At 47.0% G+C, this 144,179-nt stretch overlaps 1 protein-coding gene across 1 annotated transcript; it reads left to right on the top strand.

The window, feature by feature from the left end:
• The first annotated feature begins 43,933 nt into the window (after positions 1-43,933).
• Positions 43,934-139,485, top strand: RD3 (RD3 regulator of GUCY2D). The gene is made up of 3 exons (XM_086925456.1): positions 43,934-44,354; positions 131,351-131,680; positions 138,843-139,485. Exons 2-3 carry the CDS (start codon positions 131,361-131,363, stop codon positions 139,138-139,140), a joined length of 618 nt encoding a protein of 205 aa, XP_086781582.1. The 5' UTR covers positions 43,934-44,354; positions 131,351-131,360; the 3' UTR covers positions 139,141-139,485.
• Positions 139,486-144,179: the final 4,694 nt, after the last annotated feature.

Here is a 144,179-nt window from a genome sequence, read left to right as displayed (position 1 = left end):
TACTAAGAGTAAAGAGGGGAGGGGGGAGGCAGCGTTCAAAGCACATCAGCGTGCATAAACACGAAAACGTTTTTACCTATCACGTACTTGACATTTGACAGCTTTTGATATTTGCTATTAAAAAACCATTGAAATTCACAGAAAAAACCATAGGTTATAGTCCATATATAGTTAGGAATTTGCATTTACAAAACCTTGAAAATTCACTGAAAAAACCATTGGTTATAGACCATATATAGTTAGGGATTAGCCTTTTCAAAACCTTATTTTACTCTCATAAAACCATTGAAATTCCATATATAGTTAGTTGCACTAACTATATATCGCGGACCCGCAATCCACTGCTAATGATGTCACATATTACATCATTCATGACATGGTCAGTGACATCACTGATGACATCACTGATGACATCTCAAATGACATCACTGATGACATCACTGATGACATCTCAAATGACATCACTGATGACATCACTGACATCTCATTTGACATTATTGATCACATCACTGATGATATCATTTATGTGATAATACAATGAACATCTTCAGACTGTAATATAACCTTAGATACACTCAGTGTAAACAGACACTCACAGACTGTCACACATCCATGGAGTTACTCACACACCTAGTCAGTCATGCAAAGAATCAATCACACCTCCATTTCCTCAACTATACAGTTATACACACCTTACTTATTCAAACATATACTAACACATATTTACTCTCTTATACAATCCCTGATACAAGATCACAATGATCCATACAGCCACTCTCACATTAAGTGGCTCTTATGTTCAGTTATTTATATATGTCAATTCTCACATGGACTGTGTTTTACATATGTACTTACTTTGACATGTAGCACTGAGATATCCATTCACTAACCAATACACTCATGCACACAGTCAACTGTCCATACAGCTGTTTCTACATGCACTTTTGAACCCATACACCTAGGGAATTAACTGTTCACACATCTATGCACAGAGGCATACACCTCCCAGCCACCCACACACATACTCAGTCTCCCATACAAATACTTGGGCAACCATTCAATAACCCATATAGTTACTCATATAGCTACTGATTTAAACATGCAGCAGTTTACAGAACAACATATATAATGATTGCCAAATTAAGACACTTTAGTCACTAACCCATGCACTCAGTGAGACACATTTAATCATTCTCTCATACAGTCAGTCATGCACCTACTAAATCCTTCATCCAGACACTTATACATCCACTCATTCTTCAATATGTAAGACATATTTTAACTTTACAGAAACATACAGTCACTGGGTGTTGTCATCAGTGATGTCATCAGTGATGTAATTTGAGATGTCATCAGTGATGTCATCAGTGATGTCACTGACCATGTCATGAATGATGTAATATGTGACATCATTAGCAGTGGATTGCGGGTCCGCGATATATAGTTAGTGCAACTAACTATATATGGAATTTCAATGGTTTTATGCGAGTAAAATAAGGTTTTGAAAAGGCTAATCCCTAACTATATATGGTCTATAACCAATGGTTTTTTCAGTGAATTTTCAAGGTTTTGTAAATGCAAATTCCTAACTATATATGGACTATAACCTATGGTTTTTTCTGTGAATATATATATATATATATATATATATGTGTGAACAGTGTGGGGGACTATGACTAAGGCTGGTAGAGAAGGGTGGCAGAATGCCAGTTTAAAAACAAAATGTGTGTGTGGGGGCAGAAAGATGGTGGGAGTGGGTGGTAGGACATCAGGTATATCCCATTTTTGTGGAACCACTGTGATGTGAAGGAGTCCGATGACTCCCTTGCCCCTGCACAGTTGGTCCATGGGAATAGCAGTAATAAGAGGGAAACTGGTCCTGGGTTGCTTGTGTTCCGGTTCAGGGAGGACCTGGCTTGGCAGTTCGGGCTGGACTTTTCCCACTTGAACAGGATCAAGACATATTTGCATATGGCTAGGTTCAAACCAAGGTGGCATGGTGTGCAAAATAACAATGGATTGGGATGTGGTGGAGTAATTACCAGTGACTGAGATTAATTCAAGCGTGCCATCTATCACTTTTTTGTATACTTCAGCGTGTCACCCTAAGTGGGACAGGTATGCCCAGATGTGGGTCAGATGCTCACTGTGCCTCTGAAACCAAACTATACCTGGCTGATATGCTCTAATAATAGCAAAACCAGACATGGGTTGCTTGTGCTCCTGTTCATGGATGCAGGGTTGGATTGAGATCACAATTACGCCCGGCCAATCCCCAAAAGTGGCCTACATTCCCAAATGGTTAATATATATATTTTTTAGCTATATATAGCGTGAACTTGGTCCAAAGCAAATGGAACAATTACCATAAGCACCAGCTACATTGCTAAAAATCAAATTCATTTTTATTTTAGGTAGGGAGATTAAGTGATTTTTCCAGAATCACTGGATCTTGAGCTGATACCAGAACTTGAACATACTTCCCCAGTTCCAAGGTCAGCAGCTCTGAGACCATAACACTACATCCCATGTTTTTTTTCCTCTGGGAAAGGTGACCTCAGAGCGAGCCCTATGCAAACACCCCCCTCCTGCCCCCACCAAGGCCTAAAAGACACTGGTACCAAAGTGACAACATCTGGACCCTAACTACTTCTCTTACTAACCCCCTCCCTATCCCACTGCAGCCTCAGGGTATGACCTGGCAGGGGAGAGGGGTAAAGAAAAGTACACTACTGATGCTGCTACTCCAGTGGGGCTTAGGTGAGAATGGCCCCCTACGAGGCCTCTGCATACTTCGACCCTCCCAACACCCGTCATGGCCTGAAAATGATGGCAGAGAGGGGGAGCGACACTGCTTCTGGGCTGGGTCGGCCACATGAGGGAGGGGGCTGAGGTGAGAATGCCCTAAGGGCCAGAACAACACCTGGGAACAACACCGGTCCCCCAGCCTCAGTTTGACAGCAAGACAGGGGAGTGTGCCCATGATACTGGCAACACTTTACAGTGACAAAACAGTAAAGTTCTGTTCCACCGGTTTACAAAGGCACTAATAAAATGTCCCACAGATGACCCTGAGGCACCGGCCCATCGCCCAATGCCCAACTGCTTGCTTTCCCAATCCATCCCTGCATGGAGGGCCGAGACTGGTAGTTCGGCTGGACCAACCCCATTAGAGTATGTCCAAGACTGATTTGCTTATGGCTGGGTCCAAACTGAGGTGGCATGGCATGCAGAATAAGAGTGGATTGGTATATGGCATGAGTAATTACCAGTTACTGAGTTTAATTCATTCAGAAAAGGGGGGTGGTGTTGAACAGAGTGTCTGAATTAAGCAGACCACTCTTACCCAGTCCAAAGATCAGGGCTTGATCCATCACCGTTATTTATCTCACTGCACCATCCCAGTTCAGAATCTGGCTATATGCAAATCAGTCTGTCCCTGGCCCAGTGCATCATGGGAACAGGGCAGACTAAACTACCAAGCCAATTCTTCACCAGAAAGGAGACAAGCTACCGGGGACCGGTTTCTGGCATTTCAGCCGTCTTCGGCCCGGCTTGCTTGAATCCTGATGGTGCAGTGAGAAAGGGACTCATGTCTGAGTATACCCTGCCACACCTATAGTGGCCAAAAACGATTCAGAAAAGGGGGTGGTGATGAACAGAGTGTCTGAATTAAGCAGACCACTCTTACCCAGTCCAAAGATCAGGGCTTGATCCATCACCGTTATTTATCTCACTGCACCATCCCAGTTCAGAATCTGGCTATATGCAAATCAGTCTGTCCCTGGCCCAGTGCATCATGGGAACAGGGCAGACTAAACTACCAAGCCAATTCTTCACCAGAAAGGAGACAAGCTACCGGGGACCGGTTTCTGGCATTTCAGCCGTCGTCGGCCCGGCTTGCTTGAATCCTGATGGTGCAGTGAGAAAGGGACTCATGTCTGAGTATACCCTGCCACACCTATAGTGCCCCCACCAAGGCGTAAAAGACACTGGGACCAAAGTGACAACATCTGGACCCTAACTACTTCTCTTACTAACCCCCTCCCTATCCCACTGCAGCCTCAGGGTATGACCTGGCAGGGGAGAGGGGTAAAGAAAAGTACACTACTGATGCTGCTACTCCAGGGGGGCTTAGGTGAGAATGGCCCCCTACGAGGCCTCTGCATACTTCGACCCTCCCAACACCCGTCATGGCCTGAAAATGATGGCAGAGAGGGGGAGTGACACTGCTTCTGGGCTGGGTCGGCCACATGAGGGAGGAGGCTGAGGTGAGAATGCCTTAAGGGCCAGAACAACACCTGAGAACAACACCGGTCCCCCAGCCTCAGTTTGACAACAAGACAGGGGAGTGTGCCCATGATACTGGCAACACTTTTCAGTGACAAAACAGTAAAGTTCTGTTCCACCGGTTTACAAAGGCACTAATAGAATGTCCCACCGATGACCCTGAGGCACCGGCCCATCGCCCAATGCCCGACTGCTTGCTTTCCCAATCCATCCCTGCATGGAGGGCCTAGACTGGTAGTTCGGCTGGACCAACCCCATTGGAGTAGGGCCAAGACTGATTTGCTTATGGCTGGGTCCAAACTGAGGTGGCATGGCATGCAGAATAACAGTGGATTGGTATATGGCATGAGTAATTACCAGTGACTGAGTTTAATTCAAGCATTCCATGTGGTTCTCTGGTGATCGCAAACATATCTAACACCTCCGCCCACACTTCCAGGTCTTCTGCTACCTTCTCATCCTTCCTCGTCAACTTAATATGTGTTTCTTCTGCTACTGCCCGCTCAAGTACATCTTTGACCCACAATAACATACTGGCACACCCTGGACTCCTTCATTTCATTGCTACACGCCTTCGAGGCAACACTAGCACAGGTCTAAGGAACATATGCTGCATCTTTTTCGTCTGTACCTTTGAAATTATCCCCAGCAGGTCTTGCAATGGAGTAAGTAGCAATGGTATACACGTCACCTCCACCCGCTTGCCAAATACCTCTGCCCAAAAAGTAATTAGCAACTTAGATGTAAGATGTATAGAGATGTTTGTGGTCTGTGGGTTAATTCTTTACATGTTCTACTCTATTTTGAATTCTGATTTTAAGTGTTCATGTTTTAAGAACTTTGTGTTTTACTGTCTTACTTCTGTTATTTTGAACTGCATTCTATGATTATCCTGAATTTTACTTCACACATTATAAAGCAGTGGCTTCAGAAATTGAAAAACAAACTAGGGTACACAATCAAGAGAGCATGTTTTTCTCAATTTTGACCTTAATAATATGACTCATGAGCAATTTTAGGCTTAAAGTACTAAACGTATTGCATTCCATGTAGAGGTGTTGCTTGGTAACTATTTGTAATAGGCTTGGTTACAGCACAGCTAGATCCTTTCAGAATGTACTTTAACACTTAAAATCGAAAATTCTCAAATTATTTTCAGATCTTTTAACAGAGTTTTTTAAGGCGTCAAAATAACAGTCACTTACGTATCCACTTTACCTATTGTTTCGCATAATGAGTTTTGCAATAGAGGTAAATATGGGGACTGTAATTGGAACTTGTTTATCTTTCTCCCAAACAAAATGTACTTTAAACAAAGGGGTGAAAAGTTGGAAGTACTGACCACACCTTCCTCTGTTCAGGTGCATTCAGACAGGGAAAGACATGGATAACCAATATTCAACGTCTACAGGAGGCGGCTAGTTGTACAGTACTGTGAAACAGGTGCAGCCTGGTAGAATGCGTATGCCTTTAAGATGCCTTATCGCCGAGCATTGTTATGCTCAACCGGCATGCATCACGGTAAGACATGCCGTTTCACCCATCCCGCTTGGATGGGCAGTGCATGTGCACCAGCAGGAAACAACCTTTACAACGCAGTCATTACAACCCATTACCTTTAGAACGCAGTCATTACAACGCAACATCCTTTACATCACATGCCATTACAACACAGCCATTACAACGTATGTCACTACAACGCACGTCATTACAACGCATGTCACTTCAATGCATGTCACTACAACTCATGCCATTACAAAGCATTATAAGATAAGTAATGGGGAATATTCATTTTTAACCCTACACTATCCAACACTTACCCAACTGTTGCACTCACTGGAGTGGGAATAGTGAATTGTACCCCTACAGTATCCAACACTTAGCCTACTGTTGCACTCACTGGAGTGGGAATAGTAATTTGTACCCCTACACTATCCAACACTTACCCTACTGTTGCACTCACTGGAGTGGGAATAGTCATTTTTACCCCTACACTATCCAACACTTACCCTACTGTTGCCCTAAAAGTAGAATGCGTTGTAGTGGTATGCATTGTAATGGAATGCATAGCAAATGTGGTTTCTAAAAATTCGTTGTAGAATCATACGTTGTAATAGATGTTGCGATGGAAAAACTGTGTTGTAAAGGCATGCGTCACATCAAGTCAGTCTCACAATGGTGTGCTGCCACAGAGACAAAACACCTAGAAAGCATAACAACCTGGTGATGCGGTGTGAATGCTCCCACAAGGTGACGTCAGAGAATGGGACAACTCTACCAAGGGATCTGCATACAGACTCCATCAACTCGCTGGTGACATTCCAGGTGCCAGTGGCACCCACCTGATATGACTGGGGTGCGTGCGATTTATAGATTTCAAGGCTAAATCAAGATTTCTTAACTAGCAAGGAGCCTGACTACACAGCAGAACATCACTACCTCTTAATTTTGTTGGGCAGGGTGTTCATAAGATCCTATAGATCCTATGGAGTTTGGTGAAAACCACAGGGGAGACAGCCACCACCTACTTCAGCCAAGTTGACACTGACTCTGAGACGCTTATGCTCATGTAGACCAAATGGTAGACAGAGGTACTGTTGTATTCTTCAAATGTAGCTTAGCAGATACCTGACTGCGAGGTCCATTCTCAGAGTGTCCAAAGTTGGGGACATCACACCAGTTCTCCAGGACCTGGGGGCAAACCATTCATATTGGCAGTTAGGGCTGGACTGTTCCCATGAGGCACAGGGTCAGACAGATTTGCATATAGCCATGTCTGAACTGGGGTGGCAGAGTGGGCTAAAGAACGGTGATGGATTAAACCCAGATCTTTTGACTGGGTGTGAGTGTTTGATTGATTCGGATGCTCCGTCCATCACCACCCCCTTTTGTACCGCTTTGGGCTGCCATGGGTGTGGCAGGGTTTGCTCAGACGTGAGTCCCTTGCTCACTTTGCCACTGGATTCAAGCAAGCCGGGCTGAAGACGGCTGGAATGCCAGAAACCTGTCCTCGGAAGCTTGTTTCCGGTCCAGGGAAGACATGGCTTGGCAGTTCGGGCTGGTCTGTTCCCATGAGGCACAGGGTCAGACTGATTTGCATATAGCCATGTCTGAACTGGGGTGGCAGAGTGGGCTAAAGAACGGTGATGGATTAAACCCAGATCTTTTGACTGGGTGTGAGTGTTTGATTGATTCGGATGCTCCGTCCTTCACCACCTTTTGTACCGCTTTTGGCTGCCATGGGTGTGGCAGGGTATGCTCAGACGTGAGTCCCTTGCTCACTTTGCCACTGGATTCAAGGAAGCCGGCCTGAAGACGGCTGGAATGCCAGAAACCGGTCCTCAGAAGCTTGTTTCCGGTCCAGGGAAGACATGGCTTGGCAGTTCGGGCTGGACTGTTCCCATGAGGCGACTGGGGTGGCAGAGTGGGCTAAAGAACGGTGATGGATTAAACCCAGATCTTTTGACTGGGCGTGAGTGTTTGATTGATTCGGATGCTCCGTCCATCACCACCTTTTGTACCGCTTTTGGCTGCCATGGGTGTGGCAGGGTATGCTCAGACGTGAGTCCCTTGCTCACTTTGCCACTGGATTCAAGCAAGCCGGGCTGAAGACGGCTGGAATGCCAGAAACCGGTCCTCTGAAGCTTGTTTCCGGTCCAGGGAAGACATGGCTTGGCAGTTCGGGCTGGACTGTTCCCATGGGGCACAGGGTCAGACTGATTTGCATATAGCCATGTCTGAACTGGGGTGGCAGAGTGGGCTAAAGAACGGTGATGGATTAAACCCAGATCTTTTGACTGGGTGTGAGTGTTTGATTGATTCGGATGCTCCGTCCATCACCACCTTTTGTACCGCTTTTGGCTGCCATGGGTGTGGCAGGGTATGCTCAGACGTGAGTCCCTTGCTCACTTTGCCACTGGATTCAAGGAAGCCGGGCTGAAGACGGCTGGAATGCCAGAAACCGGTCCTCAGAAGCTTGTTTCCGGTCCAGGGAAAACATGGCTTGGCAGTTCGGGCTGGACTGTTCCCATGAGGTGACTGGGGTGGCAGAGTGGGCTAAAGAATGGTGATGGATTAAACCCAGATCTTTTGACTTGGTGTAAGTGTTTGATTGATTTGGATGCTCCGTCCATCACCACCCCCTTTTGTATGGCAAACCATTGATACACAACTTTTCGAATCACAATACATTCCAATTCCTAATTGTGAATCGTAATATGAATGAATAAATTAATATATAACTTGTAAAGCACTAACTTTGCCCAAGGGCGTGAAGGCGCTAACAGCAGAAGATATATGCAGACAACAGAGGCACCCCTACACCAACGTCTGAGGAAACAGCCAGGTTTTTAACATCTTTCGAAAAAGAGTGTGTGAACATTGTCCAGCAATTTCAGCAGGAAGAGAATTCCACAATTTAGCAGCAGTCGTTGAGAAGGATCTCCCGCCCCACCTCAGCCACTTGAATCTGGGCACCGCAGAAAGTTGCTTACTTGCAGAACTAAGGTTCCTAGTGGGGACGTAATGATGAAATAATACTTTAATGCCGTACGGGCCCTGGCCATAGTAGACATTATGAGAAAGGCAAAGAGCTTTAAACGTGACCCTACGATCAATTGGAAGCCAATGCAGAGACCGAAGGGAGGATCAGACTGAATGATGTTTAGGCACATCAGTCACCAGCCTAACCAAAGCGTTTTGCACCAGCTGCAGATGCCAAAGCTGTCCCTTATTAATACCCAAATAACGGGTGTTGCAATAATCTAGTCTGTAGAATATTAAAGCAATAACAACTTGTTTACGGGCAGCGAGTGAAAGACACTGTGCGATCTTCTTTATGATCCTTATAAGCCCGAAACAGGTAGCCACCGTCCTACTGATCTGTAAATTGAGGGACACAGAGTTGTCCAATAGGACTCCCAGGTTCTTACCACGGGGGACAGGGCCGGGGCAAGTACCCATAGATTCAGGCCACAACCCTCCAGACCAGATGTTCGCATTGTCCCCAAAAATAAGAACCTCCTTCTTCTCGCCATTCCATTTAAGAAAGTTTTTGACCATCCATGATGATACTGCCAGCATACAGTTTTTAAAATTGCAGACAGCGTCACTGATGTTATGAGTGATGGACACCATGATCTGCGTGTCATCCGCATATGAGAACACTTTCAGACCAAAGGATTTTACCACCTTTGCTAGTGAGGCAATGTATATATTAAACAATGTAGTGCTCAAAGAAGAGCCCTGGGGCACACCGCATAGAAGAGGGGTTGGGTTAGAGTAGAAATTGCCCAGTTTCACCGTTGGGTCCGCTCACTAAGAAAGGATGCAAGAAGGCTTAGAGCCGATCCTCCGACCCCTATCTCTCTAAGGCGATCCACAAGCCTCAGTGGAAAAAGGGTATCAAAAGCTGCTGTTAGGTCAAGTAGAATCAGCAAAGTAGTATGGCCTGCATCCACCTGTGTGCGAATGTTATCAAGCACCGTGATGAGCGCAGTTTCGGTGCTATGACCATTTATGAAGCCATGTTGAGACCCTTTAAGGATTTGGTGGTCCCTCAAGTAGGCACTCAGATGGAGGTTTAGGTGGGATTCTAAGATTTTAGCTGGAGCGAGATAGGTCGATAATTCTTCAATTCCAGCGGGTCCAACAATGGCTTTTTTAAGAGAGGCCTAACTACTGCCGCCTTCCAGGCCAAGGGATATTGCCCCTCCGAAATAGCCAAATTGAGGACAGTGTTGAGATACGGTAAGGTGGCATCTTTTGCACTCTTTAGAACTTTCAGGGGACAAGAGTCCATCGGCGAGCCAGACTTAATTCCTTCTAATAAATGGTCTGTACTCTCTGGAGACAGACTCTGGAAGGAGAGTAAGCTGGGGATCGTATTATTTCTAGACCTTTCCCCCAAACCACTTTCGTACTGAGTATCTGCATCCTTATTAAGGTTTTGGGCTTCCAATTGACTGTATATGTCTTGGATCTTCGTACTTTTGAGAACTCAGGAGCCATTTGAAGATAAAAATAAGTTTATTGAAGAATATATCAAGCGACCCTCAGAGCCAACCTCTCAGCTCCTCAGCCAAGCTTCTCTGCTGGACTCCACATACCGGATTCCAACAGTAGAACCTTGCTGCTAGGAGCTGAACAAAACTAAACAAGTAATGAAAACATAACAAATCTCCCTTATTACATAACAAACCATGGCAAACCATTGATACACAACTTTTCGAATCACAATACATTCCAATTCCTAATTGTGAATCGTAATATGAATGAATAAATTAATATATAACTTGTAAAGCACTAACTTTGCCCAAGGGCGTGAAGGCGCTAACAGCAGAAGATATATGCAGACAACAGAGGCACCCCTACACCAACGTCTGAGGAAACAGCCAGGTTTTTAACATCTTTCGAAAAAGAGTGTGTGAACATTGTCCAGCAATTTCAGCAGGAAGAGAATTCCTCAATTTAGCAGCAGTCGTTGAGAAGGATCTCCCGCCCCACCTCAGCCACTTGAATCTGGGCACCGCAGAAAGTTGCTTACTTGCAGAACTAAGGTTCCTAGTGGGGACGTAATGATGAAATAATGCTTTAATGCCGTACGGGCCCTGGCCATAGTAGACATTATGAGAAAGGCAAAGAGCTTTAAACGTGACCCTACGATCAATTGGAAGCCAATGCAGAGACCGAAGGGAGGATCAGACTGAATGATGTTTAGGCACATCAGTCACCAGCCTAACCAAAACGTTTTGCACCAGCTGCAGACGCCAAAGCTGTCCCTTATTAATACCCAAATAACGGGTGTTGCAATAATCTAGTCTGGAGAATATTAAAGCAATAACAACTTGTTTACAGGCAGCGAGTGAAAGACACTGTGCGATCTTCTTTATGATCCTTATAAGCCCGAAACAGGTAGCCACCGTCCTACTGATCTGTAAATTGAGGGACACAGAGTTGTCCAATAGGACTCCCAGGTTCTTACCACGGGGGACAGGGCCGGGGCAAGTACCCAAAGATTCAGGCCACAACCCTCCAGACCAGATGTTCGCATTGTCCCCAAAAATAAGAACCTCCTTCTTCTCGCCATTCAATTTAAGAAGGTTTTTGACCATCCATGATGATACTGCCAGCATACAGTTTTTAAAATTGCAGACAGCGTCACTGATGTTATGAGTGATGGACACCATGATCTGCGTGTCATCCGCATATGAGAACACTTTCAGACCAAAGGATTTTACCACCTTTGCTAGTGAGGCAATGTATATATTAAACAATGTAGTGCTCAAAGAAGAGCCCTGGGGCACACCGCATAGAAGAGGGGTTGGGTTAGAGTAGAAATTGCCCAGTTTCACCGTTGGGTCCACTCACTAAGAAAGGATGCAAGAAGGCTTAGAGCCGATCCTCCGACCCCTATCTCCCTAAGGCGATCCACAAGCCTCAGTGGAAAAAGGGTATCAAAAGCTGCTGTAAGGTCAAGTAGAATCAGCAAAGTAGTATGGCCTGCATCCACCTGTGTGCGAATGTTATCAAGCACCGTGATGAGCGCAGTTTCGGTGCTATGACCATTTCTGAAGCCATGTTGAGACCCATTAAGGATTTGGTGGTCCCTCAAGTAGGCACTCAGATGGAGGTTTAGGTGGGATTCTAAGATTTTAGCTGGAGCGAGATAGGTCGATAATTCTTCAATTCCAGCGGGTCCAACGATGGCTTTTTTAAGAGAGGCCTAACTACTGCCGCCTTCCAGGCCAAGGGATATTGCCCCTCCGAAATAGCCAAATTGAGGACAGTGTTGAGATACGGTAAGATGGCATCTTTTGCACTCTTTAGAACTTTCAGGGGACAAGAGTCCATCGGCGAGCCAGACTTAATTCCTTCTAATAAATGGTCTGTACTCTCTGGAGACAGACTCGGGAAGGAGAGTAAGCTGGGGATCGTATTATTTCTAGACCTTTCCCCCAAACCACTTTCGTACTGAGTATCTGCATCCTTATTAAGGTTTTGGGCTTCCAATTGACTGTATATGTCTTGGATCTTCGTACTTTTGAGAACTCAGGAGCCATTTGAAGATAAAAATAAGTTTATTGAAGAATATATCAAGCGACCCTCAGAGCCAACGTCTCAGCTCCTCAGCCAAGCTTCTCTGCTGGACTCCACATACCGGATTCCAACAGTAGAACCTTGCTGCTAGGAGCTGAACAAAACTAAACAAGTAATGAAAACATAACAAATCTCCATTATTACATAACAAACAATTTATGAACAAACATAGTCATCGTACTTCTTAGGTCTCACCTTATGACGTGTGCGGGTGACTCTCATGTAATTATCAAAAACATTGTTTGAACTTTATTTTTTTTCTTTGAACGAAAATCCTACTTCAGCATCATTACATTTTAAAACTTTGCAAATGTTCCACCATTTTCCATCCAATGTTTTGATCGAACTATCTTTAACATCCAATACTTCTTTAGGGTCAGATAACTTAGGATTAGCTTTCTTTACAAATGTGTCTGGACACTGTTACAAAATCACCTTTAACAATGACTCTCTGACTCTGGCTAACTTTATCATTATTCCTTGTCTGATATCCTTTTTGATAATTGTCCACCTTGTCACGTAATTCATCATCCTTCACTATTTTCCTTCCACTTCTGTCCATCCATGCAGGCACAGCAGCTGTACAAGGAATTCTGCCTTTTAAAAGACAAAATGGAGTTTCTCCCATTACTGCATTAGGAGTAATTCTATAATTCCATAACATTTTTTTTTATTTTTGTATTTGAGTTTTCCAACACTTATTCAAAGATGTATCCAATTGAATATGCTCTCCCAACACACGGTTGAAGCGCTCAACCAAACCATTTCATCTTGGATAATAAACCGGTGTCCTCAAATGTTTGACACCCCATTTTCTCAAAAAGTCACAGAATTCATGGGAAATAAATTGTGGACCATTGTCTGAAAGAATTTCAGCAGGACAACCTTCTCTACCAACTATTTCTTCACAAAAAGCAATAATACTACTGGTTTTTACATCAGTTACAAAAGCCACTTCAGGCCATTTTGAGTAATAATCTATCATTACTAATGCATACTTATCAACTGCACCTAAACATTCGAATGGCCCACAAATATCAATACCTAATCTTTCCTATGCCCTCTCAGGCAAACTCATCGGTGTAATAGGAGAATTTCATTAAATATGAGACTTGTCATGCAGGTGCATGATATGCATTCTCTCACAAATCTTTCCAAATCTCTGTCCATATTTGGCCACCAAAAATCCATCCTGGCCTTTCTCTTGACTGCAGATATTCCTCCATGCCCCTCAGGCAACAAACCCATCAATTTTTCTCTCAACGATACTGGAACCACTAATTTCTCACTACGTCTTACAATACCATCAACAACTGACAATTCATCCCACACATCCTTATACATGGTAATATCTTCATCTATTTTTCCATTTACAAACAAAGGCAATTCTTTTATCACTTTGACTAACGATGTATCTGAATCAATCGCTTCCCTCCATTCACTTTCACTATTGGCTTGATGACATTCTTGTACACTAGCAATTAAGAAGTCGTCATCTTCATTGCTTTCATCATGTTTGTCATCTACAGGTAACCGTGACAAACAATCAGCATTGATGTTCCTTATTCCAGGAACGTATTTTAATTCAAATGAATACTCCTTAAATCTATCAACCACTTTGCTATTCGTGGGGTAGCTCTACTTGCACCTGAAGTAGTAAAAATATCTAATAAAGGCCGATGATTAGTGCGAAGTTCAAATTTGGTTCCCTAAACATATACACGAAAATGTTGCACACCCCACCAACAAGCTAACGCCTCCTTCTCAATAGTAGAATATGACGGATCAGCACCTGTCAATGAGCATGATGGAAACACTATCACTTCTTCCTTGTCATCATTTTCTTGCATCAGCACAGCCCCTAAACCATATCCACTGGCATCAGCAACAATGATGGACTTATGTTGGGGATTAAATGCTTTCAATGTAGTGGCATTTGCTACAGATTTTTTTACTGTTATGAATGCATTTTGGCAATCATCCGACCATTGAAAAAAATGATGAACAAATTTGGCATAATATTCAGCTAAGCCAAGGAATGACCTCAATTGATCTTTATCAACTGGTGATGGAGCTTTCTCTAAATCTTCCACCAAGTTTAATTTAGGTTTTATTCCACTTTCTGATAATGTATGCCCTAGATATTCAACTTCTTGTTGGCAAAATCTACACTTATTTAAGGTTATAGTGAGACCAGCCTTTTCAAGTCTCATTAACAGAATTTTTAGGATTTCATCATGTTAGAACTCATCCTTACCCCAAACTAACACATCATCTTGGAATACTAAAGCATTCGTAACATCTTTCAATACGTTTTGCATAATCCTTTGGAAAACGGCAGATGCTGATGCTAGACCAAATGGCATCCTTATGAATTGAAATGCACCTTCGCGTGTAATGAAGGATGTTAGATGTTTTGAATCAGAGTGCAATCGTACTTGGTGGTAAGCACTTGATACGTCTAAAGTAGTGAAGTACTTACCACCTTCGACACATGACAACATTTCATTTATGCGTGGTAAAGGGTATCTATCCACCCAAATGCAGTCATTTAAGTCCCTCAAGTTCACACACATGCAGATTTTTCCATTAGGTTTGTGTGCGATCACAATCGGACTTAACCAATCAGATGGCTCTATTGGTTTTATGATTTTTTCCTTACACAGTCTTTGCAGCTCCTCCTTCAATTTTCCTCTCAAAGCCATAGGCACGTTACGCACCTTGTGTACTCTTGGTTGGGCCCCTTTTTTTAATATTATTTGATATTCAAACCCTTTTAGGCATCCCAATTCTTCCTTGAACAGATTAGGGAAATCCTTCACCCATTTGTTGTCCACACCACAATCTGTTAATAATACTTGTTGGGGATGGTTGGGATTTAAAATAATACCTAAACCTTTCTGTTCCTCCATCCTAATAAGTTTCTTCCAGATTCAACCACATAAATTTTGCCTACAATAGAACGATTCTCGATCTGTATTTTGGCATTAAAATATCCCAAAACTGGTAATTTAACACCACAATATTCGAGTGGTTCAACATCCGTGGGAATCAAAAATATGGATCCTATACTTTTCCAATGGTTTCTGTCTATTAAAGTAATGGAGAGCACAAATCTGCCCACATTTGTACTTCATGATTGTTAATGTATACTACACACTTAGGAGGTTGATAAACATCTTTTGAATTGTTTTGTAAAGAGTTCACACTTTCAATTACCATTACTTCAATGTCACTTTCCAAAACTTCATCCACCTAGTCTCTAAAGTGACTTGTTTTGAATTCACCTTTAGTATTTACAGTTTTACTACCGTTTAAGTTCTCACTAGACTTACACACAAGAGAAAAATGGCCAATTCTGTTAGATTTGTAACAACAACTTTTTGCTGCGGGACATTGTATAGCATCTGCTCTGTGTCTGTAACTACCACACCAGTAGCAATTTGTTCTGTTATTTCCATCTATTTTTTGTTATGGTATTATTTTCATCTTTATTTGTTTTGATTGATTTTTTTGAATCTACTACACATACTTTTATATACTCAGCTTCTGATTTTGAATTATTCTCTGATAATTCTTTCACATATCTAGAGGTATTTTCTACATGTCTAGCAATTTCGATAGATTCCTCTAAGGAAGGGTCTTTTAAATCTAATAATTTTTCTTGAATTCTCTTATTATTAGTCCTATTAATGAGTTGATATCTAATAATATAGTCTCTCAGATCTTTAAATTTGCATGTGATAGATAATTTCCTCAATGCAGCTACATATTGTTTAATCTTCTCAACTTGTTTTTGTGAGCGTGAGAAAAATTTGTGTCTTTCTACCACGATGCTCAATTTCTTACCAAAATTGTCAGCTAAAGCATTCAAAGCCATCTCATACACATCTTCTTCATCATCATCAGAAGAACTGTCTACATTAGCAGCATTAGGTTGGAAATTTGGTAAAGTTTTTAACACATTTCTACCTTCAACTCCTAGACATATTTTTAAAATTGCTAATTTTCTTTTAGAAATAAATACATCACCACCTATTGCTTCTACATAAGTTGTAAAAGCTTCCTTCCAATCTTCCCTATCCATGCATGGAGCACCATGGTCGGGGAGAAATGTGGGTGGAGTAGGAATGGAGGATTGTGTGGCCATAATTATGCAGATGTAAAATAGAAGGAGTGATATGGTTATTACGTTATTCACACGGGTTGCTGTAACTACTATCTGCAATTAATATTTCCTCATAAACAATAAAATACAAATTACCTTCCAGCTAACTTGCAAGGACTTCTCTTAACATTAAATAATATTTATAAACTTTGTTCCTTGTAAAAAAAATATTTCTAAATGGTCATATAAAAATCCCTTTTGTCTCGTAATGTTGAACAAATTGTTGGCATTAAAAAGTGAAAATTCAAATTATTGTACCCTTTTTCCTCTAAGGTTCAATTGATTAAATCACAATTATCAACAATTTGCTAAATTAAAACACCTTCGATACACAGTAATGCTACTTGCATTTATGAAACTTAAATTTGGTAATTAGAGTTCGATGGCTCTCTCTCACAGTTTATGTCGATTTCATAGAAAGCTGTTCATCCTTCCTCAAGCTTTCGGTGCATATACAATGCGCTCCTTCAGTCATTTCCTTGTGATACATTGACGTTTTACCACTCACGTAAATACCACTGTGTTACCAAATAGCTGTTGCCGTTCCAGGCAACCTGCTCTGCGTCGTCCCTCACGTAGACGTTCGCCACCTTACTCAATTGGCTGTTGCTGTATCCAGGCAACCTGCACTGCGTCGTTCTTGATACTTGCCTCGCTCATTCAATGCGTCAGGCACGCCTAGCGCACCCAATACATCAGTTCTCGTGAGTCTGGCAAAGTGAGCCTCTCATAACTTCCCCCGCTCTGAAATGGAATTCCGCTCGAATGGACAACAAATCCGCCTCCAAAATCTCCGTATGTTTCTGCAGTCACCACCAGTCCAGGCACATTATCACTGATCTCCGTGGATTTCAGTCATTACCATTTGTACATATGGTTCAGCACGCGATCCAATCCGGTTCAGCACGTGATCCACTTCGTTAAATAAATGCCAGGTACAGACAGTCGATTTTCAAATCACACCAATCTCGTTTGTTCTCTATCCACACGCAGATTGATGGACTATTTTTCAAAAAATAGTCAGACTCGCACACTGACCTTTGTAATTTGTTGTTGAGAGATCTGAGGGTCTTCTTCTTCTTTTTAATTTGTATTAAATCCAAAAATAACAAACAAAAAAAATCTCTTAAAAATTTCTGCAAACTTCTTGAGGTATTTATCTTCATTAAATCCATCCCATCCTCGTCGCCATTTTTAAGAACTCAGGAGCCATTTGAAGATGAAAATTAGTTTATTGAAGAATATAACAAGCGATCCTCAGAGCCAACCTCTCAGCTCCTCAGCCAAGCTTCTCTGCTGGACTCCACATACTGGATTCCAACAGAAGAACCTTGTTGCTAGGAGCTGACCAAAACTAAACAAGTAATGAAAACATAACACGTACGAAAGAAAGCTGAGAGCCTGTCAGACAGCTCCTGTGACACCTCCCCAGGGTCGGTAATTGTAGGAGTAATCAAGGAATTTCCAATATTAAAGAGGTCTTTAGAAGATTTAATAGACTTAGAGACCTTAACAAACAACCTATCCTACTCCTCCAAAATGGCGGCCTTATATACCTTCAGACATTGTTTATGCAGGTCTCTGCCTGACGATGTAGGCTCAGTGCGCCATAATCTTTCCCGCCTCCTACACTCCTGTCTCAGCTTACGCAGTCTATCAGAAAACCACGGAGCTGAGGGTCTTTTCCTTGCTGAGTAATGAGTTTTTAAGGGGGCTAAGCTGTCCAGAACTTCTACTAGCTTTTTGGAAAGCTCAGATGCCGCTAAATTAGCACTTAGGTGACCTGGAATATGAAAATTTACCAAGGCGGTTGCTACATCCTCATTACTAATCAACTTCAGATTCCGTTTTTCAAGCATTTTCTTGTTTTCGGGTTGAGAGTACCCCGACGCCGAGACCCTCAGACTAAAAGGAATGGCGAAGTGGTCTGACCATGCTAACGGAGGGGCTCTCCTACCCTAATACGGTGATCGTTGGAAAAGATCCCATCCAGGGTGTGGCCCGCCATATGGGAAGAGAGAATGACCAGTTGAGAAAAGCCACAGCCATTCATATTTTCCAAAAGGGTTTGGGTATCATGATTTGCAAAATTCTCTAAGTACTAAATTAAAATCACCAAGAAGTGTGAAACTAGTTCTATCTAGATAGGGCTCCAAAAGTTTACAGAAATCCTGAGTAAAGGAGGCCCTAGATCCAGGTTGCCCGTAGCAGAGCACTCTGGAGAAACTTTCGGTGGGATGGGTGTTAATAGAGTAATATAGGGCCTGATATTTATCGGCCGGAGATGTGAGCAGTTCCGAGCAGGAGGTAAAAGAATCCCTGCACAGAATGCCCAGTCCCCCACTGCGTCTGCCTGCTCTATCATATCTTGTGAGGCAATATCCGTCAGGAATAGCCTCTACCAGATCAGGGCCTGAGTAATCGTTAGCCCATGTTTCTGTTATGAATACCCAATCAGGACTGCGTTGCTGTAGTCTTGCAAAAACCCAACAGTTCCTCTCTGGGGTACCTCGAGGCGGCAATTCCATCTAGCAAAAAAGATCCAGCACCCCTGGCGTCTGGTGTGGACTTGGCAAGGACAGGCGCAGACGGGCTTGCCTTTGGTGCGCCTTCAGCGCACCAGCGGCGCACGTCCACTGCGCGGCAGGCAGGGCATGCGCTTTTTATAGGTTTCGCGCACTAGAGCACTAACCCAACTGTCTCCGCCCCCCGTGACCCTGCCGAGGAGCAATGGAGCCTCCTGCACCCTCCACAACAAACGGTAACAACCGCCGTGGAACGGGATGCGAGGTGGGACCTCTGGCAACAAGGAGACTGCTCTCAATCGCGTGAGTACCAAGTAGGCAATTTATGTGCAATTAGGGCTGTTACAATCTCAAGAAGTTTAAAAATCACAACAGCCTACAATTGTTAAAAACAGGTTTAGCAGCCGAGATCCCCCAGCGAGGCGAATGAAGGTGCCCTAGCGTGTCTGCCTGCAACTGCTGCGCGCAGGCAGGGCGTGCACTTTTTATGGGTTTCGCGCACTAGAGCGCTAACCCAGCTGTCTTTGTCCCCCGCGACCCTGCCGAGGAGCAATGGAGCCTCCTGCACCGTCCACAACAAACGGTAACAACTGCGGTGGAACGGGGTGCGAGGTGGGACTTCTGGCAACAAGGAGACTGCTCCCAATCGCGTGAGTACCAAGTAGGCAATTTACGTGCAATGAGGGCTGTTAAAATCACAAGAAGTTTAAAAATCACAACAGCATACAATTGTTAAAAACAGGTTTAGCTGCCGAGATCCCTCAGCGAGGCGAATGAAGGTGACCTAGCTTGTCTGCCTGCAACCATTGCGCCGCAGGCAGGGCGTGCACTTTTTATGGGTTTCGCGCACTAGAGAGCTAACTCAGCTGTCTCCGCCCCCGCGACCCTGCCGAGGAGCAATGAAGCCTCCTGCACCCTCCACAACAAACGGTAACAACCACGGTGGAGTGGGGTGCGAGGCGGGACTTTTGGCAACAAGGAGACTGCTCCCAATCACGTGAGTACCAAGTAGGCAATTTAGGTGCAATGAGGGCTGTTAAAATCACAAAACGTTTAAAAATTACAACAGCCTACAATTGTTAAGAACAGGTTAAGCAGCCGAGATCCCCCAGCGAGGCGAATGAAGGTGCCCTAGCGTGTCTGCCTGTAACCGTAATAAGTCGGTAAACCCATTTTTGTAAGATGGAAATGTTTCTAAACCTTGGAAAATTATTTCAGAAGATAGCAAAAAGCAATTTTGTGGTCACAAACCTTGTTATTTTAAAAATTACAGGGTTTGTGACTGTAAAATGGCTTTTAATGTCAGGCACAGAGCTTAGTTTGTTAAAAAGTCAGTGCCGCTGCCCTTCTCAGGAGGCCAATGAAGCTTGCGAAAACCATTGCCCCTACCAGTGCAGCCAATACCAGTGCCAACACAACTACTAACCATCACAGTCCTACAAGTGTCACAATTCAGACTATTCCAGGCCACCTGAAGCTATAAGAAAGGCCTAGGTGGCATGTATTATTATTTTTTCATGTATTTTGAATAATTAAACACTCCGTTGTTATGCTCACCTCAAAATTAGACAAACTGCACCACCATGTGGTAGAATGCAATAAGTGCCAGCGTTGAGAATTAGGAGGCAGTGCAGAGCACAGGAAACACCTGCTCAAATTAACCACTGGTGGGGCTGAGCTTCTACAGGGAATGCCTATTACCTGTACTGTTGTATGTGTGTCACAATGACAGCACTGTAAATAAAACCACAGTGAGCATTGTTTCAACCTGCGCATAAACACCACTGAAATGTATATCCTCAGTAGGTCTAGCATTAGTCAATAGCTTCTGATTTTATTAAAAGTTTATGTATAAAATACTTAATTATAATGGCTTTCGCCCAGCATCTTTAACAATTACTGTTTCTGCGTCATTCACGTTTTTCTTCCGTCCGCTATAGCATACAGCATGAGGAGGTGAGTCAGCCCAAATCAGCTATTGGCTAACTTCACTGTGGGTGGTGGATTTGCGTTGTTTCAAAATGGAGCAGATCCACACAAAAGTAATTATCTTTAGTGCCACGAACAGCTATAACAATATGTGATTTTTTTAGACTAAAATTTCTTTTTTGTTTTTGGACATTTGTGTTTTTTAATTGGCAAGGGCCCGGCTGCTTCCCCAACAATAAAGTTTTACAAAAACCATGATAAAATAAAATGAGCATTGACAAAGCCAAAAGGCTGGCTGCCAATGACAGGCTGATTGGTTTTGCCAATTCTTATTATATTTGTGGGTTTGAAATCGCAATTCAAAACATTTAACACCATCTACCACAAGAATCACTTCTACCTATTAAAATGTATTACCAAAAATATCCACTTCACTAGAAGTGCAGTATAAAACCCTGACCTTAAAAACCCAGGTATTTACCATAAATAAACAGAAAATCCAGAGGTGGCTGGTAGTAATTGGCAGGGGGGGGGGTGGTGCCCTACCATTTATGTGGGAGGAGGCAGAGCATAAGGGGCATGCCAGTCAGATGCTCAACACATGGCTAAATCGTGATGAAAAACAACGTTCCAGTATTAGTTGAAGATCAGGGGTTATTTACACGTGTGCTGGGCCGGGCATATGGTCTGACTCGCCTTTGAGGCAGAAGCCGGCATTATGATGTAAGGGTGGTAGGCGTGGCAATTTTTAGCTTGGCTTCATGTGGTCGCCCAGGGGTGTTGGCTGAAAAGGCCCAAGGCATGGTTAGGACCACAGAGTGACAGGCAGTTTGAAAAGGCTGGGCAAAGGAGGCCAGTAATGGAGAGGAGTGGGTGGCATACGCTGAACGGGAGCAGGCCCCACCCACCAAATGGTTTTGCTGCTGAGAGGTCAGGCTAGGGGAGCAGACCTGCAGCTCCGTCTATGAGAACTCAGCATGTGGGTTAAGCCGGGCTGGTCAGAGTGCTCGAGACACTTGTGCATACTACTATCCTCCTGTTTGCATCTATACGTGCCCTTTATTTGTATTGAGGCGGGCCTCGAAAAGTCATGCCTTTGCTTCTAAGCGGTGTACCCATTTGCTTTACATTGTCAGCCTCGTCCCCAGTCTCTCTCTCCCAATGAACAGGCCGTGGGAAGCGCCAGATAGTCCGTTCTTCATTGCTTAGAGCTTCTGCTGCCTGCCATTCTGACCCCCAGGCGACTTCACTGACGGCTCCTCGGTCAAGGCGGGGGAACGGTGCCCCACTGCTTCCTCAGTGGTGCATAAAGAAAAAATAAAATGATAATAAAATACATTATCATTTTATTTTTCCTTGCTTTGCCAAGTATGCCAATTCAAGGGTGAGGCAGGGCCAGGCCATCCTGATTGACACTTGGAGGCTGGGAGGATGAGTGCTACGCACTGCTACAAGTGCGCATGTCTGTTTGGCCCGCCTTCTTAGGCAGGCCAAACAGACATGCGCACTTAGGTTTCTCCAACCCAGCTGTATTGCACAGCCGGGAGGAGAAACAGCACAGACTCCTTGTGCCTGAGCAAGTATCAAACCAGTCTGCTTAGGCCAATCTGCACACTGCTCTGATGCTAGGTATAGCGTGAGAGTAGCGTCTCGATTGGTTGGGGAGTCTGTGATGTGTCTCAGGGACTGCTGGGAGGGAGCAGGGGAGCAGTGGAGCACCGAGGCGAGAGGCGGTCTATCACCATCAGGTAAGTCTATTAGTTAATTATTGGTAACCCCCCCCCCCCCATGTGCTCCCCTCCTGCGCCCCACCCGCTCACCACTTTTTATTTGTATCGGCCGCCACTGGGTGACTTACTGGCTGAGCTCAGCGAGCATTCTGAACTGACACTGCAGCAGCTTCAACTCCGGAGAGGTGCTTTGGATTTCAGGTGAAAAATCCCTTTATCATCCTGTGGCACCACCCCAGGCACGGTTAGAAATGGGGTAGGACTAGACCTAAGGAACTGTTGAAAAAAACCTACACTTTTTACTTAACGAGCATTAAGGTTTGTAGCATAAAAGTCAGAGTTGCCGACTTCGGAAACTGGGAAGCTAGGTTCGAGTCTCTGCGACGGCTCAACACCCTGCGATTCTGGGCAAATCACTTAAGCTCCCCATGCCTAAAAACGAAAGAAAATGAATGTAACCTTTTGTAATATAACTGGTACTCATGTAAAGCACTCCAATACCTTCAGGTCGAGTTTGAGCTACACAAAACTGAAAAAAATATATTTTCAAGAGCAGCTGCCCATGCCTGAGTCGTTCCCAAGTGTTTAAAACATTTCAATGTTAGAAATAATTATTCAGTCAACTAAACGAACATACTGTAATGTAAACTGGCCTTGTGACATCTGCAGTACCTTATCAAGAAGTGCTTTGAGTGTTTGGGCTTAGTATTTCATTGATCTATTAAAATCATGGGCTACAAGTCTCAGAATGCAAAATGCTCTAAACTAGGAATGTCTTGCAGAGTAAAGGCGTCTTAGGCTGGATAAACAGACATATGCAGTTAGGTTTCTGCAACCCAGCTGTATAGCACAGCCAGGTTAGAGAAACAGCACAGACTGAGCGTCAAACCAGCCTGCTCAGGCCAATCGCTGTGCTTCTCTCGTAGCATGAGAGCAGCGTGGGGATTGCACAGGGAGTCTTTGATACTATCCGAGTGTCTGCTGGGGCTAGGAAGAACAGCAAGGTGCGACTCGTCCTGCAGCTTCAGGTAAGTCTTGTTTTTTGAATTATTAAAGCCCCCCCGCGTTCTCCCCTCCCACACTTCCCCACGCCCCCAACTTCTTGTTTGTGTGTGCCGCTAATGAATGGAGCTCTGCACTGAACAGACAGATCTGTACTTATCAGATTAGTCATGAACCGACCAAGTGAGGGCAGGAGCCCTCTGCTTTACTGCTCTACGCCGACCAGAAATATGGACTGAACTGGGAGGACTCTGCTAAGCATGGACGGAGCTTTGGATTCATTGAGGTTTCACATGAGTAACAAGGAAATGTGGCTTATCGGCCAGAGATTCCGACTTTGGGTCTGTGGAACCAGCTTCTAGTCCTGGCATTGGCCCACCATCCTTTGATTCTGAGAAATTCTTTTGATCTCCCAATGCCCAAACTACATGAATCAGAACTTGTGTGATGTAATCTGGTGCTCATGTAAAGCACTCTAATGTCCTTGGGCCATTTGTGTGGTATGTAAAACTGCAAAAAAAAGAGTAAGGAGCTGTGGTGTTGAGCAAATACTGAATTTTACAAACCCAGTAAATAGGTATTATGACAGTAGTATATTTTGACTTCTTTCTAATGATGAACTTGTGCTGTAATATGCATAATTTGAACTCCTATTTTTTGAACTTTTGTAGCAAATTTTCTTAAAATCGTCTGTGCTATAAAAGGCACCATGTGAATAAACATTTTTTACAAGTTCTTCTCGGGGGAGGCCCCACTCCTGAATATTACTCTTTCACTTTGACTTGCTTGTTGTGCTTGCCGTTTCCTTCAACTTGAATCTCAACTTTTCGCCCCACTACTTTTAGAATCCACTAGCCACCACTGAGAAAAGTCACAAAAAATATGAACTTTGCAAACAACATAGCAAAATTTTGGCAACGCTTAAGAAGCATGACGAGGGTGGAGTATTTTGGGTTCGCAAAGTGCACTGTAATCTCCAGTTTAATTTCTATAAGCACAGTAGATAATGCACAATACTACAATGAAAGTGTTTAATAAAAGTTTGTGAAGTTCTTTCCAGTTCTAAAATCATTCGGCCTCAGACTAAGGGGTCAATTAGGATGTAGTGCGAATCGCCACCGCCCGCATGGCGGTGGCAATCCGCCCTACATCCTTTCCCATCCGCCATCCATTTCCCCCCGCAATACCCCGCCATGGAAAGCCATGTGGAGTCTGCTTTCGGGGACCCGTTGCGGGCCCCCAGGGTATTGGGGGGTCACATGAAGGGTACCTATGGAACCTCCCGGCATTGTCATGGACATGGTGACAGGCACTTCGCGGTGCCTGTTACCTTGTGCATGACAATGCACAGTGCATTCCCAGCATTGTGGTGGGCGGTGCTGTGAGCACCGCCCGCCACAATGCTGGGAATGGAGTATACCACGGTGGCGGTGGCATCCTAATTGCTGTGCGGGAACATTGCACCACTGGAAGCCGGTCCCAGCACCGCTAGGATGGCGGGCGGACATCCTAATCGCCCCCTAAGTTTCCTTGCTAGCTACTTGTGTTTCCGTTGTTTCTCATAAATGTAAATTATCAACTGTGGTCTGAAACATTTAAATGTATGGATACCCGAATGAAATGAAAATAGGGTTTTTCGGGCATCGCATGCATGCAACATACCCGATTCAGCTTTATTTTAGCTGTCTCCCGCCCAAAATTGCATTTCCTTCAATTTAGGTCAATAGAGAAAATTATAATCTCCGATTATATCCTGTTGAGATTACTATACCTCTGTATATGATGATTGTTTTATCCTTGCTGTGCTTTTATGGCTTTCAGCCGAAATAAAGTCTAATTGACTGACTGACTGAAAATTATGTTCTCCGATTATTACTTTTTCAAAAATCGTCGTCTTCGTAGTTTCAAAATGATAAGTTTCAACATGTTGGCATATATGGCCACTGAGATGCCTCAGAAGTTCCTGGTACGTCCATCCATGGCATGTAACAAGCGCGAGGCTCGACAAGCGCGCATTTAGGGCCCGGCCCCCCGGCCCACGCAGCGCCATAGGTCAGAGTAGGGGGCCGGTGTCCCTATGGGAGGCTGGCCCAGAGAAGTGCTTCCGGGGCGGGGGTGACGCACGTCCGGGGTGGGCGGGGGTCAGAGGTCTTGACCTATTTAGGGCAGGAGCACAAGTGTCTCGGCCTCTTTCCCTCGCCTGCACCGGACCTGCTCTCACCCCGCTGGACCCCGTGATTTCCCTAGACTTTAATAATTCTAACTCTCCCAACTTTGGTTTAACTTGCGAGCGTCCCCCCTCTCCTTCTTAGGGATCGGTGGAATTGAGTGGACGGCCCGGCGGCCGTGAGAGCAGAGCGGGGCATCCGTGTCGAAAGGAGCGACAGCGATCTTACTGCAGCGATCCAGCGGCGCCCAGCTCGTCAAGTAAGGTGTCGGGGCTCTGTGGGCTGTAGGCGGGGTGGGTACTCAGAGAGGAGCTTCATTTGCTTGTCCGGCCCCATTGGCGTCTCTGGGGCCCGCGCCCGACTGCAACATCCGGATTGTGGGGCACAGGCTTCGGCATCTTTCGTGTCGATCGGGTGTGGGCTGCAGGGGCAGGGCAAGGGAGCGGGGGTTAAGGGGAATCGAACCTGATATAGCGCCAGCATGCCGGGGAAGGGACAAAGTCATAAGCGCAAAGACAAAGATCCTGATGTAGAGCAGTTGCTGAAATTGGTGCTTTCTAAGCTCAGTAAGGATGAGGGCAGCAGCGATGAGGAAGCCGGGGGTCAGCCATCCAAACCGGAAGAAGAGCCCCAGGTCATAGTAGACCGGCCCCGCAGGCAGGGTGTGCCCCCAAAGGTGGCCTTCCCGCCTCTAGTTAAGAAACCTAAGGTTCAGCAGCATGAGAGGAAGGGCAAGTATAGGAGGGGGTCGGGCAAACCAGATCAGGACCGGCGGCCCCCTACAGGTGTTGCTCTTGAACCGGTGATCCATATTGTTCCACCCCCCGTGCCGCCCCAGGTGCCTGTGGTACCACACAGCAGCACCCCTACGACTCCGGTGGGGCCCACACAGAACGACGAGATGGGGGCTATGTTGGCAGAACTTCGGGGGGCATTATGTGCAATGGTCCCTAGCCCGGCCGCCTGGACTGTTCCCATGAGGCACAGGGTCAGACTGATTTGCATATAGCCATGTCTGAACTGGGGTGGCAGAGTGGGCTAAAGAACGGTGATGGATTAAACCCAGATCTTTTGACTGGGTGTGAGTGTTTGATTGGTTCAGATGCTCTGTCCATTACCACCCCCTTTTGTACCGCTTTGTGCTGCCATAAGTGTGTCAGGGTATACTCAGACGTGAGTCCCTTGCTCACTTTGCCACTGGATTCAAGCAAGCCGGGCTGAAGACGGCTGGAATGCCAGAAACCGGTCCTCGGAAGCTTGTTTCCGGTCCAGGGAAGGCATGGCTTGGCAGTTCGGGCTGGACTGTTCCCATGAGGCACAGGGTCAGACTGATTTGCATATAGCCATGTCTGAACTGGGGTGGCAGAGTGGGCTAAAGAACGGTGATGGATTAAACCCAGATCTTTTGACTGGGTGTGAGTGTTTGATTGGTTCAGATGCTCCGTCCAATACCACCCCCTTTTGTACCGCTTTTGGCCGCCATAAGTGTGGCAGGGTATACTCAGACGTGTGTCCCTTGCTCACTTTGCCACTGGATTCAAGCAAGCCGGGCTGAAGACGGCTGGAATGCCAGAAACCGGTCCTCGGAAGCTTGTTTCCGGTCCATGGAAGGCATGGCTTGGCAGTTCGGCTGGACTGTTCCCATGAGGCACAGGGTCAGACTGATTTGCATATAGCCATGTCTGAATTGGGGTGGCAGAGTGGGCTAAAGAACGGTGATGGATTAAACCCAGATCTTTTGACTGGGTGTGAGTGTTTGATTGGTTCAGATGCTCCATCCATTACCACCCCCTTTTGTACCGGTTTCGATGCAAATACAGGCAGCAGTCCAGTAGTGGTTAACAACCCCCCCCTCGCACCCGTAGCGCAGCCAGTAGATGCTTGTCCAGGGGGCGCAGTAGCGGAAATTTTGAGTGCCCTGAGGGCATTGGCGCCGAGGCCGAAACCCCGGGAAATAGAAGGGGTAGGGGCATTGCCAGTGTTGGGGTCTCCCCCTCCTCCCCTTGGAACCACAGCAGCGGCTGTAGCTCCGTGGGCGCCAGGGATCCCAGAAGGGGGCGCGCTTGGCGAAATTAGCAGGCAGCTAGCCATCCTGGTCAAGACGCAGGGCAGCAATCCACCAGCAGCGCAAAATGTGGCCCCAACCCTGCAAAAGGCACCCGAATTTTCAGGAGGTAAGCCTGAGGACGGGGCAGGGTGGCGGAAGGGGTGGCTAAAGTAGGGGGCGGCAGGGCTATGTACTGTCCAAGCCGGGTAAGTTAGCGACGCATGTAACACCTGAAGTGAAAGAGAAAATCTGGAAAGGGGAATACATTGATATGTTCTCTTTAATTAGGCCAAAGCGTTGGGAGGTGGAAAGCAAAGACAAAGAGGGGAAGGACAGCTCCGTTAGGGACAGAAGACCGAGGGTTGAGGAGTCCATCACAAATTGGCTCTTTGGTTTTCAAGTGTTCATGACGGTCATCATTGAGAAAAAGCCTGAGTTGGCTGCGTCGTTGGTATATTACATGCCTAAAATTCTGAAAGCACGCACGACGCATGGTGGTACTGCATGGCTCGATTATGATAGAGACTTCAGATGGGAAAAGGTTCAAGACCCAGAAATAGGGTGGGATCAGGTGGAAGTCAACGTCTGGCTAGAGAGCGTAAATGGGAGATCTGGGGGGTTCCAGTCTAATAGGCAGCCCTTTCGGCCATCCCAGGGAGGACCTGGGGAGAAGAGGGGTATGTACTGGGCCTTCAACAAAAAAGTCTGCACTTGGCCCACAGGTCAGTGTAAATTCAAACATGCGTGCTCCTTCTGCGGGCACCCCTCCCACCCTGAGTTCAAATGTATCAAAAAATCCAAAGAAAAAGAAGGTAGTGGCAAGGAGATTAAGCCTCCACAGCCCTAAGTTGGCTACTCCTGTAGATATAGGGAAACTGATTTATTGGCTGAATCAGTACCCAGACCGGTCAGCAGCCAAACTACTGTACTTGGGGTTTTCAGAAGGTTTCCGCATTCCAGCACAAGGAGTTCCCCCTGTATAGTATTGTAAAAACTTACTGTCTGCGCGATTACAGCCTCAAGTAGTGGAATTGAAGGTAGAGAAGGAACTAGCGTTGGGGCGTGTTGCGGGACCTTTCCCGGTCCCGCCTCTGCCCGGTTATGTCTGTTCCCCCCTGGGTGTAGTACCCAAGAAAGAACCTGGCCAGTTTAGAATGATTCATAATCTGTCTGCGCCGAAAGGGGCCTCAGTAAACAATGAGATTGACCCATCCTTGTGTTCAGTGACATATTCCTCATTCGACGCTGCCCTTAAAAAAATTGAGAGAATTGGGTCCCAAAGCGATGATGGCCAAAACGGACATAGAATCCGCATTCCGCCTGTTGCCAGTCCACCCTGAAGATTACAAGTTGTTAGGCTTTCAGCTGAATCAGCAGTTTTATTATGACCGGTGCATGCCGATGGGGTGCGCTGTTTCTTGTAAGTACTTTGAAACCTTTAGTTCCATGCTCCAATGGTTGTTTTCTCACAGGACTGGGTGCAAAGAGGTGGTACATTACTTGGATGATTTCATGGTCATGGGTTCTGCTGCGTTAGCAGCATGTGCGCAGGCGTGAGAACAGTTGGTGGCCATGTTCAGGGAGTTTCAGATACCTTTGGCCCCCGGAAAGACAGTGGGTCCGGAGACATTCATGTCCTTTTTGGGCATTGAAATTGACACAGTGGCAGGCGAGTGTAGGTTGCCGCTTGACAAGGTACAGGCTTTCTCTAAGGCAATTGATTCTGCATTGGCCAGTGCCAAAGTAACTCTACACCAATTGCAGGTATTGGTAGGCCAGTTGAACTTCGCCCTCAGGATTATCCCAATGGGCCGTCCCTTCTCGAGATCAATAGCTAGGGCCATGGTGGGCTTGACACAGAAGCATCACCAGGTGCGCATTCGGGCTGAGGTGAGGAAGGACCTTAGAGTGTGGCGGGATTTCCTGGAACATTTTAATGGCGCGGTTGTGTGGCCGGCGTCAGCGGTGTCCAACACAGAGCTGGGCCTGTTCACGGATGCAGCAGGCAGCATTGGTTTTGGGGCAATTCTTGGTCCTCAGTGGTGTGGGGTCGAGTGGCCACAGGAGTGGCATGAGAGTGGCCTGACCAGGAACATAGCCTTCTTGGAATTATTCCCAATCCTAGTGGCAGTGACCATATGGACAGAGCAATTCAGGAATAGGTCAGTCATATTTTGGTCGGATAACATGGCAGCAGTGGAGGCCATTAACAGGCAGAGTGCTACATGTAGGCATGTCCTGAGGTTACTGAAGCGCTTGGTGTTAACATGTTTAAAACTGAACTTGCTGTTTAGGACGGCACACATCCCAGGGGTAGACAATCATGCTGCCGATGCTTTGTCTCGTTCCAAGTTGCAGGACTTCCGGAGGTATCACCCCGAGGCGGAGGATCGGATGACAGGGTTTCCACCATCACTGTGGAGGATTGGAGCCCCGCACTAGCGGGGCTGGTAGGTGCCTCATTGAGTGAACGCACTCAGAAAGCATATCAGCAGAATTTTTTGTCCTACAGGACGGTGGTGCAGAAGGCAGGTATTGCAAATTGGTTTTCAGATTAGGCAATGTACTTCTTCCTCCAAGAACTCAGGGATCAAGGCAGGCCACTCTCTTACGCCAGGGCCCATGTGTCAGCAGTGGGGTTCTTCGCTAGGTTAGCGGGTGCACACGACCCTGTGGCATCATTTGTTGTAAGGAAGGCCTTGTCAGGGTGGGCTAAGTTAGAGGGCCCTAGGCAAGACAGTAGACGTCCTTTTGACGTTAGGATCCTGGGCTGCATCTTGGGAGTCCTTCCTAGGATATGCATTTCAGAATTTGAAAGCACGCTTTTCTCTGCAGTGTATTCTTTAGCCTTTTATGGGGCTTTTCGCTTGGGAGAGATTGTGGGGACTGCTAGAACTGACCTAGATGGGGGGATCCAGTTTGAGGACACCAGGATTGCCGCCGGGGAATTGGTAGTGGTCCTGAGGAAATCTAGGACCGACCAGTCAGGCAAAGGGGCGGTGATACATCTGAGCCCCGCGCCTGTGGCACCTATTTGCCCGGTCGCCTGTATGCAGGCATACTTAGTCATCCGCCCCGAAGGGGAGGGGCCAGGCCCTATTCATTCACGAAAAAGGAGACTGTGTGTCGCAGTACCAGTTTAAGGCTGCGCTGCAGAGGGCCCTGGTAGAAGTGGGACTGGGAAATTCTGGATATTCATTTCATTCCTTTAGGATAGGGGCAGCAACACTAGCAGCAGGGGCAGGACTGTCCTCTTCTGCAGTAAAGACAGTGGGACGTTGGTCGTCCGAATGTTTCAAGCAATACGTAAGGCCTGAGTTGCTATGACATGATAACTTGACTATGCCTGACTTTTCTATTTCTTCTCCGATTACTAGTATGCCGAGAAAGGTGGTGTGGGTATTGGGACACTCGTTAGTGCGGCGCGCGGCGGTGCGGTTGCAACAACGGCGAGTGCGGAAACCATCTGGCTTGGAGGGGACTGAATTCTTGTGACATGGAGTAGGAGGAATGCGCATTAGTCATTTGCGGCGGCTCGTCGAGGATATTAAAGAACGCGAGGGACAGAAGTTCCCGGATCTGATCATCCTCCACCTGGGAGGCAACGACATGGTAGATCGTGGACGCCTGGCAGTTAAGAGGCGCTGCTCACAGAATTCGCATGGTTGGTGAGAACCTTTCCGCAGGCCAGGATCTAATGGTCCTGCATGATCCCTCGACAATCTTGGGGGAATGGAATCCGGGCTAAGGTTTTGAATGTGTCGGTCAGATGTCTGAATCGGGATTTGGTTAAGTTGTGCTCAGTGAAGGATCGCTTGGTTCACCTCCCACACAAAATGATTTCCGGAGCTGCAATGTTTCACCAAGATGGAGTTCACGTGTCGGACTTTGGCACGGACACATGGATCAGGGGAATTTGGTACTTTGAGCAGAATTTACTTGAAGGGGGGAAGGGCGACGGACCTGTGGGCCCTAGTCACCCTTGTGGCGGTAATGAGACATTGGACCATTGACATACACTTACACAATGGACGGGAGTCCGCCTTGCGCACTCCCTAAGCCAGCACTGAGGGGAGAGACGGTAAGCTCTCCGCAGGGAAATGGAAGCTACCGGCTGGGGAGGCTAGGGCGACAGGTACGAGCCTCCTGTTTACCTGATCTTAGCTTTGTCATGTTTATGATTGTTGTTATTAAACATGGCCGTTTTACACCTACCCTTTCTCAAAGAGTTCATTGCAAGGTGGGTTTGGGTGGGCGTGGAGCATGCTGGGGGATCCGGGCCCTACACCAAGCGCGAGGCTCGACAAGCGCGTATTTAGGGCCCGGCCCCCTGGCCCACGCAGCACCATAGGTCAGAGTAGGGGGCCGGCGGCCCTATGGGAGGCCGACCCAGAGAAGTGCTTCCAGGGCGGGGGTGATGCATGTCCGGGGTGGGCGGGGGTCAGAGGCCTTGACCTATTTAGGGCAGGAGCACAGGTGTCTCGGCCTCTTTCCCTCGCCTGCACCGGACCTGCTCTCACCTCACTGGACCCCGTGATTTCCCTAGACTTTAATAATTCCCTTAATTTAGTAGGTTGAGGGGGTGAGTTGCGGTAATGAGACATTGGACCATTGACATACACTTACACAATGGACGGGAGTCCACCTTGCGCACTCCCTAAGCCAGCACTGAGGGGAGAGACGGTAAGCTCTCCGCAGGGAAATGGAGACCACCGGCTGGGGAGGCTAGGGCGACAGGTATGAGCCTCCTGGGATCCTGGGCAGCCTGGTGGCCGAGGGGTGGGCCCTTGGAAATGGCAGACAAGGACTCGAGGGTTGGGGCCCACCACTCAGAGGGCGCAGGTGGGTTGTCTTTGGCGTGGGGAACTCAGCCTGTGAGATGCGAGCCAGAGGGCCCCTTGGTGCTGGGGGAAAGAAGAATAATAATAATAAAAATGCCATTTTGATGGAATTTGATAATGTTTATGTTTACCTGATCTTAGCTTTGTCATGTTTATGATTGTTGTTATTAAACATGGCCGTTTTACACCCACCCTTTCTCAAAGAGTTCATTGCAAGGTGGGTTTGGGCGGGCGTGGAGCATGCTGGGGGGTCCAGGCCCTATTGAGGAAGCAATCAATATCAAACTATGCGGTAAGCAAACAAAAAAATGCCCGGAAACATAACACTTTTCCTCTAGTATTTGTTATGTTATGGACGTCACGAGTTCTAACACGGCAACCTCATACCGATGAGGTCCATAAGTTGAGCACCATTTGCATGGAATAATAGCAGGCGCACAAAACCCATTGGGCTCACGGGGCTTCAGCCCCCATCCCCACCATCGTGTTTGTCAGCCTGGGCGAAGACAGCTTTGCGGGCTGGCGAGCATCTAATTGCAGCCGCACCCGAGTACTTAACAGGTCTTTAAAAGACCATTTAGTTGTAAATGAGGCTTTTAGTTGTAAATGAGGCTTTTGTTGTGTGTTCACTCCTTCTTACAGCCACTCTGTCTAAGTTCGGAAGAATTAGCCGAAATTTGGCTCTGGTTCAGTGCTTAATTTGTAAAATTTGAAGTGCAGGTGCTCAAATCTTTGTCGAAGGCCACACCTACTTTTCTATGGCCCCATCCACTTCCTACACTGGCATCACCTACTTCCTCAACTGGCACTGTGAAGTCAGATTTTCACCATAACCTTGTTTTCCCATATATTAAAAACATCACTCAAAGTTGTTGAACAATCACAGATGTGTAAAACGCTGTTTGGGAGCATAATGTAGCAGAGTCCCCAGTATTCTCTCTCTTCTTGCTTCTATTTTTCTCTCTAAATCTCACTGCCACGGCCCCCTGTCTACCTCTAACTCTGATTCTCTTTACTTTAGTTTCTTTTTAGTCTACCTATCACTCCCTCAACACCCTTTCTATATATCTTTCCTTCTCTCCTCACCCATCTCTTACTCTGTCAACTCTCTCTTGGTATGTGACCACACGGCTCACCCCTCTTTAAATACCTTGGTCTCTCTTTCTGCTTCCTACCCTTTCCTCCCTACTGGCATCTTCTAAGTTATTCCTCACCTCACCTCCCTCTTGTCACCATGCATCTGTTCTGCTGTGGAAGACAGAGTATCAATCCTAAAAAAAGTTACCAAACATAAGTATTTTTTTGCTTCCAGCACCCACATGTGGAAGACTGAGGACCAATAATCAGACACCACAGCAAATTAGAGCTTTCAGCATCCCTAAATGTGTTTCCCAACCTAGTCTAATATCTAAGCCAGAACCCAACCTGATACTTGATGCAATGCAGACATCTTTGTATTTCCTTCAAAATGGGAGTCAAGAGGGAAAGACAAATGAGACTAGGATGCCCTCCACTCAGTAAGCTAATCAACAACAAAAGTCCTAGTTCTTGTGGCAATATTTGATTATTAGTCTGTAAACATTAACGGTGGACATTCGTCACCCGGGGGAATCCTTTCAGTATAAGGATAGTCCAAATGTTTCAGTCTATTGCCTCTTTAAAACAACAACCTCTCTGATCTATACATATAGGACAGCACAAAAAAAAAAAATGTGAGAAAAGCGAGATGGCACCTCACGGGCGAACCACCAATGGGACCCCTGGCTGGTACTCACCAGGTTGGCCCTGTTCTCATCATTGGTGCCATCAAGCTATAACGTAAACGTGTCTCAGACCCCCAAAAAAATCATAAGACAGTGGATGGTGCAGTGAACACAACTTATATGTAACACAACTAACAACATTAAACATTTAACATATAAGACACTGCGCAACTAGGACTATCAACTTTACTTTCGTTCCTATCTTTGTTGCGGACAGTGAACACAAAGACAGTAAAAAAGGAGGGTGTGAATACTACCTATCGATTCACACCCTACTTACAGCCGACATGTTTCATTGCCTTGGTGTCTATCAGGCAATTTCTTCAGGGCAACTCTCTTTTAATGCCACTGCAAGAGACACTGATTCTCGAATGCCTTCAAGCAGTTTTGCCTCTCATACCAGAACGGAGGACTTTAAAATCCGGAATCCAGCCCCCATAGGTGAGCGTGGTCCTACCTCCCCATAGAGAAATTACGGTGGAAGAGTAAGGGTCGGCGTCCTGTCAGCACTCGAGTGCTGAGAGGACGCCGACCCTTGAGGTGCCCTTGAGGTGCCATCTCGCTTTTCTCACATTTTTTTTTTTTTTGTGCTGTCCTATATGTATAGATCAGAGAGGTTGTTGTTTTAAAGAGGCAATAGACTGAAACATTTGGACTATCCTTATACTGAAAGGATTCCCCCGGGTGACGAATGTCCACCGTTAATGTTTACAGACTAATAATCAAATATTGCCACAAGAACTAGGACTTTTGTTGTTGATTATCTTTGTATTTCCTGCCAGGTACCTTGGAAACTTAACTGTAAAGGATCTCGTCACAAGCCAGGCAGCCTGCTTGCTACTCCACCTGACACTATGCATTGATCCCTTAGGTACGCACACCTACCTTCTCAATCCTCTGCAACCCAAACATCCACAAGGTAATTCCCCTTTCTATTTTCCCAACCACTGATGCACACTAATTTTGTTATAAAAAGCACAACACGCTCCTAAGGTGACACTCCTTTCTGCATGCCCAAAACTCCAGACCTCTACTCCTTTGAACAACAAAGCTTCTATCTGCATTCCAACAGAATGCCAACAAGACAAATCGTAGGGCAGTGGCCATCGCTGCGGTGGTGGCTACCAATCATTTTGCTCAGAACAGTCCACAGTACATCCTCGGCATCACCGTGGTGATAGAAGTCCCTGCTGGGCCGGGTCATAATGAAATTCACCTAATTCTGCATAACTATTATATGCGCAACTGAAGGCGTTCAAAGGGGCAATGCCTTGGCGCTCCTATGGACACACCACACCGAAAAACAGAGTTGTCCCTGTCAGTAAAACGGAGCAGAATATGTGAAGCAGAACCAGCAAATAATGTTACCCCAGGCTATGGAAGAGATAAACATCTGCCAGTGCTGTAGGAACAGCGAGTAAACCACGAGCTGCTCAACTTGGTGTAGAAAAATTGATTGTTTAAGCCACAGGCTATTCCTGCGCTCATCATAGTAGGGACTAAGAAGCCGTTCTTACACCCCTCTGTCGGCTGGAAAGGAACAACAGAGCCTGGACTTGTTTGACAGGTGTACATGTAAAAGGGGCCCTCTGGTAACAGCTTAACATGTCGCAGACCCCCAAACACATATCAAATAAAGGAGCATTCTGAACGGCCTGCTGTTGATTGTTGTGGGTGCACCTTAAGGTTTCTTTGTTCTTTAAAACTTCATTAAAGTCATTGGGCAGTTGAGACTGTCCATGAGTGAGACTGTGAAACATAGAGTACACCCATCACTGTTAGGTGTTCTGAAGAAACTGTAGGAAACACAGAAGGCCTTATGCTTGCCCTAAACAGTCTGCAGGTGAGAGGAAGAAGTGGGGTATCAGGGTTGGTTACTAAACAAAAACGGCGAGCCTTTGTCGCAGTGCATGAGATTGCAATCAATGCTGATGTGTTTTCACGAACATGCACACCAGTCCAAAAATGTCTCCAAATCTATATGAATTTTGACAAGTCCGAAAAATAAATATCTGACTTTCAGTCATAAAGTTGGCTCCATCCGCAGGCGGATTTCCTTTGAATCAACACCAGCTCCTGTACCAACCCCCAGCCTCCAGCATGTCCATCCTTGGATGCAAAAGCAACTTGAGGTCTAACACCATTAGTACTGAGGGTGGCCCTTCTAAACTCCTCCTAGCGCCCACTATTAATCAACAATGAAGATTGCACAGTGTCCTCAATGAGACACCAAGCGTTCACGCAAAATGGGCTTCAAAGAAGCCACCCTGCACAGTGTGATCAATGGAGTACCTAGTGTGCAACAATATAATTATCGGGTGAATCATTGATTGACAAGGTGTCTAGCATACAGACAGCGTGCTTCCATGCTATCTAGTGTGCACACAGTATGAATGAGTAGGGAACTAGTGTGTATACAGTATTATGATTGAGATACGCAACATGCACACCATATGAAAAGTTGTGCGTCCCCTGTATATACGGTATGAACAATTAGGTATCCAACATGCACCTAACATGGCTGAAGAGATATGTTGTATAGATACAGCACAATTGATAAAAGGTAAACACACAACAAATTAGTAAGGTATATAGTATGCACACAACATTATTGAAGAGTTGGCAAGTATGTACTCAGTGTGATTGATGCACTCATCTCACACACACACATAAATGCGCAGTCATGTGACTGGCACCCTCTCCCTTACTGGACGTTCAGAGGCCCCAGCATGCGCAGGAAAGTACTAAATATTGTTGAAGGAGTTTTGCCTGGTCCTGTTGCCTGCTGTGTGTAAAATAATCGAATCATCAATGTGGGGCCGTCGGAGGCTATCTGCCCCACCAGGCCGCCACCCCTACTACCACAGTGATCTGGTGACCGTCGGACGGGTCGTAACGGCCGTCACACCACGCCCACCACCACCACACTCCAAATTGAAAACAGTCAGCGCTGGATTTTATGCAAAGGCAATGATCATGGCATATTGGTATCGCTAGTAGCAGCTACTTACTAATACAGTACAGAGTACTACTAAGTTAGTTTAGTGCTTAACTTACCGTTACCTGTGGTGGGCCGGCCGGCAGGGACTGACTCGGGACACACTCACACATTCACGGCTCACGCACGTCGCACGGCCTTTCTTTAATACCTGATTAGGCCTGCCTGGTGCTGCTTAATACTAGCAGACACAGTACTCAAATGGATGTGGCTACAAAAAAATAAAAAACGCTGTCCAACGTCAACGCCTTTTCTCAATATTCAAATTAAAAACCACATATTAACGTATTTATCTTTTCTCAGGGTGAAACTCTCTTTACTAAACTCTCGACTGCGTCGCACGAGTAACAGTCTTTCTGCATAATAAATATCCGGACAAGGGAGACCGCTCTGCTAAGTGAATATCCGACTTGCCAAAATATTGCTTATTTTCCCTCGCTGTTTGTCGAGCTGAAAACAGAAAGGCTATTGATAACAGAGCTGATGAACAAACGCGCGCAGATGTAAACTGTTGCTTGTGGGCCCAACTCTTTCAAAAGCAGAAGCAATCCCCCTTAAAGCACGCCCCCTGGTAATGGACAGATAGCTTTCCATGGCTCTCTCTGAGGAGGATATGGGTTGCTGAAATGTCAATGCATTTTGATATAAAATTAACTTAACTGATCGATGCCCTCACAGCGCCACGACACGATGACTAATGGTGATCTGCCTGCTGCACGCTGCGGTGGGTAACCGTTATGCTGGGGCGGGGCAAATTGGCAATGTGAAATAAATCTGCGCAGTGCGCACGTTGCCACACAGCCCGCCCCTTCCCCATCATAACAAAAATCCAGCCCAAACCAGTGTCTCCGGCCCACCCACCACAGGCAAAAGCCCAAGGCGTGCAGTGCGGTGCCGCCATTAACACATTTATATTTAATGAATATGAATCTCCTCTGGGCTGGGGCGGGGCTCAGGGCAGGTTAAATGTCTCACACCCAGCAGCACTGTTAAACACCGGCTGCTCGGGAAATGTGAAAAACACGATGCAGCTGCACGAGAGACAGGACAGTACAGTAGCGAGTGTTCAGCAATAAAATAAATTGATAAATGTGATTGTGGTGGTGCGCTCTAGTGGTTGCACGTCGCGTAGCCACGCAACGTGCCGGCGGCCATTTTGGCGGCTGCGCGCGCATCCCATTACGGAGGCGCGAAAGTCGAGAGAGAGTGCGCATCGGCTCAACGCTCTCTAGGAGATTTAATTATAATATAAAAGCGTGTATCTCCTCACACAGTGTCCTGTCATTATTTGAAGAAAGTGCACCTTTACAATGGCGACGAGGGTGAGATACTGAACACCCACACAAAAAAAAATCAATTAAAGGAGCACCAATGGAGACAAGCAATTAGGACAAGGAGGAAGGTAGATGAACCAGGCAATTGAGAGGAGCAATCAAGCACCAACTTGCAAGTAAGCTACCACACGCCACATCCAACCCTAGAGAGCGCGGCAGAGGCCCCCAACCCCACGGGCAATAGACAAGCACTGGGGGGGGAGAAAAGAATCAAGACGGAGCTGGGGACAAGGGCGCTCAAGAGTACTGCGACCCCGTGTCTAGGGCATCAGCGCTGGCTACCTCAGGAAAGAGCGAAGGGGCAGACACAGAAAGACCCCAGTTACAGACCAAGAAAAAGGAGACAGACAGCACGCCAGTCAGTCCCAGAAGTCACAGCGGCACGCCACCCACGGAAAAGCGCGAAAAGATGTGCGCGCAGGCGGTGTACGCGACAGCCCCAGTGCAATTGCTGCCTCACCCAGGGGAACCACTCATGAAGTGGGAAGATTGGAGAGACTACATTGACAACTTCATAGAGGTACTCGAAGATGAAAACGATGAAAAGTTCACCAGCAAGAGGAAGAAGCGCATCCTGCTACATAACCTAGGCCCAGAAGGGCTCAGAATCTACAAGAACCTAGTGCCCAAACAGCGAGGGAGCACAGACGACGACGCGTATGCCCATGCCATAGATGACTTAAATGAACACTATAAGCCGTCAGTGTGTGTATCGATAGACAGATTCAACTTCCAACAACGGAAGCAATGTCCAGGGGAGTCAGTGGAAGAGTACGTGGCAGCACTAAAGAAACTGGCGACCACATGCAAATACGACACATTCGAAGAGGAATTCATCAAAGATCAAATCGTGATGCACACCACGAGCACGGCCGTGCAGGACAAGCTGTGGGCCAGCGGAGATGCCACGCTGAAAGAGGTGATGGTGATAGTCAAGAGGGCAGAATTGGCGCGCAGGTGCGCGGAAGCGGCGAAGAGAGAGACGGTACCCAGCCCTATGGTGAACAAAGTAGATGATGAGGAGCCCCGCAGGGACTATAAATATAAAGTATCCTCTTCGAAGGGACCCAACAAGTGGCAAGGCAACCCAGGGCCCCCAGGAAAACAGACTGGGAACAACAAGAAAATGTGCTATAGATGCGGAAGCTGGTCCCACGAAGCGCAGGACAGGAAGTGCCCAGCATTTCACGCCAAATGTATGTACTGCGGAATCGTAGGCCACTACGAGAAAGTGTGCCGAAGGAAATCCTCCAGGGGCATGGTGAAATATATCGACCACGAACGAGAAGATCGAGAAGAAGACGTAGAGGAGGATGTCGACACCGTACTCTGCATCTATGACCAAGTGTTAAGTGTAGACAATAAAAGATCGACCAAACCGGTACTGGAAATGACGATTGGAGGAGTGCCGATAAGTATAGTGGCAGATACTGCCTCGCCCTATACCATTGTCCAGAGAGCGGTATGGAATGAAACATTCAAACCACACTTGGGCCCGGAATTGGAGAAATTGGACATCCAACTAGTCACGTACAATGGAGACCGCATACCCATGGTCGGATTCAGACCTTTAAAGTTTGAGTTCAGAGGTCGCTCCGCATTCTGCAAACTGTATATATCGGAGAAGGGACCATCCGAACTGGGATGGCTGGACCAAGGCGACCTGGGCATCAAACTGGATCCAGGAGGGAAAGAACAAATACTGCTCACCGAACCTGAGGTTTGGCCAGACCTGGACAAATGGAAGAGGGAGTACCCCAAGGTATTCTGAGGCACGGTAGGGAGACTAGAGAAATTCTCACATAAGATAGTTCTGAAGGAGGAAGCCATACCAGTGTCCCATAAGGTGAGAAATGTACCCCTGGCAGTGAGAGAGGCGGTGCAGGAAAAACTGCAAGAAATGGAAAGAAAAGGGATCATCGAACCGATCACGTGCGCGGAGTGGCTCGCGCCATTGTTGGTGGTCATGAAGCCCAGCGGGAAAGTCAGGCTATGCGTAGACCTGCGTGAACTGAATAAGAACATTGTGGTGGAGAAGTTCCCCTTACCAAGAATCGAAGAGATGTTGGCTAAGACCAGGGGAGTTAAGTGGTACTCCACCATAGACTTGACCTCAGCATACCATCAAATTGCATTGCACCCGGAAAGCAGGAAATTAACATCCTTCATTACCCCATTCGGGTGCTATCAATTCTGTCGCATGCCGTTCGGGCTAGCATCGGCGGCTGGGTGTTTCAGAAACTTATGCACCAACTATTTAAAAATTTGGATGGCATCCAGTACTTTCAAGGCGACATCCTGGTGATGGGGTGAGACAAGATGGACCACGACGCAAAGCTAAACAAGGTGCTGAAGATCCTGGATGATAAGGGTCTCACAGCGGAATGGGCTAATTGCCGGTTGGGCATCGAGTCAGTGACCTACCTAGGCCACGAAATTGGAGTGCGAGGGATCACACCAAAAACAAAGAACGTAAGAGCAATTTGTGAAGCGCCGCCACCCACCAACAAGGAGGAGGTCAGGTCATTCTTAGGAATGGCAGAATACTACAGTAAATTCGTGCAGCACTTTGCCACAAAGACACATCACATGAGAAAGCTGACAAGAGAGAGTTCAGTGTTTAGCTGGACGGAGGAAGCTCAAGGAGAATTCGAAATCATCTAAAAGGATGTAGTAGGAGCCATACCACTGCAAGGATATGACCCCCAGGGCAAGACAGTGCTCAGAATAGACGCCAGAGACAAGGGGTTGGGTGCAGTGTCGATGTAGGACCGAGGACAAGGAGTGATGGAAACACTCAGCTTTGCATCCCGCACACTGAGCGACACAGAAAAGAAATACAGCGTCATTGAAAAGGAGATGCTGGCAGTCGTATGGGCAATGACAAGGTTCAGGCAATTCCTGTGGGGCACACGGTTACAGTTAAAGACGGACCACAAACCTCTACTGAAGGTACTAACGTCCTGCGGACATGCGAGTGCCACTCCCAGGATTTCGAAGATGACCCTAAAACTACTGGAATTCAGATACGATGTAGAATACATCCCAGGCAGTCGGAACAGAGTGGCGGACTACTTAAGCAGGGCGGAGGCCATGGAACCGAGAGAAGAAGACCAAGCAGGGAAGGAAGAAATGGTGGCACTCATAGAGGACCAAGAAAGAGTTATTTGCAATCAGGAATTGAAGGAAGCCTATGACGAAGACCAGACCATGCAGGAGGGCTGGCCGGACAAAAGACAAACCAACGAGAGCCTAAAACCGTACTACGAGGTCAGGGAAGAGCTGTCGATGGACGACCAAGCGGTGTTCGTGTACAGGGGAGACAAGGTCATTCCCCCGGCAAACATAATTCCCAAGTTATTGACAATGCTCCATGAAGGTCATTTGGGAATAGGAAAGATGAAATTGAGGACCAAGCAAAATTACTGGTGGCCAGGCATGGACCTACGAGCTGAGTGGCACGTCAGGGATTGCTTACAGTGCCAAGGAGCAGACTAGACACTCAAACTCCTACTCCCAGCACTGGGTAAATTCGACCCCCCACAGAATCCGTGGGAGGATCTATCCATAGACATCTTGGGCCCGATTTTAGATGGACAGGGCATTCAAAAGTACGTATGTGTCCTCATTGACAGATATTCGAAATGGCCCGAAATGAAAGTGGAGGAGGTGATGGACACAGAGACAATCTTAAAGTTTCTGACCGGCACATTTTTGAGGGAAGGCATTCCAAAATCCATTTTGAGTGACAATGGCCCCCAGTTTACGTCTGACAAGTGGAGCAACTTTATGCAGAGAAATGGCATCCTCTCCAAACATACTTCTATCTACCATCCCGCTGGAAACGGTCTGGTAGAACGTTTCAATAGAGTAGTGATGGGGTCAGTGCAAGCAGCGATATCAAACAACAAGGACTGGGAGAAGGAGATATGGCACATGGTGTGGGCGTATAGAATCACCCCCACAGGGACAGGATATAGCCCCTTCCAAATAACGAGTAAATGGTCCCCAGCAGTGGTTCAAGCCAACTTGGAAAAAGCGCAGGCCATCTATGCCAAACACTACAACAACCGCAGGAATGTGAAGAATACTGGACTGGAAAAAGGCGAGTGGGTGCGAGTCAAGTTAGCAACGCTGCAAAGGAAGGGGGACAGCAAGTATAGTAAACCTATGCAGGTCAAGGAGGTGTATGACAGAGCGGCCTTGTTGAGCAACGGAAACGTGTGGTCCCAAGACCGCATGGCAAGATGCAACAAGGTACTACGATGGAGCCAAGGTGGATTAGAGCTAGAAGATGTGGAGGAACCCAATGTAGAGCTGGAACAAGCAGAGAAGGAGTTGGACGAGAGGAGAAGAGAACGGAGCGAGGAGCAAGGTGACTACAGCAGCCAGGGAACTGTGAAGGAAATGGACATGAAGAGACAAGGAGAGAGCGCAGCTGTTAAAAGTTTCATTGTTTGGAAAAAAGGGAGATATGTGGTGTAGCGCTCTAGTGGTTGCACGTCGCGTAGCCACGCGATGTGCCGGCGGCCATTTTGGCCGCTGCGCACGCATCCCATTACGGAGGCGCGAAAGCAGAGAGAGAGTGCGCATCGGCTCGGCGCTCTCTAGGAGATTTAATTATAATATAAAAGCGTGTATCTCATCACACAGTGTCCTGTCATTATTTGAAGAAAGTGCACCTTTACAGTGATGTGCACGGTGCGCCTCGTAGACCCGGCCCTGTCAAGTAAGTGCCGGTGCTTAGAAGCCCTGCTCTGGTTGCCCGCCTGAATAATAGGAATATCTGTTATCTTACAGCGCTTAGAAACTGTTAAAGCGCTTCATCTAAAAAAAAAAAAGGCAAATGCCTGAGATGTAAACTCTAGAATGGCATTCGGAACCCGCTGGAGAGCGAGCCGACACGTCTGCCATGTGCTCGTGTATTGTAAATAACTTTTGAGTGCCCGTGGGACGCTTTGCCCTGCCAGCTTCGCCTGACCTGGGAGCGCGCGCGGGCCTGATGAGGCGCCACGTGTCTCCTTGTGATCCCGCTCGCGCTGCTCCTCCTCACGCTGAGCGGCGCGTGGAACATGCTCTCCCCACAGATAATACTTATTGTGGCCAAATAGGCTTAGATGGGTCTCCTTGGTAACTGCGGCTCGTGCGCCGGGAGGAGGCGAGCTGGGGCTGCACCGGAGGACTAGATTTAGCCTCGCCTCGCCCTGCCTTCGCTGACTAGAGGCCCAAGGGGAGAAGAGGCAACAAGTGCGCGCTGCTCGTCGGGGCCCTCTTTGGCGCCTGAGAGCTGCCCGGCCCAGCTGTCGGCTCCCTGCCCCGCAGGCGGCGGAGAGGCAGAGGAGCGCACGTGTATCCAGCGGGGGCAGGTGCGCCGGTCTCTGTCCAAAACACAAACAGCCTCTCTCCCTGCAGCAGGGGGTGTCTGCACGGCCCAGGTGACGGGGAGCGGCTCCGGGACGCCGGTAAGTCTTGTTATATTGTCTGCAAAGCGCCACCTTCCCCTCGTTCTCTTCAAAACGCTAAATGAAAACTTTGCTCCTAGTTTTGAGAGGAAACGTTCCGAGGCGACTGTTGTAGATACTTTGGTGCGGAATGGCATGCGGGGATTCAAGTTCATACGTGTTTGTTCTTCGCGTTTGCAGCTGCCTGCGCTTTTTCTTACCAGAGTTATAGTTTTTTTTTGTCAGTCATGCTGCGGTAACAAAAAGAGAGAAAAGTGACCTCCAATCCCGGGTAGAAATTTCAATTGCTGTTTGAAAATGGTCACTTGTGAACCCATGTGTGGCATATGCGTGTTCTGTCATTAGACTATTAATATTTGTTGAACACGGAAGGGGAAATTCTACCAGTTAAATAAAGATGCATTTGGGCCCTGGTCAGCTTCAATTGAAATCAGCTGCAATTTTACGTAGCCAATACGCCGTTTTTTCCAGCAATTGATTTCAGTTAAAATTCTTTCAATTAGTTAAGTGGAATTTCTTCATCTCCCTTTTTTTTCTTTTAAATTCCGGAGTATATTTACGATTGTTTTTTATGGGCACTTGCAAGGCACGGCGTAATTTGCAAAATGTAGCGCCTATTCACTACACACTAATTGGAAGTGTTATGTCTGTCGATGTATTTGGACTTTTCCATGTCTAGGGTGTTGTGAACCAATTTGAAAGTACCGAGGTAGGTTTTTGAAAATTATATCTGACAAGAAACTGAGAAAAAGAAAAGCCCGTGGGAGAGAAGGGCTTATAGCACTGTGAAGCCAGCCGTAGCTGCACGCGCCCCAATGGGCACTCCATGCTGAATTTAGAAAACTGACTTTTCCAACAGCTTGTGCAATGGGCACAGCATCTCTGCTGCACAGAGGCAGTCAGTCCATTCCATGTTAAACCACGTCCCACCATACGTGATCATGCTTTCAAAACCGTATATTTAAAAGAAGCAAAATATGTTTTTTTCCCGACAACTTTAAGTGAGTACTGGAGTGTATTGTGGAACCCTTATGGCCCCTGGAAGCCTAGCCCGGGTACACTCCGAATGGAGTAACCATGCTCCCACATAACATTTTTCTGCAAGCACAAAGTAGATTTTCCTTCTCTTTTTGAATCTCAGGAGCAGCAACATTGTCGTGGTGTCACCAGGGCTTTAAGTAGAAGTGTTTTCAATATTATATACAAGCTATAGTTGCTGCTTATTTATCTTATGCAACTAGCAACCATTAACAAAGCCAATAGTCCTGACTTGTAGGTATGATGTGACTTGTATCATATATCTAGACACAATGACAGAACAGCAAAATACAAGTCGGGAGGCACACTGCTAAACACAGATTTGTAGCTTACGTGTTTTCAAGCCATGCCCCTAATCACATTGACCACGCCATTTTAACAGACCCCCCCCCCCCCAGTTTTTTCATCCCACTTAAAGCCCTGCTTCTCCCATCTTGCCGCCAAGACCTGGAACATCCAGCCCCTCAACCTCAGGCAATCCCCGCCGCTGACTCAATTCAGGAAGGACCTTAAGACCTGGCTTTTTGACTGAACCCCTTTGCCCAGACGGATCATCAGCCCCGTCACTCCCTCCTCCCAGCACCTTGAGACCCTCACGGATGAGTAGTCCTGCTATATGAATCTCTGATTGATTGATTGATTGATTGATTGATTGATTGATGCCTCGTCCCCTGCATGTTCATTATCTGGATCCTGTACCAGGACTCTAGACGTCCACCCATCTGCTTCTTGGCAACTGCTTGTCTTACCTTTAAACTCAGGAGCTTATTTAGAAGCCCCTTGCGCCGCCCCTGCTACACTTTTAATATGGGTAAAGGTGACGTACCGACGGCGCAAGGGGCTTGTAAATAGGCCCCCTAGGTTTTCGGCAATGTCTCAAGGTCATCGCAAATTGCCTAGACTTGTAGGGTCATGCCTACACCACTTTCTTCTACACTGGCGTGCATATGTCCTCGGTCCAGGAACATGTTTTTGGCCTTCACCTTTGACAGCCAACACTGCACATGTATGTCACACACCCCCAACACTGACTCCAGCATTCACATGTTAGATCAGTCTCACCCTGGTGCCGGTTCACAAAAGCATTTTTGAGAGCAGGAAGTAGTGCAACCGGACCACTCTTTTACCTATTCTTACACACCTTCGTGAATCGCCCTGAAAAGCTTAACTTCCTACCAGTAAAAGTGCAAAGCGGGCACAGTCCTTCCTCATTGTACTAATTGTATTTAAATATAACTCAAATATTGGAGGATATGAACATTCATAGTTCTTAATGGAATAAGATGTTTTTGTAATTTTAAAAAAATGTGTATTCTTTGTGGTTTAAAGATCAATGATCTAAAAAAAATTTCTGACAAAAATATTGCCAGTGTATTCCAATCGTAGATGTTTTATGGGCAGTTCACAGAGGCATGTAAGAGTATGTAAAAGAGTACTACAGAAATACTCCTTTACATACTATTCCATGGCTTTGTGAATCTGCCCGAGCATTTCTTTATCATAGCTCTGTGAGCTACTAAAAGGGGGCGCTACAGAGTCGGTGCGCGCTTCATTTTATCTGCTCTCATTATCCAGGCAATGCACGGCCACTGAGGTCTCTGGCTTTGCAAAGGGGGGCCAGGACTTGTGTCTAATGTCACCAGGACCTCGTGGTGAAGAGGCGACCGATCATGGGTGGTGAGTGGCTCTAAAGAGGCCCTGTCATGGGTAGGCAGTTTCCAGATACATAGGTCACGTCATCGTCTTCCAGGAACTGAGGAACGTCTGGTAATGGGATTTAGTAAATGATGAAATTAAAGCCCAACAGAAGCGGACCATTGCACTGAAAGGCACAGAGACACATTTTACAGAGTTCCTGTAATCCTGTTTAAGGCTAAGAGGATTGGAGTAGTCATGTATTTGGTTATTATGGATTAGTGGTGGTTCTCAATGTGCTTTGTCTGGGAAACATTTTGTATAGTCACCGCTGTTCCATCCTTCACCCTGCTAATAACATCCTTGCACATTTACTATTATTTCACTCATCGCGGGGCAGCAGCATTTACAATATTATAAATGTAGGTAAATAGTTGTGGTATATGCTGAAAACACTCCTCTATTAAGAAAGAGGCCTGTGCACTTCAGGGATATATTCTAGAAGGGGATCAACTACCAGATTACTAATCCCCCCCTCCCGGGGGGCTTGGCTGCTATTGGACCTGATCTTTGACAAGGCCACCTCTTTAATATATAAGAAAATAATCAACAACTCGCCTGATCCGTTGAGAGCCATACGGGAGGCATGGGAGAGGTAGCGATTAGAGCGAGATTCTGGCAGGCGCAGCTCAGAATCCTGCATAGATCTTATTACTCCCGAATACTCCTGCACAAGGTTGGGCTATTTAATTTACCTATAGGTCTCTAGTATATGTACTACCTGTACCCAGGACCTGTAAATTAAATGCTACTAGGGGGCCTGCAGCACTCATTGTGCCACCCAATTAAGTAGCCCTTTTAGACATATCTCAGGCCTGCTTTTGCAGCCTGTGTGCAGTTTTAAACTGCCAATTCGACCTAGCAAATTAAACCTTTTGCCAGGCCTAAACCTTCCTCTTTAAAACCTATGTCACCCCAAAGGTAGGCCCTAAACAGACCACAGAGCAGGGTGCAGTGTATTTAAAAGGTAGGGCGTGTTTTTAAAATAGGTGGGTGGGAGGAAGCAACAGGGAGGGTATGGCTTTTGATAAGGGAACATGTAGAGACCTATAGGTAAATTAAATAGCCCAATCGGGTCTAAGCCATTGGCACCATGTTTTAAGGAAGGAGCACAATCTCCTTAGTTTTAAAGTGCACAGAACTCAGAAAACAGGAGGGGTGAAGGAAAAGTTTGGGGGTGACCCTGCATAGAGGGCCAAGTCCAACGGTAAAGATAATGGAAGCTATAACAAAAGGAGGAAGTGTGATCGGGGAAACACCATTCACTCATGTAGCACAAGCTTATCATAATCTCCTATTACAGCACCCACCAAGCTACAGTAACCCCCACGGGGAGAGCCAACTTGTTTGTGCTGAGTGCCCTATCCTACAGAAGTGAAAGAGGGTCAGCAATGAAAAGGTCAATGTACAGTAAATCTGCTTAAACATTCATAACTCACCTGCCACCATTGCAAATTATGGGGACGGGGGACTGCTCCCCAGTTTGCATGTACAACCCACCAGTTTTCCTCTCTTGAATGTTGATGTGGTTGTTTTTTGCCTGATGTTTCTATTGCACAAACATCAGGTGTTGTGTTTGGTTTACGACAGAAGTTGCCTCAGTGCATAACTGAGGACAATATGTCTTTATTCTCCACGAGTGGAATGCGAACTAGGAACCAGTAAAACGTCCTCTTCGCCAATCTCCCGCCAAGATATTACACACTGAGCTCTCAGAAGCTGGAATACCAATAACTTAAAGTAAACAAGCCCTTCATTTCATCCCCGTTTCGAAGTATGCTTGGATAGGCATGGTCACTTGTGTTGATTTACCAATTATTTTAGCCAATCCTAATTTACACTGCTGGCTTCCATGTGGATCCCTCACCGGGGAACATCTGTGTCCTGTTTGAGAAGCACTGCGGCATGAGAGCTAAGGTGGAAGTAATCAGTGGCGACGTGTGTGAGGTTCTGCTCTGTGCTTCCTCAGTAATTACCTCTCTACTTTCCGGTAATTCTCCTTACTCCAAGTCCAAATATTCCTCTCCACAGTCCTAAAATCCCACCTGGGCCAGATTGAGAACCAAAAGTTCCCTGCTGAAAATGCTCATACTATCCCTGCTCCCTTACTCTATACTCTCTCTCTCTCTCTCTTAAATTCCTCCCTCTGTGCTTGCTGTAAGTACCAGGAAAAGCTAGAATAAGCAGTGGCACCATGCCCAATAGCTCCAAAGGATCCACCCAATAGGGAAATGCTCAGTAGAAAAAAGGGCAATTCGAGACAGGATCTGGCAAGAGCTGGGAACGTTTGTTAACATCAGCAAGTGTTCATTTGAACAACTCTATCTACTTCTTGGAGCGTTTCCCAACAAGTTAATGTGAATACTTTGCTGTGTTTGTGATTTTACTTTGTTAATAATACATCTGTCTGGCACTGGGGTGGAGTTCACGTAGCTAGAACTGTGGCAAGAAAGAAGACTGGCGAGGAGGCCACGAGTCTGTCGTGTCCCACCACAGTAACACACGGACACGACTGGTATATCCTTGAACTCTTTATTGGTGCTACTACACAGGTCCCCGTCCCTACTCTAACTGTCCCCTGGTTCCTATCCCCGGCTCCTCCTGTTCCTGCTCCTCCCTCTGACTCCACCCCGCAACCACCACTAGACTGCATCCCACAATACTACATCTCCCCCTTTCTTAACAAAATGAACTTAATGTCCTTAGTGTTCGCAGTTCTTCAATCCGCCACACAGGTTGGCGGACAGCCTGCTCTTCGAGCCTCAGTAGTGTCGAATCCGCGGTGGGCTTGACTTTGGTCGATCTTTCTGTTGTCTTGATCAGGGCATTCTTGATCACGTTGCGTGTGAACTGTCTGCTCTCACATTCCGCAGTCAGCATGTCTCTTTCCCGTGGTGTAACTACTGTTGGTTTAGGTGCTCGATCTCTTTCATGGGTGGATAGTGTTCTGGTCCTCTTCCGAGCACCCGCATCCACTTTTGCTTCCGTTTGTCTTGTCCGGTTGAAGGCAACACTGTCCTCCAGTTCAGGGTCATGTATGCCAGACGGTATGGTGCTGTCTGATGAGACTGTCTTGGCTTGGTTCAGTAATTCATTCACCGCCTTTATCTTTACTGCCTTTTGCTTCGTCAGGTCAAGAACAACACTGTCTTCCTGTTTCGAGTCTGGGATGCCGGCCGGTGAGGTATGAACGGTGGAGGTCAGCTTGGTATGACTTGGAGATTGATTTGCTGTCTCGGGTTGTTTCTCCCACACCTGCTCGCGCCTGGAACAGGCAGACCCTGGGGTCGGCTGAATGTTAGTGTGTCTTGTTCTCCTCCGATGATGACTTAGTTCTCCTGACATGTCTGGCTTCCTTTGCGGATTGACTGGTTGGTCCGTTTTTATTTGGGTGCTATTGGCCACGATGCCGGATTCCGTTTTATAGGACCAGGACCAGGGCCTTCGAGTCAACCTTGCTGCCCCTACCCGGGGTGACGGTGTGGTATTAGTGTCACGATGCACCTGTGCTCGATGCGACAGGTTGTCTGGTGGAGTGATCGAGTGTGCATTGACATTGGTGTGGGACACGTCGCTCTCGACGTGAAGAGTTTCCCTTGGTTCGCTGATGTGTTCAGGTGCTTGGCGCCATGGCCGGTGTCGGGACCACGACTCTGTCGACTCAAAGGATCGGACCGAAATGCTGTCTGAATCAGAGGAGTTCTCCCTCACTTCCCTCTGAGAATGTTTCTTTAAGAATGTTGCACGTGGTCGTTGTCGGGACCATGACTCTGCCGACTCAAAAGATCGGACCGACGTGTTGTCTGAATCAGAGGAGTTCTCCCTCACTTCCCTCTGAGAATGTTTCTTTAAAAATGTTGCACGTGGTCGTTGTTGGGACCATGACTCTGCCGACTCAAAAGATCGGACCGACGTGCTTTCTGAATCAGAGGGGTGCTCCGTCAGTTCCCTCTGTGAGTGTTCATTTGGGAATGTCCTACTAGGTGGTCTTCGGAGCCGGGTAGTCCGTGACGAGCTGCTTTCCCCTTCGGAATTGTTTTTGAAAAGCTTCTCCATGTGTCTTTGTTGGAATATCTTCAACGCTGTCTCATTTGGGAGATTGTTTGAAGATTCCGTGCTTGTTCCTTGTGCTTGATCCCAAGCTTTTGCCTCTTCGTCCTTCTCGTCTGATGTTACCCATCTACGCTCTGTTTCTTCGTTGTCGCGGGGCCCATGGATGCTTTGGGGCCCATGAAGGCATGGATCTTTTCTTGCTGGTTGTTGTTGTTGTGAGGGACCAGTCCGTCTTGTGTGATCTGGTTCTCCTTCCCAATTGCTTGATGTTCCAACACCTCTGACTTGGGGTTTATGTGTTCTCCGGCCAGATGTTTCCTTGGACTCGTCTTCACTGCTTGTCGACTGATGTCCCTGCGCCGACTTTCGGTGTTGACCAGTGCGACCCCTTCTTCTATGGTTAGTCTTTCTCTCCCACTTGCTGTGTGGGATGCCTTCTTGTCCAGGAGTGCGATTTGTCCCACTTGATGCTCTTTCTTCCTCCTTTGAATGACTCTTTGAGGAACTCCTGGGGGGTGAATAACTTTTTGGAATTGTCTTTTGGATGGTTGACTCTGGGTCATCTGACTCCGAGCAGTCCTTGGTTGACCTTGAGTAGTCGGATGCTGAGAAATCTGACTCTGAGTAATCTGTGTTATTTTCTTTGTCACTGTGTCTTTCCCGTTGTCTTTTTGCTGGTCTGTCTTCCCTCTCTCTCCTTTCAGTTCTGTTTGTTTTCTGAGGGTTATCTGTCCGGGCGTCTTGATAATTTGATTTCAGATTCAGGGCCTTTGATTTGTCTCTTACCTTGACGTGCAGTCCAACTTCAGCCTTCCTGATGATTTCTTCCAGTGACCACTTTCCTCGCAAGATCTTGAGTTTCGTGTCGGGGTTTGCGCAGCCTTCAATTATCCGGAGTCGGACTGCGTCCTCATTCGTAAAGGTGTTGAAGTGGCAGCCTTGTACCAGGTTTTTTAACCGAGTGATGAAGGTTGGAAGTGGTTCACCTGGTTCCTGCCGAGCTGTGTTGAAAGCGATGCGCTCTCGATCCACTTCCGTTTGTGCGGAGAGACGGGCACATAGCTTCTCTTGGAGTCTTTTATAGATGTCTGTGTCTTCTTCGGAAAATGTTTCGATTGGGCATCGGCCCTCTGGACCCACCAAATGGAGGAGCAGCATTAGGCATGTCCTCTCTCTTTGTTCTCCATTGGCATCCAGGAAATCACTCAATGTGGCCAGCCATTGGTTCCGTTTGAGACACAGACTCCAGGTGTCCGTCTGCATCCCTGGGGGTGGTGCTTCAAAGCAGGGATTGAACTGTTGTGCGATTTCTTCCCCCGCCATAAGAGGAGGATTTTGATGGATCATGTTCGCAGAGCACGGGCTGTTCCTTTGTCTTCTCGTCTTCGTAGTTGATCTGTATTCAGTCGAAACCTGCGGTCTGGTCATGCGCTGGGACGTTAGCAATGCTTGTTTGGCCTTCGCCAGTGCTCGCTTGGTCTTTGCTAATGCTTGATTCTGTTATGTTCGCCAGTGCTTGTTTGGTTTTCAGCAATACTTGTTTTCTTTCTTTGCTGCGATTTGTCCAATGCTTGTTGATCTGCGTGTATCAATGCTTGTGTCTCTTTGCATGGATCAGTGCTTGTTCCTTTGCGCGTACCAGTGCTTGTTGATTTGCACGTATCGATGTTTGTCTAGTTGCATGTGTCACTGCTTGTTTATTTGCATGTACCAGTGCTTGTTTACTCTTAGCCAATACTTGTCCTTGCATGTACCAATGCTTGTTTATCTGCATGTATCAATGTTTGTTTATTTGCATGTACCAATGCTTGTTGATTCACTTCCGCCAATGTTTGTTTGTATGCAATTGCCAATGCTTGTTTGTATGTCTCTTGCCTTTGCCAATGATTGTTTGGTCTTTGCCAATGTTTGTTTGTTTGTCCTTTACCAATGCTTATTCCCACACTGCTCGCCTGACTTAAAGATGGCCGCCGCTAAATTTCACAGGGGATGTCCTTCCCAGCTGCCTGACTCTAAGATGGCCGCCCAAATCACACGAGGTTTGGCTCTCTATCTCTCTCTCTCTGCCTCATTCACTCGGGTCCATTCACCGCACTCACCGGGCGAGGGGACTCCTTCCAGGGCACAAAGGCTGTCACCGCATCCACCGCCACAGCGAGGGGCACAGGCGTGACCGGGGTGAGCTCCCGACGTCGCGTCCTTCGTCTTCTCCCGGACTCACGCTCAGGGTGAGATTCGAATACTTTCTTGGCGCGCGATCGCGCTGGCTGCACTTTCACTGCGTTTACTCGCAGCTTGCCACACTCCACAACCACGGAGCTTCAGGGGGTGAAGGGGCAATATCGGGGTGGGCTCCCGACCTTCACTTACGTCCTCGTTGTGTCTTCGCGCCCATGGGACTCTCGCGTCCAGCGCAACCGGCTCTTTCTCTGCTGGTGTTCTGGCGCTTTCACTCGGCGCTTCGTCTTCTGGCGCTTTCACTTGGCGCTTTCCTTTCTCGACCCTCTTTGCTGTCGAGGGGAGATCCGGCCGCTCCTGGGGGGCTCGCTATCGGCGCCGCAGGGTCTCGGCTGCAGCGGAGCTCTGGACGCTCCACGCTGCGGGACGGGGCACTCTCGGGTGGGTTTCTGCTTCATCCCACCCTCGTCGCCAGCTGTCGTGTCCCACCACAGTAACACACGGACACGGCTGGTATATCCTTGAACTCTTTATTGGTGCTACTACACAGGTCCCCGTCCCTACTCTAACTGTCCCCTGGTTCCTATCCCCGGCTCCTCCTGTTCCTGCTCCTCCCTCTGACTCCACCCCGCAACCACCACTAGACTGCATCCCACAATACTACAGAGTCTCTCTGCCATCCTGAGTTTCCTGCAAGATGGGGATCTTGGGGTCAGATGTACGACCTTTTTCTGCGGTCGCAAACGGGAAATCGGGCTGTTTGCGACCGCAAAGTAGGTCTGCCCCACGTACAAACCCTATTTTGTGAGATGGTAACCTATAACCGACTCGCAAAAAAGGGTTTGAGACTCGCTATTAGGAAGGGCGTCCCTTCCTAATAGTTACTCGCACTTCAATGTACCATTATTTTGCAACCACAACTGCAGATGCAAAACACATGAAGTTTACCACCTACTTCAAGTAGGAAGTAAGCCACTCGCTAACTGGAAGGGTACCCAGTGGACCCCTTCCCCTTTGTGAATGGATGCTAAAATATTTTTTAAGACCAGGCAGTTATCCCATGGACCTCTGCCTGCTCTTAAAAAATGAAACAGAAACATGACATTTTTCCTTGCATTTTTTAAATGCATTCCGTTTTCCTTTAAGGAAATAGGGCTGCATTAAAAAAATTAAAAATCCTGCTGTATTTAAAAAGCAGTCACAGACATGGAGGTCTGCTGACCCCAGCAGACCACCATCCCTGGGAGTGCTAGCCATACCCAATGGAGTCGCAAATTGCACCTGCCTCATGAATATTAATTTGGAATAGCAAACACTGTCTGAGACACAGTTTTTGGGAGGGGGCTTTTTTTTATAGTGTTTTATATAGCGCAAACTTGACCCGAATCGGGTATCGGAGCGCTTTACATAGCACCAGTTGCATTACATGAGGACATATTAATTTTTGTTAGGCACGGGGAGATTAAGTGATTTGCCCAGAATCACAGAATGTGCGTCATTGCCGAGTCTCGAACCCAGTTCCCCAGATTCGAGGTCGACCGTCCTAGCCATTTCGTAAGTTGCAAAACAACGCAGTTTGCAACTCGCAAATTGTAAGGTTTGTACATATGGGCCCTGGTGCTGTAGCTTCTGCTCACTGAGATCCTCAGGCCCTGATGCTCATATTCCAATTGCACAAACTGCTTGAAGAAAAGCATTGGGACACCCACCTCTGCTAACGTAGCCTCTGATTGGCTGAAAGAACTGTGAACAGTAACAAATTGGCTGTGAGGCTCCTATCAGTCCCAGACAGCAATTTTTAGGCTGCCCTGGAGCTTGCTTTTATTTCATCAGTCTTCGCATGTGGGGCACTTACATGCCTGGGTCTTAAAAGAGGTAGTAACTAGGGGAAGTAATTGGCAAATGTAGTAGACTTTTGCTTAAATCGGTAGGGTTAGCTTGCAGGAGCAGCAACATTACACAAGTGACCTTTTTTGGACACCACTTGGAAAGTTTCTGTATCGAAAGGAGGATCAGATTTTTTTTTCTATATTTGTTGTACGAACACTGGATCTCCTCCCTTAACCCCTGCCGTCCAACGCCGCGGTGGGCGTCTGCGTCTGACGGCCGGGAGCCGTCGGATCTGCGCACGCGTTGAATCTGCCACACTGCGGCGAAATTTCGGCCGCACCCAAGGGGTTAAAGATGATCTTTGCATATCGTATTTTGTCAGTATGCACTCTCATCTTTTGTTTCTCAACTAAGTCCTTCTCATGAGTTGTCATCTCTTCTTTCTTTCCCTGATTGGTCTATTGAGGTAAGTTGTTATTCATTGCTCTCTTGAACATCAAAGTCACAGGACTTTTACCTGTGGTCGAGTGGGGTGTTGAGCGATAAGCTTTCAAGGTAGAATTCAATACATTTTTCAAATTGATCTTCTCGAGAGTGGCACGCTGCACTGCTTTTTTTAGTGTACTCACTAAACGCTCAACATGTCCGTGGGCTTGTGGCCACAGACGTGTGCTCTATTGATGCTTTCTTTTCAAATGGTCCAAGAAATCTCTGAACTTTCGACTATTGAAAGACGGGCCGTTCTCAGACTTCACTATGGCAGGTACACCCCATGTTGCAAAGATGCCATCCAATCTTTCAAGCACTCGTTCTTGAGTTGTAGATAAAAGATCTTCAATTAGTGGAAATTGTGAGTATTCATCCATAATCGCCAATAGATGATGTCCATTGTCAAGTGGACGGAAAAAGTCAATGTCTGTTATCCCGCATACATGCTTTGGAAGTTCTGACATGTTCAAAGTGTGGTGAATAGTTTTTGTAGAAAGTCAGTTGCATAAATGGCAGGGCTTTAATTCCTTTTTAACCTTGTTATCAAGGTAAGGAAACCAAACTCCATCTCGAAGTGCGCATTTTTGGGCAACAATCCCATGTTGTCCTTCATGGGCTATTTCAATTATTCTCTTTCTCAGACTCTCCAGAATTAGAATTCTCAACCCTCGTATTATAACTCCTTCCTGAGTTAAGGACAATTCATCCTTCACATTTTTATACTTTTGATATTCACTATTGCTAGTGAGCGGTCAAGTGTGTTGGTTCCATGACTGATCTATAATTATGTCCTTCAGCTTTAACATGTCACTGTCATGGCTCTTGGCAGTGATACTCTGAGCTAATGAAATGGCAGCTGGTGTGTTTGATTTTACAATTAAGTTGATATAGGCGTCAGCTGTCTCTGATGGAGTACCATGACCTTGTGTCGGCTCTATGGAAATGTAATCAGCAAGGTTCTGATCCTTCCCTGGATGGTGCTCAGTATAATCATACTCTTGTAACCATAGTCCCCATTGTTCAATGCAAAGAGGTATTTTGGCCTTTGGATTTCGAAATACAGTCAGTAAAACTTGATAATCAGTTACCATCACAAAAGGTTTTCCGTACAGGAATATATGGAAATGTTCACAAGCCTAACCCACTGCTAAACTTTCTTTCTCAGGTTGTGAGTAAGCACGTCCTGTTTGGAACACATGTCTACTTGCATATGCTACAACATACCTTCGAACATTCAGGTGTCCACTGTGCTGTGCAAGGATAGCGCATAATCCGAATGGGCTAGCATCAACAAAAACGTTTTTTTATAAAGCTTCGGATTGAAATATGTCATTTCAGTAGCATTCTCAAGGGCTTTTTAATTTTCATGAAGCTTTTCTCACATTAATTTGACCAATTAAATGAAACCTTCTTCCTCATCAAATCTCTCAATGGAGTGCTTATAGTGGCAAAGTCTTGCAAATATATGGAACAGTAACTGGCCATGCCAAGCAATGAACGCAACACAGACACATCTTGCCAGTAGCAGCCCGTGGAGGGAGTTCTGTGGGGCGGGGAGGGGCAGGGGCAGGGTGGGGGGTAGTAAACACCGGAATATGGATGAATGGAGGTAAGTAAACATTAAAATAAATCAAACAAATTTTGTTGTGCGCGCTGCATCGCAAAATGCGATGCAGCGTGCACAACGAAATTCGTTTTTTTATTTTAATGTCTACTTGCCTCCATTCATACATATTCCAGTGTTTGTGGGGCACCCCCGCGCCGCACGGCCACCAGCTGCTGCGTGTGCCACTCCGCTTTGCCCTCTGCCTCGCTGCCTGCCTCGTTGCCGGCTGACGCCGCTGCCGTCTGTTTTGTTTTTGTTTTGTCTTAGTATAACATTTGTGCTTGTTTTTCTGCCTCGTGGCCGTCTGACGCCGCTGCCGTCTGTTTTGTTTTTGTTTTGTCTTAGTATAACATTTGTGCTTGTTTTTCTGCCTCGTTGCCGGCTGACGCCGCTGCCGTCTGTTTTTGTTTTGTTGCTGGATAACATTTGTGCTTGTTTTTCTCACTGTATTTACTTCCCTTGCTAGCGTCTTGCTTAAGCATTTGTGCCCGTTGTTTTGGTCACTTTTGCCCGTTTTCACGTTCCCCTTCCTGTCTGCCCGCCTACCTCGCCGCCCTCCGCCTTCCCTCCCCGCTCCCCGCTTCCCGCCACCACCGCTGACCACGCCCCTTTCCCTTCTGCTCCCGCCTCCCAGCTGCCCCGCCCACCCGCGCACTTCGCCTTAAATGGCGACCGTGCGAACGCGCAGCGGTCACGCGCAGCGGGCGCGCCGATTGTGCGCCGAAGGCGCGCCAAAGGTAAGCCCGTCTGCGCCCGTCCGCGACCGGATCGCGACCAGCGCCAGGACCCCTGGTCCACGAAGACCCCGACCGACCCGCCTGACGTACTCCGCCGCCACCCTCATCGCTCTCAACTCCGGCCGACTCCCAGAATGCCATCAAGCCACACCACGACACACCCACGGACCTTTCAGCTGCCACGCCTGCAAATTCACCTGCATCCGGACCTGCCTCGCACCAGCACCCGCCAAGTCGAACACCAGCAGCACCCACCTCAAGTGCATCCTGCTCAACACCCGCTCCGTCCACAGACACGCCATCGAACTCTGGAACCTCCTAGACGCCACAGCCCCTGACGTTGCCTTCCTCACGGAGACCTGGATGAACGCCTCTTCAGCTCCTGACATCGCCATCGCTATCCCAGAGGGCTACAAGATCGTCCGGAGGGACCGCAACGCCAACCAGATGGGAGGAGGCATCGCCATCATCCACAGGAACACCATCCGTCTCACGACCAGCACCGACAACACCCTGCCCACCGCCGAACATCTGCATTTCCAGATTCACACCGACCCGAAGACCACCCTCAGAGGCATCCTGATCTACCGACCTCCGGGACCACGCACCCAATTCAGCGAGGACATCGCCGACTTCGTCAGCCCGCACGCCCTCCCCTCCGCTGACTACATCTCCTGGGGGACCTCAACTTCCACCTGGAGAACAACAACGACCGCAACACCAGCACCCTGCTCGACAACCTCCCCAATCTTGGACTCCAGCAACTGGTGTCCACCCCCACCCACCTCGCCGGACACACACTCGACGCAGTCTTCTCCTCCAGCACAGACATCGACTTCAGCCACGCCACAGAGCTTCAATGGACGGACCACAGCTGCGTCCACTTCACCTTCAAGAGAACGACGACCCACCACCACCAGCATCAGGCCGCCCGCAGAAGCTGGAACAAGATCACAGCAGACCAGCTCGCCGCTTCCCTGAGCCAGCACCCTCCCGCCAGCTCAGCGAACCCCAGCCAGGCCGCCGACAACCTCACGAGGTGGATCAGCAACTGCGCAGACGAACTCGCCCCGCTGAGAACCCCGCCCAACAGATCCGGCAGCAAGAAAGCCCCGTGGTTCTCCGACGAACTCAAGAGCTCCAAGAAGAACTGCCGAGCCCTCGAGAAAGTCTGGAGAAGGGATCCTACACCAGACAACAGGACCACCTTCAAGCTGGCCACCCGGAAGCACCACCAGCTGATCCGCGCCGCCAAGAAAACTGCTTTCAAGGACCGGCTGGACAACAACGCACACAACTGCAAGGAACTCTTCAACATCGTGAAAGAGCTCTCCAACCCCAGCGCAGGAAACAACGACATCACCCCATCGCAAGACCTCTGCAACTCCCTCGCTTCATACTTCCACAACAAGATCGCGGACATACACAACAGCTTCAACAACCAACCAACGAACACCAAGACCGAACAACCACCCCCCACCTCCACGCCTGGACCCCGGTCAGCACCGAAGACACCATCCGCACGATGAACTCCATCCACTCCGGATCACCGACCGACCCCTGCCCTCACCACATCTTCAACAAGGCCGACGCTGTCATCGCACCCCACCTGCGAGACATCATCAACACATCCTTCAACACCGCCACCTTCCCTGAGAGCTGGAAGCACGCCGAACTCAGCGCTCTTCTCAAGAAACCCACAGCGGACCCCACCGAATTCAAGAACTACCGCCCCATCTCGCTCCTCCCGTTTCCAGCCAAAGTCATCGAGAAGACCGTCAACAAGCAGATGGCCGCCTTCCTCGAGACGAATGGATCCCTCGACCCCTCACAGTCCGGCTTCCGAGCCAATCACAGCACCGAGACCGCCCTCATCGCCGCCACCGATGACATCCGAGCCCTGATGGACAACGGAGAAACAGCGGCCCTCATCCTCCTAGACCTCTCCGCGGCTTTCGACACTGTCTGCCACCGCACCCTAGTACAGCGCCTCAGCAATATCGGAATCCAGGACAAGGCACTGGAATGGATCATCTCCTTCCTCGACGGAAGAACACAGAGAGTCCGTCTATCACCGTACAAGTCAGAGGCCACCGAAGTCATCTGCGGCGTCCCTCAAGGATCCTCGCTGAGCCCCACCCTCTTCAACGTCTACATGAGCCCCCTCGCGGCCATCGCACGCCAGCACAACCTCAACATAATCTCCTACGCCGACGACACCCAGCTGATCCTTTCCCTGACCAACGACCCCGCCCCCGCCAGAGCCAACCTGCACGAAGGGATGAAAGAGGTAGCCGAGTGGATGACGACCAGCCGCCTGAAACTGAACTCGGACAAGACGGAGGTCCTCATCCTGGGCTCCTCACCCTCCGCCTGGGACGACTCCTGGTGGCCTCCCGCCCTGGGCACCGCACCCAAACCGACAGACCATGCACGCAACCTGGGCTTCATCCTGGACTCCTCCCTCTCCATGACCAGGCAAGTCAACAACGTCTCATCGGCATGCTTCAACATCCTCCGCATGCTACGGAAGATCTTCTGGTGGATCCCCACCGAGACCAGGAAGACCGTCACCCAGGCCCTCGTCACCAGCCGACTGGACTACGGCAACGCCCTCTACGCCGGTACCACCGCCAAGCTCCAAAAGAGACTCCAGCGGATCCAGAACGCCTCAGCCAGACTCATCCTCGACATCCCACGAACCAGCCACATCTCCGGACATCTGAGAGACCTCCACTGGCTCCCCGTCAACAAAAGAATCACCTTCCGCCTCCTCACCCACGCACACAAAGCCCTACACGACCAAGGCCCGAGCTACCTCAACAGCCGAGTCAACTTCTACGCTCCCAAACGCCTCCTCCGATCAGCCAACCACGCCCTCGCTGACGTCCCCCGCATCCGAAGAGCGACTACAGGAGGAAGGTCCTTCTCCTACCTGGCCGCCAAGACCTGGAACTCCCTCCCGACCGACCTGCGCCAGACCCAAGACCACCTCTCCTTCAGGAAGAAGCTGAAGACCTGGCTGTTCGAGCAGTAGCGGCACCCCCCCCCCCCTCCAGCGCCTTGAGACCCCACGGGTATGTAGCGCGCTCTATAAATGTCTTTGATTGTTTACTTCCCCCCCACTCTGCACCCGCCTCACTGCACCACTGGTTTGTCCTGTTCCCATCATGCACTGGGACAGGAACAGACTAATTTGCATACAGCCAGGTTCTGAAACTGGGATGGTGCAGTGAGCTAAAAAACGGTGTTGGATCTAGCCCTGATCTCTTGACTGGGTGAGAGTATTCTGTTTAATTCAGAGACTCTGTCCCTCACCACCCCTTGTTGTAAATATTTTTGTCCACCCTAAGCGTGGAAGGGTATACTCAGATGTGAGTCCCTTGCTCATTGCACCATCAGGATTCAAGCAAGCCGGGCCGAAGAGGCTGAAATGCCAGAAACCGGTCCCCGGTAGCTTGTTTCCTTCCCAGTGTAAGAATTGGCTTTTGTAGTTTGGTTTGTCCTGTTCCCATCATGCACTGGGACAGGAACAGACTAATTTGCATACAGCCAGGTTCTGAAACTGGGATGGTGCAGTGAGCTAAAAAACGGTGTTGGATCTAGCCCTGATCTCTTGACTGGGTGAGAGTATTCTGTTTAATTCAGAGACTCTGTCCCTCACCACCCCTTGTTGTAAATATTTTTGTCCACCCTAAGCGTGGAAGGGTATACTCAGATGTGAGTCCCTTGCTCATTGCACCATCAGGATTCAAGCAAGCCGGGCCGAAGAGGCTGAAATGCCAGAAACCGGTCCCCGGTAGCTTGTTTCCTTCCCAGTGTAAGAATTGGCTTTTGTAGTTTGGTTTGTCCTGTTCCCATCATGCACTGGGACAGGAACAGACTAATTTGCATACAGCCAGGTTCTGAAACTGGGATGGTGCAGTGAGCTAAAAAACGGTGTTGGATCTAGCCCTGATCTCTTGACTGGGTGAGAGTATTCTGTTTAATTCAGAGACTCTGTCCCTCACCACCCCTTGTTGTAAATATTTTTGTCCACCCTAAGCGTGGAAGGGTATACTCAGATGTGAGTCCCTTGCTCATTGCACCATCAGGATTCAAGCAAGCCGGGCCGAAGAGGCTGAAATGCCAGAAACCGGTCCCCGGTAGCTTGTTTCCTTCCCAGTGTAAGAATTGGCTTTTGTAGTTTGGTTTGTCCTGTTCCCATCATGCACTGGGACAGGAACAGACTAATTTGCATACAGCCAGGTTCTGAAACTGGGATGGTGCAGTGAGCTAAAAAACGGTGTTGGATCTAGCCCTGATCTCTTGACTGGGTGAGAGTATTCTGTTTAATTCAGAGACTCTGTCCCTCACCACCCCTTGTTGTAAATATTTTTGTCCACCCTAAGCGTGGAAGGGTATACTCAGATGTGAGTCCCTTGCTCATTGCACCATCAGGATTCAAGCAAGCCGGGCCGAAGAGGCTGAAATGCCAGAAACCGGTCCCCGGTAGCTTGTTTCCTTCCCAGTGTAAGAATTGGCTTTTGTAGTTTGGTTTGTCCTGTTCCCATCATGCACTGGGACAGGAACAGACTAATTTGCATACAGCCAGGTTCTGAAACTGGGATGGTGCAGTGAGCTAAAAAACGGTGTTGGATCTAGCCCTGATCTCTTGACTGGGTGAGAGTATTCTGTTTAATTCAGAGACTCTGTCCCTCACCACCCCTTGTTGTAAATATTTTTGTCCACCCTAAGCGTGGAAGGGTATACTCAGATGTGAGTCCCTTGCTCATTGCACCATCAGGATTCAAGCAAGCCGGGCCGAAGAGGCTGAAATGCCAGAAACCGGTCCCCGGTAGCTTGTTTCCTTCCCAGTGTAAGAATTGGCTTTTGTAGTTTGGTTTGTCCTGTTCCCATCATGCACTGGGACAGGAACAGACTAATTTGCATACAGCCAGGTTCTGAAACTGGGATGGTGCAGTGAGCTAAAAAACGGTGTTGGATCTAGCCCTGATCTCTTGACTGGGTGAGAGTATTCTGTTTAATTCAGAGACTCTGTCCCTCACCACCCCTTGTTGTAAATATTTTTGTCCACCCTAAGCGTGGAAGGGTATACTCAGATGTGAGTCCCTTGCTCATTGCACCATCAGGATTCAAGCAAGCCGGGCCGAAGAGGCTGAAATGCCAGAAACCGGTCCCCGGTAGCTTGTTTCCTTCCCAGTGTAAGAATTGGCTTTTGTAGTTTGGTTTGTCCTGTTCCCATCATGCACTGGGACAGGAACAGACTAATTTGCATACAGCCAGGTTCTGAAACTGGGATGGTGCAGTGAGCTAAAAAACGGTGTTGGATCTAGCCCTGATCTCTTGACTGGGTGAGAGTATTCTGTTTAATTCAGAGACTCTGTCCCTCACCACCCCTTGTTGTAAATATTTTTGTCCACCCTAAGCGTGGAAGGGTATACTCAGATGTGAGTCCCTTGCTCATTGCACCATCAGGATTCAAGCAAGCCGGGCCGAAGAGGCTGAAATGCCAGAAACCGGTCCCCGGTAGCTTGTTTCCTTCCCAGTGTAAGAATTGGCTTTTGTAGTTTGGTTTGTCCTGTTCCCATCATGCACTGGGACAGGAACAGACTAATTTGCATACAGCCAGGTTCTGAAACTGGGATGGTGCAGTGAGCTAAAAAACGGTGTTGGATCTAGCCCTGATCTCTTGACTGGGTGAGAGTATTCTGTTTAATTCAGAGACTCTGTCCCTCACCACCCCTTGTTGTAAATATTTTTGTCCACCCTAAGCGTGGAAGGGTATACTCAGATGTGAGTCCCTTGCTCATTGCACCATCAGGATTCAAGCAAGCCGGGCCGAAGAGGCTGAAATGCCAGAAACCGGTCCCCGGTAGCTTGTTTCCTTCCCAGTGTAAGAATTGGCTTTTGTAGTTTGGTTTGTCCTGTTCCCATCATGCACTGGGACAGGAACAGACTAATTTGCATACAGCCAGGTTCTGAAACTGGGATGGTGCAGTGAGCTAAAAAACGGTGTTGGATCTAGCCCTGATCTCTTGACTGGGTGAGAGTATTCTGTTTAATTCAGAGACTCTGTCCCTCACCACCCCTTGTTGTAAATATTTTTGTCCACCCTAAGCGTGGAAGGGTATACTCAGATGTGAGTCCCTTGCTCATTGCACCATCAGGATTCAAGCAAGCCGGGCCGAAGAGGCTGAAATGCCAGAAACCGGTCCCCGGTAGCTTGTTTCCTTCCCAGTGTAAGAATTGGCTTTTGTAGTTTGGTTTGTCCTGTTCCCATCATGCACTGGGACAGGAACAGACTAATTTGCATACAGCCAGGTTCTGAAACTGGGATGGTGCAGTGAGCTAAAAAACGGTGTTGGATCTAGCCCTGATCTCTTGACTGGGTGAGAGTATTCTGTTTAATTCAGAGACTCTGTCCCTCACCACCCCTTGTTGTAAATATTTTTGTCCACCCTAAGCGTGGAAGGGTATACTCAGATGTGAGTCCCTTGCTCATTGCACCATCAGGATTCAAGCAAGCCGGGCCGAAGAGGCTGAAATGCCAGAAACCGGTCCCCGGTAGCTTGTTTCCTTCCCAGTGTAAGAATTGGCTTTTGTAGTTTGGTTTGTCCTGTTCCCATCATGCACTGGGACAGGAACAGACTAATTTGCATACAGCCAGGTTCTGAAACTGGGATGGTGCAGTGAGCTAAAAAACGGTGTTGGATCTAGCCCTGATCTCTTGACTGGGTGAGAGTATTCTGTTTAATTCAGAGACTCTGTCCCTCACCACCCCTTGTTGTAAACAACGTCTCATCGGCATGCTTCAACATCCTCCGCATGCTACGGAAGATCTTCTGGTGGATCCCCACCGAGACCAGGAAGACCGTCACCCAGGCCCTCGTCACCAGCCGACTGGACTACGGCAACGCCCTCTACGCCGGTACCACCGCCAAGCTCCAAAAGAGACTCCAGCGGATCCAGAACGCCTCAGCCAGACTCATCCTCGACATCCCACGAACCAGCCACATCTCCGGACATCTGAGAGACCTCCACTGGCTCCCCGTCAACAAAAGAATCACCTTCCGCCTCCTCACCCACGCACACAAAGCCCTACACGACCAAGGCCCGAGCTACCTCAACAGCCGAGTCAACTTCTACGCTCCCAAACGCCTCCTCCGATCAGCCAACCACGCCCTCGCTGACGTCCCCCGCATCCGAAGAGCGACTACAGGAGGAAGGTCCTTCTCCTACCTGGCCGCCAAGACCTGGAACTCCCTCCCGACCGACCTGCGCCAGACCCAAGACCACCTCTCCTTCAGGAAGAAGCTGAAGACCTGGCTGTTCGAGCAGTAGCGGCACCCCCCCCCCCTCCAGCGCCTTGAGACCCCACGGGTATGTAGCGCGCTCTATAAATGTCTTTGATTGTTTACTTCCCCCCCACTCTGCACCCGCCTCACTGCACCACAGAACTACCTTTTACTGGCTGCTACTGCATCTTGCGGGGATCAGCAACTGACGTTAGCAGGATCTGGTGTCATACCCCCATCAGAAAAGATTTGGCCAAAGAATTTTAACTTCGCCCTTTGGAACTCACACTAGTCTGCATTCAAAGTCAAACCTGCTTCGGCAAGTAAATTACATACTTTTGTAGGAGCTTTATCGTGTTCTTTTTGTGCAGGTCTGAAAAGCAATATGTCATGACTATAATTGAACAAATTCATGACAGGTTGTATGATATGCTGAATGACGTCTTGAAACAGTTCTGCAGCAGCACAGCAAACTTAGCCTTTTGTAAAAGAGACCAACATGTGTAGAAAAGGTTGTAATGTACCTGCAATATTCTTCAAGTTCTAACTGATGATAACCTTTATTAAATCAAGACGAGAGAAACTCTTTGCACCATTTAATTGCTTTATCATGTCAGCAATGTGTGGACCTGGATATCTTTCTTGTTCAATTGCTTTGTTAGCTTGCCACATGTCAATGCATATGCATGCTTCTCCTTCACTTACCTTTTTGGTCACTAATACTATGGGAGAAACCTATGTCGCTGGACCACTGGAACATTCAATAATATCATGCTTATGTAATGATTCAAGTTCTTTTTCAACAGATTCTTGCAAATGAAAAGCAATTTGTCTATGTCTCTGAGCAATAGGACGGACATCCTCATCAATATGCAACTTCACTTTCATAGTCTTAAGTTTTCCCAAAACATGAAATAACATGGGGAACTGATTATTTTATGGTGAGAATTCATACTGTACGTCACAAACATTTGTCCCATGTCAGGAGCTGTGCTGAAACTGAGTAGACAGGCACTGGACGCGTTTCCTTAAAGCACATGGATAGGTGCTGGTACCTTTATTTTCTTGTGTTTAATTGTTGCTACAAATGAACCATGACTTTTTAAGGGGGTTGATGCAGCCCATGTATACGCTTTGATTTTCTAGGTCATAAATTGCGGTAATGGAGATAATTCATGGTATTTCTCCTCGGGCATAATGTTTATTGATGCACCACTGTAAATATTGAAGGGTATTTAACAACCATTTACTTTCAGAGTAATTTTAAGACCATGTTTAAATGACATGGCACAATCATTTCATTCACTCTCACTTGACATTGATACAAAGGAACTGTTTGACGATGATTTAGATGATGATCAATGCCATTCTATGTCGATTTGTCTTAACTGATGTCGCTGTGTGGACTTATGGGTGCACATTGAATGTTGCTTCTGGAACATTTCAGCTGCCATTTTGTTTTCACTCTGTGACACAATAGTATTTCTCTTAGCTTTGAAAACTGTCACAAAATGTTTCTCCTTCCCACAGCCTTTACAAATCTGTCAGAGAGTGGGGCATTTACCTTTTTGTGGAAACGAAAATCCAGATCGAAAACACAACTTTTTTTTACGGGCAGACATCACCTTGTGTCCTTCATTCTTTGGCTTCAGCTTACTTTTAACACTCATGACTGTTTCATTCTGGGCACCTCCAGCCTCCATGTCGGCAGCTTGTTTATCTGCACGCTCATCAGTTCTGGCAGCCAATAAAACTTGCTCCAGACTAAGAGTTTCTCATCGCATTTGTCCTCTGAATGAATCTGACAAGCTCCATCAATAACTTTCAGACACATAGCTTCATCATCAATAAATTCATTGAACTTACAATGTCTTATGAGTATGTCGATTCTCTCCACAAATTCATCAGTGGTTTCCCCAGCTTTCTGTTGTTCCTGGTTGAAGATGTATCTTTCGTAATCAACATTTGGCATTGGATTAAAAACTTGTTTAATCTTTTAATCTGATGATATGTGACTTCTTCATCGGTTCATGGTATTCTCTTTATGACTTCTTTTACACCATCACCAGCAAGATTTTTGAGATTCTTGATAAAATGTTTATCAGTCTTTTCAAGTGCATCAATTAAATTATCAAATGTCTCTGTCCACGCAGCCCATTTATCACCAATATTTTGCTTACTGGCGATATCGAATGATGGTGGTGGTTTCAGGAAAGTGGCAGCTTTGTAGACCAGTGTGGAACATACTGACACTGTGTGTGGGTCTCTGTGACTTTGTTTATGTAACTCAGCAGTGAGGCCCTGTGACGTGCTGGCCTCGGGATTATCTTTAATGATAGCTGGAAACATGACTTCCTTCTCTGCAAGCTGAAACATTTCACTATTCCGAAGATATTCGGAGACTGTGGTGATGGTAGCGCACATGTCCAACACAACCTCTGTGCTTGACCTGGGTTCCGACGCCTGTCGCTGAGGTCATACCGGCTCACTTTACATAGATTCTGTTGAGTAAATAATTGTTTGATCCCTAGACGTCACTTTGCTCGCTCTTTGTCTTCACCACTTTCATTGCTACCAAGATTTCAGATTGCTATGTGTGACATTTTCATAAGTTCAGTTTAATTGTGAGTGACATTTCAATGACTGAGTGACACTTTCTCGGAAGCAAAAATCAAGCAATGAAGATGAGGGAAACATATAAATCTCATCAATTACACCCATTTGAGCTACGAGAACCCTAAGAAGATCTTAAAACTGCTGCAAAGCACCAGAAATGGAAGGGCACTAAGCTAGTGCCCTTGTAAACGGATCATCCTGTTTAACAATTGTGTAACCATGATTTTAAACAAGTCTTTCACATGCAGTACTTTGTTAAAGTTATGTGCACATATACGGACACGCGCAGTTAAATGCAAATGTATCCTGTCTCGAGTCACAGTCACAACGCACACTAGTAGGAGGAGCTCTCAATGAACTGGTGGCACTGAGCGGCGGCTGTTTGGAGAGAGGCATGCAGCCTGACCTGGCCTTTAAAGATAATAATCCACTTACTACTTAACTGGCTCTGCCCCCGGACTCAGACTCAGAGCACATGAAGTCAGACACTGTTGAACAGGGTTCTAGTGTTGCCAGGAGACCGCAACAATTTCGGGTGGCGCAGGCTGGGACACTAGGAAATTGAACATGGGACACCTGTTGCGAGGCGGGCCGGCGGAAAAACAATTAATCCTGCCAGTTTTAACCAGCCTAGTAGTACACCAACTCACTGGGCCCCTGGGTCCTCCCTGCCAATCAATCAAATAATAATGCAGGCAGAGGAGCATCACTGAACTACAGGCCGCGGACTCTTCCCCCTGCAGTCAGCACTTGACGGCATGTTTGGGCAAACCTCAGGAGAGGCTTTGAGGCACACATAGCGGTCAAAGCCAGGCAGGCTGTATTAGTTCAAAAAGTCACATCTCAGTATAAAAATTATTAAGTGAACAGCCCCGGGGCCCGGCGAGTCACCTTCTACTACTGTGAGTTCAGACATTTAAGTTGCACCAGTCGGTATTTCAAAAATAAAAGACTTTTACTTAGCTCAGTCACTCAGCATTACAGTTCTCACGGTTGGACAGCAGGCTCATAACGGTGAGTCTGAGTTGGCCGCTGCTGGGGGTCCGGTGAGCCTCAGAGAGTCGGACCCACCCACAGGAGCCATTATACTGCCGCTACAACTGTGGTAAAAGAGGCGTGCTCTGCTGCAGTGCCGATCCCATACACACTGCAGCTGAGCAGCCTAGCCATTTACTAAACCTGAAATGCCGCCAGCTTGCGCCTGCCTAATAATGTGAGTCTGACAACTCAGTGAGAGACTCACACACTGTCAATTGGGCACTGACAACAACTCTTCTCCTGACGTCAGAGATGTGGTGTCGGCTGGTGTTACATTGTAGCGCAGTAGCTAGTGAGCAGATGAACCAGTCCCAAAGACTGCCGGGAGCAGCACGCTGCCGCTGCAGCTTTCAGTATTGCTGCATTATAGGCGCCCCGGCTTGACAGCTGAGAGGCGCTGTAATGCTTGATTTTTGCATTTTAGGGCAGTGATACGGACCACCACACTGAAATGCATCAGTCTAACGCCTGATACTTGGTACTTGGCAGGGCTGCACTTTCTAATTGTAAAGTTATCTTGCAGTTTGTGATTATCAATAACTGCTCTTTGAAAACCTGGTTGTATCTGCTTTAAGCGTTCACGTTCCGGATTACATATGATTGTATATTGCATAGCAGTGTGGCACCTTTATATATGATATGACCAGGAGGTTCTCGGTCATCAATATAAAGATTTCTTTGCAATGCTTTAGTCATTTTCAACTTCTTTACCGCAGATGGACTTTCTCTGTGACTTCACATGCATTAAGCGTTGGTTCCTCACTTTGCAACACACGTGGCATGCACAAGCAGTTTGCTTGGGCCATGGCAAATACTCTGGGAGAGCACTGTCGATCTTCGGGTTACTTATCCCCTAACTCTTCGCCAGTTGTAGCGTCCTCCCCAGCTTGGGTGCTCACAAAGAACTTTGTGACACACAGAGTTTAGTAATACACGTCTTTATTCTTCTGCATGTAACCGCAACTCAACATTCTAAACCAGATTTCAGTGCATTCCGCTCTAACACTTATGTCACAGTTCTACGGAGAGGAGTCCATCTGGAGCCAAAGGGTTCCATTATTTCTAATTCGCAAGATAGTACAGTAATTATAAGAAAAGAAGAAGCTCACATTTTCACACGCAGCTAGACACCTCCATACCTACCACGAGCAGTGACATAACAACCACACTGAAAAGAATAAATACAGGAGACAACGAAAGGTGTAAAGAAATCCATGCTACACAATAAGCACAAGAGCAATTAACCAACACCAGCTCTTGTCCAACCCACCCATGGGCAATCCAAGAACATGCAACTCCGTTTCTAAACAGGTACAGGGAGAGTTGAATAGATACCCATTCCACGAGGCATTGGCACACCATAGAAATAAAGCACGGGTACCCTTCTAGCTAGGCACTGCACAGCAATGCAAGCCACTCCAGTAATGAACATGAAACACAACTCCTGCTCTAAATAGTACAGTGACAACTAATTGCACATCACACTACAGCAAACAGACACTCCTCTTGTAACCAGGCACAGGGAGCCCACAGCAGAGCTGACGTCATCACAGACGGACATCTTTTGCGTGAGATGCTATATAGAATCGGTTTACTTCTGGTGCTCACCTGTGCCTGTGCACTTGCATGTGATGTTTACTAAGTCCTAAATACCCATGTTATGTGCACATATTCACATTTCCACCCACACTCGTCACGTTATGAGAATCCAAACTTTACATGTATCCTTTTGCAATAATTCAGATTTTCTCACTAAACGTTGCTTGGGAATGGGAGTGGCCCTCACCTGTTTCTTTGCTTTATAAAGAGAAAAACACATCTTCTGAGGCTGTGAAGGGGCAATCAAATTTGAAAACTGTTCTTCTGAAATTTACACCTGTAAGCAAATGCTTCTCTGAGTTTCTTGCTAGATCTCTGATACAAATGTTATATTTCCCCTGTGTACTCCTGATTACATTTATTTATTTATTATTGAGATTCTTTCAGCATGTACACTATGAAATGAATAGTTGCAAGGAATATGTGATGTTACAATGCAAGCATTGACAAAGCATGATATTACAACGCATGCTTTTACAACACAGTCTTTACATCGCAACTGCCATTACATCGCATGATTTTACAATGCATGCCATTACAACACATTTTTAAAAACTACCATTACAATGCATTCCATTACAACGCATAATACTTTTAGGGCAACAGTAGGCTAAGTGTTGGATAGTGTAGGGGTAAAAATTACTATTCCCATTCCAGTGAGTGCAACAGTACGGAAAGTATTGGATAGTGTAGGGGTGAAAATTACTATTCCAATGTACCCCAAAACCCATACCCACCTTAAAACTAAAAAAATCTCCATTACTTATCTTATAATGCGTTGTAATGGCATCCGTTGTAATGGTATTCGTTGTAATGGCATGCGTTGTAGTGACATGAGCTGGAATGGCATGCGTTGAAATGGCATGCGTTGGAATGGCATGCGACGTAAAGGCAGTTGCGTTGTAAAGGTAGGTTTTTGTAATGACTGCGTTGTAATGGATGTTTCCTATTGCAAGGTTCATCCTGTTAGAAGCATCATTTGAAATAACTGCTTGCTTGTTGCCTTTAAAGTTTTACTGTGGTTGGAAGGAAAGTAGTTCTCTTTCTTTCTAAGTGGTCACTAAAATTTGATATCTCTTTCGGCCTTGCTGCCTTCTGTGATCAGAATATAAAATTCAGTGCTTGTTGGGTTTGGGTACGTCAAGAGTATGGAAGGTGGGAGGAGTGGGGTGCTCAAAGTTTGTGTAGTGGAACGGGCAGTTTCACATGCTGGGGAGGTGGGATAGAGAAGTAAAATAAATCCAAATTCAGCTGCATGCGTAGGAAATCTACAAAATGTGGTTTGTCTATTCAGTCTCTAAGGCTCACTTTGCGAACCTTCCCAGAAGGACCCTGCTTAACCACTTAACCGCGACGGCAATTCCGCTGCGATGCGGCGGTTTGATTGAGTGGGTGGGACAGCGTCGGCTAACGGACTTGCGCAGCACTACGGAGGTAGTGCTTGCGACTGCCGTTGGCCGACGGGCGAATGGAAGGGGTTAAGGCAAGTATGGGACCTCATTTGAGCAGGATATTGTCTTTCTGTGCCTCCCAGAGATGAAGATCACTAGTTTCATTGACAATGCAGGGCTGGGTGAATCTTTGTCTTATTTCTCTAATGATCTGCCCTAGTTGTGTTATTCATCTTTAGACACAGATTTGTCCATGTGGTGGCTGTGTAATTGTCACTGGCTCAGAACCACTATGCTTACCCCAGAAACCAGGTTGTATTTTCCTTAGACTCGGGCTGACTTACAAGCAGCAAAAATGTTATAGTTTCAGCTGGCTGGATTCAGATCCGTAGCTTGTGGTCCAAAATTTAGAAGGCCTCCTGGTTTCAAAGTTGGCAGCTGAGGGGCTTATGTATGGTAGGCTTGCGCCGACTAAGGGGTACTTTTTTGGATGCTCTGGTGGTGCAAGTCTCTCAATCATATCTATGAGGATACGCAAAGCCACTCTACTTGACTTTGCATGGCCTCATAGATATGGAGTAAGACAAAAAAGCGCCAGTTGATGCACTGCTTTACACTGCGCCAGGGAGGTGTTCTATGGGCACTGCAGTGAGTTCCCCCACTGAACGCCCATCGATTTTGCTGCAGCCCCAGATTGACCTAATCACGTAAACCTGGGCAGCGCCAAAGCCTTACGCCTCCCGAGAGCAGGCATAACGAAAATAAATATTTTTATTTCTCCTCGTTTTTTTCGCATTCTGCAGCACACATGGAAAGAGGAAAATGCCCCTTGGGATTCTTTTTGTGCAGGAAGGTTCCACTTCCTGCACAGGGTTTCTGTGTTGGCGCTAGGCAGCAAATTGTGCGCCATTGCGGGGGGAAAAGGGCAGGAATGTGCTCTATTTCATTAATACAGTTAATTTCTGCCCTTTCACATTGGCATAGGGCAGCATAGCAAGAAGACTTGCAGCACAGCCCTTCCCCAATTCCCCACAAATGAGGCCCTGAGTGTAGTAAAACTCACTTACCCTGCTGTTCCCTCAGCTTCTTCTGGACCCTTAGGTGTTGACTTTTGCTGTGCCCTAAACATAACATAGTCAAAAAACAAAAAGCTCAACCCAATCACCCCTTGTGAGCTTGGTTATCCAACACTAGAAAGGTAAACTGCTAACAAAGGGTACACAATTTGAATTATATTAGGGGTGCCCAATTTAGTTGTATCCAAAATCAAAATTAGTTATTTGAATAAACATTTTTGGTAAATATGGAGGTATAAAACCAACAAAACAAGTTCCTTAAATACAAGACCGGCACATCAATTGACCATATCATAAAGAAAATTATACTAATAAATCAAACGGCAGGGGTTCAAGATTCAAAGATATCCGAATACACATTGACAATGCACTGTATTTCACATAACATGATTTCATTTGCCAATGTATAAGGACCCGCTCTCCAAAGGACCATATCTACTGTCCCATCTATCACAAAGAAAATGATCAACGTAGACAATGGAATAAAAAGATGTAATTGAGAGGTGGGTTTAGTGTTAACGTTTCGGTCTCAGGTGGTGTAAATCTGCAAGACCATCCTCAGGACCAACATAACTTAAAAGGAGATGCAGGAAAGACCACTAATAAATCAAACAGCAGGGGTTCAAGATTCAAAGATATCCGATTACACATTGACAATGCACTGAATTTCACATCACATGATTTCATTTGTCAATGTAGAAGGACCCACTCTCCAAAGGACCATATCAACTCTCCATCTATCACAAAGAAAATGATCAGTGTAGACAATGGAATCAAAAGATGTAACAACGAGGTGGGTTTAGTGTTAACGTTTCGGTCTCGGGTGGTGTAAATCCGCAAGACCATCCTCAGGACCAATACAACTTAAAAGGAGATGCAGGAATGACCCCATCATAGAATTAAGGAACTGCCAATTCAATAAAGTACTGGTAGTTAGAACTTAATGCTGAAAAAGGCTGCTGCGTAGTCAGGCCTGGAGAAATCTTTTGCATTGAATTGCTCCCAGCCTGACTGCAGCAGCCCTTTTCAGCACTTCCAAAATATTATAATTAAACCGCATTTTGAATTGTGTAATTGAGCTCCAACTTACAGTACATGGTCTGAGGATGGACGTGTAACGTAGATTGGGTGCCAAAGTTAACTAAGATTTCGGCAATGTTAGGTATTATGTGGAGGAACGTAAGACAATTTCAGGAAGGTGGAGCAGGTTGATAAATTATTAGAAGCCATGCACATGAAAATATAGGGGGAAATGGAGGTTATAGAATGGAAAGTGTAAGGGTAAACAAAGGGCATAAAAGTTTTGGGAGGAGTGTGCATATTGATTTTTTGGGGTTGGGAGTATGAGGTTCTGAATTTATTTTTTCTCATACACAAGCATGCGGTTTTCCCAAAGGAAAGGCACAAATAGGCATATAGTATTGCAAGATTTGCTAGAGAGGGTTTCCATGTGTGGGAGACTGGGTGGAAAGCATAGTGGAAAAAATATAAAAAGTCCTCATTTTCGCTTTAGCAAAAACAGATACTAGGAGGTTCAGAAGAAAAAGAAAGTCAGGGGTTTGAACGCTGGAAGATTGCTAATGTAGAGTTTATGATCTGTAATGTTTTTGGGTTACGAGCTGTTACGAGACTGCGGGTAATATGTCAGTACTTGCGGGACTCTCTGGCACAAGTCATGATATTGCAAGAGACCCACCTTACAGCCTCACGGTGCATAAGTCTCTTCAGCAAGCAAGATTGGGTACATCAGCTCATATGCTCCGACCAAGTAATTAACTAAAGAGGAGTTGCAGTACTGGTCAGGAAAAATGCAGGAATGAGTGTTTGCTAATTTAAAGTGTCTTATTATGTAGGTTGATAGTGGGTAAGATAAAGGTGCCTCAAGGGCCTTTCACATGTGCAGGATTTTACAGGCCAAATCAAGATGACACTGCACCTCTTTATGAGATGACAGCTAGCATCTCAGAGTATCCCTCCCCATTAATTATAGAGGGTGATTTCAATGTTGTGTTGAACGCGGACTTACATAAGTATCACAATAGTCTGGCGATAAACAATCCTAAAATGGAAAAACGTTGATGGACTCATGTTAAACTATGGGTTGCAAGATATCTGGAGGATGCGAGGAGGAAAAGAGGGCATACTTTTCATAGTAAAAAATACAGTTGTGACTCATGGATAGACATTTTTCTGGTGGAGAGTGCACTTACCGGAAAAATAAGTGATGTTAGTCATTTGTTGGCTCATTGTTCTGATAACTCAGCTATTCTGATAGTATGGCAGTGTACGGAAGGCCATTTCAATAGGAGATGGATGGTAAATAGGTCTTTACTGCAAATCGAGGAGGTACAGGCAGTGTAGGCAGGGCTGGATTAACCATTAAGCAAAATAAGCACATGCTTAGGGCATCAAGGGAAGGCTGGCATCACAGAAATGTCAATTGCCGGATTTACCATGCACCAAGTGGTGCAGTTGAACCTATAAATAAAGTGTAAGTATACAAAAGAAACATTATTTTCCATCTTACTGTAAGCTTTATTCCATTTTTATTTTTTTATTTTTTATTTTATGGTTTATTATTGTTTATATTTTGAATTAGATATATATATATATATATAGCGGGGCTCCAAAATCTTTTATGTGCCTAGGGCCTTTAAATGCCTTAATTCAGCCCTGGGTTTTGGCGAGAGAAACTAAATAATGTTTTAGGATTAATGAGGAATCTGCCAGTATGGAGGTGGTGCCCTACACATATAAGGCGTTTATTGGGAAGGGGGGAAGGAGGGGGGGGGGGTGTTCGAGACCTTGGCTGTCATAAAAGTAAAGCAATAAGAGAGGACGTTAGCAAGATAGAGAGGGCTATCGCGAGCAGAAGCTAAGTCAAACCATCCAAGAAATGTATCTGGACGTACAGTGGTAAGTGGCGGAGCTGCGGGTGCTATGAAAGAGTTATTAGAAAAGATTGTTATGCAAGCAATTTAAGACATTCTGAATTTGGGAAGAAGTTTGGAAAGGTACTTGCATGCAAAGAAAGGGCAGACAGGGGAAGGGGTGCTATTGAATAGCTGCATATTAATAATGAGGGAACTGTTTGCATAACTGAAAGGAAGTAGAAGTGGTCTGTAGTGCTTTTCAAATCATCGTATACTTAGAAGAGACACTAGTTGAAAACCACGATTTTGGAGAATGGATAGCAGACAGGAAACTTTTGAACTTGTCTGATACAGGAATGAACAGGTTGCCAGGTAAGATCACATACGAAGAAATTTGATCTAAAATAAATAAGTCTAGTAGTGGGAAGGCAGTTGGGCCAGATGGTATCCCCTTTGGGCCAGATGTAGGCAGGCAAATACCGGTCGGTAACGGCCTAAATTCGGTAATTTCGTCCGTTACCGCCCGGTATTTGGAAAATGAGATGTAGGTGGGCATTTTACTGATTCGGTAATTTACCGAATCGGTATTTTAAGGAACCGGTAAATTACCGTTTCCTTAAAATACCGAATCAGTAAATTACTGATTTTGCTATGTAGGGAGCACTCAAATGAGTGTTTTTCCCCTTTTAGGATTCGTTATTTACCACCAACTACAAGTTGGTGGTAAATAATGAGGACCTTGGAAAAAGCATTTTTTTTGCTTTTCCAATAGTGCCATGTTGCAGCCCATAGGGCATGTATGTCTGCAACATGTGCACCCATACACAATTGAGGGGTGCAACAGGGTGTCAAAGTGATACCCTGCCACCATTCAATGTTTCAATGTTTCCCCCTTTTACCCAATCAGTAAATACCGATTCGGTAATTGGCATTCATTCCTATGGGCCTCCGATTCGGTAATTACCGAAACTTACCGATTCAGTATTTTTTTCGGTAAAAATACCTACATCCCATTTGCCTGTTCTTAAACACCGAATCGGTATGATTCGGTATTTAAGAATCGGTAATCTGGGATTACCTACATCGGGCCCTTTGAGGTTTATGAAATAACACAGGAAATTTACACTGAGAACTGATATGGGCATTGACTACCGACAAACACTACCACCTCCCCAAAGTAGGGTACACCACAGGAAATTTACACTGAGAACTGATATGGGCATTGACTACCCACAAACACTACCACCTCACCAAAGTAGGGTACACCACAGGAAATTTACCCTGGGACCAAGACAACAACATCCTCTACATATGGTACACCATAGGTTCAACATCACCGTAGGAAACAGAAATTGGAATTGACTACCCTCAAGCACACATCCTCCCCAAAATAGGGTACACCACAGGATACACACCCTGGGAACTTGTATAGGCATTGACTACCCACAAACAACACCACCTGTCCAAAGAGGATACAACACAGGATACTCACACTGGGAAACCAAGACTACAACATCCCCTACATAAACGGGTACACTCTGTGTGACACACCCACAACTTCACCAAAGGGTACACTATATGTTAAGCCACACATATGTTAAGCCACACAACACACTATTCAGCACTGGGGCACTAACCACACGCTCAAGGCACATTAATAAAAGACTGAGTGCCCCCACCCCTTAGACACGAATATAGGCACCGCAACTACAAAGGAATTGTTAGGCTCTGGTGATCAGTCTCTTCCATCGATATCCACAAAAGAGTTCACGCAGCTGCCAGCACATAAAACAAAACACTAGAGTTGTTTCTGTGTGCAATCGCTGAACTCCGCTGTCGAAATGGAGAATCACAATGTTCAAAAGTTCATCCTCTCACATCTGTTCATGAGACAAAAGTTAATTACCTCTCTTTGACGTCCTTCGCTTTTCCTACCACACCAGCCGTTGACAACTGGAGATTTCCACGTAGAGCGTTTTTTTTAAGCTGACCGGGTGATAAATATCTGCAAAGCTTTATTAACAACACAGATAACAAGGACGTTACGCTGCAATGAAAATCGCCAGGAAAGAGAACAACTTTCGAACTCAAAATGGCGGCACGCATCCCTGACGCTGTGCAGGGAGGCTCGCGGCAGGAGCGTGCACCAAAGCGTCAAGAACAGTAATGAGCTTGCGGAGACAGACGTCACTGAAGAAAAATTGCAGGCATTATGAAAGTGGTAAAGCTGCGCGTGCTGAGTGCGTGCGCGCGTTGCCGTCTCTTGGGCTGTTCGAAAGTTAGCAGTTAAACTGCCATTGATCCGTGGTAATATGTTGAACACCAAAATAGGCAAAGAAAAATGCCTCAAACCCAGGTAAAACACAACGATGATCCCTGCTTTTCCATACATGCATGTCAGTTCACGGAGGATACTACAGTAGTACACAGTCACTGAGAATCACTTGCCCAAATAAATTTAAGAGCTTACCACAGTGTCGCTTTGTGGACCCTCCTGAGTCTTTTCCCAAGTAGTGGATACTCACAAGAAAGCGCTAAACTCCTCGTTGCACTTGGAAGTTGATAACGCTGAAAGTACTATAAGTGGCACAGACCACGAGGAAGACAACCGTCTTAGATCTCTTCTTAACGGTGCAAAAGTAAGTGCTAATTTTGACACGGAGGGCAAACACATTTAGGTAAACATGGAAAATAGGAGAGTGTTGGTAAGTCTAGTACCACAGGCAAAGCTGATCACGCCGGCACACACTTTACTCACAGGACTTGTTGTCAAACTGGGACGCTCCCAATGCAGGACTCAGATCGGGCAGTGCAACACAGCAGGGTGTGCAAACCTGTTGTGCCACTGAGAAACTAGAAGTTGGAGAGACTGAAGCAGGAGACTTTGAGATGACAGTAGATTCTTTGGTGATGGCATAAGAAACGCCCAGGTTGCAGGCTGTCCAGGTGGAACAGGACACTGGTGGGGTTAGGTGAGGCGTTACTTTTGTGTTTCACTTGACATGTTGAAAGTTCTTAATATCCTTGTTTCTTTGTCTTAAAGTTCCTTTGCTCCTTAGTTAGCATTTCTCCTTAGTTCACACGTAGGTTCATCCTGTTCACCATCGTCGCCAAGTTGTAGTAAAGTAAGTTACACAGTCCAGCTGTATAGTTAGATAATCCTTTATTGTAGATTCCTTCTATATGAGTAGGAGAAGATAGGAAGTATAGGTAAAACCCCACCAGGAGCAAGCTCCAAGCAGCTCAGCCTGAGTTCACCAACTGACACTGAGAGCCAGAGAGAGGCACTGTGAGCCAGAGAGACACCCAGGCTTTCTATGATGTCATGGTACATTCTATCTAGTGGAGGACAGTAGAGAAGTAATTTACTACAGTATTCCATGCAGTCTTACTACCCAGACTCATCAAGATTAGAATAGGAAGAAAAGCCCAAATTAGATTTGATGCTTTCGTAATGATAAGAGGCAAGCGGTCATCTGCCCACCTTTATCAGTCGCAATCATTCACCATACATTATAGAGTGCCTCGGTGTCATCATTGAGCCCTACATTATTTAACATCTAGTGGGCTATTAGCAGAATTAGTAACATCTCAGGGGTTGAATATCACATTTTATGCAGATGGTACTCGTGACTAAATATTTCGCCGCCAAGCAATCCACCCTTAGTAGATGCAGGACTAAAATGGCAGGCTGATGCGTCAAAACAGCCTTGAGATTGAATGGCTTAAAGACGGAGGTACTGTTGGCCCTGAGAACTGGGTGCTGTTCCTGTCGCAGTCTGCTCAACCATTTTTACTCCTGTTTTTTCTCCTCAAAGCCTAGTTTTGGGCAGAAGAAAGGCTGCAAGGACATTAAAATGGTTCATAGAATTATATAAACAAATAATGTTTCTGTTCCATTTAGGATGTCTTGTGGATTAACTTAGGCAAGGCTTTTGCATCTCATATTGTTATGTGTCGAATTAGATTCCGTATCTAGATTTCCCGATTCATGCCCTTATATAGGTACAATTCACATTGCCCTTATTTAGGCAAAGAAATCCAGCCCTTATTTAGGCATTGCTCATGCTAAACAAATACAGGCATGGCTACTTATATCCGTTCATCTATGTCACAACGAGTTCTTGGAAAACCAGACTCTTAAGCCTTTAGGACTTCCCCTTGCTTGGATATTGATTTCTCCAAGAACTCATTTATTATGCATGAACATCTATTCTTTAGGGGTTCATTCATGACGTTTATATGCCCGACTTTTACGTCAATACTGTCATTCCTAAACACCTTCAAGGTATAAATATACCTTCACTTGCTATGGTAGTCAAGTCCCCAACTGACTCACTGACCTGACGCTGTCATCCTCCTCGCCGAGAATCCAGCTCAAGTGTTTCTGGCTCCCCTTGCGGGGTGTTAGAGATCGAGTCCCGTGAAAGAGATACCAACCTCTCTCATTCTAAGGTAGGGAGCTGATTAGAACCTAGAAAAACTTTTGGCAACTCTTGGCATAACTAAACCAGACTAAGACGGCACCTACTTCTTCCTTCAGACTAGTCTTAGGTTAGGTACTCTGGGGTAGGATTATTTTAGAAGCACTAGATGAGTATTTTAGCCTGTGTTATTTATGTATGTATTTTATGAATATATGTCATAGCTACAGTATTATTTTATCTTACTGCTAACACTTTACATTTTATACTTCACATTCCGTCTTACGATTGTAGCAGCTCATATCTCCTGCATGAGAAATGTTCAATAAACCCTTTTTATTGAAACGCCCGTCTCTCTATTTCTGTGCAACTCTGTAGAAAAGAAGCATGCACGATTGACTGAGTGAAACGGTTATCTATTGTTTCCACGACTTTGAAGATATTGTTCCGACTCTTAAGGAAACAAAGTTGTCATGTTTATGCGGTTGTCCGAAACGAATCCCTTCTTGTTCATTCGAGAAAGTTTCTAGTGCCCTCTGAGTTAGCTGGCACACACATTTAAGTTTAATGTACTCGATAGAGACATACTGACCTCAGTCCTATGTTAAAACTGTTGTGTATATTATTCCGCTGCGCAGAGCCTATTAGGGATATAGGAAGTACACTACTGTTAGACCTGGCACCTTGGCGTGAGTTTCCCTTCCACTTTTTGCTGGTGTGCCTCCGATGTTTTGCTGGTTTTCCGCTACTCAGGGCACTGCGCCACGGCCAACCCGTGCCGCAGTGCAAGTGCTCCCTTCTGAAAACTGTACATGTGATTGATGTCCATGATTGGTTCATTGGATTTACTGTTAGTCCCTAGTAAAGTGCACCAGGAGTGCCAGGGCTTGAAAATGCCAATACTGCTAGTGGGCCTGCAGCGCTGGTTGCGCCACCCACAGAAGCAGCCATAAAATGTGTCTAGGGTCTGCCATTGCAGAACCTGCGTGCAGTCTGGTACTGTCATGCTGGCTGGGCAAGTGCACCCACTTGCCAGCCTCTAAACCTTCCCTTAACTTCATGTCAGTCACCCCTATGGTAGGCCTGAGGGCAGGGTGCATTGTAAGTGTAAGGTAGGACAAGCCCTGATGTGTGTGGCATGTCCTAGTAGTGAATTACAACCCAATTCGTTTTTCACTATTGCAAGGCTACCTGCTCCCCTTAGGCCAGAATGGGCTGCTGGAATTATTACACTCTATACTCCCAGCAGGCTCAGGGAGCATGGTAGAGAGTCATGTTTAGTATGCCTGAACTCAGAATAATAAAATATTTATTTTAGTAAAGTTTATTTTAATATCCTGGGTTTGCAAATGCTCCTTTTAGAAAGTTAGCATTTGCTTGCCTAACCATTTCAGCCCGCCTCTGCAGTATGTGTATCTGACTGTCTGGGATGTGTGAGTGACAGGGCTGGGGGATGACAGGTGGTGAATGCAAAGATTACACCTTAGTGGGAGGTAGGAGTGCCCCTTGACTCTGAATCTAGCTGTGCTCTGCCACCACAATGCTGGCTCCACCCTCCTGGGGAGCGACTGATAACTCAGCCGGCACCTGGCCCAGGAAGGGCGAAGCCCCATCAACAAGGTACTTCTGGCTGCCCCTGTCCACACAATGCTGGCTCCACCTCCTGTGGAGCGTCTGACGTGCCTGCCCCCCACACTGAAAGCAGAAGCCAGATTGCACCCAACAGAGTACTCAGAGACTGAAAGTGGCTATGCAAAGGCCCCCCTGGCCTGCAAGAACAAAAGAAACTGGGTATAAAAGTAGGAGCCCTGCTCCTTGTAAATTAGATCCTGTTTGTGCTACAGAAGAAACTCTGCCCGGAGAGAAGGACCTGGAAGGACAAGGAGGAGTGCTGTCTCTGGTCTGTGTCTGGTGCCTTGCTGCAGAAGGAGAGGGAAAGAAGAGACTACAAGAAGACTTTTGCTTTGTAAACTTTGTGCCAAACTCTGCTGAGAGATCTCCAAGGGCTTGCCTGTGAACTTGCCCCCTGACCAGCGCCCCAGGACCAGTGGGCGCTACCCCTTGACAGAGGAACCACTGCAAGACGCTGCCTCCCCTCTGCAAGCCTCCCCAGGAAAAGCGGAGCGCGCTGTGATCATCGCGCTCCTCAGCAACGCTCTGGGAGCTGCCCTCCCTCTAAACAAAGTGACTGCCGCCTGCCTGGCCCAGAAGCATCGTAAAGATCATCCCAGCTGATCCGAGCACCGTGACTGACCCCGAGCTGCAGCTCGCAACGTGAAGAGAGGTGGCGCCCGGTGCCTGCTTGCCCCCTTCGTGTCTTGTGCCCCTGAACGCGCCGCCGCTGTCCGAGAAACAGCTGTTGCGTGGGGTGCCTGAACGTCGCCTGGATTAATAGAGGCCTGCGCCGAGGAGCGCTGTCCCCTGAGTGTGCCCTCCTGATCAGGAAATCCCGAGGCGCTGGCCCAGTGCAACCCGGCCCGCGCCGCAACGTCAACCCACGAGCCAGAGCCGAGCCGCCGCTCGCTCCAAGCACCGGACGGAAGACAACGCGACGCGGACTGCCGCATTGACCTGCGCCCCACCAACTCTCCCGCAAGGTACTGTTTCCTTCCCGCTGCCTCGCCCAGCCCTCAGAGCTGCGTGCGGAGCGCTCCCAGGGCCCCCGCTCTCTCCCCCCGTCAGCCGCGCACAGCCGCGCAGGGAGACCCGCGGACCGCTGGGGAAATCCTGGATTGATCATCAGGGTAGAGAAAAGTACCGTGAGGAGCCCAGAATCCCCGTTCTGGGGAAATAAGCTGAATAAGAACTGTTTTGAAACGCTAACACCGAAGATTGATTATTGCTAAAGATAGAACTGTGGCAAACTAATTGAAAGTACACTGGAACCGTTTTCACATTGAACCAAGATTGTATTTACAAGCCTGCTTGAAGTTTATATAAAGAATATATATTTTTACAAATACAGTTTGGTGTCCTTATGTGGTGGGTTGGTTGTGATTGTGTGATATTGCAGATGTTTAACCCTATGTGCCCCAAAGATTAGCCTAAGACTGCTTAAGCCACACTACCTAGAGGGTAAGCAGAGGTTGTCTGGAAGGTAACCCTCAGCCCTGACGAGGAAGAGAGAGTCCCTGCTTGTCGCTAGTGCTGCACTGCGCCAACTAGAGACTCCCCCTTCCTACAACTACAATGTCATATTACACATTGATACTCACCTAGCGTTACAAATGTTTGGAAAGATAATTGGAAACCATAAAACTCAATCCAAATGTGATAACAATGAGTTGTTTTGTATCGAAGCTTTTAAATCTATGTAGATGAATGATATCAATTATTTTGACCAGAGCTATAGAACAGTCAACAGATATTGTTAAATATGATTATGTTGTAAGTGAATGAAGAAAAACATGTTTTAAAGCTTAATTTGTTATTTGGATGATGCAGGCAACATTCAAAAGCGATATTTACAGCTATTGTATTTGGTAGTAGTGTTAAACTAGACTGGTTACAGTGGCGTAGCATGGGTTGCCAGCACCCGGTACAAGGCAAGTATTACGCCCCTAACCCGTGGACCGTTAGCACTTCCTGGTGCAAAATTTCAGAAGAAAGAAAATAAGCAGTTTGAATTGTTTCCTTTAACATTTTATGCCCCCTAAGAATTTTGCGCACCGGGCAACCACCCCTGTGGCCTGCCCAAGCTACGCCAATGAGTGGTCCCATTATATTTAACAGCAAATGAGCACTTATGGCTCAAATTCGAGTTGTGCAATGTGATATCTCGTAAAGACTTAGCACCCAGCAGGATTCTGAGTTTTATCAGAGAATTGTATGTGGAAAATAGTCTGGTAATTCAGGGACTCAGAAACTCACCATGGTCAGTAACTTGGGTGAAGATACTGTAAGGACTGGGCCCTAGCCCCTTATGCAGTATAAGTAATGATCCAGACACATGGTTGAATAGTCTGGAACTGGCCCAGGGCAGTGTGCCCGGCCTCTTCTATTTGCAGGGTCACTTGACCGGTGACACCTGTGATGGATGGGTGTGGGGTGATTGTTGAAGCCAGCACTCTAGGAGTGGCTAGTGGAAACACTTAGGACCTAATTACGGGTGGACTTAAGTCTGCTTGACACCATCTCGGTCCTGGGACTGACCTCCGGTAGCCGGTCCTGACCGCCTAATTAGGATGTGACCGAACACTATTCAATCGCATTCCTACATTTCCCTATGGGAGCATGCATTACAGCCGTAAACCTGCTGTAATACATGCTCCCATGGGGAAATGGGAAGTACTGTTTAGCCTTGCACCTGCCACGGGGTACAGGGATCAACAGAGGGGCACCATAGGTACCCTCTCAGCACTCAATCCGAGGCCGCACACACAAGGGAGCCCTCCTGGGGGGCCCCAAACACACTTTCCAACATAGTTTTAATTTCAGACAGGCCAGCATGGAAACCATGCCGGAAACCATGCTTCGTAAACGCAAGGGCGGAAAGGCCCGCCCTTTGGGATTACGAGCTGATCCCGACTAGCCAAAGGGCTTCTTGAGCTCATCAGAATCCAGCCCTAATGACCGGCCAGTTTCAATTCTGACTGGCTGATTGAAACCGACGATGGGGGCCATCGTAATCGGCCCCGTAGTGTAGAAAAACGAAACCGTGACCAGCCGGCCACTACAGATACCAGCTTCGATCGGTAAGTCCAGGCCTTTCCAGTCACGTCATCTCCTACCCCAGTTCCCGGCGCCATCCCTGACACCGGGTGCACTCATTCTTCTCTGCGCCATAACTGGGTATTAACCGGGCCTGCCTTCCAGTTTGTCAGGGAACGCCTCTTCCTCACTAAAGGATATCCAGATTTAGCAAGTAATTCAATTTACGCATCGTTTGCCGTACTTCTTTTAATGATTTACAAAAAGGGGGTGGTGATGAACAGAGTGTCTGAGTTAAACAGACCACTCTTACCCAGTCCAAAGATCAGGGCTTGATCCATCACCGTTATTTATCTCACTGCCCCATCCCAGCTCAGAACCTGGCTATATGCAAATCAGTCTGTCCCTGGCCCAGTGCATCATGGGAACAGGGCAGACTAAACTACCAAGCCAATTCTTCACCAGAAAGGAGACAAGCTACCGGGGACCGGTTTCTGGCATTTCAGCCTTCTTCGGCCCGGCTTGCTTGAATCCTGATGGAGCAGTGAGAAAGGGACGGTGCAGTGAGCTAAAAAACGGTGTTGGATCTAGCCCTGATCTCTTGACTGGGTGAGAGCTTTCTGCTTAATTCAGAGACTCTGTCCCTCACCACCCCTTGTTGTAAATATTTTTGTCCACCCTAAGCGTGGAAGGGTATTCTCAGATGTGAGACCCTTGCTCATTGCACCATCAGGATTCAAGCAAACCGGGCCGAAGACGGCTGTAATGCCAGAAACCGGTCCCCGGGAGCTTGTTTCCTTCCCAGTGTAAGAATTGGCTTTTGTAGTTTGGTTTGCCCTGCTCCCATCATGCACTGGGACAGGAACAGACTAATTTGCATACAGCCAGGTTCTGAAACTGGGATGGTGCAGTGAGCTAAAAAACGGTGTTGGATCTAGCCCTGATCTCTTGACTGGGTGAGAGCTTTCTGCTTAATTCAGAGACTCTGTCCCTCACCACCCCTTGTTGTAAATATTTTTGTCCACCCTAAGCGTGGAAGGGTATTCTCAGATGTGAGACCCTTGCTCATTGCACCATCAGGATTCAAGCAAACCGGGCCGAAGACGGCTGTAATGCCAGAAACCGGTCCCCGGGAGCTTGTTTCCTTCCCAGTGTAAGAATTGGCTTTTGTAGTTTGGTTTGCCCTGTTCCCATCATGCACTGGGACAGGAACAGACTAATTTGCATACAGCCAGGTTCTGAAACTGGGATGGTGCAGTGAGCTAAAAAACGGTGTTGGATCTAGCCCTGATCTCTTGACTGGGTGAGAGCTTTCGGCTTAATTCAGAGACTCTGTCCCTCACCACCCCTTGTTGTAAGTACTTCTTTTAATAGCATTCGCCTTATGCGCTGTTTCTATGCCTCTGGCAGATAGTCTTGAAGTGGCGTTTTTATTCCAGTTCTCTGATACCCAAAACCACTTGAGCTCTTGCCTGCATCAGCTGCAAGAAAAGAGCACTAACTTGAAAATAGCACACATTATTACCCTCTCCAGCCGAGAAAGGGCTGTACTGAAATGAAGGGAATAGGCCATCAATTTTCCATAATTGCGAGGTAGAATGAACTAGGTCTCCAAGGCCTTACTTCGGAGGAAGATGTAGAAATGTGTCTGAAATAATCCTAAAGTAATTTGCAGCAGTGCGCCTAGTGAGGAGGAGTAGTATGTGAGTTATAAATAGGGTGCTGTGCTCATGCATTGGGTATTACATATAAGGACCGATTATATACCTCCTGATAGTGTAATTTTTATGGTATCCGTTGCACTTGGTATGTTGCATACGTTGTTTGTGCATCAACGGAAGTCCCTTTTTTCTTAAAGAGTCTACTTTTTACTAAGTATGGAACTCTAATATCGGAAAGTGTCTTAATTTGGCATTTATATGGCTATTTGTATGCCAAACAAATCATCAAATAAAGGCAAATGCCAATATAACGAATTGTATAACAAAGTACGACCATTTTAACAATTGACACATTAAAGAGCCCCATTATGTCAATTTTTTTTTAAGGATTGATGCTGCAGCGCAGATTATGCTCCACATAATACATGTCAAGTCAAGTCAAGTCAAGTCAACAAATTTGTATAGCGCACTACATACCCAGAGGGTTTCAAGGCGCTTGAGAAGGGGAGGAGGATTATTTGTCAAATATCCACGTTTTAAGCTGCTTTCTGAACGCTAGGTGGTTCTGGGTGAGGCGAAGGTAAGCGGGGAGTGAGTTCCATGTTTTAGCAGCCAGGTATGAAAAGGATCTGCCTCCCATGGTGGTCTTGTTGATGCGGGGTACAGTGGCGAGGGCTTGGCTGGAAGAACGAAGTTGGCGGGAGGGGGTGTAGAAGGACAGTCGAGAGTTGAGGCAATCTGGTCCGATATCGTAGAGTGATTTGTGTGCGTGGGTAAGCAGTCGGAAAGTGATTCTCTTATTGACGGGTAGCCAGTGGAGGTCTTTAAGGTGACCAGAGATGTGTTCGTTGCGTGGGATGTCTAATATGAGCCTGGCTGAGGCGTTTTGGATTCGTTGGAGTTTCTTCTGGAGTTTAGTGGTGGTACCTCCGTAGAGGGTGTTTCCGTAGTCCAGTCGGCTCGTGACCAGAGCGTGGGTGACTGTTTTCCTAGTTTCGGAGGGGATCCAGCGAAATGTTTTTCTGAGCATGCGAAGAATGTTGAAACAGGAAGAGGATACGGCGCTGACTTGTCTGTTCATTGAGAGTGAAGAATCCAGGATGACTCCAAGGTTCCGTGCGTGGTCTGTCGGGATGGGTGCTTTTCCGAGGGCTTCCGGCCACCAGGAGTCGTCCCAAGCGGAGGGGGATGTACCTAAGATGAGGACTTCTGTTTTGTCTGAGTTCAGTTTCAGACGGCTTTGTTTCATCCATTCGGCAACTTCTTTCATTCCTTCGTGTAGGTTAGTTTTGGCGGTGTTGGGATCATTGGTGAGGGAAAGGATCAGTTGAGTGTCGTCCGCGTAAGAGATGATGTTGAGGTTGTGTTGGCGTGCGATGGCCGCGAGGGGGCTCATGTAAACGTTGAAGAGTGTGGGACTGAGTGAGGATCCTTGGGGTACGCCGCAGATGACTTCAGAGGCCTCGGACTTGAAAGGAGGAAGGCGGACTCTCTGGGTTCTTCCGGTGAGGAACGAGGTGATCCATTCAAGTGCTTTTCCTTGAATTCCGATGTTATTGAGGCGTTGTAGAAGGGTGCTGTGGCAGACTGTATCGAATGCTGCAGAGAGGTGGAGGAGGATGAGGGCGACTGTGTCTCCATTGTCCAGTAGAGTTCGAATGTCGTCTGTTGCTGCGATGAGGGCGGTCTCAGTGCTGTGTTTTGCTCGGAAGCCAGATTGTGAGGGGTCGAGGGATTTATTGGCTTCGAGGAAGGCGGCGAGATGGTTGTTGACGGCTTTCTCGATGCAGCTAGCCAAATGCCCGGGTATCCAGACTATACATCTAAAAACCTGTACTGCAGGACTCCTTCGTCCAAGGAATTTGTTTATTTTTTAAATTTGAGTCCACTAACCCACACCTGCAAATTAATATACAGGATACAGAGTTCATTTAAATCTTTGAAGCCCTATTGACACATTTTTATAATAGAAATGTCTTAAAACTACTGGACAGATACACCCTAAGCGCAGGAAGGTCTTATTGTGAGTAAAGTTTTAGTTTGATGCCAAGTTTGGTCGCAAGTCAAACATTCCTATTGTCTCCTTAGCCCTATCTCCCTAAAGCTCTGCATCAAACATTCCTCTCAAATCTTGATGATTTCTGATTTGATATCATCAGTGCAGTGTTGTCATCAAAGATTTTACTTGAGATTGACAGTGGGCAACAACGGGGATGATGATCGTAAGCGGAATATAGCTCAGAAATGGGGAGCGGACGAAGCCCCAACCCGGGCAGAGTGGTGCAGAGATATGGACATGATAATGGTGGCTGAGAAGGCTATGGGAATGTTCACAGAGGGTGCCCCAAGAAATGGGGGAGAGTGTGGAGCAAATGGAATGCCTATAGAGGCCATATATGTACCCCTCCTGTTATAGATCAAGACTCTGATGATGAGGTATAATAATCGACACTGTGGAACTACTGTATGTCTGATGTTAACTGATGAAACTTTGTCAAGGTATTATCCCCTATATAAGAAATGTGATTGTAGATTTTGTTTGATGAACAATAAAAGGTTCATAAACAAACAAAAAAAAAGAGTTTACTTGAAATATCATCAGTAGTGTCATTTGAGATGTCATCATTGATATCATGTCTGAAGTCAAGAACAGAAAGTTGCAATTTAAGTTATGGTTTGCACAGCTTCAATGGCATAACATAAGCCCCCGCAGCCCCTGCGGTGTGGGAGGGCGAGCTCCCGGGGCCCCCCTCAGCACAGTACCCTGGCCTGAGAGCTCCTGATTGAGCCTGGGGGGGAGGGTGAGGGTGGCCTCCATGTACCTTGCAGGGAGGCTCCTTCAAGTTTCGTTACGCCACTGCATAGCTCACAGTCATTTTGTCCTTTATGTTGACATTACCCACTGCACAGAGCTTTCAGCTATGGGCAGTTGCACTGTGTGTGTTTTTAGAAATTGCTGTCCAGAACCGAGGATACAAAATGGTATTTGGGTCAGTGCTGCAACTGGCTCCTTGGGTTTGACGATTCTGGGTCGCATAAGGGGGCTTATTTACAATCCCCTAACGCCACTTTTGCGCCATTTTTCCCATGTTAAAAGTGACGCAAAAGTGGTGCAAGGGGCTTGTAAACCTGCCCTTTGGTGCCTACACACATGGTAAATAGTGGTTTAGTGACTCACAGATCCACTGCTAGATTTGCAGATTAAAAAGTGAAAAGGGTTATTTTTCTATTTTTGGGGATACTACCCCTGTTCCCTTAAACCTCCCCATAATTTGTATTTTTGGAATGCAGGACCTGTGATATCCTTCCATCATATATTAAAAACTAAAACAAATATTTGCAATGGCAGGCAACCGATCAGATTGCAAAGTTCTGTGGAACCTGCCAAATATGCAAATCCTTTAATGGACAATGGAAACAGTGTCTCCTCGTCCAATTTTATATTTGGGTTTTTTCCAAATATTATTTTATAAATGTGTCAAGTCCAATTTGACAGGTCTGCTTTAAAGATATGTATACATGTTTTACCTGTTTTCAGCTTGAATTAATTAGGGATTTTATTTTGCAAAAAAAAAACCTGAATAGGCTTTCATAAACCAAAAAAGATTTGTGAGTTGCATCAAGCCGCCTCATCTCAGCCAGGTTTCGCTGAAATCAATGTAGCGTTCTTTTTCTGTAGGTATGACACTTGTTTACATACATGAATTAACATGGGACTGAGCAATTTTACTCCCGGCCCCCTAAAATATTTTCCCTTCTTCATGCATTCTCATGAAACTCAAAAAAAACAAGTCAAGTGGATAATACAGAAGTTAAGTTTTGTGTAGTTTTGACCAATGGTTAAGTTACTAATGATTCATTATTACCATTTCTATGGGGAGCCCGATTTAACTGTAAATATTGAGCCGCTGTTTTCTAGTCTACAAAGCACATTCATGTAAGTATGTCTGAAAGTTTGTAGTGGTGCCAAAATAAAACAAATAATTTTATACACCTGCTGCTGTTGCTTGTAGAATATGTAATGCTCCAGTTAACACTGCCTCAACACGGAGCCAAAAATGAAAACAAAGTATGGTATCTTGGAATGCGGGTTTCTGGAATGTGGGACTGAGAGGGTTCTACGGAGCTGAGGGTTCTATAGATCAACAGTTGAGGAGATCAAGAGCGGGAGGGTGGATGAGGCGTTTCTCTATGTGAAGATTAAATAAACCCATTATACCCACTTGTATTTAGAACCTACTACATTGGCGATGAACTGTGTTGGGTAATGCCTCAACCCCTCGCTTGGGCAATAATGGCTCCCGGAGAAGGATACTGTAATTTTTGACTACCTGGGCGATTACCAGCAGATGCTGCAGTGAATCCATGGTATACATCAACAGTATTGTGAGTGGACCCACCACTTGTTTTTAGAGGACTTATTTATACTCACTGTTGTTATACTGATGGGCTTGAGTGCGCCGCTCTGCCAGCCCGAGGCATCGAACAGTGCGAGTTGGTAGTTATGCCAGAGTGCTGCGTCGCCTCAAGTTAGTGGCTCGTAGCATTTTCTCTTCAACAATGAGGTTCTGGGCCTGATTTCCGTGCAAGGAACCTCCTCTGCTCTGTGCAGAAGTAGGACCCCTACCAGGGGATGCTGAGTGGTTAGTTTTTAAAGGAGCCATTTCAACCCGGTGTTGAGTTGTATGTGACAGCTCCCCTCATTGGGCCCTACCTCCTCAAAGGAAAGTTCCTTGGTTTTTACAGCTTGGTCATAAAGAGTCTTCTCGGCATTCAGAAATTGACACTCTGGGCAATTGTAGTGGTTTAAATTAGCCTCTTCAGCTGCGTGGGTCACTCAAATAATAGCTTGGTGCCTTGCACTCCCTTAAGGTAGAATAGATATTCTATGGGAAGAGTGTGTACTACAGATTCAGATTACAGATTTATGTAGGCTGGCAGCATCATGTAAGTTTCAGAGTGCATTAGATGAGCAAATTAGAGATCAATTCATGTTGGTGTGTATCATAGAGAAAGTAAGGGAAGAACTGGTAAAAAGATTATCCTAAATTGAATAAGGTGTTGCTAATAGCCGAAAAGATTGAGGATTCCCTTGCATGTGTGGATGTGATAAGAAGAGAGAATGGGAACGCATGTGAGGAACAGGTCCATAGTGTGGTCAAAGTGAATAATAATGATTTACAAAAAATAGAATTAGCAGGAAAATGTTTTAGATGCTGTATGGTTGGGCACATGGCGAATGATAAAACGTGTCCAGCATGGGGGGGCTTTGTGAAAGGCATGTGGGAGGAGGACCATTATACAAAAAATGGTAGATGTCAGATTAAAAACAACAGGGTTAAAGAGGTAGCAGTGAATTATGAGGGTGGAGAAAGTGAATATGACGATCTGCAGTTTTTGTGAGATAGTGCTACAGTTACAGAATCAAGGGAAGCGTGGTCCGGAGGACTACTTAAATATCCATGGATTTAAAGTAAGGATAGTGTTTGATTCAGGGGCAAACTTCTCACTGGTACCAAGAGTGTTTTATGAAGAACATCTGGTTAACAATGTTAGGCTATATAAGCCAGACATTAAACCTAAAGTGTAGGGGGGTCAACCAATCGAATAGGTTGGTTATTTTAAGGGTGAATTGGAGTCCAAAGGACGCATCACAGCAGGAAAGATTTATTTCATCTTGCAAAGGGGATAGTATAATCAGCTGGTTTCACCAAGGATATTTAGATTTGATGTTTGATCCTAATATCTCTCCCCCAGTTGTCTTGAGGAGGTAGGTGACTTGTGATCTCTGGGGTTCACCACATACATGCATGCCCAATAGTTTGTATGAGGTTGTTGTGAAGGACAAGGAGAAGAAGTGCAAAATAATTGCAGCCCCAGTAACAGATGGAGTTGGTGTATTTCACGTTATGGGTTGATCTTAACAGATGGATACTTGAAATCGGAAATTCCTAGATGTTTTTTGTGACAAATTGGGATGTTTGACTGACTATGCACGCGAGATTGTGTTGAAAGCTTATGCAACCCCAGTAATGGGTAAGATGCGTGGAGTTTCTTTTTTTTGTACAACACAGGCACGGAAAGACAACATAGATTGAAGAAGGAAGGCATTATTGAGGAAGTGGAAGCTTCGGAATGGGTGTCACAGGTGGTTTTGGTTTGCAAGGCTACTGGTGAGATTGGATTTTGAGTAGATTTGAGAGGGTTGAATTAAGCGGTTATTGTGGATAAGTATCCCCTTCCCAACTTATCAGATATGTTGATATACGTCATCCAATAGAGTCTGCCCCTACACAGCGACCATCCATCTCCATTCTTAGAGAACTTACTAAAGCTAACATCGACCTTTGGCACTGATATCTGGGGAACCCAGGAAAGGTTTCAAGATTTGGTCTTGTTTTATTAATGGGTGGAGTTGAGTAGTCACTGCTTAATCTAGGAGTATAGCTGGGTAGTGCAACTATGAGATGGGTTAGACATTTCTTCGGGTTATTTCGTATTAATAAACTTTTCCAATAGAGTCATAATTGTAGCAGGATTCATGCAAATAATATTTTCTGTTGATAAACAGGTATTCACCATGTAAATGTCTATGGTCTTTCACATAGACCTTACAGTATGTTTCTGGAAGCTGCTGGTAATTAGAGACGGAAGCCAATGAGAATCAGACGGCCTGAAATGGGCTACACGGAGAAGAATGACTCCTAATTAATCAAAGATGTAATGTCACATACGTTAGTGTTTGAAAACGTGCTAACTTTTCTATCAACTCTGGTTAGGGAGTAACATTGGAAGACTTGTCCATGGGCAGTTCGATTTAATTTAAGGTATTAGTGAAATTTAACATGCAGAAAAGTATTTTTTTTTTCTTGGGGTTTGTCCAGCATCTGGTATATTTTCTGTAATGTTGCTTGTACTAAGTTTCTACCATGGGTTGTATCGAATCTCCAAGAGTGATCCAGGCACTTAAGTCTTTGTTTCCACTTTGAATTTAGGCATGAATTACTGGAACAATTGATGTTGTTTTGTAATTGAAGTTAGTATCACAATGGCAAAATCATATGAGGCCTATGAAATTAACATGTTATTGGTATTACAACTGACTGACGGATCATTGCCTAAATTTCAGATGAATTAACAGCTATACACTTATCCAAGAAATGGTCTTTGCAGTCTTTGCATAGCAGTATCTGAGAGGCTATAATGGAATATGACTTTAAGAACACTTCAGTCCAAAGTGTAGGACCAAATGGAAAACCTGCACTATAGAGCAGTATATAGGACATAACATCAGACCATGTGCCTGAGTGGCAGAGTTAACCCTTAGGGCAAGATTTAATGATAACAGCAGATCAAGAGGGTGTACGAGCTGGCACTATTGTAGAGCAGGCTTGGCAAACATTGTGAAACTCTCAAAAGGTCCAGAAGGCAGTTGGTGTTTCAGGGGCATGGAGTATTAAGGTAAAAACAACAACATGTTTTTAGAAAAGAATTTCTGAGTTTAAAAAAAGGTTTTTCTTCAAAGAAGTCTTCCTCCCTAATTCCATCACCAGATATAATTGCATTCAGTTTACATCTCACAAAATGAATGACATTTTACAAACTATAGTATAATTCACAAGTGCACTCATTAGTACTCTCAGCATAAGAATTGCTTATTAGAAAGAATCAAGAGGCTCATAATGGAAGGAGTTCAGTTTGCAATTGTCAACAAAATTGAAGTGATTGGATACCTGCAGGAGGAGCTGTGGTCTTATTATTGCACACCACCCTCCTCTACAGGACACCTCTTGAGCTGTCTTCAATTCCATTTATTTATTGTGCACAATAAATTAAAATAATTGCATATACGCACTACCTCCCTTTTGTAAATTAATGCATCATCTTGAGTAATAGTAAATAAACAAATAATTCTTAGGTGATCTGAGTTAACATGGTTATTAAAATGTATATCTTCACTAAAATACGTGCTAAAGTTTGCTTACCAAATTGGTATGACAGATAAAAGCATTCTTTGTTTTACACGTCCGATTGGTTATGTAAGAGTCTTGATCCGTTTCTCTTCACGGGACAATCATTTTGTGAATAAACAGTTTAGGACTGTGTTCGAGGAATCATAGCAATTATTGCATGTCTACATGTACGCATGCCTCACATTAAAAAAATTTCATAGTAGCTCATTCTGACTCTTAATAGGGGGTTGACAGATTAGACCCGATGGATCAAGTCCTCTTTATCAGCCTTCATAACCTGCAGGTTGCACTCTCTATTTCCTTTAGCCACAGAATGATCAAGTGAGGTTATGTTCCGGAACCAAAGATTCATAAAAGTATTTTTTTTTATTAATACTGAGTATCCTGCCTCCAGGCATGATTGTGTTTTTAGAGACTTGTGATTATTTATAAGCATCCACACGGGTCTTTGTTTGGACAGGTTGACCTTAGCCTCTGTCAGTGGGAGCTTTATAATGACAGTGTTAAATGCTTTTTTGAAAGAAAAATGTGTGGCAGACATGTATCATAAGGGTCTTATCTGAAAGGGGTCTAGGACATTTTTCAGGTACCCCCTTGCTGGTTATTGTTCTGTCCCAGTTACTATTTCAGTCCACAGTACATGATTTAGTGATTTTTCATTGTGGCTTTCAGTTTGTAGCAGCATTTTACAAAGGCACCCAGCCTAGTTATTGTTTGTTGGGTTAAACTAAACTCAAGGCTTATCTGAGCAGGTGATGCATGTCTTGGCACAGATAGGAGATACCATTGCATGTTGGAAATTATGGTATCTAACATTGTTGCAACTCTTCCTTGCAGTGCTTGACTGCCGTATTTTAAGGTTGGAAGCGGTATTGTGGATATTACTTTCAAAATCGGGGCGATCGCAGGTCCCATTTGAGTTTTAAATAACGTTTGAAATGCCACCATCAGGGAGAGGACTTTGGCTCTTAGCTGATGTTTCTACTGTAGAGAGGAGCCTCTTGAATCAATAATCACTCTGATATGCTCGTACCCATTGACGTTCCCAATTTCTATTCCTTTGAGATGCATTTGTGGGTTCTATTTGTTTTGTTAGTTGCCACCATCACCTTAGGTTTTGCTAGGTTAATTTCCATATCATTTTTGATGAGTACTTGGCTAAGCTGTCAATAAACTTTTGCAGACCCACTTTGATTTGGTTTCCCAAAATAACATTGTCTGCATATACCACTGAGTTTTGAGGGTGACAATTTATGGAATTCAGATTGACAGGCAAATTGGCAAAAAAAAAAGTGATAAAAAATGTGGGATGCCAGAACCCACCCTAGTTTCAGAGTTTCAGGCCTGATTGAGAGTCAATCTTCCTTGAAACATAAGTTTCATTGTCAATCTTTAAAGCATTTGGACAGCTCTGAGAAGGGGATATGGTATTCTCCACTACTCCAGTTTCCCTATAAACTTTTGCACTGGACACAGTCAAAAGCGGCTGTGAAACCCACAAGGCATAAATGTAGAAGTGTCCGCTTTTTCAGTTGTGGCTCCATGATTAATGAAAGTACTAAGATGTTAGTAGAGGTGCCTGTACCACTGCAGAATTATGTTTGGTTTATTGGCGGAGGAGTGTCACCCCACTTGTCACAGTCAGTCACAGAAAAATAAAATGATACTATAAACATAATATCTTTTTATTTTTCTGTGCCTGGCTCTGGCTGGCATGCCTGTGTAGGGTGGGCTGGGCCATTAAAGGGAGGAGTGGTGGGCACTTAGAAGTGTGCATGTAAGTTTGGCCAGCCGTTTTAGGCTGGCCAAACAGATATGCGCACTTCTATTTCTCCAACCCAGTTGTGTTCACAGCCGGGTCGGAGAAAAGCCGCAGGCACCCAGGCACTGTCTCAGCGGCAGACCAGTCCGCTCAGACCAATACTGGCGCTGCTCTCATTGTATGAGAGCAGCATCTGGATTGGTTGGGAGCATTTGTTTTCTGGTGACTGCGGGAGAGAAGCAAGGAGGCGGCCTTCAGCGTTGGCAGCAGGTAATTGTTGTTATTTTTTTATTATCATTTTTTCTCCCATCGCCCTCCCCCCACTTGCGTTATGCAAGCAGCCGCTGCTGAGTTTTACAGCTTTGTTTGTCGCTCTTTTAAAAATATTGTCCGACAGGTTCATGGCCCAAAATTCAGTTCAGTTCAAATGCTTCATGGAATTTTCTAGGTATTTATGATAGACCGACTGCGGGTCACTTTGCAGGGCCGCCCATAGGGTGCTGTTTAGTGGGGCATCTGGTGTTTACTGTGAATCGACTTGGAAAGATAGGGTCAAAAACGTAAGTGAATGATGAAGTTACATACACTTGGACAAATTATAGTGCATGAGATGTTGAAAAACAGATTTTATTAGCTGCCTACAATACACTTCACGTTTGAGCAACTTTTTTTCTGGAGAATTGTGCTGACAAATCCACAGCTTTGTCACAGTTGTTTAAATGGTTTCATGATGAGGTGAACCCAGCCGCGGCCGGTAGTAGGAGTACCTGCAGGGCGGTGACGTGGGGAGGGGGAGGGGCAGGGTGGGGGGTAGTGTATGGATTACGGAGTTTAACAGGTAAGTAAACAAATAAATAAAACAAATTTCGTTGTGTGAACTGCATCACCAAATGCGATGCAGTGCGCGCAACAAAATTTGTTATTTATTTATTTATATGTTTACTTACCTGTTAAGGTCCGTAATCCATACATTACTACCCCCCACCCTGCCCCTCCCCCTCCCCACGTCACCTCCCTGCAGGTACACATACTCCTGGCCGCGGCTGGGTGAACCCTAAATTGTGGAGGATAAAGCATTACTGGTGCTTCATAAAATCATTGTAATATTTCATCAGTGCCTCTCTAGACGTAAGTGAAAATTGTTGTGAAATTTACCAGGTATCCCAGCATATTTCAAACCTTCTGCAGGTGAGGCCCTCCCTGAGCTACATCTACAGAAGTTCAGGTGCAATGGCTTTACTTGCTTCAATTTAACACATGTATTTATTCCCCACTACCTTAAAAATTCACCAGGCACCTCTGTTCAGAAGGAAGCACTAAATCAAACCTTTCTTGAGCACCCAGAGCAAAAACCAAGAATGCACCATTAGGGGGCCTGGCTACATCACGGACCGTGATGGCCGCGTAGTGAAAGAGCTCTATTAAATCCTTTATTTTCCCCCATAAATCCGGCACTTACATCTGATTCCCGGGTGTGGAGAAGGCATCGGAGGTCTTCAGCGAGCCAGCGGTTTCAAGATTCGGTGTCGGGCGGCCCCTAAGGCGTGCCACTGCCTGCTTCGTCACTGGGCCTGTGAGGCATCTACCGCCGGAACCTGCCTCAGTAGAGGGGGCCGTGCGGCGGCACGCTGATGACTGCGTCTGACTGACGCGAGACCGCGGCAGGAGGCCTATGCTGGTGCACTGACACTGCGCCGTCGGAGTGGCGCTTGGGGAACCTGACCCGACTGGCGCATCAGCGCGAGAGGCGGAGTGCTGTCATCGCCAGTGGGGATGCCAGGGATCTGCTCCGGGCTTGGGGACATTGGCTCTCCAAGAGACGGGGAGACCAACAGCCCTTGGGGAGCTCCAGACTCCAGCGAGATCCTCCCCAGGGGGAGCCCGCACGCTGCGGTGAGTTGCGGAGCCCTGACCCTGCAGCACTGCTGGCAATACCCTCTCCAGAGCTCCTAACGACGGTGAGTGCGGCGGCAGCCAGAGGGTCGGCATCCGCACGGTCCCAGAGCCGAGCTCACAGTGGGGACAGCTGGGCTGAAATGTCGCCACTTGGACATATCCTGTGAAAACCTGGGGGCCTGCCCTGGGATTGCCCGAGAGGTCCTCCCCTGTGACAACATTTGGCAGGGTTGCCTGGACCGTGACTTGCCTGCATGCCGATTCTTGGGTCCGACTGTGCAGCACTACTCTGGCGGACTAGAGCGGTGCACTGTGACAGGGACCTGATCGTTTATTGTGACTCGAAGCGTTGGCTGAGGTAGGGTATAACAACGGAGTGGGGGACCCAATAGCCACGCCTAGCGACTCCCCTGACCAAGGTGGTGGGACCAGTCGGGAATTGTGGACAGCAACTCTGGTGCCCATCTTGCCCGCTATTGCCTAACATCCCAACGTCCTAAGAGAGCGACCTGCCCACGCTGCTGCTCTACCGGGCTGCTGACGAGTCCTGAAGATCCAGAAAACTGCGAGTGGTGGCCGTGGTGGGTGTGGTGAGAGTGACGCTGGTGGGGGGAACCACTGGGATCCCCGCTGAGTTGGTGAGAGTACCTGGGGCTAATCTGATAATTGCTACATCGTGCCCTCTGTCCCCTGGGCAGTGCCCTGGCCTTGTGGCTCCACTACCAGAGACAGGTGACTCAGTGTGCGGACAAGCCAATAACAACGAAATGCGACCATGTTGGGCCCCAAATGTTCGAGGGTAACCTAGTAGACCCAATTGGACAAACTCACCCTGCCAAAACCTGCGGTCACTGAATCCCACCCAGGGGGCGGACGGGCCCGAAAGTGAACACAGCGAACTGAACCTACAGGATGTAATGGCGTCCATCTCGGGAGTCTGTACATATCTTGAACAACGAATGGACACCATCTCCACTGAAGTAACTCTTATCAGAGCGGACATGTCAAAAATCCGTGAGAAAGTAAAGCAAATGAAGATTGTCACTTCCAGCCTCCAAGGGGACACTGTGCAACTGCAACAGGATGTCAAGGAACTCCAGGAGTTTCGGAAATACGCCGAAGACAAGCTAGATGACTACGAAGGCCGCACAAGGAGGAATAACATCCGCATAATTGGGGTTCCAGAGAAGGCGGAAGGGCCGGCGGCAAACCTTTTTGTAGAGGACCTTGTTCTCAACCACTTGCAACCCAAGGGCCTCTCCAAGTTTTTGGTGGTAAAAAGAGCACATAGAGTGCCGGGTGGTTGGCCGCGGCTGTGGCGCTGGTGCTCCCAATCTTGGCCAGATTGCTTAACTTTCGAGACAGAGACGTCATACTCCAAACTTCCAGTGTGGCTCCTCCTCTCCGCTTTCAGAATGCAGAGATCTCCCTCTTTCCGGACTTCACCCTGCGTGTGCAAAACCAACAGAGGGTATTCCGTGAGGTGACCCGGGAACTACGCGACAGAGGGGTGAAGTATGCTATGCTTTTCCCTGCCAAGTTGAGAGTGGAGGCAGAGGGTAAGGCGTGGTTCTTTGAAATTCCTGAGGAGGTGGCGGACTGGCTGGAGGGCTGGAGAGGGGCGAAGGAACACAATGCCAGCTCAACGGTGTCCAGGACTTTGTCTTTTGCTCGCCTACTCCTGGGAGACGGGGGGGGGTACACAGACGGGCCGGCCAGGTCAAACTGTACATATACCATGGCTGGGGGGGGGGATGGGGAGGTGTTCCTTCCTGTGCAGGCTTTTAGCTGAGACACATGTTATCCGTTACTGCCCTGTTTCTATTGTGACTTTCCTCACTCGGGGAGCTTGCATGACTGATTACAAGGGGATCGAGGTAGCGGAGCCTTTAACCCCACAGTTTACTTCTTTTAGTTGAATGCATGGGTGACAGGCACTCTGCATCGTTGGTTCGCTGGGCGGTTTGGCACCCAGAGTGCAGGGCAGCAGGGAGGGGGGTTTTTTGGGTTGGGGGTGTTGTAGATTTTCTATGGTTCAGAATAGACAGGGTAGAGTTAGAGAACTATTGGTCCACAGGTATGCAACAGCCCACACACTGGGATAAGAGCCTTAGGCTTCTAAGCTGGAATGTTAATGGTCTGGGGGATAAAGTGAAGCACTGTTTTGTTTTACAACCCATTCAAAGGCACTCCCCGGACATAGTGTTCCTAGAGTCATATCTTTGTGGACAATTCCTGCCAGGCCATGAACAGGTGGGGGTACAAACTGATGGCACACTCGGGGTTCACGTCAGGCTCCAGGGGGGTAGGCATCATGCCCAAGAAGTCTTTTCCACTATCAATACAGCACACATGGACGGACGACCTAGGCAGATATGCAGCGATCTCCGGGCAGTGGGAGGGCAAAACACTCACACTGATGTCGCTATATGTCCCTCCAGGCCTACACGGCCATACCTATTAAGACTTGGGGGCAATACTTTTGTCACTCCCAGAAGGTCACCTCATCACGAGTGGGGGGAGGAGGTCGATTTTAACGCAGTTGTATCAGGAACGGAAGACCGCTAACCCCCACGTGACTTTGGTCATTTGCAAAGATGGCTCCCAGACTTTATCGGCGTGATGGGTCTGCGTGTGTATGGAGGTCGTTTCACCCCACTACTCGCCAATACACTTTACATTTGGAGGCACATCATAGTCTCTCCCGCCTCAACTACCTTCTTGTTCCAACTTCCCAGATCAGCTACGTTCGGGAGGTGCAGCACTTAGCAAGGGTCACTCCCCCATATAGGCTTTAGTGATCATAAACCAAAAACAGGTGGGCAAGGTCGCGCTCATCAATCCCTGGTATCTGCGCATTTCGATGGTCAGAGGGGCTCTCCTTCGGGTCATTGACCGCTACTACTCCGTCCGAAAATACAGGGTCAGTCGCATTGGACAAGACTCTTTGGGATTCCTTTAAGACAATACTAAGAGGTCAGGCTCTCTTCTCTCACTTATAACAGGTGTCCGGAAAGAAAAGGCGAAGGATCTGGGCCAAGTAGTAACGGATATCCTCCGGTGGGAGGAAGAGTGGGACAGAGAGGTCAGAGAAGAAACGCAACATGAGCTCAAGCTCAAAAGGGAAGAGTACAGAGCCACCGACACAGACATGGCTAAACCTTTAGGGAGAGAAAAGGAGGGCAGGATCTACGATCTGGGTGACAAAGCCTTCAAGCCTCTTGCCTGGTTTGATAGGAGAGACCTGGTGAACCGCTTGGTTCCTGAGCTTGTAGGCGAACAGGGGGGTGGCAGAGGATCATAACAGACCCGCAGGCGATTACCAATGAGTTCGCCGACCATTACCACCGAGTTTACTGTTCTAGCACTGAACTGCCGGAAGAGGACTCGGAAACACTGCGCGCGGACATACAACTTCCGGCTCTGTCGGCCGACGAGCTGGGAATCCCTAGACGGCTCTCTTACGAACGATGAGATCGCACAGGTGATAAGAAACCTGCAATCCGGTGAGCCGTCAGGCCCAATTGGTTTACCGAAAGAACTTTACAAACTAAAACCTGACTCCATTGCCCCCCTCTTACGTGCAATGTTCAAGGGAACCAGGTATATGGGGAGACTTCCGTACGATCAGCGGGTAGCTACCCTAGTGACCATCTATAAGGAAGGTAAGCCAAGGGACAGGTGCTCCTCGTATCGACCTATCTCTCTATTAAATGCAGAACCCAAGATCTTGCCCAAACTGTTGGCGACCCGATTAACCCAAGTTCTTAGTAAGCTGGTACACCTTGATCAATCGGGCTTTGTGCCCCATTGCAACACAGCCCTGAACTTGAGACAGCTCCACGGGGTGCTGGGCAAGATCGACACGATCCAAAAATTGGCAGTGGTGGTGAATCTGGATGCCACATTGGCATTTGACACCATTGTATGGGCTTAACTCTTTGCGGTCCTGAAAAAGCTAGGTTTCGAACCCAAATTCATTGGATGGGTGCAGCTGTTATACAGTGAGCCCTTGGCTCAAGCAGTAGTCCACAACAAAAAGTCGGAAGTGTTTGAGCTGAGCCGTGGGACACGTCAGGGTTGCCCGCTGTCCCCATTGTTATTCACGCTCTCCCTCGAGCCGCTAGCAGCGTGGATCCGTCGAGACCTGACAATCCGGGGCCTCAATTGGGCAGACACATGGGAAGACCGTATCTCCCTTAAAGCGGACGACATTCTGCTATATCTTGCCTCCCCGAGAGTTTCGCTCCTCAACGCCATTAATATATTTACGAATTTCGGGAGGAACTCTGGCTATAGGATTAACTGGCCAAGTCAGTAATCTATGTTCTAGGAGGTGACCCCCCGACCCCACTAAGAAACTGCAAGATCCAGGTGGCACAAGACAGCTTCCGATATCTTGGCGTTTACATTTCGGCAGACCTTAAGACTAGACATGCACGGAATCTGTTGCTCCCTCTCCAGCGATTGAAACAAGACGTCGCACACTGGAGGACGCACCCGCTGTCGGGACGGACAGCGCTTTTTAAAGTGATGGCCTTGCCCCGTTTCTTGTACCCCCTACAGAACCATCCGGATCCAGTCCCAGCACATTATTTTAAAGACATCAAAAGCCTCCCACGATAGCTGCTCTAGGAGGGCTGACCTAGTATTGCCTTACAGAAGCTGGTGCGATCATGGTATGATGGAGGGATTGCTCTCCCTGATATAAAAAAATATTACTGGGCTGCTCACCTGGCTGCAATTATTCATTGCACGTATTGGTGCGACGACCCAGGGTATAGGATGGATAAATGGCAACTTCCCAGTGGTGACTTTAACAGGGCTCTCTACTCCTACACTAAAAAGTTCCCGCTCACTGGGCCTACCCAACACGCCAAACACGTCTGGAAGGCAGTGAACAAAAGTTTGGTATGGGACCGGAGGCTCACACTGGCCACACCATTGTGGGATGCCGAACAGCTAGGAACTCTGCGGACCTCCAAAGAGTTTGGAAATTGGGATCTGATTGAAATCTCAAGGATAGGGTATTTGTGGCAAAAAGGGACTGTGGTGTCCTTTGCCACCCTGCAGGAAGAATACAAGTTAGCTGATTCCGAGTACTTCCGCTATCTGCAGGTGCGGCATGCACTACTATCAAACCTACCCAAAGGGGACTCTCCCCCTGAGTCGTCACCGCTGGAGGACAGGTTGTTGGATGGCTACATGCCCACAAGATCGATCTCCCTTACATACAAAAAACTAATAAATAATACCCCCGACCCACTCATTCAGTCCAAGGGGCGGTGGGAAAGAGACAGGTTAGAACTTAAAAAGGAGGAATGGCAGGAGGCATTGGCATCCCCGAGAGAGGTTGCTATCTCTTCCAGACTCTGCCTGGTTTAATTGAAAATTCTGCATAGGATCTAAATGTCGGGGGCCGGGCTTGTTCGCATGGGAAGAGCATCTTATGGGTTGTGTAGAAGGCAATGTGGCCAAGGGGGTACTTTTATGCACATAATATGGTAATGTGCAATTATCTAACGATACTGGAAGGGAATACACAAATGTATAAATTAGGTGATTGAGGTGGAATTGCAGCCTGAAGCCAAACAATGACTATTAAAAGTCTGGGAGCCTACGGATTTGAACAGTAGGGCTAAAACCTGGGTCACATGCTTAGGGAGAAGACCGTGTATGTTGCAAGAGGTTGCCCCAAAAAGTAGACCGCAATCTGGGACAAATGGAATGTCTACACAGAGAATATTTCTGTCCCACCCACCGCCCCTCCTCTGGAGGAACCCCTCACCCCATGAGTTCCTATTTACCTGCCCTGTCGTTCCAACTTAATAACTGAAAGAACGAATATGTGTATTTGAGATATTTGTCTTCTGTAACAAGAAATCTGTTTTCTTTTGTTTAATAAAAATAATTATAAAACAAAAGGTTTGCACCATTATCATCTTCTTTAGGTAATGCCCCTAGAAAGAAACAATGGAAGGTGGCATGAGACTGGAAGAGCTTTTGAGTAGTGGAGAAATGGAGAAGTCCTGTAGCCTGAGGACTGCAATGCTGGTTAGTAGAGTATCCTACACATGGAAACAGCCAACCATACTACTCCTGCAACAGCAGTCCAATTTAATTTGACACTTCATAAATAACATGAACGTTGGAAGTGATCAGGATGACAATGCTGGGAAAACAGCATCTTAAGCCATGTGCAGCCTTAGAATCACTCAGACACTGTGTGCGTGTGTAGAGGAACAATGCAGTGGAAAACATTGACATGGGTCAACACAGAATATGAAGACATGATTACTGCCATTAAGGGTAGATGACAATAAAGACCTACGAGTCTGCAGAGCCAAGGACAACAGCCTTCAAATAACCCACAACATGGATCAGAATTACACAAAGTTTTAAGAATGTAAAGGGTGAGAACACCATACCAAGGTCAGTATGTGTGTTTGCATCGGATCTCTACCCTGCTGTCTCGTAAACTGTTCCTTTTCTGCAACCTCATGCATCATTAGCCTGCTATAATAAATGTCAGTGCTTTTTTGGTACCGTGTCAAGGCCTGTAGGGGCTGTGTTAGTCTTTTGGGTCTTTCTAGCGCTTACAGGGTAACTGCATAGAGTATTGGTAGCTAGAATATTTTGCATCATATAACAATAAATTCAAGGATTGCAAATGAAATCGAGAGGCTTAAAAATAACCTTATAAATGAGCATGACACATCTTTCTATTTTTCAAGAAAAAACAAAGCGAGCATTGAAAAAATGAATGGCATAGGCGCATAGTTCTCCTATTTAGCAGGTAGAAAATGTCTATTCTGTTTAGTTATTTATGTAAATGCTTTCATATATCGTTCACAAGAAAAAGAGTACCACAGCTCTATTTACAGCACAACAAAAATATGCAAGTTTATGGTATTTTCATTTTGAGCAACTAGTGAAGCACAGAATATGAGTATAATTATCAGATTTTAAGTCATAACTATATTCACAGATGAGCATGAACCGAAGTTTACCACAGACATAGGCTGAGATATTCTATAGCATTAAAGTCCACTACCAAGGGCTATAATTGTTGATCAAAGCCCTCCTCTTGAGTTATTGGCTCGAGCCACAGAAATTTCGTATAATAAGAGAGATGCCCTTTAACCTGCGGCAGAAAGGTTATTCGAACATTTAACCCACTAACGATGGAATACTGGGAGAAATAGAAAAACAAATAGTAGAATTTGTGCGCAGAAGGCTTCTACCATTATTAGCCCGAAGCCAATTCATTATCTTAAAGAGCTCCCAACATTCTAATGTTCTAATTAAGCATTATAGCCAACTGCAGTGGGCTTTAACAGTTGTTACAGGCCCCAAAGAGCGAGGGCCTTTACCAACCACAATAGCCTGAGGTATACAGGCTGTAATGCTATTAGAACTTTCCAACCAAAGAGGATACATTGTTCTAAATTAAAAAGGTAGAAATAGAAAGAGAATCATTGGAATGTTGGCGCAGCCGGCGTTTGCCAGGCGTTACTGACCCTGAGACACCTCTTTGTCTTCTATGGCACTCTCAACATTACATTGTTCTTAAGCGGAATACTATACAGTCTGGCTCGCCACTTCCACCTATGGGCTGTTTTGGTAAACACATTGATAACACTTAGATGTTGCTTCATTTAAAGTACTCTACTTATATAGACCTATCTCCCTTTTGCCAGTGAGGTGTATCTGGAGAAGCACATGTAATCAGAGGTATTCTGTTGAGCTCTTAAGGCATTCCGCCACATCAAATATCCCAGTGACACAATTATGCTCGGGTAATCAATTCAAATTTCTGGAACCTCAGGTCCAAAGATGCTAGTTTAGATGCCACTCTTTCTCTGACCCATACCATTCTATTCAGCACTTTCTAGGCCTTGAGATCTGATTGTTACCTCTCTCACTTTTTGTAAGAACCTAAAATAGAATTATTTATTAAATAACCCCTAAAACATACGACTGGTGTTAGATATAGTGTCAAGTAAAGACATTTAATCACTATTAAATAGTGAGAGAATGGGGAGAGAATGTGGACTAATGGCTAGGGCGGTCGACCTCGGAGCTGGGTAACGTGGTTCCAGTCTCGGCAGGACGCTTCCACATTCTGTGATTCTGGGCAAATCACTTAGGGGCATATTAACAAGGGCCATATCGCCGCTTTTCTGGCTTTAAAAGCCAGAAAAGTGGCGAAAATGTCATCGCCCTATCAACAATGCGGTGCTAACATGCATTAGCGCATGTTAGCAGCCGTTCTACACACGCCTAGCCTGGCATCTCTAATGAGATGCAAAGAAGGCGTTCCCAAAGAAAACAAGAGGCAAAAAGTCGGTAACCGCACATCGTGGTATTTATAAGCTGTGCCCTGACACCCATAACGTTATTAAAGCCTCCCTAACCGCGGTTATCACCGGTATCTAATTTCTGATACATTTCAGACTTGCCTATCTGTTCAATGGGAGGTGGATTGAAAGGCTGTGTCCACATCTCCCCATTAACAACATTTCCTTTAGCGCCCGTCCTGTTGTTGTTGGCGTTTTTCGCACGGTAATATGGAATATCGCCGTCAATTGCTGGATTTTACATCACCTGTTAGCCAAGCATTGTTAATACGCTGCTAACACGGCGATGTGAACCGGCGATAAGGACGAATGCGATAAATGCTTTCAGCGATTATTATTGCCTCTTGTTGTTGATATGCCCCTTAATCTTCCTGTGCCTAACAAAAAAAATTAATGTGTCGTTCTGTAAGGTAACTAGTGCTCAAGTGAAGGGCTCTGATACCTTCGGGTCTAGTTCGCGCTACACTTCGCGCAATGAACCACTCCACGCATCAGTTTTGCGTAAAAGGCCATTTATTAGGACAGGCATGACAGATTATCAAAACATAACATTATCAACTTATCAACTTTAACAATCCCCCCAACATTCTGCCTTTCAACCGTCATTCACTCACGTGCTCCACCATCCATTCCCAAATCACACCACAACCTCTTTGCATCCCATTCACTTCCCCCTTTCCACTTCCCGACTCCTCGGTCATTTCTGTCCATCGCACTCCCGTCTACCACTCTCTCCCATCCTGCGCCTGTAACCCCCTCCCTGTAAGGGTGATTCTGCCCGTCATGGACTCCCCACCCCTCCCGGTTCCCGGAACGTCTCCCCCTTGCCATCCTGTCCTAAACTGGCACGTTGCCCAACACGGCAACCAGAAAAAACACCGCACCCAAAAACCCTTCTCCTTGTAGGGTGGGCGGGTGGCAAAACCTAACTTTCCCCTGAGGCACCGGGGACAGGAAAGGAAGTCGTTCCCTTCCTGTCCCCCTTAAATAACCTCCTATCTAACCCCTCCCACCCCTGACCTAAACCCCCTACCTCACATCCGCCCGCCGTGTCCTCGCGCGAATACCCCGGGGGAAGACTAGTCTGTCGACCTGCATTCCCCCGGGGGCCGCATCGCGCAATGAACCACTCCACGCATCAGTTTTGCGTAAAAGGCCATTTATTAGGACAGGCATGACAGATTATCAAAACATAACATTATCAACTTATCAACTTTAACAATCCCCCCAACATTCTGCCTTTCAACCGTCATTCACTCACGTGCTCCACCATCCATTCCCAAATCACACCACAACCTCTTTGCATCCCATTCACTTCCCCCTTTCCACTTCCCGACTCCTCGGTCATTTCTGTCCATCGCACTCCCGTCTACCACTCTCTCCCATCCTGCGCCTGTAACCCCCTCCCTGTAAGGGTGATTCTGCCCGTCATGGACTCCCCACCCCTCCCGGTTCCCGCCACCCAGGGAACCCCCGGAGGGCGGTTACCTGCCCCACCAAGCGTGCACCTTTCGAACTCAAACTCTCACACACCAGATGGACTCGTTCCACAGACCACTAATCAAGTCCCGCAGCTCCATAAGGTAGAATGCATTTCCCATGTGAGAAAGGTGCACGCCGTCGTCCCTGAAAAGAAGAGGTTGTTCCAGCTGGAGCCCGTCATGAGCCAGCACTTTAATCCCTCGATCTGCGCAAAAAAGGCTCATGGCCCTATTCAGTTTCCTGCGGGCCCTTTCCACAGCCGCAGGCTTAAGTGCACCCCTCCAAATCCTTCTTGGCACAAAAGCAGTCCACACAATGCAGGCGCCAGCCAGATTGTTCTTCATAACCTCCAAGTCCCTCTGCATCAAATAGGTCAATGACACCCCCGATTGTCTCACCAAATCATTTTCCCCCAGGTGAATGATGATCAAATCCGGGCAGCCCAGCTGCGACACTTTCTTTGTCAGCCAAGGTAACAGTTCACCCCATCTCATCCCGCTCTTACCCCACCAATGCACTTCATGATGGCTGCTCCTCAGGCCCAGGCTACGACCGTACACCTGCCTGGCAGCATACCTCGAAGCCCAATGAACAAACGAGTGTCCCACGATCCAAGTGACCGTCTTGGCCCCTGGCCCCCGAACGCAACCTACGAAGAAAAAGGTATTAATACCAAGGCAGACAAGAAACTACGCCAAGCAGCGTCGCCGTCCAAGCGTAGCGCTCCCTCCCCTACTTACGCACGTAGCGTTCGCAGCACCGCGACCTCCAGCGACCAATCCTCCTGATCTCCTCCCATGACCAACCCAAACCCGCCGCCGCAGTAGCCGCCCCAATTCGAAAGGAATGCGTGCCAAAACGAGCCGGGTCCCTACCCAGCCTCCGCAAAGCCATTCGCAGCACAGCCAACAACTGACTCGACGTCAAACGCTTCTGTGACGCATGCACAAAAACCTCCCCCTCTGTCCGCTGCACTTTCTGCTGAAAACACAGCCACTCCCTCACCGGACACACACCCGCACACCCACTCACCGACAACCACACCCATTTACCCCGACCCAGCTGATCAGTCTTGGACCGCCCCAACCAAATGCCCAGACGAAGCCCGTCCACCCGCACATCATCAAACAGCCTACCCGGAGCCCCCCGCGCCCCAAGCAGCTCAGACACCCGAAATGCTCCAAAAAACATCCAGATCATGCATAGGCGAAACAGCGCCAATTCCCTTTCATCATAACAACAAAAACCCAATTCCTGTAAAATCAACTTCAAAAGGTCAAACGTAACCGCCTCCCTGGGCAACTCCCCGCCCCCCAACTCAGCCCGCACCCGCCCCCAACCCTTCAACATTCTGCTCAGTAAATCCGAACTAGCCGGATCAAAACCCAAGTACAACAAGCAATAAAAAGACACACCCGCCAACTTGCCAGCAATCGTTGTCTGTGATAGCCCTTTATCCATGCAGTCCAGCACAAAGCGCACAACCCGCCTCTCGCACTCGTCTCTCGACAAACCCAACACCCCAGCTCCCAGACCCACAGACTCGCCAAACTCACTCCAAGCCAACCTGTACGCCCGCCTGGTAGACACCGCCAGCGACCGTTCCACCAACCCCACCACTCTCACTCCCCCCACGCCCAGATACCCTCCGGCACCTTGGTCTTGCAAGCCTCCGCTCCCGGCGCCAACTCTCTGAAGCGCAGCCACTGCGAACGAGATAACGCATCAGCAATTTCGTTACTCGCGCCAGGCACATGTTGCGCGCGAAACAGCACATTGTAACGCAGACATAGCAGCATGAAACTTCGCAGCAAGCGCAGCACCCTCACATCTCTCGCTTTCTGGTTGTTGACCAAGTCCACCACCGTCATATTGTCCACGTGAAACAACACAGACCTGTTCATGAATTCCGGGCCCCACACCAGCAACGCCACCAACAAGGGAAAGAACTCCAGGAAAGCAATGCTCCTGCCCTGCCGCAACCAATGATCCGGCCATCTTTCTGCGCACCAGCGACCGTCCCAGAAAATTCCAAAACCAGCCGCCCCTGCTGCATCCGAGTAGAGCTGAACCTGCCACACCATCTTGTCACGCGCAAAATCCAGCGACACACCATTGAAATCCTCGAGAAAGACCAGCCACACCCGCAAGTCCGACCGGACCCCCAGCGTGATCCTGACCCTGTGATGTGGGAGGGCCACGCCCGACATGGCCATGCCGAGTCGCCTACAGAAAGTCCTCCCCGCCCTCACCACTCTACAGGCAAAGTTCAACAAGCCCAGCAAGCGCTGCACAGATCTCAAATCCAGCTTCTGCACCGCAATCGCACTCCTCAAAGCCTCCTGCATCTCAACCACCTTCCCCGCCGGCAAGCGCGCCCGCCAAGCCACCGAATCCAATTCAATTCCGAGGAACGTCAGACAGCAACTGGGCCCCGCAGTCTTCTCCGGCGCCAAAGGCACCCCAAAATCCTCAGCCAACAACTGAAACTGCCTCAGTGCCTGACCACAATCACCCGAACGTCCAGAACCCACAAACAGAAAATCATCCAGATAGTGAGACACCAGCCGGTGCCCACTGCGGTCCACAAAGGCCCACTGCAAAAAAGAGCTAAAAGTCTCGAAGAGCGCGCAGGAAATCGCACAACCCATTGGCAGCACCATGTCCACAAAAATGGCCCCATCAAACTGCATACCCAGGAGAGAGAAATCCGCCGGATGAATGGGAAGAAGCCGAAAGGCCGACTTGATGTCACACTTGGCCATCTCCGCCCCCCTCCCACACAACCGCACCAACCCAATGGCATCATCCACCGAAGCATACAACACCCTCGAGTCCTCCTCAGCAATGAAATCATTCACCGACCCGCCTTCCGGCCAGGACAAATGATGGATCAACCGGTACTCCCCCTGCTCCTTCTTGGGCACTACCCCCAACGGTGACACGATGAGATCCGCCAAGGGCCACTCCGAGAAAGGACCCGCAATCCTGCCCTCCGACACCTCCTTCTCCAATTTACACGCCACCACCCCCGGCAACTCCTTAGCTGACCGCAAGTTCTCAGCCCACCGCCTCTCCCTGGGCCCCTGATAGCCAATCCGAAATCCTTCCACAAACCCCCAGTACAGTCGCAACGCCGCCTCCTTATCAGGGTACCGGGAGAGCCATGGACCCATGGCCTCCACCTTAACCGGAGTACGGGCCCTTCGGCCCAGGCTGCCCCCTACCCTTGGCAAATTTCCACTGTTCTGACGGCGAAGCCAGGGTGAGGCACTGCGTGACCGGGTGGCGTCCCCCACACTTAGAACACTCATGCTTGAACTTACAGGAGGGGCGATTGCAGAAACCTCTGTTAAACCCCCAGCATGCTCCCGAAGCGACCGGCTTGTATTGCTGACCCGCCGACCCGGACCACACGGGCTGGGCCCCATGACCACTTGTGGCACCATGGCTACCCGCCCCAGATTGGGCGGGACGCTGCTGAAAAGACCGATACGTGACCGGGAGACCGCTGGCCGTATGAGTAGACGCCGCCGCCTGCGTCGAGGACATCCACTGGAGCCACAGCTCCTGATCCACATCCCCCCATGGCTTATCCGGGTTAACACTGACCCGAGCTCTGAACTCCTCGTCATAGCTCAACCAAGCGAAACCCCCGAAGTGCATCTGTGCCTTCCTTATCACGTCCATGTACTTAAACAAAGCGATAGCCCGATCCCCATGCTTCTCGCAATAGATACTCGCATAAATCAGAAAGGCAGAAGTCCAATTCTCCATAGTAACCGGAACCCTCGGCCGCCTAGTCAGCTCCCATTCCTCCTCCTTAGACCCCTCTTTCGCCTGGACCTCCCTGTGCAACAGCTTGAAAACATCCACATACTCATGTTTCCAAATCCTTGCCCTCGTCTTCTCCGACAAATGAGACCCCAGAGGCACACCCAGCCCCATGTATGGCAACTTCTTCCTCAGTTTCTCCACCCCGGTCACACCCTCCAGATCTTCCACCTTGTCTGTCTGCGCACCGGCCGTCGCGACCTGCTTGCCCCCAACAGCCTTCACCGGCTCCCCATCACCTAGGGCTCCAGCCCGCACAGACCCATCCCCCACCCCCACCGACCGGCAGGGCTTCTTCCTCCCCCCGCTCCCCCCATCCAGCCAGGCGTCCCACCAAGGGCCCTCACCTGACAAAGTTGCAGGAGCCCCACGCTCCTGTCGCCGTGCGTCCGCCGGCCTCGACATCCCGCTGTTGGCCCGACCGGCGCCATCTCGCGCCTCCTGAGAAGCACCAACCTTGGTAGCTGCCCCTTTAGCCCTGCACACTCGCTCAGGCTCACGCAACTCACCCTCTTCCAACTCATCCTCATCCTCCTCGTAATCCAACCATTCATCCTGGACATCCAGCGGCACAACCTCAGTCACGACTCGTTTAGCACCCTTCCCTTTCATACCAGGCGTAAATTCACACTCCAACAAGGTCGGTGCCCGCTCCCTCGGTGGAGGGCAGGCCGCCGCGGACCCCCCTGCATCTTCGTCCCGGCGTTTGGAGGCCGTTTTGCGCCCCGCCGGCCCACCCCGGCCTCTGCCAGCCGACCCTGCTGGCTTGACCCCCCCCCCCCCCGAGCCGTATGCGCTCGAGGAGGCCCCGGTGCCACCAGGTCTCTGATCCGTCAAGGCAGTCCCTGCAGACTCCACCCACACCCACTGGCCGCGTGCCCCAGGAGCCCCCCTACCACGGCCAACGGCCGACACCCCGCCTCGCCCTGATGCCTGGGCCCCATTGCCCACAGGCACCCCACCCAACTTCTCCTCCCGGGCGTCGCACAGGCGCTGCCACTCCCTTTCATACTCCTCAATGACCCGCCGCTGGTCCCTCGCCCTCTCCTCTTCTGTCATCCGGGCCCAACGTTCAAACATGTGTGTCTGCCCTGGCCCTCCCTTCCCGCTCCCGAGCCCGGGGGCCACAGCCCCACCCGCACCGTGTCCTGCCCCACCCCGCTGCTGTACCTTGGCGGGGCCCTTGCCCTTTGAACCCTGGGACTTCCCCCCTCCTTTACGCCCCCTGGACAGGTCGACCGGCTGCTCCTCAGCCGAGAAACTAGTCTCCCCCCCAGACTCCTCGCCCGACAGCAAGAGGGCAAAATCGCCCCCAGCCGCCACCTCCCACTCCTCAGGGTCCTCCCCCCCACTGCCAGCACCGCTCCCCCTGTACCCAGACACCTGCACTTGTTCAACCGTCCCCAGCTCGGGGCCCCCCGCCTCCTCAAACCCCTCCTGGACCAATTCCCCCGTAGCCCCAGCCTCAGCCGTGAGAACCAGACCGCCCCCTCCCGCCTTCGGAAGCTCCTGAACCTTTTTGGCCTTCCCCTTCTTGTTCCCTCCATCCCTTGACCCAGCAGGCTCATCCTTGCAGGCAGCTACCACAGCTGCCACCCCCGCCGACGCAGCCCTGGGCGTGCGGGTCATGCCCACCCAAGCCTGGTCCAACACCCCTGGCTGGAGGAGATCAGCCCTCCCAGCCCTGCCAAGAACTAACAAAGCAGCCCTAACTGCCTCTGCATCAGGAACAGCCATTGCGAAAAACGGGCCAAAAACACCCTCCGCGAGATGCGTGAGGATCGTCACCCGACCTAAACGTCCGCGAGATGCGTGACGTTTGGCACCCTGCGCTCGCCGCCCGGAGCTCCCGCTCCGAGAATGAATGAAAAGCGCTAAATCGCCCTCCGCCTAACCGCGCCGCGGAAACTGACCTGCACTGCACGTCGCCCTGGGACACCAGGGAAACGAACCCGTCCCAAATCACACACCGCCTAACTAAGTCACACACCGCCTAACACAAAACCTAACTTTCCCCTGAGGCACCGGGGACAGGAAAGGAAGTCGTTCCCTTCCTGTCCCCCTTAAATAACCTCCTATCTAACCCCTCCCACCCCTGACCTAAACCCCCTACCTCACATCCGCCCGCCGTGTCCTCGCGCGAATACCCCGGGGGAAGACTAGTCTGTCGACCTGCATTCCCCCGGGGGCCGCATTAAAAATGGCGTTTAACTCTAATCAGAAGAAAAACCTTGCACCCTGAGCCTCACAAAATGAATGACAGAAATAGTTAGCATTATGGTCATTATTTGCGCTGGCTGACGTGCATTACTGTCCTTCACTGCATAGATTACATTTAAGTACGGTTTACAACTGGGATCTACCGCACAAAGCACGTGGCAATGTTTCTGAGCACTTGCAAGTTGTAATCAGGATTGTAAATGGGAATTGTGAGGCGTGAACTCTAACAGCACCCCTTGGAACAACAGGTCAGCATGACCAGCAGCAGGAATCACGGCCTCTTCGTGGTCACGGAGGTTGCAGCAACACATTCATAGATTCCAGTTTGTGGCCCATATTGTAGTGTGTGAAATTTGAGAAACAAGGTTTTAGCAACTGGACGTATTATTGCTTACATCAGGAATCTGGATACAGCACCGTCAGTGTCTGGTTACATGACATAGGGCCATATGTATCAAGGTGCCAGTTAGCGATTCTGAAATCGCGATTTTTAAGAAATCGCTATTTCAGAATCGCTAATTGGTTTGTATGTAAGAAATCGCAGAACATTAGCGATTCCTTAAAAATCGCTAATTGTAGTGCGATCCCCCAATTGCGATTTTTTTTTTAAGCTAAAAAAATCGCAATTTTGCAGTGTAGTGGATTTGGAAGATGCAGGACACAGGAGACATGCCCAGCCAGGACACCCCCCTAGCAGCAGCAGGCAGAAAATCAGAGGAAGAGAAAACAAAAGTTTTCAGAAGCAGAGCTGGAAGTCTTCATACAGGAAATGGTTACAAGCCATGAGATGTTTTTTGGAAAAAAAATCTCTGAGGGTGCCTGAGACAAGGAAGAGGCGCATATGGGCAGACATCCAAGAAAAGGTGAATGCTGTTGAGGTGACACATAGGAGTGTGGAGGACCTGCGCAAGCGCTGGTACGACATGCGCCAGCGCTCCAAAGAGAAGGTGGCTACCAGGTTGGAGCAACCAAGGAAGACTGGTGAAGGGACCTCCACTGCCACAGACTCAACACCTTTGGAGGAACTTGTGAAGGAAACACTTCTTCCTGAGAGCGTAATGGGTTTGGCTGACCTGGACAGCTCCGACCCCCCAGGACCAGGACAAGGTAAGAGGCATGCCATCACACCCGTGACCCCTCCCCAACTACCCCAATGCACCCAACAGCGAGCCTGGGGCAAGATGAAAGTAGTAATCCAGTGCAGGTCCACAAACACACACTGCAAAGCATTCTGGGAGATGTAGTCACATGCACTTCACATTTGTACATTTACACCCAGCCAGTCCCCAAATGCATGTGCGCATCAGGAAAGTGAAAAACAAGATACATGTAATCCCAAGAAGTGAAATTTAATTATTGTCAAGTGGTAGTCAGAACAGAAATTAAATGTGTGCTTTTACGTCCACCGCATCTAATGCAAATCAGGCAACAGGCAGTGGGAGACATGGCAATTCCCCTACCAGACCAGCAGCTGTGCAGGAGGATGAAAGTGAGGACGAGGCTAGTCCAGTGAACCCTCCCAAGCGCCGAAGGAGGATTGTTGTGAGACCACTACTTCCTTTGGAGGACGAGGGCCAGGACACTGATGACGCTGCCCAAACCAATAACACACAGCCAGAACCACAACAGCGCCACAGTGCAGAGCCAATGTCAGATGTCCCAAAGAGGTGCAGGTCCCGTGCTGCCACAAGTGGTGTAGATCCAGGGGATGGGTCCGTGTTTGCCGGGCTTGAACTGAACATGTTGCAGGTACAGCGCCTGCAAGCAAAAAATATCAAGTCACTACAAAGGGAAGTCAGGGCAGGCTGCAGGAGCATGACATGTGCTATGGAGGCACTCTGTGGCGAACTCAGGGCTGACCGTGCAGCCAGTCGTAGGGAGATGCAGCGGCAGGACCTATACACACGTGTGGTAAACCGCCTGGCCTCTTCCAACAACATTCTTGCTAGACGCAGCATCTGCATGCAGCACGAGATGGCGCACAACAACCAGGATGTGGCAAGGGCCCTGCAAGGGCCCTGCTCTAAATCTCTACGGCTGTAGATGAGCTGCGCGCAATCCACACTACAGGGCCAGGAGTCCCAACTCCAACTGATGAGGATGCCCTATCAGTACGGAGCAGCGCCACCCCCCCCACCAACCACGTATAGGCGCCGTAGTGGACGTAACAGTAGGGTCACTGAAACAAGTGAAGGAGGCACTGTGCATCCCCAAACAGGAGCTTCCTCCCGCCAGCGCCGCTTGTAAGGACACGTACATGGGACCACCGGATGGGTGCAGCCAACCACTGCGCATGGACACTTGCCCATGAAGGGATACTTGCACTGTGCATTAACATGTGCAGGACATTATGAAGGACATTGTTTTTCACTCAGCCTGTGTGACGTTAACAATCCTGATGTTAAGGATTAAAAACACAGTCTGACAATTGTAATTTAGCATTGTCATTTTTTCTTACCTAAAAATAGTTGCGTGTAATCTCATCCCACCTCTGGCGCCCAGCAGCTGTACCAGCTAAACCGGCAGGCATGTGTCCTGGAGCTGGGCCCTCCACATCTGATGTGTCAGATTCACTGACCTCCACCGGTGTGCCTTTCCTGGTGGCGATGTTGTGCAAGATTAAGGGTTGTGCGGAGGGTTTGTTTGTTTTCAGAAGTACTATGGCGCTCAACAGGTAGTGGATGAGTTGAAAGCTATGTCTGTTTGGAGTCGGTGCAAATGGGTCCGAGAAAAACCCTAAACTCTGAGGAACAGGGATGTCGAGGAACCTTCCCTGTGGTTACTTGTAAACAGAAAGCCAATGCACACAACAATTCAATGTGATATCAGTCATCACCAATCCATGTTGAGAAAGAGATACCACGGATGTGTTCTTTTTGTGTTGTTTCTTTATTTTTTGCAGTATATTTTTTTATAACATGAAACCAGCTGACACGTGTTTCGTCAAGCAGGGTGTTAACCTGTGACTCTTCAGGGCTGTTAAAAGGGCATGGGGAACGTGGTCGGTGGAGCGGTGATAATTCCGACCCGGTCCTAATCGGGTTTAACGCAGGGCGTGGATTGAATTTTGTGGAAATGCGTCTTGGTCAGTCTTTGCAAACGATGAAAAACGGCGGGGTATTGCCGTAAGAGGAGTCAAAATTCTTGTGGGTCACATCTGGGGTTCAATGTCAGGCAGGTCCGGTATGGATACGGGTCTCGCCGGATATGGTGAAGACTGTATGTTCAGGGAATGGTAAGATTTACGATTCCTACGTACTCATTGTGGGATGGGGGGGATATTGCAACGTGCGTCCCATCAATGCATCCAATGACATGGGGAAATTGGGCAATTTGATAGAAGTCCTGTTTGGTCTGGTGCAGTGCCTGTGGGGTGCTTGGGAAGTAAATGTGGTGGGCATCCTCTGTACCATGGCATCAAGGAATGCATGGAAAAAGCGCGAAACAGCACTTTGCGAAACGCCTCCTGCTGTAGCTGTCACCCCCTGGAAACTGCCTGATGCCAAGAGGTGCAGGGAGCACAGGACCTGGATGTGGGTGGGGATGGATTGTGTCCTGCGTGTGGGGTGTTCAAGGAAGGGTTTGAGTTCCTCAATTAAGTCAAGGATAATCTCTTCATCCAGTCTGTAGTGTGTGTAGATGTCTTCTGTGCGCTGGAAGATGGAAATGCGCGCACGGAATATCCTCTCCTGGCGTCTCCTCCTCTGTGCAGCAGCTCTCAGTCGCAGCCTCCTCGCTATCACGTAAAGCCCAGACATTGTGGAAAAAGTCAGTTGCATTGTGGGCCTACTTTTATACTTTGCACCTGGTTACCACTTGGTGGTAATTGCAATTCTCTAAATTGCGATTTTCCAGAATTAGCAAATTGCGATTTTTTGATACACTTCATTGCGATTCCTTATTTTGCGATTACCCGATTCGCGAAATTCACAAACTTAGCTAATCGCAAAATAAAGAATCGCATGGAAAATCGCAGAATTCTGCCTCTCGCAACGTAAGGAATCGCTATTTTTGCGATTTCTTATTTTGCATTGAAAGTTGGCTACATACATTCCGAATAGCGAATTTTTATTCGCAAACACTGTTTTTTGCGATTCGCAGCGTTTGCGAGTAAAAATTAGCTTCATACATATGGCCCTTAATTCTTCCCTCTCCCCATCCTGGCCAAATAGGACTTAGAAAGATATTTCTGCCACCCTCCTTTATCTTGCTGTAACCTTAGGGCCTCTTTGCTTCGGTGTCTGAAGTTAAGGTCCGATAAAGTCAAATGAAACTTCTTTTTGATCCCTTTAGCGTGTGAAAAGCACCCACGAACCCCATGCCTTTCCCATCTCATGCAAGTCATCATCATTTCCCAATGGTCTATTTACTGGGTCTCTAACAGGTATACTAGGAGTTGCTGGTAGCTCACCTGCACACTGGAGATAGCTCGCTGAAGGACAGTCCAACATAATATGTACTTCGGGGGTATAGCCACATTGAAGAAGGCTACGCGACATATCTCCGGCGGGAAACACCGTTTACAACGCTGTTTTTATAACGAAGTACCATTACAACGCGGTTGTTACAACGACTGTGTTATTAGTACACAATACCTGTACATCGCAAGTCATTAGAACGACTTGCTGTAGGGGCCGCTACGGTATTGGATATGAAATCCAACACCTTTCCTGCTGTTGCGCAAACTGTCGTAGGAATAGTAAATAATACTATTCCTAAGTCCAGCGCGCCCACTACAGCAAGTCGTTGTAATGACTTGCGATGTAAGGGTATTGCATACTAACAATGCAGTAACTGTAACGACTGCGTTGTAATAGCATGCGATGTAACATGCTATATTCATCTCTGGCCTCTGTGAGTGTCAGCCAGCCAAACCAATGTTAAGGCCACACGCTTACACAACACACACTCTGACAGCTTGCGTAACTCTCCACATGACCACCGGTGTCCACTCTCAGTTTAGCAAATCAGCTAGCAACCCACACTCTGAATTATACAATGTGTGTGACAAAGACAAGATGCTCTTGAAGTGTTTTACCCAAAATGAAAGAGCAGATTTGATAGAAAGAGATGTACTTTGAAAAAGTGGAATGCTGATGTTTGAAAACCATATGATTGAAAAGCCAAAATATATTTAAAGCTGCTCTTTGAATGCTAATTCATGGTCCGTTTGGGGGATTTATAGCATGTGTGTAACTTGCGTAATTCGTATAGCGTAATCATGCAGAATAACTTACAAATTCCAGAAGATTGTGCTTCAATTAAGCAAGGAGAGTAATTCTGCATTTAGTGCTATTTCTTAGCGCAAAAATACCTCCTCATTTAAAATGGGCACAAGGATTCATTTTGCGCTTCGAAATAGTGCTAAATGCAATAGAACTTGAATAGACAGCACAAGCAGCCGCTTGCACTCGCTAAATGTGCTCTTGGGGTAGGATTTTTGCCCATCTTACTACCAGCATTATGCACAATTTCTTTAGCACAAAATGCACATTTGCGTCCAAAATGGACTTCAGGATGCCTTTTGGGCTAAGAAACCGCACTAAATGCAGCAGAACACGAATAGCAAGCGGTTATGCTTGCTAAATGTGCACTTGTGATAGGATTCCCACCCTCAAATTACTCCTAATTACACAAGGAGGAATAATTGCAGAATTGTCGGTAATTTCTCAGCAAAAAGTAACACTGAATTGCTAAAATTACTCCCTTTACTCAGGCGTAATTGAAATTCTTCCATACCTAATTTATAGCTCTTACTATTTTCTTTCTGCCAATGTGTGCTTGCTGCTGTGGCTATTTCATTAGTCATATGGAGAAATGTTATATTAATAAAGCTTTTTCCTGAAATTGCTATTGATATCTTCATCTTCTCCAGTATTGGGGTGTCTTTCATAGATTCACATGCTTGAATATTCCCCGTCGTCGAAGTGGGAGCCCCACGGTAAATAAAATAGCAATAAAACCAATAATACATGTATATAAAAATATAATTACATACATTCCAAAACCATAAATACTTATAAGTACCAAGGTTAGCATTAACACATAGGAATACATTAGAAGAAAAAGAACATCTTTATAGCATATCCATGTCATTATGTTAGTCCAAAGTACAGCCAATCAGGCGCAAGCTCCCCTCTAGAACCTTCTCCTCAGAGGCTGAGGCCCTCAGATTTTCTACCGCACGTCATGTGAAGGGAGTCTCCCTGAGCTCTGCTCAGTTCAACTTTTTTCTGGATTTCTACAGTTTTCTGGAATGTCTTCAAGTAAGAAGTCTTTGTTTCGACCATGTGCTTCTTGTGGGAAATTGCGGCTCTTCTCAGAGGACCCTCACAAGAAGTGTATTTACTGCCTCTATCCAGAGCATGAGGTAGGAAAATGTAAAATTTGCAGGACTTTCTCAACCAAGACCCTTAAGGACAGGGAAGGGCGTCTCCTCCTGTGGTTGCAGAGGTTGAAGGATAAGGATGAACCTCTTTCAGACGCAGAAAGCCGTGCACCAGGTGTGTCTAGAGCCACTTCTAAACGTAGCAGTGTGCAGGATTTGCCATCTCCTTTCCTAAAGAAGAGGAAACTTCAACTCCAGAAGGCTCCTGCTGTGTCTCCACCTCCTCCTGCTACGCCTACACCCCGAGATCTGACTCTCAGGCATCCACGGCTCCTTCTACGCATGTTTCCTCTAAAAAATGTGCTAAATCGTCAAATGGGAGTGTCGACTGTTTTTCCGACGATGAAATCTGCGTCTCCAGCTCTCTGACGATGACCGTGACGACGACTTGTGCCAGCGGCTCGTCGACGGCGGCTGCGTCGACGTCGTCTGTGTCGACGATGGTGTGTGTATGCTTCAAGTCTGTCTCGTCGACAATTCCAATCTCCTCGTCGACGTAAAAAAAGGGGAGTCTCGTCGACATCAAAATCTTCGTCGACGCTTGCTGTGAAGAGAGCCTCTTCGTCGACGGGTGCTCCGTCAACGGCTGCTTCGTCGACGGCGGCTCCGTTGATGGTGGCTTCGTCGACGGTGGCTTTGTCGACGACGGCTTAGTCGGCTGCGGCTTTGTCGACGGCTGTGGTCTTGCCGTTGATGGCTTCGTCGACAGTGGTTGTCTCGTCAACGGTGTTACTGTTGTCGACGTCTACTTTCGCATCATTGCCTTTGGTGCCACTTTCTTCATCCGGTTCTGGGGCTCCTGCTGTTGACCCTCTGCACCAACGTTGACATGTGCCTTTGGATCAACTACCGATTCCATGTCACTCTCAGCCTCCATCACCTCTTTTGCCACTGGTTCGGAACAGGACTCTGGTTCTGATGAAGAGGACGATGATAGATTCCGGGCAGCTCGAAGCCCTTCGGAGCTGGTCATTAAATGTCAGGACTATGACGATGAACAGGAAGATCCTTATTTCCATGAGGAGGAACCTTCTGTTCAGGTTCCGACAGCGCAAATACCGCTCTCCCTCATTTCTAATCTCCAATACATGCTAGAGGGTTATAATAGACGTTTTCCACCGTCTCATCAAGGGTCTCCTCAACCTAGGGTGCCTGCAACTACAGCAGCTCCTCCCTCTACTACACTGCCAAAGTCAACTTCGCCTTCTGCACCGTCTACAACTTCTCTTCAGGTCCATGCAACGGTTTGAGGATGATGACGTTCGCCCAGATCGGAAAGACTGCGGAATGGATGATGATGATGGGAACATGGCGGATTGGGAAGATTATCAGATCCAGACACCGTCTCCGCCTCCTGTGGATATAGCTGGTTTTCACCAAATTATGGAACGAGCAGCGCTGCGCTTTAAGCTTCCTATGGTTCTAAATAATGAGGACTGTTTTCTTTATGATTTTAAGAGTCAGCCTTTTAAACAGGTCCGGACAGTGCCTATAATTGACTTCATGTGGAACGAGGGTCAAGCTGAGGCAGGTGCCAAATTCTATTCCGGCACTTCTTCCTCGTTTGGAGAAGAAATATAGGGCGCCCCAGGGTTCTCCAGCTTGCCTGGTAGTGCAGCCTAAACCCGATTCCGTGATCACCCAGGCCGCACAGCGCCATTCCAGGAATCCGTCTTCTCCTATTACTGCTCCTCCTGACCGTGAGGGACATCGTCTTGACGCCATTGGACGGACATTTTCCACTATGGCTTCTACCACTGTGAAGGCTGCGAATTCTCTGGCCATTCTGGGGCGCTACGACCGCCAGATGTGGCCGGATATGTCTTCTTTTATCGAACTCATTCCTGAGCCCTCCAGAGAAGAGGCTCTCAAGATTCTTCAGGAGGGAGAGAGAGCGCGTCATCAGAGATTATCGACTGCTCTGTGGACATGGCGTATACTGGCTTTCGTCAGCTTGCGGGTGCAGCTGTTTTACATCGTCAAGGCTGGCTTCGTTCCACCTCTTTTCGCCAGGAGGTTCAGAAGAAAATCCTCGACATGCCTTATGATGGCGAATCGCTCTTTGGCCAGCATGTGGACGACGCGCTTCAAACCATCAAAAAGGACTCCGAGACGGCCCGTGCCCTAGGTACTTTGCAGTTTCGCAAGCAGCCTTTTCGTGGTGCGCACGGACGCGGCACCTCCTCTTCTTTTCGTGGCGGATCCAACCAGTACCGCTCCTATGGCCAAGGAAATCATAGATATTCCTCCCAGTCACAGCAATCCTATCGACAACAGTCTACCAAGTCTTATAGAGGAAAGTCTTCCTACAGAGGCTCCACTTCTAAGAAGCAATGACTTGTCTTCCCCGCTCAAAGTTGGAGGTCGAATCTCCCTCTTCTTTTCCAATTGGTCTTCAATCACCTCGGACAGTTGGGTGCTGGACATTGTATCATAAGGCCATGCTTTGGAGTTTGTCAAGTTCCCTCCAAACACTCCAACTGGTCCAACTCCGGCTCGCCTCAAGGAGCTCTTTCAACAAATTCGACTCATGATTCAGAAAGGTGCCATCGAAGTGGTGCCTAAGTCACAGAAGGGGATGGGATTCTATTCCCGGTTTTTCCTTGTCATCAAGAAGGCCGGCGAATGGCGTTTTATCCTCGACTTAAGAGCCCTGAACCTGAAGTGCCTATCCTTCCGCATGCTCACGCTCGCGGAAATTCTCCGCCTTCTCTCGAAGGACGACTTAATGACCCCCATTGATCTCCAAGATGCCTATTTCCATGTGCCGATACTTCCAAAACACTGGAAGTACTTGCGCTTCCGGGTAGGGCGTAGAGACTTTCAATTCAAGGTTTTGGCTTTCGGCCTTAGCTCCGCCCCTCGCGTCTTCACGAAAGTCCTGGCACCGGTGGTGGCATATCTACGTTTGTAGGGAATTCAAATCTTTCCATACCTGGACGACTGTCTCATCAAGTCGCAATCTCACCATCAGGCGTCTCTGGACACTCAATTCTGTCAGACTCTATTCCACTCCCTCAGTCTCTCCATCAGCACCGAGAAGTCTCAGGTCAATCCAGCTCCCTGCAGGACTTTTTTTATGCGTCACTCTGAATACTTCGCTGGCGAAGGCATTCGTGTCTCACGAGCGTCAGCAGCGGATTCTACACCTAGTGGCTCTCTTCTGTTCAAAAGGGTCCGTTTCACTTTGTGTATTGAAGTCCTTTCTTGGGATGGCGTCCTCCTGCATCTCCCTGATCCCAAATTGCAGACTCAATTGAGTCGACCTATTCAGGAGGAACTGGAGAAACAGTGGTGTCAGGTCACAGGCTGTTTCAACGATCTGGTCCTGGTGACCGCTCGGATGAAGTCCGCTCTTCAATGGTGAGCTCAACCGTCAAACATCGCTGCCGGTACTTCTTTCCTAACCATCGCTCCGGAGCTCGTCCTTACCACGGATGCCTCCCTGGAAGGCTGGGGCACACATCTTCAAGGGCGATCCATAAAGGGCAATTGGACCCTGTCTCAACGTTCCTGGCACATCAGCAGGCTGGAGCTAATGGCCATTTTCCTGGCGCTCAAGTCTTTGCATCTTCTACTCCAGGGAGAAACAGTGCTCATTTAAATCGACAATACCACCAGTATGCACTATGTGAACAAATGCGGCGGCACCAAGTCCCCGCTCCTTTCTCAGATGGCGCAGAGCATCTGGGACTGGGCACTCTGTCGCCAAATTATTCTGACAGCGGTTCACCTACCAGGCATCTCCAACATCCTAGCGGATTCCCTCAGCAGGTCCACCTCCTCGACCCACGAGTGGGAGTTGCATCAACCGACTCTGAACTTAATCTTTTGGCTCTTGGGTCGCCCGGACATGGATCTTTTTGCGAGCCCTGTGAACCGGAAATGCCACTCTTATGCAAGCTGGCTTCCCCATCAAGGGTCATGCGGGAATGCCCTTTTGATGGACTGGTGCAATCTATTCGCCTATGCTTTTCCAACGATTCCGCTGGTTACTCGAGTGTTGTGGAAAATGCGGAGACAGCCGTGCCACATTCTCCTGATCGCTCCCAGGTGGCCTCGACAAGCGTGGTTCTCAGAACTGCTGCTTCTCTTGCAGTGCGAACCCATCCTCCATCGTCCTCGAGTGGATCTCCTCACAATGGACAAGGGTCAGATCTGTCATCCGGACCCCTCCTCTCTCAAATTATCGGCCTGGAACCTGAGCACCTTGAATTTGCCCATTTAAATATTTTGCCAGCTTGGAGAGAAGTTCTTGCCAATGCGAGAGCTCCGTCCACAGTAAAGACTTACGAGCTAAAGTGGAAAAGGTTCGGTCACTGGTGTGCATCTGCCAACATCCATCACGTGCACTCCTCTCCTGCTCAGCTTCTGCCGTTCTTTCTGCAGTTGGCTCAATCAGGACTTTCCCACTCCACTTTGAAGGTCTTCCTAGCGGCAATATCTCGTTTTCGGCAGATGGGTCTTCCTCTCTCTACTCTTCCAGAGTCATTTGGCAGTTTTTCAAGGGGCTGTTCAGGATGTTCCCGCCCATTCGGCGTCCTCCTCCTACCTGGCATCTCAATGTCCGGTCACAGGCTGTTTCAACGATCTGGTCCTGGTGACCGCTCGGATGAAGTCCGCTCTTCAATGGTGAGCTCAACCGTCAAACATCGCTGCCGGTACTTCTTTCCTAACCATCGCTCCGGAGCTCGTCCTTACCACGGATGCCTCCCTGGAAGGCTGGGGCACACATCTTCAAGGGCGATCCATAAAGGGCAATTGGACCCTGTCTCAACGTTCCTGGCACATCAGCAGGCTGGAGCTAATGGCCATTTTCCTGGCGCTCAAGTCTTTGCATCTTCTACTCCAGGGAGAAACAGTGCTCATTTAAATCGACAATACCACCAGTATGCACTATGTGAACAAATGCGGCGGCACCAAGTCCCCGCTCCTTTCTCAGATGGCGCAGAGCATCTGGGACTGGGCACTCCGTCGCCAAATTACTCTGACAGCGGTTCACCTACCAGGCATCTCCAACATCCTAGCGGATTCCCTCAGCAGGTCCACCTCCTCGACCCACGAGTGGGAGTTGCATCAACCGACTCTGAACGTAATCTTTTGGCTCCTGGGTCGCCCAGACATGGATCTTTTTGCGAGCCCTGTGAACCGGAAATGCCACTCTTATGCAAGCTGGCTTCCCCATCAAGGGTCATGCGGGAATGCCCTTTTGATGGACTGGTGCAATCTATTCGCCTATGCTTTTTCAACGATTCCGCTGGTTACTCGAGTGTTGTGGAAAATGCGGAGACAGCCGTGCCACATTCTCCTGATCGCTCCCAGGTGGCCTCGACAAGCGTGGTTCTCAGAACTGCTGCTTTTCTTGCAGTGCGAACCCATCCTCCATCGTCCTCGAGTGGATCTCCTCACAATGGACAAGGGTCAGATCTGTCATCCGGACCCCTCCTCTCTCAAATTATCGGCCTGGAACCTGAGCACCTTGAATTTGCCCATTTAAATATTTTGCCAGCTTGTAGAGAAGTTCTTGCCAATGCGAGAGCTCCGTCCACAGTAAAGACTTACAAGCTAAAGTGGAAAAGGTTCTGTCACTGGTGTGCATCTGCCAACATCCATCATGTGCACTCCTCTCCTGCTCAGCTTCTGCCGTTCTTTCTGCAGTTGGCTCAATCAGGACTTTCCCACTCCACTTTGAAGGTCTTCCTAGCGGCAATATCTCGTTTTCGGCAGATGGGTCTTCCTCTCTCTACTCTTCCAGAGTCATTTGGCAGTTTTTCAAGGGGCTGTTCAGGATGTTCCCGCCCATTCGGCGTCCTCCTCCTACCTGGCATCTCAATGTTGTTTTGGCGCAATTGATGAAGGTGCCTTTTGAGCCAATCCACAAAGCGGATTTGAAATTTTTGACATGGAAGGGGGCCCTTCTTCTTGCTTTGACCTCCTCACGTCGCGTGAGTGATATCCACGCCTTTACCATTCAACCCCCTTTCCTTCAATTCAAATCAGACTGTGTTATACTTCGCACCAACCCGGCATTCATGCATAACTAAGGTGCCAACTGATTTTCACCTCCATGAACCAGTGTTCTTAAAGTCTTTTTTCGCTAATCCCCAATCTCCGGCGGAGCAACGTTTGCATTCATTGGAGGTTAAAAGATGCCTTAAATTCTACATCGACAGGACAGCGCCTCGTAGGTCTGATCAACTGTTCTTTGCTTACGAATGCATGCGCAAGGGGCGTGCTGTTACCAAGCCAACTGTTGCACGTTGGATTTCCTCAACAATTTTCTTCTGTCATCAGAAGGCCGGCAAACCTCTTCAATCTACAGTGAGAGCTCATTCCACCAGGGCGATGTCATCCTCTACTGCCCTGTCGAGCAGCCACGTGGTCCAGCAGGCACACTTTCACGAAGCACTACTGCCTCGGGACGATCAACAAAGCTGATACAGCAGTGGGCCAAGCGGTGCTTCTCAATCCTTTTAAATAAGGTGAGCCTCTTTCCTTCACTCCGCCTGTATGGTTTTTACTATTATCTGTCTGGCAGCTTTGTCATTTCATTGCATTTTCAGGCTAATGTACTGCTATTTTGCCTTGCGGCCAGCTATTACTGCTCACTATTCTATTCAAGCATGTGAATCTATGAAAGACACCCCAATACTGGAGAAGAACAATTGTTACTTACCTGTAAACTGTGGTTCTCCAGTATTGGTGTCTTTCATAGATTCACATGCGACCCACCCACCTCCCCTGAGGCTCTCTTCTCCTTCTAGACTGTTTTGTCACTTTTTTGCTACGAAAATCTGAGGGCCTCAGCCTCTGAGGAGAAGGTTCTAGAGGGGTGCTTTCGCCTGATTGGCTGTACTTTGGACTAACATAATGACATGGATATGCTATAAAGATGTTCTTTTTCTTCTAATGTATTCCTATGTGTTAATGCTAACCTTGGTACTGATAAGTATTTATGGTTTTGGAATGTATGTAATTATGTTTTTATATACCTGTATTATTGGTTTTATTGCTGTTTTTTATTTACCGTGGGGCTCTCACTTCGACGACGGGTAATATTCAAGCATGTGAATCTATGAAAGACCCCAATACTGGAGAACCAGTAAGGTAAGTAACAATTGTTTTCATGCATTGAGGTGGTCGGTGATCTATCACAATATCAAGTGTTAAATATTGTCCTGTCAAAATTTTGCATCTGAATATTAACAATCACAACATCATAAAGGTGAATGAAGTTTTATTTACATTCTTTTTTTTAAAAGTATTTTTATTGAATTGAACAATAATAAATCGCATACAAATTTAAAAGATGTTTGGCATATTTCATCATACATTACAGTCATCCGGGTGGTACCATCAGTGCGATCAGGGTGGGTTAAGATGTCGCCTTTCTGTACGTTGCAGTTCTAATTCCATTGATGGGGACACACATAAATCACCTTGATGCGCATTCCATTAGTTTTATTTACATTCTTAACTTTACATCTATTCGTCTTCAAGATAGATCTATAGCTTAGAGCTCATTGCATCCAATCCACACACACATATGCGCCACAAATAACAATTTCCCAAGTCACCACAACCCCTTAAGCACCCTCAGGTACATCCTACCCAGCACCACATACAAGCCCTAGTCAAAAGACTACATTGCACTTTATTCCCACACTTCCCCTCTACAGTTTGTTTCTGTTATCAGTCAAAACCTAAACCTGCTTATTATTAAAATTATTCATTTTCGCCAACTAAAATCACTGAAACAACATTTGTGTTTCACCCATTCAAGTAAAATGTACTTACTCTCTCTCCACAACCATCTAAATTGTGGGCAATGCTCTTCTCTTTGCAGATAAGTCTGAATCCTGCTTTGTTGCCTACTTGTCATCAGGCTTGTCACTTATGATCATCAATTCTCATCAATATCCTTTCTGTTAAAGCATGGGTATCACCTAGACCATACTTTTTTGTTTTATGTCCTGCCTCTCATTTCTCTCACAGTCATTAATATCATCACTTTAAAACCTTAACAGCTACCATGTGGTTCCAGCATCTCTCCTACGATATTCAGCTTGTTATGGTACCACTTGGAACACAAAATTCAATTATCAAAACAATATTCACCAACATGTCAGTGACATATAGCTCTCTCTAAAAGTCTCCAAAGTCAATCAATCAATCTGTCATTTGTTGAGCATGGCAAATCGCCTGTGAGGGCCTCGATGCATGGGGGCTCTTTGCTGCTGCGTGGAGGTGGTTACTCAAACACCTAAGGTCTTTAGGTCTCATATCAATTTGTTGGAGTGATGGTGCAGTCGTGAGGTCCAGGGGGAGGTTGTTCCAGGCTTTGGCTGCCAGGTACAAGAATGAGCATCCTCTAGGCTCGGCGGATGCATGGGGTGTCTGCAATGGAGAGGGAGGCTCATTGGAGGAGTCTGGATGGCTGGTGAAAGGTTAGGCATTTGTTGATGTATGCTGGTCCTTAGTGGTGCAGAGCCTTGTAAGCATGGGTCAACAGCTTGAAATACATCAACCACTGAACCAGTATTCCTTCATGATCCATACATGGATGTAAAACACAAACCTGATACTAACGCCAACCAAGGCGAATATTACTAGCTTGGTTGGATTTAGGGTCAAATGCGGGTGATGTGATATTAAAGTAGGCCTGTCTCGTGAACGTCTGAACAGAGACCAATGCAATGAGGGCTATCAGAACCTGTTAATGAGTACCATATAGTGAACAACTGCAGAAATGATGCTTCATCAGTTTAGTTTCTCACCTTTATCCTGCCTCTTTCTGCTCATTTGTCAACTTTATTTTGCCTCTTTCTGCTAGTTTCTGTCCTATATGCAGCCTCTTTCTGTTCGTTTTGAACCTTTTTTGCATTTCTGCTCGTATCTGACCTTAATTCTGTCTTTCTGCTCATTTCTGACCTATATTTTGCCTCTATCTGCTTGTTTCTGATCTGTTTTGCCTCTTCATGCTCATTGCTGTCCTTTATTCTGCCTCTTTCTGCTAATTTCTGACATTTATTCTTCCTATTTCTGCTCATTTCTCTTCATTATCGTGTCTCTTTCTGCTCATTGCTGACCGTTGTCTGTCTCTTTCTGCTCGTTTCTCACATTTATCAAGCCTCTAACTGCTCATTGCTGACCTTTAATCTGCCTCTTTCTGCTTGTTTCTCACCTTTATCATGCCTCTAACTTCTCATTGCTGACCTTTAATCAGCCTCTTTCTGCCTGTTTCTCACCTTTATCTTGGCCCTTTCTGCTCATTGCTGAGCTTTATTCTGCTGTTTCTGCTGTTTCTCACATTTATCATGCCCGTGTCTGCTCGTTGGTGACCTTAATTCAGCCTCTTTCTGCTCCCTTCTGTCCGTCTCCGCAGGACCTCGGGCGCATCTTAAGGTCCCACCAGTCCGGGCTAACTCCCGGTCTACTCCGGGAGCTGGCATTGCCACTGCATGCAGAGAGTTGCTGTGAATGCAGCACCCTCTGTGCAGGAGCAATACTTTCATCTCTTTCCCCGCCCGGATTTCTGCTGGCAGGGAAAGAGATGAAAACTCCACTTCAAATCTTGTATTTGGGCCTGGGGAGGTGGTGGGAGCCCCGGGGTTGGGGGTCCCTCTTTTTAATGTTAATTGTAGCCCTGGGGAAGTGGTGGTCCTTGGGGCTGGGGGGCAGACGGTGGAGGGGTCTGCGTGGACCTTGTGTTTAATGTACCAAAAACCCAGGGGAAGTGGTAGTCCTCAGGGCTTGGGGTGGGTCTGCACACCCCCCCCAATTAATTTTATATAAAGCTCCAGGTAGTGCGTAGTCCTTGGGTCCCAAGGGAGAGCCACGCAGCCCCCTTGATTAAAGTAAACATAAGTCGTGGGAAGGTGGTGGTTCCCAGGGCATAAAAATACCCATGGAGGGCGGGCCACAGGCACCCCCCTCCTTTAGTTTAATAACTTGGCATGCCCCTAGTACCTGGCCCACTCGGGGCTTAATTAAAAAAAACTGGGAGACCGTGCTTGTTTGTAAGGCAATATTTTTCTTTTTTAATGGGACCAAGGCTTAGGGGTCATGTTATTCCTACCCTGCCTCCTTTTAAAAAAAAAAAATTATAATTTTACTTTTTTGGTTTTTTGGGACTCGACTGAAGCAGAGTTCCAAGATGACTGCCAGCGCTTCCTGGTTGAAGTGTTGGCAGCCAATCAGAGCTTGCAGAGCTCTGCACGAGCTTGTTATTATTCGCCAATTAGCAATGCAATGATCGTAGATATACAAATTTGAATTTCCTTTAATATCTCACAAACTACTGTAAAGAGTTACACCAAATAACAAAAAGCATAATCTGCGGACTAAAGCTAGCTTTCTGTGAAATTTGGTGTAATTCCGTTCAGCTGTTTGGGCTAGAGAGTCTTTGTGAATTAACATGGGAAATGCACTTTTTTTGGCCCCCGCTTAACAAATCATCTTGAAACTTTCCATGCACAACTGGAATCACTGGTGCACATTTTTTGGAAAAGTTTGCGAAGATTAGTGAAACTGTACCAAAGTTACAGGCAAGTCAAAAAAAGCGCTTTTCCTTTGGAAACATTGGGACAGATATACAAGCCCCTTGCTCCACATTTGCGTACTTTTTAACATGGGAAAAGTATCGCAAGGGGCTTGTAAATCTGCCCCATGGTCCTATGGACAACCGCCAGTAGGATGGATGGATATAAATATATTATTCCATGTGTGGCAATGTCCATTTTATTTTTCCCACCGGCAGCCTAATCCCACATTGATGCATGTTTCAGCATGCAAAAGATAACGGTGTTCTTATGTCTCTATTGCTCTAGGGATCTGCAGATGATGTCCCTTGCCTCCTGGTTCAGATGGAATGACTCCTGGTTTAGATGGAATGACTCACAATGTAGAATTTCTCAGCGGAGCCCAGTGGATATGGTGATGGAGACCCTGATGATGGAACTGAACTGGCAACTTGAGCAGGCAGAGAAGCAGCAGCGAGAAAGAGAAAATGAGTACCGCAAGATAAAGACAGGGGTGGACTACAGTTGGTTGGTCAGCCTTCCAAAGCACAGCTATGAGATCAATCCGGGGGAAAGGTTACAGCTGGAAGATATGTGTGCAAAGATTCACCCGTCTTATTGTGGACCTGTTATTCTCAGGTAAGGTGAGTGGTTTGGGGCAAGGGAATATATGCTTGCACTTTACGATTGAATAAGCAAGAGGTCAATACTTCACTCAGTGCAAATGACTGACATTGTCTTGACCAGGTCATCAGAAGGAGACTCAAACTTGGCTGGGAATAAGAATGACATCTTCACTCAAAAAGACCATGGTGGCTGGTGGCTTGGAGGCCCTTTCCACTGATCAAGATCTTTCAGATGTTCATAGAGTAGATGTAGAGGAGTTTCTACTGTGGCCCAATTCATTCAATTGTGTCATCCGATACCACAGATTACAGAGAACAGAATACAAGGCTGGGAACGGTGTGTGCCTGACAGTTTTCTAAAACATTAGAACATTAATGATAGATCACCATGTTACTATGTATTTATTTATTTGTTTATTTTATTTGGAGGTTTTCTATAGCACTAGCCAGACCCGAGGGTATCAGAGCGCTTTACAAGATGAAGAAGAGGAGACAAAATACAGAACAGTATCAGGAATAACAAATATAGAAGAGTTCAAATTTTAGAGTTCTGCTGAGAGTCAAAGGTGTGTCAATGAGGTAGAGAAATTGAGGGATCATAGTCAAAGCCATGAGGTAGAGGGGTCAAGAGGTAGTCTCAGGGCCAAGAGGAGAGAATTCTTGTGCTGTAATTTTCTCTTAGCGGTGCCGACCCAGTGGTTGAGAGTTCGGGGAGAGAGTATGGGGTATGTAGTGGTTGAGCGATGTCTGATGGCTGCCCAGTGGGGGGCGCGATGTCAGGTAACTGCCTGGAGGAGGCAGGAGCGTCACGTGATTGCGTTCCGGAAGACGTGGTTGAGGTAAAGGGTTTTTAGGAGGCTTTTGAATTTTGGAAAGGAGGGGGTGGTTCTGATGTCGACTGGGATGGCGTTCCAGGTTTTTGGAGCGTTTCCTGCAAAAGAGCGGGCTGCAGTCTTTTGTTTCCGCGTTTTCAGGGGAATGAGTAAGAAGGAGTTGGAACTCCTGAGACTTCTTGATTGACCCGCTTTCTTGAGTTTGGCGGCAAGGTATTCCGGTTTCCCTGTGTGCAGGGCTTTGTGTGTGAGGCAGACGTTCTGAAGCTGGCCCACATTTCCACTGGGAGCCATTTTAGATCTCTGAGTGCGGGAGATATGTGGTCAAATCTTTTTATTACAGTGACCATTCTGGCAGCTGCATTGAGGGTGGTTTTGAGTGGGGCTAGGTGGGAGCGAGCTGAGGACTGCGTTCCCATAGTCCAGTCTGGACAACACCAGGGATTGGGTGGCTTGTTTGAGGTTGGTAGGAGGGAAGTGGGGTTAGATTTTGTTGAAGAGTTTCAGATTGAGGAAAGCGCTCTTGATGCGATTAGTCATGGATAGTTTGTGGTCCAGGATGATTCCCAGTGATTTGACCGAGGTTGCAAGGGTGAGATTTCCATTGAGGGCATCGATAGCTTTCAGCCAATCAATGATTTGTGGGTTTTCTTCCTTGTTGGAGAAGAGGAGGATCTCAGTTTTTCCTTGATTGAGTTTGAGTTGGTTCGTTGATAGCCATTCTTGGACTTCTCTGAGAGTATTGTTGAGTCTTCGGATGTCGTTAAAGGAGGAGGTTTCTAAGTAGATTTGGGTGTCATCAGCATATAGATGAAAAGAGATGTTCACTTTTTTCAGAATGGAGGTGAGGGGTTCCATATATATGTTGAACAGTTGAGGAGAGAGATTGGATCCTTGAGGGACACCTCTGTTCACGGGGAGGAGATCGGAGGAAAAGGATTTGATTTTAACTCTTTGGGAGCGGTTTTGGAAGAAGGAGGAGAACCATTTGAGGACCACTTCGTCTGCACCTACCCGCTTTTTGAGGGCTTTGATGAGAAGACTATGGTCTACAGTGTCAAAGGCTGCTGACAAGTCTAAGAGGATGAGTAGACAGCAGTGGTCTGAGTCAAGGGAGTTGAAGATGTCGTCCATGATGTTGAGCATTGCAGTTTCGGTACTGTAGCCTTTTCTAAAGCCTGATTGGTGATGGTCTAGCAAATTGATATTGTCAATGTGATTGTTCAGTTGACGGAGAACACATTTTTCTAGAATTTTGGCAAGGAAGGGGAGGTTGGAGACAGATCTGAAATTATTTATGTCAGTTGAGTCTAAATCAGGTTTCTTCAGGAGTGAAGTGACTTGACCGACTTTAAGGCAGTCTGGTATGATGCCAGGTTTTAGGGAGCTGTTTATGATCTCGCACCAAAGTGGCGCCAGGGTGAGTTTCAGCTCTTTGACCATTTAGGAGGGAATGGGGTCAAGGATATGAGACGAAGGCTTGGAGGAGGAGATTAAATTGAGGATCTCAGATTCAGTGATGGGGACGAAGGAAGACCAGGTTGTTGTCGGTCGCCTTCTCGTGGTAGTTTCAATTATTGGGGAGCAGTCTTTGTCGGGGGGATGGAGGTTAGTGTCCAGTGAGAGTTCGATCAATGTGATTTTTTCGTTGAAGAAGTTGGCAAAGTTGGCACATAAGGCTTTAGAAGGCTGGACGAGGGATGTCACTGGCTTTGACGTTTGTTTTTTGATGATGTCAAAGAGTTCTCTTGGTCTGTTTTTTGGCCTTGTCCAGCGCGGAGCAGAAAAAGTTGGATTTTTCATTATTGATATGTTGTTTGTACTTTCTTCTTGCAGCTCTAAGCTCATCGTAACGACTGGAGGAGGGATTCTTTCTCCAGAGACGTTCTGAGGCTCTGAGTTGCCTTCTTTCCTCATTAATGGCCTTGTTAAACCAGGACCTGGAGGATATGTTCCTGGGTTTTTTCAGTTCAAGGGGGCTAGATCATCTAGGATGGAGGACATGGTAACATTGTAATGGGATGTGAGTTCTTCCGTTGAGCGGCCTACCCGGGATCTGTGTTGATCTGTGCTATGTTTCTCAACCATGAGGGGGAGACTGAGATGGAGGGAAGAGACAAGATCTGTTGTGGGAGGTAGAATAGGATACGGTGATGGTCTGACCAGTCGAGCGGAATGATGTGATCTCTAGTGATTGCGTCATGTTTGGCGATGATGGCATCTAGGATTTGTTGTGGGTTTCTTTTGAACAGTGCTGGATGAGGTTGTTGGAGTGGAGTAGGTCATTGAGGTTTTGAACTGAAACACTGTTCTTGTCATTCCAGTGGAGGTTGAGGTCGCATGGAATGATGTTGTTGGTATCTCGGAGAGAGCACGATTAGGTCTGATAGGTGTTCCGTGAACATGACGGTGTTGCCTGGGGGATGGTACAGGAGGTGGCAATGCACTACATTATTGTCAGAGGTTTTGATGTTGGCGGTAAGGCATTTGAACGAATTGTAAGTGAAGTTATCGTTTTCGGACACCGATAGGTTATTGTTGTGGATAATTGCCACGCCTCCACCTTTTTGGCCTTTTCCATCTTTATTGATGATGGAGAAACCAGGGGCTATGAGCTTATCCAGGATCGGAGGAGACGAGTCATCGAGCGAAGTCTTGGTTATGAAGGCTATGTCAATGTCATGGTAGAGAATAGATTCTGCCAGCTCTGTAGCATGGTTCGTGGCAGACCTGCAGTTAATGATCAGGCAGTTTGTGTAGGGATGGTAATGAGGGAGGTTGGGGGTCTGAGGGGTTTCTGAACAGAGTGATCATGTCTGATCCCCGTGATAACCTGGATTGTGGATTGTAGGTCGTGGGGTGGAAGGGAGATGTAAGAGGCCAGCTCGATTGCTTCCTCCGGGGACATGGCTTCCATAGCCCTCTTTGGTCTTGAGGCCTGGGAGTAAAGAGGGTGAACTGACTGATTCTGGGACGGGGGGTTGGGGGGCTTAAGAGGAGTGGGGGGAGATGGGGCTGGAGCCGATGTTGGAGAGGGGGTTGTGGAATGACGCGAGGTTGGTTAGGATAAGATTCAGGCCCTGTAATGAGGTGGAGAGTTGGCTTTCAATGCGAGCAAGTCGGCAATCCGTCTCTTCTTGACGGGGGGTGGATTGCAGATGGGAGTGATCTCTTTGGCGTTGGGGAGCGCTGGCAGAGTTGTGTTGGCTATTGTTAGTGGATGTGCCAGTTTGGGTTATGGGGTGTGAAGTAGGATGTGAGGAAACAGGATGGGGAAGTCTATTTTTCTTGCTAAGGGGTAGAGGACAGGGAAGAGGAGGTTTGGGGAGTGAGTTGCAGACGCCTGGGATTGAATGTGGGTGGTTCTGCACCAGGGGTTGCTCTGGAGGAAGAAGGAAAGTGAGGGGTGGGGTGTGTCATTGGAGATGGGGGGATAGTTGATGGTTTGAGGATGCGCTAAAGAGGTACTTCACCAAAAGATCTCTTGCTAGTTTCCCAGGTCCAAGGTTTATAGGGATGCATCAGTTTGTGTTGGTAGCTTTTGGTTTATTAGCCTTACTCAGCAAAGTAACATTGTCTGGAACCTCCATGTATGGTCAGTTCTTCTGCATAACTGCCAGTTCAACTTTAAAAACACACCAGCAATGCTGAGGAGGAGGCAAAAGCATTGAGTGTACTATTGCTGAGCACTCGCACAACATGGCCAGAAGAACCCCATAGGGACAAACCAACATCTTCCCTTAGGGTACCATCCAGCTCACCTTTTGACAGCTAAGCAGAGCCCAAAGGCTACTCTAAGTGAGCTATTCTCTTGGGTAAAATGTCACAATAATGCTAACATCAAAACATTAGGCGACAAATAACTTGAAAGTCCAAACCAAAGTCTTTGAAAAAGAGTTAAAATATAATATCTAGAAACAATAAACATTAAAAAGATGGAAGGTAATGGTCAAACGATTAAAAACTAATTTTAAGTGTTTCCAATAATGAGTAAAAGGCAGACGTCTCAGAAAATCAAATCCATCTGAAAGGGACTTTAGACCGGACACAGGGCTCAGGTGGAGTTGACCCATGAATTAATGTGGTCATAAAAAACCAAGGACCAATCATAGATTTTACCTTTAGATGAAGTCTTTCATCGGCAGCGATGTTCAGGGGATCTGAATGGGAATGCAGGCAGTATCCATTCAAAATACACCCACTTAGAATATGTGAAGCAGGTGCACTCATTGCATACAGAAATTTTTAAACAAATGTTTGAGGCGAGAAAAAGTATCTTAACAAGGATTATAGAATGTGCAAGTAGTAACAGGAGTGCTACACAGATGACTTTCTGGAACTCTTCAGGACTAGGTCTAACACAACCTGTTAGAGATCACTACAACGTTTAAAACATGTTTAAGTATTTCCAAAGAAATGTCAGGACTGTAGAGACTAAGGGCCTTATTACGAGTTTGCCGGTTGTCTGGACCGCCATATCGGCGGTGGAGGACCAAGCGCGGTGAGCTTGGAAGTCTGACTGCCATATTCCGAGTTGGGCAGATCTGCTTTGTGAAGACTGTCGCTGGACAGCAGAGACCGCCAGCTGGTCGTCTGGTTCACGTTTGGAGAAAGGCATAGAGGAGCTCCACGTATTACAAGTTGCCTGCTCCATGAGCGGACTGTGGTGGTCAAACTGCCTGCTTCAAGGTGGTAGTGACGAAATATTTGGGGTGCGTACTTGCCCCTTTCTTGTTCTTCCAGGCAGATTCCTACGTGAATCCCTTTCTCCAGGTCACCCCTTCACTGCAGGATCTTCATACCCTGTTTGCGCTGATCTCCAGGTGAGTCCTTGTCGTATCATATGCCCATTGCCAGGACTGCCCACATATGGGCTGAACCCCCAGTAATGGGTATATGGTATTTTTCCACATATATCATGTATATGTGTGCATCCGAAACATCTGCACTCGAAATGCACACACAGGCATTGATACATTTGGGAAAAAGTACTCACCACTGCTGCAAGATGACTGCCTCCACACCGCCGGCCCGTGGTCAATTCATAATATAGCGGTTCAAAGACCGCTAGAAACAAGCAGGTTAGGACTGTCAAACTTGTAACATGGCCGCAATTCTTCTAAGTTGCAAATAACTCTGGCGGCCCAGAGGTAGGCACTAAGGGGCTTAAATTAAAAGGTGAACCATTACAAACTAATGGTGTAACCCAGAAAATGTCAAAGGGACCTGGGTGCAATGTAGTTAGAACAACAATTGGTCCTGACGTCCCTCTATGGAGGAACCACCGAGGACCTAACTCAGGAAATTAATTCACTAAGTACTTAAGTCATTATGAATAATCATTTAAAAATGAGAATAGATACTTTCCATGAGTACACCAGAAAAGGAGACAATACAAATGAATGTCAGCGGTCGCTCTAGTAAGAAGTGCTTGTGTGTGAAGTGAGTAGAGGAAAGGAAATTCAGACAATTCCGTGTAATTCAGGCCATGTGATGGGAGACGCCTCTCACCACATGGCCTGAATTACACTATATCTTAGATCGGATTGGATAATGCATTTATAAATAGCAGCATCATTCTGACAAGCGGACCGTGTCTCATCGCAAACATTTCTGGCTACTATGAACTCCTGAACATCCTTCTCAAACTTTCATCCCTCCTTTTAGCCATGACATACAACTAACAAGCAAACACGACCACTACTTACAAAAATCTTAGTACTTTCCTTTTTCAATTCCATTACTATCATCCTATCCCTACTCTGAACACCCCTTTTTAAATCAATTCCTAGCATTCTATCCCTACTCCAAACTCCACTAAAAGCCTAACAAAAATAATGCATAGAAAACACAAAAAGAGAAAACAAAATTGTACTATCCTACTAACTACTAATATTGGGTTCCCGAGTAGTATGCTCCTTGCCAAAAAAGTACTTGCATGCCACCTCAGGAGTTGTAAACGCTACATAAATAAATTTAAAATTACAATTGCAGATAATTAATAAGGTACCTCCAAGAGTACATAGCAGCCAAGAAAGAAGAGGGAATAGATGTTCCTCAGCACTGTAGGGACATACACGACTACAATTTGCAAGCATGTAAAGAGATTGAAATATTGATTGTAGATTAGCTTCTAAAAGCATATGGATTGGAAAGGAAGATGCCTGGCTGCTGGCAAATCCCCACAGCAATTTTAAAAGAGTGTAAAGTATTGTAGGTTATTAAGCTTTGTGTACATTTTAAAAATCTTAAAAGAAAAATATGTATAGTCTTTGAAGTTGAGAAATGTTAAAACGTTAAAGAAAAGGTTCACTATTAAACTATGAACTTGTACTTCTGCAGATTCAGGCACCTGATTACAGAGTACGACCCTGAAGTGCAGGAGGTAGCACCGCTCTTCCGCTCTGTGCTGCAGGAAGCCTTTGACAAAATGAAAGAGGAGGAAGAATCAAAGAAGCTGGCCAGTCAGTGGAACACAAAGCGAACCTTGAGCCTGTCTTTAACAACATTTAAGTCACGGTCCAGGATTTACCCCTTCAGCAGTGACATCAAGACCATTTCTGAAGATGTGGAGCAAGGCTCAGAGCCAACCAGGAGAGTGTGGAGCATGCCTGAGTTCCAAACCCCTAAAGAGGACTGATAATCACTGTGAAGTTTCGCATTTCATTTTTTTCATCTTTTTTTGTTTCTCTTTTTTTTCCTATCTGGATACAACTACTGAGGCATTTTTAACAGTGCAACTGGACTTACTCAATTGTATGACAATTAAAGCTCCTGTTTCAATCTCGGAGACAAACCTCAGCATATTCTCTAAACTTTAAGTGGCCTGTTTTTCAAAGGAGTATTTTGTTACTATGTAGGAAAAAATAATTTGGTATGCTTTATTGTAGGTTGTAACAACTGTAAGAGCACCAAAAAATGAGTTGCAAGGATGTGGCTGTATGTCACTTTTCAAACAATACAAAATTTGAAGGAGTGACTTGTGTGGGCGCGTATGTAGTATTCTATCTTTGTGCTTTCCTTCCTGAGTCTGTAAAATGTGTTATAACTTACAACATGCACACCTCAGGAGAAAAACAAGAGCCTGCTAAATCACAGTCTTCGAAAAGTACAAGAGAAATTGAGCATCAAAAACACTGCCATTCTTTCAAAAAAAGCGACTTGAATTCTCTTGAAAACCGAGGTCACAAAAGCAGAATAGAACGTTTTTTGTGGTAATCTCAGAAGTGCACTGACAAACTTATAGAAAAAGGTCTTTTAGAACAATGCAAATAGTTTTTTTTAATGTATTTATTGATTTAGAAGTTTTGTATAGCGCTAGCTGGATCCGAGGGTATCAGAGCGCTTCACAACAGGTACAGTTATGAGCAATTTTTTGGCAAAGACAAAGATCTGTAGGTTACCAACTTAAGAAAATTAAAAAAAACAAAGTTACAATACAAATCTTCAGGCTGAGGGGTATCCGGGAGAGGAGTCATTTGTGGAATTCTCGTTACGATCGAGAGCGCTCAAGGAAGAGGGCTTTGAGAAGGATCTTGAATTTCGGGAAGGAGGTGGTCGTTCTGATGTGGGGGTGGATGGAGTTCCAGATCTTAGGTGCATTTCCCACAAAGGATTTATTTGCGGTTTTGTGTTTCCGTGATTTCAGTGGAATGAGTAGAAGCGTGTTGGAGCCTCTGAGGTTCCTGGACTGGCCAGCCCTTTTGAGTTAGGCGACCAGGTATTCTGGTTTACCATTGTGCAGGGCTTTGTGGGTGAGACAGGCTGTACGGAAGCTGGCTCATTGATCAATAGGGAGCCACTTCAGTTCCTTGAGTGCCAGAGAAATGTGTTCGAATTTCTTTGTTCCTATGACCATTCTTGCTGCGGCATTTAGGGTGGTGGTCAGGGGACTTAGGTGGGGTTTTGCGATTCCGTAGTCAATTCTGGAGAGCACCAGTGCCTGGGTGGCTTGTTTAAGATCTTTTGGGGGAGGAAGGTTTTTTTTTGTCTAGCAGTTTCAGATTTAGGAACGCACTTTTGGCGGCTTTTGAGATGTGTTTTTTCATGTCCAGTTTGGGGTCAAGGGTAATACCTAGGGATTTCACCGAGTCCTTTGGCGCACGGGCACCATTGAGGGCATCAATTGCTTTGAGCCATTCTGTGATTTAGGGGTTTTCATCTCTGTTAGAAATGAGGAGAACTTCTGGTTTCTCTTGGTGAGTTTAAGGTGGATCGCTGAGATCCAATGTTGGACCCCTTTGAGCGTGACCTTTAGTCTGTGTATGTCTTTTGTCGAGGTGGTTTCCAGATAAAGTTGTGGGTTGTCTGCATAGAGGTGGAAGGGGATGTTGGAGTTCCTGAGACGTGTGGTGAGGGGTTCCATGTAGATGTTGAAAAGTTGGGGAGAGAGTACTGACCCATGTGGAACTCCTCAGTTGACGGGAAGGGGGTCAGACTCAGTTATTGATTTTTATTCTTTGCGTGCGGTTGAGAAGAAAGGAGGAGAACCAGTTTAGTACCGTCAATTCAATGCCCACTCTTTCATGGAGGACTTTGAGGAGCAGGTTGTCGAACAGTGTCGAACGCAGCCGATAAATCTAGGAGAATGAGAAGGCTGCATTGGTCTGAGTCAAGTGATTTGTGGAGATCGTCGAAGACATTTAAGATTGCAGTCACTGTACTGCATCCCTTTCTGAATCCTGATTGAAGAGGGTCTAGTAGCTTTGTTCTGTTAGGACGTGCAAACCATCAATACCAGCATCCACTGGAAGGGCAGAGGCAGTAGCCAACTAACTGACCTTCCTGCCTATGTAGGCAGTAGTAACTCTACTATGTGGAATCACTATGTATTTATACTTTCTTTTACCTTGCTCTGGTATGATTCCATGTTACAAAAGCCTTTGTAAGCAACAATTGCCCTTCCTTGTAGTCACCAGATGTAGTAGATTCAGGAGATATCTGCATGACCACTTCATTGAACTTGGTTGTGAACGATGTTTTTGATTTTACTAACTAGTGACAACTTACAAATGGAAGTTGGAGCAAGGCAGACGTATCAGCATTCATGATAGATCAATATTTTCATCTGTTCCCAAAAAAACTCAGTGTAATCATGGTAAAACAAAACATAATTTCCAAAATATGCACTTAATTGTGACGTTATTTTGGGTGATAAATTGTGAGGATTAAAAAAAAATCTTTCCACTGTAGAAACAAAAGAAATGCAAATGAAAACCCTTTTGTTTAGCAGGTTCTGAGGGTTCAGGGGAAGTAAACTTGGAGTGCCTGGTTGTGTTTTGATGCTTTACAAATATTTTGACTTTGGACACATGATTATCCACAGACCATTAACTCTCCATTAAACTTGTATCCAGAGGTACAACCAACAGGTATAAGGGTACAACCAACAGGTATAAGTATGCACCACAAACTCAAGTTTGGAAGCTTTTTTCTTCAATAGGACCACCCTAATTTCAGTGCGGTAATTTGTAATTTGTATGGGTATTTATAGAGCGCAACGGTCGCTCCGGAAGGAGCATCTTGGCGCGGATTTCCTGGTAGGAGATCAAATTACTTCCTAGAGGCTGAAGAATTAGATGGCTGCCACGGTGTAATCGTCGGGCAGGTTAAAGATCCAGGTTTTTAGCAATTTCTTGAAGTGTTTTTCTTGGGTTTGGGACCTCAGGTTTTTAGGCATGAGGTTCCAGGCTTTAGTGGCCAGGTAATTTAAGGTTTTGCCACCTTTTGTCTTCAGATTAAACCTAGCTGGAAGGATTAGATTGTCATTGGAGGAGCGTAGGGATCTGCTAGGGTTGTAGTGGGGGAAACGCCTGATGATATATTTAGGGCCGGAGTTATTAAATGCCCGGAATGCAACAATAAGAATCTTGAAAAATATTCTTTTATGAAGTGGGAGCCAGTGTAAGGATTTTAAAGCTGCGGTGTCATACTCTATCTGTATGAGTGGTAAACATCTCAGTGGAAATCAGTGTTGTGCTAGCAATATATTGTGGGCAGGGAAAAGTTTTGTATGGTAAGGAAGGTTACCACAGCCTCCCATGAGAATCAATACCCTACACCAAGGAGCAAACCTAGCAAACAGAACTAAATCTGTAAAGTCATATTCTCATGCCTTAGAGAAGAGGAAAGGTTTTTAAAGGACTCTCACCCACAATTTTCTGTGTGGCGTGCTTCATCATATAGCCCTCGCCTGGAGTAAACCCTGGCGGGCTCAAACCCACTCATGGAGGGAGCACTTTGATGGCATTTTTTTGGAAGGGATTTGCTGGGATCCGTTCGAAAGTTAAAATGATTGCATGTAATCCCTGTTCTGTTTAAGGTTTTTAATCCTTAGGATTACCAGAGACAGGGTAAAAGCAATTTGGGCGCAATTGGAGTAAATTATCACCACCTACATATAGATGGTCATTATTAATATGTGAATATGATGCAGTTCTTTTGATTGAACACGGTAAAAAAAGCACGAGAACACATTTTACATACTTTAGCCCTAATTCACAAATGCATTCTGCTTTATCAGGAATAACACAGATGTTTCGCATTTGATAAGCCTTCAAACAAGGATTTGCCATGCGCAAAAAATGTTGCCCGTATGCTAATTACTCTCTAAATATACATCTCTGTGAAATTCCTTAATCACAGAGAGATGCGTGCTGATGCACAGCTCCCACACACTGCCTACTCTACCAGTTTTCGGACCTGCGGCAGGTAAAAATGCAGAGTAGGCACATCACAAGCATTCTCTGCCTGCACACCAACACTTTTACAAACTGGGTGCACTAGATCACAGGATTGCATTCCCTCTCCTGGTTTGGAATTGAAATGTACAGTATGCCATGCTGAATGAGTGTTTTGACCTTTGCTAGTGCTGGTAACATACCAGAACTCTGCATTTCCATACCCTTGAAGGGAATACATTTGTTAGCCCACGAGTGGAAGAGAAGGAGGCCCCCTGACATTAGCAGGGTCCGGTCTCTCCAATCACATGGTTCATGGATGCACACAAACAGTAAGGCGGGTGGGGATTATGCTGTATTATATCCATGGAGGGTATGCTAGGAAAGAAAGCAAAGCAATTTTGCTGCCAGACAGTCCCTTGCCCTGCGCAAAAGTCTCTTTTTTTGACCCACGACAATCAGGTAGAACAAATATAGCTAATCATCTGCAAGGAGCAAAATGCTCCTCCCAGATATGTGACTATATTTTTGTGATTCGGGCCCCAACCAATTACGGTTTGGAATAAATGGGCTATTGATCACCTATTAACTAGTATGCCCACTTAAAATGATGTGCCTGATTCACAGAAACAATCATAAATGTCCAATGCTTTAACATTTTCAGCTTTGACCTAATTCACATTAAGGGACAGATTTAGGGGCTTATTTATGAGAGCCCTGCGTCACTTTTGCTCCACGTAAAATAGTACATCCGTGGCACAGGGCTCACATTTCGATTTATGAAGCCATGCAAATAAATCATGAGTAAAGCGATGCAACGCTAATCGCTGTGTCACCTTACTCTGCGTCTTGGGGGCGTTCCATGGGCGTTGCAATGGGTTTCTCATGCAACAACCATGAAATTTGACACTGTCTCAGAGGTACAAAGTGATGTAAACCTGAGGAAGCGCCAAATCCATACACCTCCCAAGGTGAGGCGTGTTCCAGGATAAATGTGTGT

This window comes from Lissotriton vulgaris, chromosome 6 (genome assembly GCF_964263255.1).
Source record: "Lissotriton vulgaris chromosome 6, aLisVul1.2, whole genome shotgun sequence".
Classification (NCBI taxonomy): domain Eukaryota; kingdom Metazoa; phylum Chordata; class Amphibia; order Caudata; family Salamandridae; genus Lissotriton; species Lissotriton vulgaris.
The sequence above is the reverse complement of the archived record's forward strand: the minus strand, read 5'-3'. Positions and strand labels throughout refer to the sequence as shown.

Coding starts and splice junctions, on each gene's coding strand:
- RD3 (XM_086925456.1), top strand. CDS start 131,361: ATGATGTCCCTTGCCTCCTGGTTCAGATGGAATGACTCCTGGTTTAGA. Junction 131,681..138,842: donor TGTGGACCTGTTATTCTCAG/GTAAGGTGAGTG, acceptor GTACTTCTGCAG/ATTCAGGCACCTGATTACAG.